Here is a 144,179-nt window from a genome sequence, read left to right on the forward strand (position 1 = left end):
AAATGTACTTTCAGTCTACAACTGACAAGGCTATGCAGTGTGCAAAGGAAGAAGGCAGCATAAACCATTCACCCGTAATATTCAAGGCTAAGTCAAACCATTATTGGTAAACATTGCCTTCTTGATGTTTTTTCATATCTACTGTTTGTTTGCTGTAAGGAGATTTTAGGAAGGTTTACAAGCTGGGTGCACTGACAACTTCCCAAGATGAAGGGTGTTAATATAGGGTTGCAGTTTGATAGAGAATATCAAATCATCTGCTGGTGAGCTTCATCCCCCTCTGAAACAGAATGAAGTCTGGTCCTGAGCCAACATCAAACAGCTTTGCTGTAGGCTGTAAGCAACCTTGGGATAAAAAACTGACAGTATCTCCTCAGGTAGAAGCGAACAAAGAGGGTTGGAGTTCCTGTTTGATGATGAGAAGGACCTGCCTTACGCAACAAATCCAAATTTAAAAGAAAAACATACTCAGTGGCAGGTCAAACTGTTTTGTTTTAGATGCAGAGCAGCTCAAGATACTGGCTAGTAACTCAGTCTCCCTCACAGACTGCAGATACACAATAAGAGGAAGCTGTTCAGTCACAGGTAGACCTACAGGAAATGAAAGCAACAGCAGCTGCAGTGTAGATAATAGGTTTGACTTCATGTGGTGCTTCGCAGCGCTGACTTAATGGGATGAATCCTGGACTTAACATAAGGCATGATGGTTAGAAATTTTGTCCGACTTTTGCCGGCACAGCAAAACGTCACCGTGTCACATGACATTAAAACCTCGCGGGTGTCCAAAGACTGCAGTTGCTTTTCTCCATCTGCACCAAGTTGGAACCACCTTTTGTCTTATCTTGCAGCATTTGCAAAGGCAGTTGTTCTAAGCTCACAGTAAGCTCACTCACTCTACGGGAAGCAGAATGTGACCGAATTGACAGCAGTATTTTTATACGCCACCCCTGCAGTCAGTGAAAGTCAGCTGCAGTCATCTCGAACACACCTGGTGTGACGGCACAGCCCACAGGCATGGAAAGTTATAGCTGCTGCAATTTTAACTCTAATGCCCCCTGCAGGCAATGAGCTTTACATCTCTGTAATTGAGGTTTGCTTTTAGGAACATCAATGACAATGATGCAAAAGCTGTCCCTGATTCATCCGAAACACACTAAATTCTTCTATGCGTGGACTCAACAAGATGTTAGAAGCTTTCAAAGGAATGTCGGCCTTTGATGACTGAATAACATCTAGTGATTTCTGAAGTACCTTCAGTAAAACATTCATGCAGCTAACGTTTCCTCCAGCTCATCTCAAAGATGCTTTGCTGGTTTGTGATCGTTTTGAGACTGATAGGTAGTAGTTAGTCTCTTTGCAGCAGAAAACACAACAAATTTTGGATTTGGGTGGGGGACATACAATGTGGGTGAAACTCACTTCAAATCAGCACCCTTTAACGAATCTGCTTATTTTGGTGACAGTTGAGCAAAACTGAAAATGAGTGTTATATGTCATGAAGGCTGTTGTTCCTGGAACTATCTTGGGACAGACAGCATCTACTTTGTGCTTTTGTTGTAGTGTAATGCCTTACACTACAATCTTTTTACTTAAACAAAATTTGTTTACTTAAAATTATCCCCATTCCTCCATCACACTTTATCACTATAGCTTAAGCTGTTTTTTGGCAATGTAAAAGTTCAATGAGCTGTGTATTAATGAAATGCCCTTTGCACATTACTATTATACTGTTATATTTTGTGACTTGACTTGTCTGTCAGCTTGAATGAGTCTTATCATTCCCTGACACCTCTTATAAGCATCGTGTTTTTGCCCTCAGTATTACAGCTGATTGCATGTGTTTCTTGGTAAGGTCTCAGATGCTGGCACAAACCATGGTTCATTTTTCAAAGTAAACAACATGTAATTATTGCATCATGTGCATTCTAACATGCAGCTTAATAGTGCGGGTAAGCTTTACAATATGTGGAGGCTTCATTTACATGTGACTCGCTCTCTAGAGGAGTGAGTGATTTACATAAATGAAGAGGTGTACCTAATAGAGTGGCCACTGAGTGCACAACGCAGTGTTTAACAGCAGAAACACAGTACCTTCTTGACAAACACTACTCCACATAAAATGTTCAAGAGTGTTATTTTATGTACACTGGAGAAAATTGCCTTTCATCCAATTCTATATTTATATTCATGAAAAGCCTCTATTCAAGTCATTATCAGGGTCAAAGAACAGAACAGAAAGAGCAAGTCGCTAAGGCATTTCATGGGCAAGGTCTCTATCAGGCTATTTCACCTAAAGCCAAATGGATAATTCATTATGATGGTGTAAAGGTACAGCTATGATACTGGTTTGATTTGCAATAAAAGAGATGGGGGCTGGAATAAACAATAGTTTTCTCTCATTTCGACATTCTGCCATATGGTGTCTCCCTGTTCAAATACGATACATGTAATGCCAAGCTCATTAAGGATGGTAGAATATGCATGAGTATTCCCACTGTGGTACTACTTCATTAGAGCATTATGGTGTGCTGTAATTACACACTCATTAATTGTTCATTATTTTGAATGTTATTGGGATGGACAGTGCTATCGACCTTCTATTAGTCTTGTAATCCAGCTTTGGCACACTGCCCACATGTCAACACAACCTTGACTTCACTTGTATCAGTTAAACACGTGTGAATAAGACTCAGGTTTCCCTGATTTTCCCTCAGGTTTTTTTTATTTGCCTGTGGGCTAAGTTAGAATTTTGATTCTATCCTGGCATGTGAATGACACAAAATGTTTATTCTTCCATGATTGAAAACTGTAAAAGAAACTTGCTGAGGAGTTGGAGGTGTGCAGCTTGTCACCAACAACTCTTCATCTAACTTCTCACTGTGGCCCCTTTTTGTCCCATTACTTCCTTGCAAAAATTTAAAATGATCTGCTGATGAAACAAGCAGAAAATGAAAATAATCTGAATGTAATGCAGGAATGTTGGACTGTGCCACTAAGAATGAACGATAGTATACAAAGAAGTAATTACAAAATGCAGATACATTAAATGGCTATTGATGAAAAATGCCGACCAAGCGTAGTATCAATAAACAGGGTATGATTTCACGAAAATCATAACTTTAACGTTAACTTTCGATGCCCTGGTTTGTAATACCCTCTGTTATTTTCTTTGAAGGTGATATCTACCTTCATTCCTCCAGAATAATTTTCGTTCAGCTGCATCTTTTACAGCTACATATCCTGTGCTTCCTGAAGGGAATTCAGTTTTTTGGGATAATGACATTGCCTATAATAAGGTTCAACGCACACTGATCCCTCCTATCAAGCCAATCCTCTGGTGCAGCTTCAGCTAAGATGGGTCTCTCACCCAGCGGGTCCACAGAGATGGGCATGGCATGGTTCGGGCATTTATTCACCCCCAAATGGGTCGATGATGCACAGCCAACAGCACATCGCCCTGTAGTGTCAAGCAGAACATCACCCACTGACGGCCCTGTCAAGGTCATCAAAAAGAACACTGGTCTGGACATGTGCCATCAGAGTGAGAAAACCGCCACGAGCGTGCATGAGCAACAGACCGAGGCAGTCTCCATAATGGCAAAGACGCTGTAGGTCAGCTTTAGGTTGTACTTTCTCCATGCAGCACTGTGAGAATAAATCTGAGGACATGAGATTGAGGACTGTAAAGATACTGCAAAGTCCTAATGTCATTCATCGCCTCTGATAGTCACAACATGAGGAACACTATGTTAAACCACTCCAGATAAATAGTTTATGGTTCTACATTAGACTGCATCCCATTAACATTAAATCAAACATAGACTTTCCATCATAAAAAAAGAAAACATTTTCTTAAAAGCCACTCTAACATAATTGAGCACCACCACATACAACTGCCATCTTTGAATGGAATAAATTATTTCATTACAATTCATTTAGTAACTGTGTAGTTTATTTTCAAAAAAGGCAAATTTCTTCAAATAGTCTATATTTGCTCATCTATTTCCAGAGATTGTTATCTGCATTATTGCACCACCAGTCCAACGTGGAGTTTTCAAGCTGAACAAATAGTCGATCTTTAAAAGTAGCTCATATCGTTGTATCAGTCTTCCAAGTTTTATGTTCCCTGAGTTTCCCATAGACGTCTTAGGTTCTCCTTATGTACTGTTCAGTCATTTTTCCTCCCTTAAAAATTCTGTCTCTTCTAATTCCTGCATTGGCTTCTCTCACTCATGTCATATTACCAACTATACCCTTTTCTTCACTTTGTTATTAACCCGTTGTGCTTTTTCCTTCACTCTTTGTGTCGCTCTCAAATCTTTGTCGGTATTATCTTCAAATCAGTCAACTCATTCTGCTTGGCTTTTTCCATCTTTTTTCATTTCGCCCCACTGCTCCTGCCTCTTCCACCTCTCATGTCCTTTCACATCTTTTCCTCTTCGTCTGGCAGGCTCCCATCCTCCCTCTGTCCTCTTCTCTCTCTTTTACATACTCCTGATGCGCTCCTGCTGGCCCCGGTCTGTCCGAAGGGATTAATTGATAGTGAGAGATAATAAATCTTCCCATTAGGCGCAAGGCCCCTGCCCATCGCTCATTATGCGCCTGCTGCTCCTCAACGCCGTGGCCTGGGGTTTCCCCATCTTTTTTAACATGTCTGCCATCCCAACGTCAGCAAGGTCAATCTCTGCCTATGACAGTCGAATGGCTACCTCACGTCACGACACATTCATTCATGCATGGACACCATTTGAAGCACAGCTGTTTATTCCTGTCTCCCGCTATAGTTTTGCAATACTCTGTTTCACATGAAAGTCCTGAGCAGCCTTACCATGCAGCAGCTGTTACATACAAGCTTAACTAATACTGTTTTGAATTTGTGGCCTCCAAAAAAAGACCAACAAAAAAATCTTGGCTTAACAAAATGTACTTTTGCTTTTTTCTTGTCTAGAATGAATAGTGGGGTGGCGTGGTGCAGTGGTTAAGACACATGCCTTTGGTATGAGAGATTGGGGTTCAAATCCACTGTGAGACACCAATGTGTCCCTAAGCAAGACACTTAACCCCTCGTTGCTCCAGAGGCGTGCGACCTCTGACATATATAGCAATTGTAAGTCGCTTTGGATAAAAGCGTCAGCTAAATGTATAAAATAATATTTAATATGTCTTTTTTTGGCACACAGACATGCCACATTAGGGATTGACCGATATGTGTTTTTCCGGGCTGATCCCGATACCTATTATTAGTAACCAATTAGACCAATGACAGATATGTGGAGCTGACTAAAATTTTAATCTTGGTGTCAAAATTTTGAATAAATAACAAATAAATTGTTAGGATTTTATTGATACATTTATTGATACTATTTTTTGGTTCTGTTCTTTAACTATACTCTTTTGGTTTTTCCATTACTAAATAATTGCCTTTTAAAAATATAAAAATTATTTAAAAAATAATAAATTCAGAACACAAATCAAATTGAATATATTATTATAGCTAACTTTTTTCAGAGCAGCAAAGTAACAATATAAAATCAGTCTCACTGGAAACAAATGGAACATGTTAAAAAAAACTATATTCCTGACATCAAAATACTGAGTAAGGGCTAGGGCTGTCGCGATAACAGCAAAATTAAAATACCACGCTATTGGTCGAGCCCACCGCGGAGGATGGTAAGCACCGCAACAACCGAAATGTTCATACTGTACACTTCGGGGCGTGTTAAAATTAATAAATGAGTGCCATAACCTTAACAAGCTCTGTAACGATTCAAGGATGGATCGCCATGGGCTGTACGTGACACGACTTCACAGTCTGAAGCTGTAAGTGTTGCCGTGTTTTGTGTCGTTTTACTGTTTATTATATAAGGTTAGCTAACTTGGCGTTAGCATATTGCGCGGCTAATGGGGCTAGCACGCTCGCCGATGTTTGACTAACATTGGGATCCTGAGGGACAGTCCAGAGAAACTGTGGACAATAATCCTCATTTGAATCTCACTAACTAAGGAGCGTAGTGTGTTGGAAGCCTGCAGCTGTTTTTCATGTTGCTTTCTGTGGAAATTTAGTTATAACGTTACTACAGCACATTGGTTAGTTGTGGACAGCCATTCTGCGGTAATGATATAGCTATGTCTGAAAAAGACACAGTCAAACTACAAAAAGGAGTTTTCTTGGCAATGTTGTTGACTAGCATGCAGCAGCTAGCTTGCTCAGACCATAAAGCTGCTGTTAGCGGCTCGCTGTGCAGTGAGGTGACAGATACAGACACTCTTACTCTGCTATATGGCACCAAATTACTTCATTGATGAAAAATGCGATAATATTGCTCCAACATATTGCTGCGGTGGAAATTACTTCACCGTGACAGCCCTAGTAAGGGCCAGTGTCCACCAAAGCGTCTTTACCAGCTGAAAACCTGCTCTTCTGAAAATGCCTAGCTGGGAGGGCTATGGTGCTTTGGTTGCTATGATATATAATATAAGTGGAGGTGATGTGCTGCAAGTACTTAATTTTACTAAATGTAAAAATGTCACCACAAAGTAGGGTACGCCTACTTGCTCTGGCCTTTGCTTTGCATGAAGAGAAGGCTGAAACATTTAGAGCGAGGGGACGGACTTGCTGTTTGTGGGTTCATGAGATTTTGCGGTTCAAGAGCTGAGATGGCTCGGTCTGGTGTTTGTTGCTGAGTTTGCAAGGAGTTGCATCTCAGCTAAACAGGCTACAACCAGAGAGATTTAGCTTGTTTATAACAAACTAGCTATTAGCCTAGCTAGCACATGTGCTTGTGTAACACAGCTGCGGTGCGACAGAGCAGTTTAAAATATCGCTTGGTGCACGTTCCTGCTTGTTGTAATGATGTAGTATCAGCATTTTACTAGTAATGCTGTTTTGGCTACACTTACTTACAGTACCGGGTGTAGTTATGGTCCACTTGTGTCATCTACAGTGATCACTTTGCTCAGAGTGTGTGTGTATTTGCGAAGCTCTGAGACAGGAGGCGAGGGGCTGCAGCGTGGTGGCTTCCTTGTTCTATTGGCTACTTCGACACAATAGTCAGTGTTGAAACTGTGGGCAGGACATTGCTCTAGCACACAGAGTGTTGAGAACAGACTGAGAGAGGCGGCTGCATCAGAGCCAAAGGAGCGCATTTTGTAATTAATTGATTATATCGGCTATCTGTTTTTGAAATGACCGATGCAAATTATTGGAAATATGAATATCGGCCTGGCCGATAATCCAATTATTGGTCGACCCCTATGCCACATGCATTAGCCAGTTACAGCTGTGTTCTCGTATCTTCTCATATCCAATCTGTCTCATTGTGAGCACTATAAGATTATCTGTTTTGGTGTGTTTGACCTGAATAATAAACTGTGGCAAAATACACTGTGGATATTAATTTTGCTTATTATAAAAGCAATTTGGTTAAGACCATTGCTTTATGCTATGTTATTATGTTTATGTGTCCCTTTAGTATAACTTTCAGCCATAATGCTACCTAGAAGTACCTAATACCTTGAATGGTGGACAATCGATACTTGAATTAGCAGGTTATTTGGCCTAGAATGATCTGTTTGCTAAACTTCAGCAAAATTCAGTAATATTGTAAGATTTCTCAAAAGACAGGTGAAATCTCCCTGCAACCTTTTTTGAGGGAAATAATAATACCAGGTCTCAATTAAAAAAAAAAGTTCCTCCATACCATAAAGTCTTACACCGACCCTGTTTAGTTCAGTTGAACTGAACCCAGGAGTGTTTACCCCGTGCGGTTCATTTGGTTTGGTGTGAACACCTTACTCGGACTATGGTGCGGACCGAAGAGGTCAAGTGAACACTAGAGTGGTTCGTTTCTGGCGATTCGGGTACATTTACACATCAGGGTACATTTGCGATTGGCGGCCAAATGTTGGAAGGCCACATTGGCGGGTAAACTATTCGGTACGATATCGCCATATAATAGCTTTTTGACGGTACTTAACAGCGTTGTTTTTTGTCGTGTGTCGCACTTAAATTTGTCCCCACTGTACCAAGGGATCTAAAGTCGTGTAACACACGGATTAGGGGTGTTCATTGGTTGTTGTTTATGTTCATTTCAGGTTACTTGTGTCTGATTGGCGTTAGGGGATTGAAGTCGGGGTCGGGAGCCGTCAAGTCGTGCTTGGAGTACCTGGAGTGTTTTTAGCATTTAGGTAGCTAGTTACCACTATAATGTGCATACCTGTCAACCCTTCAGTTTCCCCCGGGCTTCTCCCATATTTGACCGTTCTCTCCCAGTTTCCCCCCATTAAAATATAAATAAATCTCCTGTTTATTTATACCAGCTGTTTACTACGTTCCCCTCCGTTAAAGCCAGTGGCAGCATGTAGAACAGCTCACAGCACCTGGAAATAAAACAAGAAGAAGAAGAAAAGCAGCGCAACGGGTTCAGGACGGATGATGTGTTGCTAAACAGAGTATTTCACTTTGCCTGTAAAAGAGATACGTGCGAACCAGAAAAATGATTTACCAGGTGCGAGTAAAAACTACAACCTACATTAATTTTTGTGAATGAATGGTTGTGATGTTTTTGTTATTACTTAGCATTAATAAATTACAGACCAACATATACTGTTTTCCTTGCACAAAGATTTAATAAATAAAAAAACCCTACAATTAATATTAGGCCTATAGTAGCGATAAACTCTATATGAAAGTTTAATGAATATAGTGGGGGGGAATGAGGCTGAAGCAGAGCATAAAATAAATTAATGAGGAGGTTTAAGTTGAATGATAAAGCATGATTAAGAGTGAGCAGTGATGAGATTTAAGTTGAATGATTAATAAGTATCTTGTAAGTTTATAAAACAATTTACTGTTATGTCTTAAGTACATTTTATAGCAATAAACGAATTTTGCTTCAAATTTCAATCTGGTGTCGTCTTTAAGTTTGTATTCGACAGAATACCTTATTATCTCCGTTAAAAGTACTGAAACAAATGTTTACGTGGCATAAAAAGGCAAGTTATTATTGGCCGGTAAAAAATATGTTTGGGTGATGGATTTTTTCATCTACCAGTCCCATTGGCAGGTGAGCTAAAAAGTTAATTTCCACCCCTGGCTGTACGATTCAATGTATTACTGTTGTTATTTATAATATTTCATATTTATCAGAATATGTTTTATTACCAAGATGGTTTTCACTAATTGCCAGTTTACCGTGATGTTTTGGTACATACAGTAAACATCCCATTCGGCAGAAGGGCAGAAGCTTGCTTGATTATGTCAATAATAAAAATTATTATTATTATTATATGCAGTATTTATTGTTGATGAAAGTTGGCACCTTATTAAACCTTTTAATGTATGTAGCATGTAGGGATGTACTGCAATAATTCATTAATTTAAGACCATGCATACGGATTCTGAAAACATAAGGTGCTGTTTTTTTGCATGTCTGCAATAACTTGAATTGTCCACTTTGCATGTCAAACGCAAGCAAGTCGTGGTATGATTAGCGATAAGACCATCTGATGCTGATTCTTAGAAATGCCTGCTTTATTAAATTTTTACTGCTACTAGACCCTCTAAAGTCTTTTGATATGCACCGCTGACCAACTCCAACATGAACCTGGTGGTGCTCCATGAGGATATCTATAATTTAGAGGTTTTTTTGCCTTTTTCCAGGCTGATTGTATGACCAATAATCACAGCCATTTCCATCACATGGCTTTTGTTTATACTTCCTGAGCCGTTTGAGTTTTGGCCTTTGTGAAAGCAACAATGTATGATTCTGGCGCTGGTTTGATTCTGGTGTGAACCTGTGACAGATTCGGAGGATCAGATACTCTTGGGAAGAAAACAAAGAATCCCGCCATTACTTGTACTTACTTTACAAAAAAAGTGGGTGGGGGTTGGGCTGAATGATTAATTGCATTTGCGATATTATCACAATGTGATCAAATGAGATTTTCTAATCGCAAAGGATGCGATTACACTCTGGTCACATGACACCCAAGTGTAAAGCAGTCTCCAGACGAAACATCAACTTCGCACCTTACGCTGTACCTTGACTTGTTGTTGTACAACGGCCTTAAACTTGACAGAAGCTGACACTACATAAACTTCAGTGTCACACAGGGAATGAAAGTAGCACCCGCCACCCGTGGGTAACTTGGTGGTGGTGGGTGAAATCTTTGGGCCATCCGCCGCTTTGACGGACAAGAAAAATGCAAAACAGAAAGACATGTGTAGTAAGGTAAGCGTATTGTGGCGATCTGCGCCTGCATCACACACACAGCCACCAGTCAGCTCAGGAAATATCTGTGAAACGGCATTCAAACCAAACTCACAAGTCCAAAAGATGCCCAGTCTGTCCCGAGTGCGCTGCTTACCAGCATCGAAGGCTGCGGTGTTGTCGGAGAATTATTAAGATTGTCTTTTAAACACAAGAGGCGACACTTCTGAATTGAACCTCAAACTGAGTAATTTTTGTTTGCTTACTGGGATACAGAAAGATGAACTCCTAGGAGATTTGAACTGAGATAAGGACTCATTAATTGGTGGTTGAACTGTGGGTTTTGTATTGAGCGCTTACTGTATAATAACAACAGCACTGTGGTGAACTTAGTATTTCTTGTGTTCTATTTGTAGACCGACCTGATGATATTATAAAGTGAGTACAAGTGATACCCACTGTCTGGAATTTTTAGTTTTATTCCCAGTTAATAATAATTTGAAAATGGTTAATGCAGATGAATTCATTTAATTATGTGATATAAACATATTTGCATGCATGTAAACATCTGTATAAAGCATTAGTTCTCCCATTTGACATCTGGTAAAATAGCCATGAAGTACACTTGGGAAATCGGTTATTGATTATGGTCTATCCTTATTATTTATTAGTTTAAATTATTTTTCAAAACATTTGCCTGCATTGATGTTTGTTTGTCAATTTGTCATCTTACATAATGCTGGGATCCCCCACTGGGGTCATTAAAAATGTAATTTGATCTAATGCAATCTAATAAATCTAATCTAAAATAATCTAATCTAATCATGTTGCTGGTAATTTGGAAAAATCTGCATAAAGTAATACTTGGTTTTAAAACCCAGTAAAACCCAGTATATTTAAAACTTAGTGTAAACTTTCTAAATGGTAATACTAAACTTCAACTTACTATTACAAGCAGCATCATCAATCAGTAGTTCAATAGGAGATATAGTTTGTATTTTTTATTTAAAATTTCATATAACCCATACAGCAAACTGTACAATTGAATTATTCACAATGTGATAAAAAGAAAATAATTCATTAGCTTTTCTATAATATTTTGTTGAATTTCCCCATGTTTTACTCGATGTCGGTTATTTAATGTTCTCTTAACACATACAGTTACTAGGAAAACAAAATCTTTTTATCTCCTTTTTTTTTTACAAAACCATACAAAAACTATCTTCATAGAAATTCTGCATGTCCACAAAGAAAACCCTGGTTGGCACCAACATATTTTCCGTGTTGTTTGAGAGGTTTTCTGCCAGATGATAGAAGCTGTGCAACTCAAAAGAAAGGTATACATAAAAAGGCATACCGTTGTGACTGCTGGAAAATCAAAACTCATATCACACACTGCTAATGGAACACCGGTTATGTAGCTTACATTTTGCATTACTTTTCTCTCACATTTCACACAATTTTGTGTAAAATGACAATATTATTCACATTAATTCATAGAAACGATGTATATATTCAGTAACCAAAGTGACTGAATCAGCCAAATCAGAACCTCTGTTGATGAAATGTTCAATTATTTTCACATATTACAGAGGTGAAATACAAGCAAACTTGAGTCTTTGAATCACCTGCATGGAAAGCTACAGTACACATAAGGGTAACAGTAATATAGTATAACCATGTGTCAGCCGGGGCCATACTTTAGACCAGGTCCTAATTGGGATTTCAAGATTAGTAAAGGTCCAGTTACATAAGATAAACCCTACTTTCCCTACTCTAAGGGAGTGTCCCCTTAATTCTTGGGGAAGCTCAACATTTTTATTTCATGTTCACCTTGTAGAAATATATTAACCATCATAAAAGAAGATTTACATACATTTTCCCATCTGGATGATAGTAATCCAATATACCATAATATAATGCATATCCATTAAATAAATAAACAAGGTTTTAGGGGCTGTGGAACTGGGATAAAGTGAGGAAGTAGGTTAAAGTGACCTCTCTAATGAAATAAATACCATCTCTAACATATTTGACTGTGAACAGAATTCATTTATAATAGTATAAATTTAGCAAAATACATTTTCTCCTGCTGATCTTATCTACATACTCTACTTTGCAGAAGGGAATCGATAAACAATTATACAGTGAATCTCTAACCAAACCAATGCTAAGTTTTACAGATTGGAGTTTCTTTGAATCATAGATAGTTACAATTTTTTTTTTGTCTCGACGTTGCAACAACATAAACCTCACAGAGGTTTGCTGTTAGTTCAGCTCCCAGGTGAGCTGACAGCAGCTCACAGACTCCTTGAATCTTCCTACGGCATGTACATTTTCAATAGGTATTAAAGTCAACATGAACACACAAAATCATCATCATCATCTGTCTTCTGTCTATTCACCACATGGTAATGGATTTACTCTCTCCACATTAGGTAATTAAACAAAAGCTTGTGACTTTCAAGTCTGAGATAACCTTCAAGATGTTTTCATATTTAAACCAAACCCTTGTCCATTAAATGCTCAAGATGCAAAACAATCAACTTCCTGACAAAAAGCCTTGAGATCACGCATGAAAAATGAATCAAAAATGTGTACTTCGGACATTCAGTGGTCCTGTAGCCACATATGGACAAAGTCAAGTATTTAGTTGGAAATGTCACAATTAAATGCACTCAAAAACGCATTTTAGTTTTAAGGTCACAGTCTCTTACCTTTTGACTTACATTTTTTTAGTAAACTAAGATTAACACAGAAGTACCTGATCCAATGCCTTCTAACTCAGTCTATAAATGTGTGTTTTTAAAGAGTACACACATGCTGCCATTTCATCAAAGGTGAGCACAAACTTTTGAAATTGGTTCAAATAATTTCTCAGTATTTCCATGATTATCCTTTTGGTATTTACACAGGACCAAGGTTTTGTTTCAATAAAAACATTTTATCAGGAAATTGATCTTTTTTTCCCCATATGATTGTTTTACATTACAGTGTACAATATTTGAGGTGAGGTGGTTCGCAAAACCAGCAAATACAATGCCATGACTGCCAAATACAATTAACTTTGGATACATATTACCCTGCATGGTTGGAAAAACTGATCTCTTAATAGTCCTGTTTAAACCACTCCAATTTACTTTGCACTGAACACAAAGTAAGTGCTCCCTAAAAAGCTTAGTGAGGAGAAACTGCCCATATTGTCCTATAAATAGTTCTGTTGAATGGTCAGATCTTTGGCAATTTAACTGATTCAAATTCAATAATGTACAAAATGATTTTGACATAAAATGTACTTCTGGTCCATACTGGAATCTTTTAACAAAGACATCTCCCTATTCCAGCTTTGCTTTGCGTGAATGATTAATTGCTTCTATGTAAGAATATTGTTAATTTCACATGACAACTTCAACAAACATATATTTGCTGTTGAACGGTCATATCTCGATGTGGGTTTCCATCAGTAACAATTCTGCAGATACTGAATTAGTATTCTTACAGGTTATCATGTGTGTCCCTGACAACCATGCTTTCAAAAGATCATGATTCAGAGATAACCATTCAAGCAAGGACAACATGTTTGAGGTAACATTATTTTCCGCAGTCAAAGGCCATTCAGGAGCAAATCAACAGGACAAAGGTATGTACTTGATAATTTTAATGTGTTGCAAAACTGATCTCCAAAACTGATCTCATCCTTGGCCTCCATGTATATTTGCCATTTATTGCCATTCTTAACAAAGCCTTTATTCTTTCTTCAGTCCATGTTTTCTAAAAAAAAAAAAACCTCTTTTCACTGATTGAGGATTCCTCGATTGACGTGTATTTTGTGTTTTTGTGTTGCGCACGTAAACATCAGACTTGAAACGGATTATGTGGGTATACTGTTTTCCCAGAACCTCCCGTAACAATTTCTTTTACCTCTTGTGGTTTGGAATACAGTGGTTAATGTTGTCATACCTGTGTGGCTGATGCTGCCATTTTGAGTTGCCCATGTTTTGTTAGTGTCCCCATGTCACTGTGGTTAACGGTGAATCTGGTGATCCCGTCAATGCCATTGTCTCTAGTCTCTGGCACGACCCCTGACACGTTGCTCAGGAGGTTTTTGGCCTGGGGGGAACACATTGTCACGGGAACACGGGAGTCATCCCAGTGCTGCAGCTCATGTTGTCCTTTCCTGGGAGTCGTCGGTCGTTGTAAGCGTGCATGTTGATCACTGCATCTGTCTTCACCATGACTGGAGGCTGAGGCTTGTGTTTCACCCGCCTCTCGCAGGTGAACGACAGTCTGATCTCGTCCACCATGGCACTGCACAAAGACCTCTGGGCAAAAATGGGGATACGGGGAGGGGAGCAAGAAGGAGAAGAGGGGAAAGGGACGGGGGGTAAATGCCTTAGCTTTAAATTTTTCTGACAGCAGAGAGTGTCTACAGTCTACAGAGCACATAACGCATTAGAACATAACATTCATGCTGTGTTGCTGCTGGTGTGTGTATGTGTGCATAAGCGTCCATGGCTGTCAGCAATGTCAACCTGCACCACCACATGTAGACTGTGCACAGTTCATTATTCCTGCAGTGTCAGAAAGAGGGAACAAGTATGGCGCATGAGCATGCAATACACTTACTCCTCACTTAGCATGACTCAAATTAGTGATTTACAACATTCATGCTATTCTGACGTCTCCAATGACTAATAATGGATTAATTCTCTATGCTCCAATTTGCAGTTATGCCCGTTAAAATAAGTAAATGTTGGGGTGTTATGGCCAAGTACTCCTAGGGATTAGCCGAAGGCATGCAAATCCTTTTATAACATGTTTGAACTAAAAGCCATGAATAGAGCACTGCTTTGAGGCTATGTGGAATAAGCATCATAACAAAATGGGCATGGTTAGCAACTTCTTTTAAATTCGGAAGGAAATAAACTGAAATCCTAGTTAAGTGTAATTAAATTAGTGTTAGATTAATTTTCCATCCATCTAAACCACAGAATAAAAATCTAATTAGGAAAATGTGATTTATGGGGACATATACCTGCTCACGTTCTGCAGTCTTCCTCAGCTTGTAGATGAATTCAGCAATTGCCACAAAAACAGACAGCACTAGGCCAGATGCCAGCACAATGAATATACCACCCAGGTTCTGGATACCCATGGGGCCTGTCTCGCGACGTTCTTCATCCAAACAGCTGCTCCCACTCCACCACTTCTCCTTCAGCATGTGTAGGCGCCCATCCTCCAAGATGCTTAGGATTGCTATGGTGATTTTGTCCCTGTATGGGGAGCCTGGAAGCAACATAAGGCCTGTTTTACTTTGGAAGACACGCCAGCTGGATTCTGTGATAATAAGGTTCATAAACACGTTGTGGCATACTGTTTGACTGGTAGCTAAAAAGAAATACACATCTAAAAGCAATCCTTCACCCCCATCCTTCAAAAGGCAAACTTATAAAAAGGGCTTGTTTATTTCTTGGCAGCCTCAGATGTATTCTCTGGCCATTCGTAGGTCTTACCGAGGGGAGTGCCAATGCCATAGCCTTTGCTGTCGATGATCCCTCCCACCTGCGTCAGGTTACAGTTGCTCCTAGTGATGTAATCGATAGTTGTGGACTCCATAATGAGGGCATAGTCAGACTTCAGCACCCTCTGAATCCCATCCTCAATAGACTTCACCAGTGATGTGCTTGGCTTACTGCTCATAAAGGCCCACATCTTCTCAAAAGTAGAAACCTTAGATTTCTGTACAGGATGGAAAGAGCCAGTTAAAAAATATATGCCTTTGAACCTCATTTGAACAGTCTTCTTGGCAGCAGGCAAGGAAAAAGTGGTTGAAAAATATACAATACTTCTAACTCTAAAAGGTTGAGCTTGCACAAAATGACTTTCAAACATTATAGCCCAAGGTGTTGAAGCTAAATTTACTGCTAACCATGAAATCTTGCTAGTCCCTCTTTAGCTCTGATGAATGGCAAAATAACTTTACACCTATGGGGATTTTCTTTTAAGCTAGAATAGAAAATGTCAAAGATGACACATATAGTATTTGTTCATTAAAAGCATGCAAGAATACAGATTCTTTAGCCAGTGTCCAGGTAGATTTAAATGATTACCCCTACAGATCTCTATTGTCACAGGATTAAAGGACAGTAAATTGAAGCTTTGCGCACATCTATTCTCATAAGTACTACTGATGCAGCAATAATAGAATGCCTCTCCATTAGTCTTGCATCAGGCTATGTGGTATTTCATGCAATTTTATATGAGGTCACATTTATGCCATGTCTAATCAGAGATAATTACTGTCTAAAGACTATAAGCCATTTCCAATTGTGAAAGATGCTATTATAAGAAGCCCTCCATTATGTGAAACTACAGTAAAAGCAAGTTCATTGTTGCTTAAAACTGAGATATGATAGTCTGATATTAAAACTTAAAAGTACCAATTAGGATGTATAGCAAGTGTTGCCAAGTTGGCTTCTTTGTCAGTAGATTTAGAGATTTTTTATTTTTTTTTACCTCCCAGGTGATTTCAGAAAGAAAATGGACCATATGGCAACTACGTACAGCTGATGGTGGTTTGCATTACAACAGTGTTTTTGCATGTGATGTATTTCAAAAAGGTCTCATGATAAAGAATGCTTCCCTATTGATTTCTTGTCTCTGCTAAAAGTGCAAAATGGCATACAACTGCATCCAGTAATTTCCTTCCACCTTTTAACAGTAGATGAATGCTACTTTCCTTGCAAGCAGTTGACTTGCTTATGTGTGCCCTTCAATGCTCTCAATACAATGTGCAATTAAACAAAACAACAGCTCTTCATAAGAGGGCTTTCAAGTGACGTGACAACCTTTTCACAAACAGTGGATACAAACCTCTGATTATGTTTCTAATGCAATGTGTTTTTTTCAGCAGTATAGGAATGGCATTGCAGTGTTTCCCACAGGATTTTAAGAGACAATGGTGGGTGGGCCTCAGACCCTCTCATCGGAAGAAGATTTTGTACATTTTAAAGTTAAATGCATTAATGTGGTGCAAAATTAAGAGGCTATCTATGAAGAACTTTGTATGCTTGTAATGATGTTGTGCTCTAATAAACTATTTGATCATAAACCCATTGTATAGCTGTAAATGGTGATGATGAAACAGCAACACAAGTCAACAAAGTTTTTCCAGAAACCCTAAATCAAAGAATAGAAAATAGAATAAGTTTTATTGTCTGTGAAGATTCTCAGTCATCCAGGTCACAGTTAAAGTCCAGGTTTTATTGTTTTTTTAAACTTTCTTAAACTTACACATGTAATATATTTTATACATTCTGTGAATCTAATCCAATTAATCTTATTTCCATACTTTATAGACACCTTATTATGAAAACCGCGCGTTGTCACATGTGTATCCCCGCGCTAAATTCGTTAAGTCCGACACAATTAGATAAATAATGTTGTATGTGGTTCTTGTATCACGCAACATGAAGACTTCACAGCCTCTCTTCAGGTAGGACTCTCATACTGCAACACTTGTCTTTGTAAAGAAAGAAAATGACAGGATAAAGTTGCTAACCTGCCTGTCAGCTCGCACTGGGCTGTTACAGTGGATTTACCATAAAGGCTCGAATACGTGTGCACTCCAAATTTAGGCGCGGCTAGCTTAATTGCCGTCTCACAAACAGACTGTTAACGTTACCGTAGTTACCTCAAAAGAATAGTGGTTGTCTCGAGTCGGATGCCAAAGTGTGTGAGCTTACAGCAGCGCCCACAAAACACAACTTTAGAGGTCTGAAATGTTATGAGATGTGTAAAAATATTTTCGGTTCTTCTGAAACTATGGCGGAGCAAATTAGACTATGGCGGGGTCACCATGGTCTCGTTAATTAATGGGAAACACTGCATCATCAATTGGAACAGTATTTAGCAAAGTCTTCTTATCAGAGTACCTGGTCATTAAAACTTAAATTTGCTTGCTGTTGAATTAATTCATGTATTTAGATGAAGTATTTTGAGTTCAGGATGCATATTTAGAGGTGTACAGTATATCTGAGGTGTATGAGGGGGGACAACTACAGTATAGTGGGTTTTGAAATGTGAGAAGTGACAAACCAAGGAGAAATGTCTACACCAATCAAATATCTCATGAAGGTGAAGGAAACAGTGAATCAGATCAGAAATCACAAAGAAATTGGAATAAAAAGCATACAAGCAAAGATGTGTCACTAGTGAATTTTGCCACAATCCACAGCCACAATACTAAGACTCTGGGCATGTATTCTTGTTTCACTGTCACAGAACCACACCTGGCTCATAACTATCCATCTGCTATCTGGTGGCTAGTTATTTGAGTGAACTCTTTTAGCTTTTAGCGTGTAACCGTAACATTTAGTGAAAACCAGCCAGTTCCAAACATTTGCAAAGCCCTTTAACTACTCCCGGTCTCCTCAATATTTATCATGCTTCCTTGCCTCATTGAGTCGATATCATTAGGCACGTCTGTAAGAGCAAGAGGCACCTGAACCATGCAACTCTGATGAGGTAATTAAACACTTGTGTCTCCTAGTTATAAAGCTATAATCACAACTACGATCAAAGTACACGGCATGATCTAAAATAACTTTCTTTTACATAGCTGTTTAGCTAATTTCTTTTCAAATGTCAACGAGTTGAGTTGGATCCAGGTGCAGTAATTATGATTACAGGACATTTCACATTCATGGGATGCAATGCAAAAAGTAAGCAATTTTGTGATTAGTAACTAAATACTTTCTGTTTTAAGAAACACAATTAAACGTACACAATATCAGCAGAAACTCTGAACCTAACTGAATAATCAAAGCTGGGGGATTCAATATACACACTGGTTGGCAGACAATATTTTTTCAGCTAAACTACAAATTTTGAGGGGCATAAAAACTGGGGTAGACAAATGCCCTGGAAGGATCCGTATTTTGCTTTCTTGCTATTGAAAGTCATAAACTTATGGACTGTCTTCAATAGAAATGTGCAGTGTTTTCATTTTCTTACTCTGAGAAACTGTAACTCTGTTACATGTGTTATTCAGCACTGCAGCAGCAGCAGCAGCATCTAAAGCGAAGCTCAAAATAATAAAATAAAGTCAAAGACCCCGCAGGCAAACACTGAAACTTTGGAATAAAAAAATCGTTATGGAGGAACACTTCAAACACTGTAGAGAAGTGAAGAAGCTTGAGTATTTGCCTTTGCTGTGGGAATTAAGATCTAAAAAAAGGGAGAAAAATATATACTATATATATACTGTATTAAAAAAAACTCGATTCAACATCTTGCCTCATTTCTTTATTCATTATTATTACTGTACATGTTTGTACTCAACATGCTTCAGCTACACTATGACTGTGTTCACATTTCATTTCACGATGAAATAAATTTCAGTGACTATACCTTCAGAATTTGATCTAACTTGTATTTTTAAAATATGACACTTAATAAAAATTAGCTTGACCCAATCATAACTAGTCTTTATTGTGTATACAATACCTTGAAGAAAGACATGGTTGCGCCATCTTTGACCACACCATACTCAATCTTGGTCTGCTTAGCGATGTCATCGGCTGAGTCCACAGGCGAGTCCATTCTCTCCACAGTGAGAAAAGCTGCTAAATTAGCTGTATAGGATGATATAATGATCAGTGTGAAGAACCACCAGATCCCACCGATGATCCTGGTTGACAGGGCTTTGGGCATCAGTTCTGAGCCTGTATGCAACACAAAGTGAGAGAGTATTAAGCAATTAACTAGATAAAGTTGTACCTGCCAACACTAACTGAATTAAATAAATGCAGAAACATGATCACTTCCGTTTTTGTTAATTAGCCTGCAAATGTTTTTGGCAGTGCCACTGGTGTTGATCAAGGTACTGTCAGTGAGGAAACAGAAAATGAAGCCAGTTTGGCAGTTTAGCCACTCTCTAAGCTAAGAATTCAGATTAGGCAGATCAAACCAGGTATAAAAGCCTTTTTCAGTTCATGTAAGCGTTTACAGTTGACAGCAATAACTTTTACTATACTCCAAACACTACAAACTCCACACGGTTGTTGCCGATGACTACCATTTTTGGTTTGAGATCTAACTTACATCAATAACAACAACAACAACAACAACAACAACATGTGTTTAAATTGAAACTTTAATATATAGCTTCTGATGGGGGGATATAAAAACTATCCCCCACATGTAATTGTATTATTTCTAGAATGGCGTTGTTTGTATCCTGTATTTGTTGTCATTACCACTATAACATTTTGTACAATTCAAACAAGAGCCAGATTCATACACTGCAATTAGGCAACTGTAATCACACTTAACAGCTTTCTACTGCTAAAGCACTGCCGGCATGAAGTCACCAATTTAGATTTATCAATTCATTACACTACAGTGTCTGTTAATCAAGTAGTACAAAGGTATTTTTTTGACATATCACATGCAGTTCACACAACTATAATTCCAACTATGTTCCTATTATGTAATTTCATAGCTCATTAGGATTACTGGATGTACACACTGATGTATTTTGCGAACAAATGATCACTGTTGGTATAAAAAATAGAAAAAGAGAAATCAAGTTATAATACCTAGCCAGACTAACGTAAACCTCTGCATCAACCTTGACTTTGAGTGGTCCTCGGCTGAATAATACTATGTTTACAATGGCTCACTGACTGGTGTTAAAGTTACTTTATATCTCATCTCTGACAACCTTTAAAATACCCTTGTGCTTTGAGCACTCTGTTACTTTACTGTGAAGATTTATGAGGGCAATTCTAAAGAGTAACAAGCCCACAGAAGGGGGGCAGAGTGGTCAGCTCTTTAACCTCTTCCACCAAATTTGATTGGATTTGTCCTTTGTGGTTTGACAAAGACTCTACATGGTTACAAACAAGGGAAGACAGTAGCATCCTTCAATTTACTATGACTTCACAGACGGGAGATCCAGATGCATTCTCTGGTTGCACTAAAAATGAAGTGAAGCAACGGGTAACTCAATTGAATCCCACACTATAAAGTGCTGTTGTCAGCAGGGAACAGTATATGGCGCTGCATCAGAACACTCTAATAAATACAAAAAGCAGATCAGTCATACGGTGCCAGGGAAATAAAATGGTGTCAATATGCCATACATTTCCTTGAGGAAGGACTCATGTCTTGTAATCCAAGGAAATATAATTGTTTGTACAGGGGAGATTATAGGCTTACTGATACTAGTTCAGTAACCAAAACACAATGAATGCTGTAAATAGCTGTTTAAGACTATACATATTACTAGAAAACACTAAAGTGCAAATATCACTATGGGATTCGTGTTGTGACAAAATAGACATGTTTAATTGTGTGACCAGGTTCAAGAATTTGCTTGTAATCCAAAACAAATAAAGCCTTAAGTCATATTATTTATGTGCTTTGCAAAGTCAATGAACAAGATAAAAGAAAAAGTACAAGTACAAAAACTGTTAAATGAACAAAATACCTGCTAAAAGAGCTTTAAATGACTCAGTAGCAGAACTATCTTATATAGAACAAGGGTAACTTTGTCCCACTGCCTTCAGTCTTTATGCTAGGCTAATTCCTGGATCCAGCTCCATGCGTAGCATTAACTGAGAGATATGAGTGTTTGATCTTCTCATCGAACTCTCTGAAAGAAGATGAATAAGCCCATTTCCAGAGCTATTTTGTCTTACAACATTATATTTGTTGGAAAACAAGCAATGAAGTAGTTATTGTTGGCTACATACCATTAAGCTAATGCAGCCTAGCAAACATTAGCTCATCACAACTCTCAATCGCCAACATTTTATAAACATCTAGCAGTAACAAACAACTATTTGCCATGTCTTATTGTCTATTTATCAGTTTACGCAGGAGCAAAAATGCAAATGTAATTTTGAATATGAGGTACTTTAGCTTTTACTTGTAGCTGAGGTCGTGGAAAACCTCACTCGGGTCTGTTTGTACACTTTTATAATGTTGCAAAGATACTGCTAAATTGTTTTTTTAAAATTTACATATGGCACACTTGAATGTAAATAAGCTACGATCAATATTGGTGATGTTCATTTATAAAAGGGTAATTTCTCAGGAGATGATTATTTGTTAATAATATTAACAAATAGCCTTGATTTTTTTTTTAATGTCTCTTTTAGTTGGGTTCTGCAAAAAACTGTGCTGTTGCATTTTTAACTCTGTTTAGATTTGTTTTATCATCTACTCTCATGATTTATATATCAAGGTGAACATGGAGATTTGGGACTTTCTGTGTCTATTCTATGTTTCAAAGTTCCTCTGTAATGCATAAATATTCTTAGTTAACCACCACTCAGGCAAACTGTCAATGGTTTTAGACTTAATGTTGGCTGAGGATGTGACAATTCAAGTCACTTATTTCTTGTGTGTGAGCGCCTTCTCTCAACATCTAAATCTGCATACAAAAAGGGAGTTAGTGTATATCTAGATATATATAGAATAGATGCACTATGTCTATAGCCACTACTAACACTACAGCGAACATTCCTTAAGAGGAGATCATGAAGAAGTCACCCTGACACTGCTATTCTCCTTTGAATAAATTAATTTGGATCTAATCATGCTTTTTGAAATGTCAGTCTGGGGGGAAAAGCTGATCTCTGTGGATTCATAGTGCATTGTACTACACATGATGCTCCAATTTTCTGGAGGTTTTGTTCCCACTGGCAGCGCCTCACCTTAACATGAGAGAACTAGGCTTTCCCATGAGAATGATTATGTGCACTTAATATTCTCTCTGTGGAGTCATCGCCCAAAAACTCCCTTTCAGAGCTTGAAGCTTTTACTAGTCATTAATTGCTTTTAAAAAATGACACTTGTTTATTCCATGGCAAGTAAAACTTGATCTGAATCTCAAGAAGGGGCAAAGTCACAACTCCAGTCTCTTAACCACCAACAAAATGCCACCACAGATTAGTTCCACTTGCATTAAGAACCAAACAATGAAAACAATTTTTTAGGCTTTAAACCATGCATCTTAGTAATATTTAGAGTAGAAATATATTTTACAAAATAAAGAAATGATGTCAGTGAGAATGAGAGAATTGGGAATAAGTCAACTCATAAATCAAACATACTTTCAAAAAATATTTTATATGCGGAAACCAATTTACGGGAATGATCAGACATATGTTTGTTGTGAGCAAAAGCCTACTGAGACCCCCAGGAACGCATATGAAGTACACAAAGTGTTTGCTTTTGCACCTCCTCGTATTTTGTGTTCTTTGTGTTGTCTATGACACCTCCCTCCCACAGACAGGCTGGTAGATTTTTTTATTTTTTTTTGGATCTCCTCAAACACGTCCATTTGCATTTTAAACATGTCAAGGAAATGGCTTCCGTCTCAGCTGTCACTGTGTTTGCCAGACAAGCAGGGGATGTCTGTTTATGTGACACAGACAAAATACACCTCGCTGCTGCAGATACCACCATGCAGCATGTGTTACAAGGTACTGTAGCACAAATGAGTGTCAAGGAAAGCCAGAATTGGACTGTCAATTTTAAACTCAGACAAATGTTGTTTAAGATCATTGTCAAGATGTTTTTGAACACACTCCTTTTAAAAATCTTCAATCTTGTAGAAATATTATTATTACTATTATTATTATCATTATTAGCAACACAGAAAAATTATGCATGGTATCATTGCTTTATTGATCCTTGCTTGTTGCTAAAATGTAAGTTGCTTTGGATAAAAGCCAAATATGCAAATGTTCATATTCATAATACAGATATACCTGCTAGAGAACACTCGTAAACTTCATGTTAACTTTGATATCCAAAAAATTCCATTCAGGGAACTGTAAATAAAAATGAATTTTAACAGCAGCAGCTTCAGTTAACTATTGTAAATATGAGACACACTAGAGCTCGGGCATTGACAGACACACTGTGAGCCATGATATGAATTATAATGGGGAATACTTCCCTGTTTAGTTTAATAATATGTGCTACTAACTAGCTCATTTTGTTTTGATTCTCTCTCTCCTCTCCTTCCTGGTACGCTGGAGCTACACCCGTAGACTGCATCGGTAAATTGGCAGAGCTGCTATGCAGTCTAACAAGAGTGCTGCCGAGCTTCTGTGCTTAATGAATTGCTGAATGTGTTTGCCGTCCTTACGGGCAAAGATCCACTGCCGAGTCTCACGAAGCCTCCTTGATTTGTCTCGTTACATTGAGGTTAAACATTTTATTACTTGGGTCTTTTTCCTCCACAGTTGACTTCATTATGCTATTTCTGGGCCTTCATTTGCTTACCTATCCCTTTAAGGGACACCTAGCAAGTGAAAACCTATTTGTATCCCTTTGATTTTTCATTCAAAAGGTAGAATAAAATCTGCAGTGGGAGGTTTAGTAATACATGTTAGGTTCATGTGCTGGAAGAAGAAAGAGGTTATTTTATTCTGAGTGGGTTAAAAATTATACATTACCATTAAACAAGACTGCAGTGACATTTAATTAATAGGCTACTTGTTGGACAGTTACACGTGAGACATATGTATTCTCCACAGCAGGTCGTTCTCAGTGCAAGTTGTACAGCGCTGAATACATCACACTAGCTAGCCCTAGCATGGCTGACAGCTGGCATTTGTCAGACATGTTCCTGAACTTACCCTTTTCGCACCAACACTCTGAAAGCTCCTCAGCAGGGCCAACGAGTATGTTATGGGGAAATAAATGCAGCAATGTTTTCCATCCTTAGCTGACAATCTCTGACAAGTGTTTGGCACGTCCTCTTCCCTTTTTAAACAGCAGGTAGGTGACAACAGCTTTCCTTTGTCATGTTAGACTGAGCTCTGAGGTTGTTCTTGACAGGTAAATGTCTTATGAAACAGTCACGAAATGGAAATCATGGAGCTTGTCAGTTAAAGAGGCAGAAAGTGGGAGCTAGCAGTGCACAGGAAAAGGGGGGTGGTTTGATAGTATTGTTTTTGACAGGGAAGAGGATATGTGCGCCACCATACCTTGTTGCATTAAGGAACCGACTCCAAACCAGAAGCTGTTGAGGAGAGTGAAGTTGTTTTCCACCACATCTGATCCAGGGTTACAAGGATGGGCGTCATACCATTCATATGGGCTGAACCTGGAAAAGAGGCACGAAGTTGGAAAGCTGTTTTCAGAACTTTTATGAGTTATGAGATCTGAGAAAATGCAAGGGTGGTATCACATCACCTTTATCCTTCTTGAACAGCATTCCCTCCTCAAAAACTGAATCATATTAGCATGCAAGCTATTTTGAGAGTTTCAGCTATTTTCGAGTTCCGCCTTTGGTTTGGAGTAACAAAACTATTAATGACTGCGCTAGCGCAGCAGCTCTACAAAGCACTACAGATTTTTTGGCCACTTGGCAGCAGCAGAGCAATCTGTAAATGCAACCTTGGCAAGCCTTATAAAGTTGTTGTGGCAAATATGTTAGCTAACAGTTGCCTTTTTACAGATCCAGCAAATGCAGAGCAACACTCACTAAAATCGAGTCGTGTTTCTGGCCGACTGATAAGTCAAATATTCACTCTCCTTTCAGCTCTGTTTTGGTCTCCACCTACTCCTAAGAAAAATCTCTTCAGCGGCAACATGCTCTTTTATGTTCACCCATTAGTTTCTAACTAGGGCTGAACGATTTGGGGAAAAGATTTTTCTGCCAGATATTGCAATAACGATTTGTGTTGTTTTTCTAAAGTTTAGCTTAAGTTCAATATTCACTGTCAGTCTATTTTTGACAGAAGGCGCATTGAGCAGCACAGAGCGGATGAACCTGGTAGGAAGTCAGACACAGAACGGCATAGAGAATATGGTTGATTTTCAAAATAAAATGCCCTGTGCAGACTCCCGATCGTGTATCAACAATTAACACAGTTAAAACAGACATAAAAATAAACAATTTAACTACGTAGCCTACTTAACTATGGTAGAAGAGCAAAAATCAAGGACAGCTGAACAAATGAACAAAATCTAAACAAGTCAGCAAAATCAGGCAGGCAAAACGCTCTTATTCTGAAATGCTCCATATGGGAAATGTAACCTGTGGAGAACAAGGAAAAACTGGAAACAGAGAGCTGTTATCCATAGTTGAAGGACAACAAAGGACAAATTACCAACATGCCAACATTGTAGGGCAGGCTAAACGCTCCGCTACTGAAACACTTAACTGTGAGTTGACACCGCTGCCTGTATCTGTTCGCCATTATCCGACGTTTTCCTCTAGTTACGTTTGTTGTTATAAAATGTACACACCCTGTGCTCTGATTGGTGAGTGGGACCGTAACAGGAAGCAAGGTTGATGGGAGCTGTAACAAAAGGGACCCAAAACCTTAAAGTGAACAATGTGGCTACCCACACATACATTTTAAGTTATTTATATGCAGCAGTTTCACTGGTTTTATCGTTATCTATTATTAAATGTCACATGGAAACATTTAAAAATAAAGTAGTCCTGGTTTAGCTGTACCTTTAGAAATTTCCTCAACAATTTCTTATATGCTTTGTGCTTAAAGTGACCAATGAGGCTCAAAAATATAATTTTTTAGAGGGTATAATGTCATGTTTGAGAATGTGAGGTATAAAGACGCCTCGTAAAGTCCCATAAAACCACAAAGCATACATCTTTCCATATCTCTGCCATTTAGTGTGGCACCTGCTGAAAATGCTGCACACCTTTATTGCACAAGTAATTCTTAGAGGCAGATGCTGAGATAAAACATGCTAAATGTCACTACTTTAACCTTTTAAAACATATTTATATAATGTGAAAAAATATTTTTCTGTCTCTTTATTCTGGGTGTTCTGCTAAGTAGCATTGGATACCTTATACTCTAGATAGTATCTCCTCAAAATGTGGCATATCTGTTACTTTGATGACATATAAAAGAAAATGCTAATGACCAGAAACCACATAAGTAACTAAAATGGTCCACAACACTGGAACTCACAATGGTGAGTCCTCAAGTGCATTTTCTTAGTTCTGACTGACATTAGTGAGAATACTCTAGAATGATTTGAGTGAAATGTATATTGTTCAAAATATAGATACACTTCAATCTAATTACATGCAAGACATATTTTTTAATGTCAGCAGTCTATTTTAATCAGACACTGAACACGACTGGTGGTCAATCGTGAAAGAGTCTTTTCCAGCCGTCATTCAAGTATTTCTCATCATGTTTAGGCAGCCAGACATCTGAACTGAAAATGACTTGTCAAATATACTCACTAGTGTTTTATCTCAAAAGTGCTTCTCTTAACATTCACAACTCATGTGCCCTTCATAACATTTTGCAGACATCAGAGAGGCCTTGTCCAGCTCTTGTATAAATGTGGTGCTCTCTACCATTCTAATAAATTCAGGCTCATTTTGTTTACTGTAATGTTAAAGGGAAAGACACGGTCACATAATATGTGATAGTGGAGATGCGTGGGAAATAGGAGAGGCACATACGAACTACACATGAACTAGACTTAAACAGGCCACAAATCAAAGCAAAAGAAATGTCTTCTTTACACTATTTGGGTGCAATTTCCACACAGACATTGTGACAGTGCTGATTCAATTCCCCTGGTTCTCTGCAAATTTCTAAAAAGGTTGTGCTGACAAGCAGAGCCATAAGCTTGCTTAAAGCTGTTTCCTGAACAACCCAATACAAAACTGCCTGCTAAACAACACTATTAGCTAAAGGCCAAGAGTATAGCCTACACACAGGAGGTGGTCTGGAAACAGCTTGACATCCACACAAACGCAAACTATTAATAAAGCAAAATATTAGATTGAATTTGCAACTACTTTAGACCAATGATGCAACAGGTACGGTCATCTAATGTTTAACTACTTAATATTCAAATATTCTGCATTATTTGGTGTATGTTAAGTGGTAAGATTTAAATACCACTAAAAAGAGAAGTTTACCCCTTCGTCTACAAGTAAATGTAATCAAAAATTAATTATAGAAACACAAAGTGTTACTATTTAAGTTATTTATAATGTATTACAAAGGTTTTTAGTTAGGCATATTAGCAATCTTTTTGGTTGCCCAAACTGATTTAATGTGTTGGAGTTAGGCCTATTTGAAGAGCAACACGTTTAACCTACATTTGCCTTTTGGCTTTAACCTACCTTCTAAGCCTGCAGAACTGATTGTCTGTTGTGTTTGTGTTTACAGCTGTTCGAAGTGAGGCAGAGTCTACTAGCAGCAGAGGAAGTGGCGTTGTAGATATGCGTCACAATGGATCTGATGTCGTATGAGGAAGATAGCAGCTTTGAGGGAGTGTCACGATGGATAGTGTGACCCCCAAGCCAGGAGCTCACCGACCTGTTGCATGCTGCAGACAAGGCTGCAAGCTAATCCAAAGTACAAAGCATCACAGGCGTCTGTAGAATGGATGATGTTCTGACAGCCACCACCAGATGAGTCAGAGGTGGACAGACATTTTGTCCCGCAGTGCAGCATTTGATATGTTTTGTGAATGGTTTATAAACCATAAACTTTTTATCAACATGTGCCTCGTTAATGAATTCCTCATGTTCCTCCTAAATTCATGTCCTTGATTAGTGTAGGCCAATAGCATGAATACGACATGTAACATATCACATGAATATAATCTTCAGTAAGTGCAGTATTTATTTAATACAGGGTTATTAATTATACATCATTATTATTATTATTAGGGAGGGGTTTACCCAAGCCTGTATTAAGGCCCAGGGTGACCAATAGCGACAGATCTATCAACCAATCACATGTGATTGATGATTGGTGATGTCATTTGTTTCATCCAATGAATGAGAAGTCAGGTTAGTGTGCTGCTGCTGCTGCTGCTGCTGCTTTTCATATAAGTAGAGCCTCTCATTACATCCTTTAAAATCCTTGGTTTAAGGTATAGGCAGTTTTTTCACAGGCACATATACATTACAGTATATTTACATGTAATCTATCTCTGGACTAAAATGTCTCTTTGGACAAATAAATATAAGGTACCTTGCAACATAACCTGATTATTATGGTGCAGCAGAGCTTTTGAAAGTGTTTTCTGCTTTAAATTGTTGGTAATGCCTTGACACCTTTGTCCAGCATTTAAAATTGCCTACTTAAGTAGCCCTCTTATTGTTTACCGCTGTCTGTTTTATGCTAAGATGATGCACTTTTAGGAATGCAGCTTTTCAACTATCTAGGCCGGCCTCCAAAAAACTGATGCAACAATTTAAGATGATTTTGTACTTATGTGAAGCCACTCCAGAATCTGTTTGGTCTCACAACAACGAATGAGGAGTGCAGCTGTTTGCTCTCAAGCCCAAGAACTCCTTTCAGTGCCCGCTTTTCTAAAACTTCCTCAAGCACCACTTTGCATGAGAAGCAGCAGGAAGTACTGACAATGATACTAACAGGATATTCATCATATTCATGACCAAAAAATAATTGTAAACAAGTGAGATACTTTTCAGCCAATCAAACAGATAATCTCCATCCATAATAATTTTATGACTTATTACTGCCAGGAATTTCATTTTTCTATGTAAATGCTGATGATCAACTATAAATAGCCTCCTCAGATGAAATGCCACATCAGGTGTGTAAATTTTTTTCTTTGTACTGAAAATATGATAATTAGAGAAGTTATAATTTTTTCCTTCAGCAAGTATTTCATCTTTTTAAACGATCATTTTAAGGTGCACCGTTTAAAACAGCATTGCCAATTCCAAAGACATTGCACAGGAAACAAGAAATTGCACACAGAATGTGACTTTGCAACTCAACTAAAGGTTTTTTCTATTCCTCCGCCCACTGCTGAGCTGTAGAGAGCCCATGTAGACATAACTGCCTTGATCACTACCCAGCAGCTAACACAGTATGAGAAATGGGCTGGTATATTCTAATCGCAGCCTGCAATGATAACCAAGTAAATTACTATTGAAAGACCTCATGGAAAATGTATGAAGTACTGATGGGACAAATTGTATGAAACATACCTGGCAATGACAAACAGGACACAGCTAACACCCAGGTAGGCCAAGAGGATGTAGACCCAGATGTCAGGAGTCATGGGGTTCAAGAAGGAGAAGAAGCCGTTATTGGTGGTATTGGGTTTCCGATAGAGGATGCTGATACCCATACTCATGAAGGGCTTGGAGAAGTCGATGACCTTTTCACGCATGTAGGTGATGGTGAGAGGAGCAACTGCCAAGTCTGCTCTCTGTAGTGGAAAAACAAAATACATAAATGGACAATTTTTCTGATTCCTATTTTCATATTGACAGTGTTTTGTTTTTTTTAACTAGCAAGCTAGCGTGGCTTTAGAGGTGGCAGTATACAATCATGGTACACAGAGGATGGATCCAAATGTTGAGTCTCTCCAGGACCACCAAGGGGTTGACATTTGTGGCTTTTAGTGATATGTCTTGACAGCCATTGGATGAACTACCATGAAGTTTGGTACAGACATTCATGTACCTTTCAGGATGAATTCTGTTTACTGTTGTGGTTCCTAAAATTTTCATAATTCTAATGTATGAGACGCATTTCCATATATCTGTCTCAAGTTATTATCTAGTGTCTAGGGATGAAACGATTTACCATGGTAAAATTTCCGACGGTTATTATTACCGTACACATTTTAAGTACCATGATAACCGAGTACGCTATTATAATCTCACGGCAAACACTGCACAGCGTCTCCCAGAAAAAGGCGCGCATGCGCAGAATGCATCATAGGCTTGTTTGGGTCAATGACAACACGGTGGAAGACAGCGCTGCGGAGATTTTTCAGTCACTCTGAAGTCCAATCGTATTTTAGTTTTTATGAGAGCGCTGAGGGAAACCTGATTGAAGAAAATGACCTTATAGTGAACGTAGGGTGAGTTAACTTTTAGCTTTGGTTTGTCTCTCTGACTTGCTAACAGCTTGTAAACTGAAGCTCTCAGTGTTTGCTGCTCTTGTAAAAACGCTACACGTTGTTCTGCTGCTGTGTGCGTCATGTGTCGGCAGAGTCTATTCGCCCACTGCACGTGATAACACGTTACGCAGTTTAGTCAACCAACCAGCATATCTAGAAACGCTACAGACTCCTCTGTATTTACGTCAGTTTTTGGGCTCATTGCAGTTACTATCACCGTCTTCTAAAGACTTATTTGTTTTCATGTAATTGCCCACGGGGTCATTGTATTACCTATATACTATAAAATATTAAATCTTGATAATGCACATTTAGATGATTTTCATATGTTTACAAAAGGTATTTGCTGTTATTTTATTTTTCATGCAAACAAAATGGCAATTGTATTTGTAGTTTTCAATATAAAACTTGTTGAAATGGTTTCAGTGTGTGTATCAGTACATTTTAATCTTCTTTGGCACATTTTTACAATACCGTGATGATACTGATAACCGTGATAATTTTGGTCACTATAATTGTGATGTGAAATTTTCATACCATTTCATCCCTACGAGTGTCATTAGAATCACATACCACACCATATAGTATTATGCAATGGACATGGCTGGGCATTAGAGAGAAGATGCAGTCACCTATTATGTATTAAATATTTAGAAGGTTACCATTTAAATTGGCGGCCCCCACAACTCCCCTGCACCATGTCTGGACAGGAGGTTAATGAAACCAGCTGCTTGGTTCACGCTAGGATACCTCTTGCCGCCAAGAAACAGCACAACTTTTCTTCCTACATACTGAGCGCTGAGAGAGGAACATTCAACAATTCACAGTACATCATTTTCAGCAGGTAAAATGAGATCTCATGTTTGTGTTGGATCTTTATGCAAAGCCATTAAACCTAACCCTGCTGGAATTAAATCAGCTCATCCCAGAAACACACATAACCTTAATAAGATCAAAAGAAAACGATCTGACTGGTGCAAACATGTCCTTCCCTCTTGTGAACTAGAGTATTGTATGGCATCTTATTGTTTTTTAACATCTTAAAACATTTGTTTTTTTTTACTATAAATCCTCAGTTTCTAGACCATAAGGCTGTTCTTAACATGAATTTAACTTTCCCTATGGCTTCAACAATTCTCCCCACAGATGCATGTGATAACTACCACGTGGCAGTAAACAAAGGTCAGAAAGTTAACATTTCCACTTTGAATGTGGCACTACGGATTACGCACTCCCGTGTTCAGCACCATGGTGGCTAAATACATGGTGGCCTCTGAAGAGATGGAAAGATGGGAAAACCGGTGCATCCTGCAGTGCATCTGCTGTCTCTCTTAAACTATTCAAATTTGTACATCACATACTGCTCCCTCTGTTCTTTGCTGCCAACTGCCGCTTTGAACCAACCTGCCACTCAGCCGGAAGATCAACCAGCATGCGATTCCAGACATCCCTACGGTGGGCTAATATACATGCTGCATGTCCTTGTTCTGCTTACTGCTTAGGCACACAGACTGGGCACAAGCAAGATAACCTGATAGTGCCCTGCTGCGTGCCACATGGCTGAGTGTTATCTGGGTTTGCAGATGGTGGGCTTAGTGGTGTTCTCCCTCTGGACCTCCTCACCTGATGACAGCCTGGAGGATTCATGAAGTTACAGCTAACATTATCCATGCATTTCAAAACTACTGACTGAACTGAACATACTTAGCATTATTAAAGTGAGCTGTTTCTTAATATGTTTTTTTCTGTGAAACGATTAAAGACAGCATATGGCATTAGTGTTTGCTTCAGCGCTAAACATATAGAAATTAGATGCTAGTGCTTACAACCAATGCGTGTTATCCCTCAACGAACATTACTATGCTATACGGTCTTTATTTGCATTTTACAGCTTGTTCTTTTTATGAATATTTAGAGAAAATTCAAGAGCAAATTTTTCTCTGGTGGAATGTGTTGCAATTGCAGAAAACCAATTTGCTGAATTATGCAATGGTTACCGCAGACAACAGACTGCAATTTTTGCTATAGGGATGGTGAGGGAATGTATAAATGTCTGATTGGCCACTTGTATGCTGTACATGCATTTACAAAACCTGTGGTGAGGAATGAATGCACAGCGTGACACACAGTGCACAACAGTATAGATGTGTCTGAACCCTCCTTATATAACATAGTCTCTTATCAAAATATACAAAGGGTTGATGATGAAGCATATGCGATGTAATCAAGAAATTGTTGCTTTGCATAAGAAGCCCTTTCAGAGCATGATGGCCGGGAACTGTGATTTACTCAAGAGTGCTTTGGCAGGGGAGACAGACATGTTTGCTGTTGAGGCAGTTGAACTTTTGCCCTTGCAGCCATAGGTCAACCACTCTCACCACTAGGTCATCTTACTGTCTCAGATAACAATCACAGTTGTCCATCCACTTCCAGTCACATGTCCCGGTTACCAAAAAGTCGCGTGGCTTTTTATTCAGACATAAATCTAATCGACTACAATATTTGTAGACAAAGAGGATGTGGGCTGGCTTACAGCCTTCTGTCGAAGCAAATATTAATTGCCATGACGCAGCAAATGATGTGCTAAGCATGCTATTAACATTTGCATCACACATTAAAGTGATCATCTATTGTGACTAAATCAAGTTTAACAAGGCCTGTTGCATCATTTAGCACCTTCTAAACAATGCCCTTTGGCACTGCAGTGAGCTTTGTGACTACTCAGAGGAAAATAAAGGGCTGTATGTTACACAATGCTCAGTCAATCAGTTACATGGGGAGTAAACCATATAATAGTATCATAATCATCCAATGATATATATAAAGGCAAACACAAACATAAACACAGAGCTTTACTATGTCACATTAGTTTCTTTGTGTGAAAATAACTTCATGACCTACAGAGATGAGTGAAGGCATGCAACTGATAAAAAAAAATAGATTTAAAGTCTTTTTCTCTTAGAAATATGTCAGTCAAATGCTTTTGTGTAATTCTGTAATGCAACTGTGATTTATGAGGGCACCCTTTGTGAGCTGATAGCATTAATGCATGAGCTTTGTGTTTCAGCACCTTTTTATCAGCTAAAACCAAATGTTTTCCCCTGCTTTCTACCACAGACCTTATCTAAGTCTGTGAATTTTTTTTAAGTTAAGGCAGTGGTCCCCAGTAAACTGTTAAACATCTTATCTATCTGTGTTACAAGGAGGGGGCGATGGGTTTTTAAAAGGTTAATAGAAAGTAATTATGAATAAAAATGGGACAGATAAGAACTATGACAGTCGTTTACCTTTCCCTTTTTTATCTCTTTGTACATGGTGTACACAATTAATGCAATTCATACATGCAATCTACAGAAATATATACATAGGAAAATAGCATTTTACAGTACTTGATCCAGTTCTTGTTAGAGCTGGGAAGAAATACAACCCAAACTTATTCCTTCAGTGAGATGTGGTACTTTGAGGTTTACTCTCAAGAAAATCTGTGGCCATTGTGGCCTCATATATATCATTCCAGGGTCATATCTCTAGAGCTTGCCTTAAAGTTGATGTTTCAGGTCTGCTGAATCACAATCAGCTTATCCATACCAACAGGGGTAAGGAAAGCACTAGACCACAAAATAGAAGCAACTAAAAATCCACAAAGAAGATGTCATGCGTCCTTGGTCATGCGATAAGGAGCAATATAAGCAATAACTAGCAGTATAGATTCTAATCTTCACTTCTGCTGCTTTTTACAAAGGCAGTAGACTAAAAACATAGCAATAGATACAATACATTCTTAAACGCCATACTTAAATTCATGCTTTAACTGTATTTATCTGATAATTTATCATTTATCTTCTATACAACAGAAGCAACTGGCGCCACTCATTGGTATGGGTGTGTGTGTGCTCAGCAGCGTACGTTCATATTTACAGTAAGCTCCGTCAAGTGGTCTAAGTCACCAGATGCTACATCTTCACAGAGCACATGTAAACCTTAAGTCACAAACAACAACACCACAATACAAATGTTTCTGTTTGGCTGTAAATTAATGTAAATGGATTTATTTGACAATATTGGGGGAGCCACAAATAAAAAAGGAGTCCAGCCCAGCAATCAATTGAAACAAAATAAATGATTCAGGTCAGCACGATCAGCAAACTCTTGTTTTTTTTTATTCCCCTACATAAATCATGTTCATTCAACATTCCACTGCATATTTTCCCCCTGGTCATCCACACACCCCAGTACAGTGCCTCTATGCACCCCCATGGGGGCCAGCCCCTTATTTTGAGAACCACTGCTTTAAACCAGAGAACAGACTAATACAAAGAGCATATGTGCTGTTTAATAATGGAGTCATGCATCTCCATTTCGTGGCAGCATTCTCTGCCTTTAGTAATCCATTTGTTCCCCTCAAGGTTATTGTTATTAACATGGCTCTAGCAAAAAGCTTGGGCTGAGAAATAAAGTGCTGCAGTGGGAGGCCACCTTTCCCAACCCTTTCAGCACCAAGCCATTGACTCCTGCCATACGATTCCTTGCACTAAATGCCACTTAAGCTATTACAAGTTTTCAGCTGAGTACAGCTCTGACCCGATGGGGCTGAGGACAAAGGGAGAGCAATGACAGGGACACTTATGAAATGCCAGCAGAGAATTGCCACCATCACTCCGATGTGAGGCAGTTTCAAGGCCGCTGAGGCTTTGAGTTTGACACAGACAGCTGCGATTGTCTGCTATGCCTCAGCAAGATGATTGCTGGTGTTTTCTCCAGTATCCTTACAATATATACAGCATCACATGCTCATCCTATGTCTCTGGTTTACCCAGCTGAAGGAAGTGGTTTGTCTCACTTAATGGCATCAACACACTTGTAACTTTTAGGCAAACTTGATATAATTGTGTCATAAATGTAACTGAAAGCTTTGTATTCTCTTGCTGCCTTGTACTCAATCATACCCATATAACTGGCCAAACAGAGGACATAACTTGCAGTTCAGTTCAGTGGCATGCTTTTTTTTAAGTTTGCGTGATGATGTAAAATACTTTTACAGTGGATGGAGCTGCATAATTGTAAAGATGCAGCAGATAGTAAAGAAAAAAAAACTGTATGGCATTTTGGGAAATACGCTCATTCACTTTCTTACTCAGAGTCAGACAAGAAGATTGATACCATTCTCATGCCTGTACAATAAATATTTAGTAGGAGCCAGCAGTTGATAAGTTTAGTTAAGCATAAAGACTGTAAACGGGGGAAACAGCTAGCCTGGCTCTGTCCAAAGGTAACCTACCAGCATCTCTAAAGTTCAGTAATTAACATATGATGCCTCATTTAATCTCTACAAATGTTGCCGTTTTAAGGGTTATAACCCGACTATTTCTTGGCAGAAGCAGTAACTTCTAAGAGTCTCAGCCTGTTGCCTGGCAACTACTAAGCTAAGCTAACAAGCTGCTGGCATCAGCTAGATATTTGCTGTACAGACATGGAAGTAGCATCGATCTTCTCATCTAATTCTTGACAAGAAGGCAAATAGGCGTAAGAATTCCTGAAAAATATGAGGCAGACAATATGAAGTATAACTTACATGTTCTATAAGTTCCCTGATAATGCCGTTCCACTGGCCCTTCTCGTCCTGAGAGCCATATTTCCCATCAGGCACCAGACGGATCTCATACGTGAAGCCCAGGATGTTGGCCAGCTCTTTGAGCAAGTCGATGCAGAATCCTTCGAAGCGGTCGTTTCCAACCAGCGCCTTGTCAGACTTCTTAAGCATGACATATGGCTCCTCCTGCACAGACCCAAAAGATCAAATAAAAAGCAATGGTGAGGTCAGCTTTTTCAATTTGTTTCAACACATTCATCTAATTCAAGCAAAGTGATCTGAGCTGATGAGTCGCTGTTGCATTTAGCAGGCATTGACAGCAGACACAAGTTCAGTGTGCGGATACAGGGAGTGTTAAAATATGAAATACAGCTGATGTTTATCTTACATTGATGTTTTAATGAAAGGAATACTGTAGTGCAAGTAAATGTATTGTAAACTGCAAGACTTCGACTAGTGTTTGGTATAGGGTAATTATAAATAACGGTATTTAATGCACACAGAAGGAATGTTTATACTATCAATGTGCCTGCAATGTTAAGCTAACTAAACCTAATGTCTCCTCCCTCACTGCTGTGCGTTGGCCTATATAGCCAGTGCACAGGTCAGTTCATTTTATGGTCAGGTAGCTGACACTCTTTACTGGCCTGTAATATCCTGCCTGGCTGCTCATAATTTGGGCTGTATAAAAGCTTGATTAGGAACAGAATGCCGCAGTGAAATGGAACATGCCCACGACGTTGCCTTCATCAATTGACACCAACCTCGAAGGGAGAGCAACTGAGCTGATGCCTGCAGTGACAATGACTAACACAGAATCGCTCATAAATGATTTCCTTTATTTACCATTTCCCTGCCACATAGACTTGGATATCCTGCTGTGCATCTCAAAACATGTTGTTCCATTTATGCAAGGGCTGTAATACAATTTATTGCCTCCAATAGCCAGATGTATAATTTACAAACTGAGCTCAGAAGCACAGTAATTGATTCTCTAGTGAAGGTGACCCCTTGCTTTGTGTGTTTGTTTTTTAAAATAACTGTAGCTTGTGTGGCCCTAAGTAAGCAGATACAGTCAAAGAGTAGAAAATAGGCAGTTATGGCACTCTTTATTCCCTCAGGAAATAGTTTTTCATGGAGGAAAGTGGGGGTGGCGACGGTGGAGGGGCATGCTGGTGGCATGTGGACACAGTTTCACTGTTTGCTGAAGTTATTTGCCTATAAAGAATAGTGCAAACCAAATTAATATCAAGCAGGGCATAAAGTATTCCATAAATTCTAACAAAATAAAAATGCCTAGAAATATATAGAATAAATGAAAAAATAAAACTTAAATTGTTTGAAATCAAAATGTGAAGCCACTTGGACATTACAATTAGGAGACCTCTTAAAATAAGATGTTATGAATACTTGATGACAATGCATTTAGAGAGCAAGTGCTTAACCACAAACTTTGCTCAAGTTGTCCAATTAACTTGATCAAAAAGTTTGCATGTTAAGGGAAAAAGTCATTACCATCTGTTTCTAGCCTTCCGATTCTGCTATTCCCTAAGGTTTGGACTCAAATCAAAGTGTTTATACCAGTTCTACCCTCATAGTCGCAGCATGGGCGTGCATAACAGAAAGAGGAGGGAGGTGGGCTTGCGCAGAGACATCACAGGCAATGGAGTGCAAACAATTAATGTAAGTGGGAAAACACATTAAGTGCCTTAATCTCTTCAACAAAGTTATCACTATAAAGCTGTCAGACGTCTTGTTCATGCATCACTGGAATCAGTTTGATGCAATGTCATTACACTAAGAGGGGAGATTCATATTAAAGTTGAAACTCTTCAGCAATTTAAAATAGGCAGTTTTATAATTTCAAAGTAATGATTCCCAACAAAATAGCAAATCAAGTAACACGTCGGAAATATTCAAATGCAGTTCAAGGCAAAAATTATCCCAAAATTTTGAGGGAACTTAAAATGCAACTGAAACTACCTGGTGAGAAACACATCAACATGAACACCACTCTAACCACAACATAAAATCAGCATATTCTGGCACTTCCTAGTCCAGTAGGCTAGTTTAACATTACACCATTTAAATCCTTGTTCAACTCTTTGAGATGGAATTAACATAGATGGCACCTGATAGGCATTAATTATGTCTCGCCTTGACCTCACCTCTCATAATTACAGCCTTGTGGTCCAATATAGGCGTGATGATAGTGTTTATCATTGTAGCTTGTATATATCTGTCCAGAAAAGGTGCTTAGGCAGACATCTGTGTTGGCACTTCCCTGATAGCTCCACAAAGACCCCAACATCCAGTGACAGCGTTAAATACATACAATTGGGGATCTACAAATGAATGTGAACTGGGGAAGGGGTCACCTAGTTCTCTGCACATGTAATTAATGCATTCTCAGGAGTAGTTCATTGTGTCTCACTGTCTCATTTTTTTTGCTCCAGACTTTCTCAATTTAAATGATCATGATATAACTTTAAAATCATTGATAATTGACTGTTTGTTAATCCCCTGTTCCCTTACTGTTTCTAAACCTGTCAAGCTCCCCATTCTTGCACACACATGAAGTTCATGATAATGGAGGCAGACTTAAAATTTAAAATTCTTAGTAATTTTTCTACATATGTCCACTGCAGAGACACTATCTACAACCTGGAGGAGGAACTAGTATATATGAATGTATTAGTATAATATTATAACATTAAATAAAGTGTATACTGTTCAGTTAAAAGTATACTGTTAGTAGCCTATAATAATAATATATTAAGGGTTCAGTGTATAAGATTTTGTGGCATCTAGTGGTGAGGGTTGTGAATTGCAAACATCGGTCTGGTCTACGACTGCCCCCTACCCTTTCAAAGAGCGTAGGACAGCTATGGTGGCTGACACAGCTCAAAAGGTGTAGTAGCCAGTCAAGAAATGAGGTTTCTTCAGGGATATTTATTAAGAAATTATATTTACTTAATTATTCAGTAACATGTAACATTGTCATTGTTTCTGCACCACAGTCCATTATAAACCACATAACAGATAAAGTTTATACAAACATTGACAAGGGAAACTCATTAATTCTCTCTGTGATTATGGACCCTCGCCAAAAATGACTTCTGTCCCACTGCCAGATTATAGTGCTTTGATTTCAGCAAAAAATATAAATAAATAAATAAATACTTTGATAACAATCTCAGTCATGGCAGCAACAGTTACTCACATAATCACTTCCTCTTTAGTGGTTTTGCCTACAAAATAAAAGCACGGGAAGCTTGTTTACTGCAATGCTGTATTTGGAGTTGAACTAAGCTTTTACTTTGACAAATTCTGAACGACATTAAAAGAGTCTGTAGCCTGCTTGACACACCTCTGAAAGAGCTGTCAGAAAACATGATTCCCCTAAATGTCCTCTGCCTGGAGATACTGGTGAATTGAAAAAGCGTCCATAGGATGATGGATGTGGATCAAACACTGAAACACAAACACTGTAGCACATGCCATGATCTGAAAAACATTCGCTTGTTGAAGAGAGAAAAAATTTGTCCCATCCCGAGATGGGATTGAACACTCAACCATTAGTTGTGAGACATGGACCTTACCGACTAAGCTAACCAAACAATATGATACAAGTCAATATCATGTCTTATATTCTCATCCACGGTCTAATGGTTGAAAATATTGCTCCGATGCAAAACTTATTTGCCGACCCCTGCTGTATATTATTACTACTTCTTCTTTGAATGTACGTCTTCAACATAGAGATGAGTGTCTACACTGCCTGAATTCTACCAGAAGTAGAAAAAGAATAACATAGTGACGAATAGTGTAGCATGACGATGCAACATGGCGACGTCCATGTAAGGGGGGACCAGCGGTTATGTAGATATAAATGGCTCATTCTAAGGTAATAAAAACATAATGGTTTTAATTTTACCACTAGTTGAATATTAAATCCATTTACAGCCGTGTTTATTTCTGTGTGTTGTTTTTATTTATTTAATCCTTGTACAAGAAAAATTATGTATAGTGGTCTCAAATTTGTTAATGCTATGTACTAACTCAATAATCATATTGTTCAACATTTGAAAGTTTGCTGTAGCACGTTAGACTTTTTGTGTACGGTAGGTTGTTGTCTTGAAAATCACTGGCACACTGCTGCATGAATAATTTTTCTGATTGCACATAGGCCTATCTGTTTTTAGAGGCACATGCAAGAGTCCCCGAATGTGGGCGTGGATAACAAGCAAACTGCAGCGCATAAAGAGACGATATTGTGATTGCGATTAGATTAATCGTGAAGTCTGTTATTTTTGTGCAATGTTTAAATTGATCAAATATCTTATGCATCAGTATCTGAGAAAAGAAATGTAAAGTGAGGACACTTTCCAAAAGGTTGCAGTACATTTAGAATAAAACCAGGTTGATGCTTTCTAGATTGCAATGAATATTACTGGTGGAAAGAGCAAAATATATAATAAAATGTATAATGTAAAGCTTGAATGTATTATCTGGAAGGAAAACATGCATGAAGGGGTAGGACATCATTTATGTCAGGCTACGCAGGTGACCTACCAGGATGGTACTGATGATGAGGGAGCGGTTAGCCAAGGAATCAGTGATGTTCATCCCTTTTCGCTTCGGCACTTCTGTGATGTTAAGACCTCCCGACGCACTCCACTTCCCAACCTGCGGAAGATGAAAAGCGTGTAGTTAAGTGTTCTGTGTCTGTTGGTGGACTGTGAACCTGGCAGACTCCTTTGCCAACCAGTCTCCCACATTAGTACCAGGTTGAACACATCTCCGGCAGCATTAGATGATCGGCTGAGTCACCTTTATATCAGCAGGCCAGGATGTTTTGGAAAGCAGGGGATAGTTTGGTGTATGTCATGAAATAAATCATGCATGATGGGCAAATCTGAGAAACTGGAATCATTTGATGAAAAAATACAGTAGACTGCAGTTTGATTAGTTTAATACTCTATATATTCAGTGCAACAGCTTCTATTTAACTCTTCAGTTCAAACAAAAAGTAGATGAAATGTGCTCTTTATACATAAGTCAATTTAAGTATACAAATAATGATTCATTATATTATACTGGCATATAGCAATGTTTTGCATTTCTGACATGTGCAAATGTAAAGGAAAAAGAAATATAAGACTAAACAATGGGGCTAAAACAAAATGGACATTATTAAAAATAGAAGAGAAATGTTATAGTTAGTTTGAATGAAGGTACAGCATGGGGTTGGTTGTTGGATAACATAGTGAAAGTAATTTTGTCTCTGTGAGATAAGCCAAGAGATTTGAACAAATAAAAGGAGTTATACATGCGAGAAGGCCTCAGGCAAAAATCTCTGCATATTGTAGAGACACACTCTGGAACATATCATTAGCACAAATAGTCCTGTGGCTGTCGGTAACAATCTCTCTTTGCAAGTCGAGCCTTCCACCAAACCCTCCTCCCATCCCTCCTGCTTTCTCTATTACTACAGAAACAGCTTTTAATATTCACTGGGGTTTGTGCTTGAGGTGGATCCATTTAAAGACATACAGCCCCTCACAAAAAAGCATTACAAACTCTTGGTAATGTCCTCCCTTGCCTAATCCAACGAGAGGCATATGCTCTAATTTGAAAAGCACATTAGTTACAGCTTGTCACACAACCAAAGAGGACTCCAGGAGAGAGATTTAAAAATATCTGTGAATGCTTTCCGCTTAGCAAAATTCTTTCTAATTGTACCCAATTACAATTAGCTCAATTCATTAAACATGATTAGCAAAAGTCTTGTTTCAAAAGTTATTTACTCATGCAACCACACGGAGAGCATTACATTTATTTCACCCTCCTGAGCATACCGGCGTTGAGTGAAAGTGGCACTCAGCATGTTCATAAATCCAGCACGAGCGGAAACCTGGGCTAATATTCAATTACTATGGATTAGCTGAAAAAAGTCCACATCTTAACTGGCTCTAACAGTTAAAGCTGATTCCATGGATATACTGTACGGATCAACGTTAACATGCTTGAGTGTAGGATTTGTCAGAGACACAATGAGAAGATGCTAATATGCTAATATACACTTTAGCAAGATGATTGTATTTCAACTTACATTAATTGACCACACACAGGACAAAATGGCAGTAAAAGGAGAAGAAGAAGAAGAATTTCAAAGCAGCAGTATTACAAGCTCCAATCTTGAACAGAAGGGTTACAAGCTGAAAAGCCCCTGCTATTATATAGTGTTGAGCCTTTAGGGAGTACTTGAGAAAGTCATAATGGGACTTATCCCTATTTGATGTATTCATAATGTATGAAAGCCCTCTAGTAGAGAAAATCTGTTATAGTCCAGAGGGTACTTTGCCTTCCAGTATAATAAAATAAGTTCTACATTACCAACCTTTTAGTTCGCCCCCCCCCCCTTTTTTTTTTTTTTTTTTTTTTTTTGTAAAACATGTTTATACAGCTCATTGCCACCAAAAAGCATTTTGGGCATCACCTCAAATTATCATTAAGAGAGGCTGCAATTAACACCCTAATGTGTACCCTAATCCAATTTGCTTTATGATCCACTAACTTATGCTTATGTTGAAACAGCCAATTTGCTTCCTTGTTAGGAGGTAAATGATACTGTCAAATTTGCATTATCTGTCTAACATCAAGAGGAAAATCTGAAACATATTTCTGAAATCAATAATCCATTCAATTCTTTTTATGTTATAGTCATCACAGAAGTTTGACTTTTTTATGCACTGCTTGTGATGACATGTCACTGTTGTGCTTTTATTCCATCTGAGCAAAAAATGCATTCTAAGAAAAGACCTAATTATTAGAATTATTAGAATTAAGTTAAGTTACCTTTTCAAGTCCGTCCTCCTTTAGACTGATGATGTCCAGGTCGAAGTCTGTACGTAGACCAGTTGTCTTGTTGAATGACAGTCTCCCCGTCAAACCATCCCAGTGGGACTGAAAGATAATATATTTACACCTCTATGCTTGCATTCAAACACACTCACGTTGTAAACCCCTGTACAATATAATGCAATCAGTATTCCTGCAATAAATACTATCTTTTGGGGGACATCCTAAATTTTGCCCTATCAGATTGTATACCCAAGTGTTGAGGTTTTAGTTTACATTGCTTTGCACAATATTATGTAACTAATATTTTGTCACAGCTGTACGTAACTAAATATTTGGTTTACATTACAATAATGAAATTTATGGCTGTTAACAAAACACATACACACCTACCACACACTACAACACCCTCCTATCTTTTACCGGGAGTAAATCCACATACACAGAACAAAAGTACCAACAAAACCGTACAGGGTGCATTTCCTGTTGAAAATTACATGTTACATATCAATGGTCCAGCGCATTTTCCCTCCAGACTAGAGTTAATTAACAACCATCTTGCTTGATTCCCCATGAGAGAGTAAAACACATAACTGCCCCCTATTACGATTTCCTGATACCTACCACCTTCATACACGTGTTGTTAAGCAGACATGTTGTCTCTGCTACATACCTGTTCCTCTCACTCTTATGCTAATGTAGGTAGCTATCGTCCAGCACTCACGACACTAACTCTTCTTACCTGTATCTGATTGTCATTGCCCTTGTCTGTTTTAGTTAGGTCTTGGAATTTGTGCAATTTTGCATGCTCACCCATTGTTTGGGGGGGGGGTCTTTTTCTAAAGTGTCATGCCAAGTTTATTTACTCTTTTGTTTACTGTGATCTTTCTGCCAAAACAGATCTTTAATTGTCTATCGGTGTCACTTATTCACTCACATACTGTGATGCAGGCACTAGATCTTTAATGAGTCTGTACAGTACAGTAATCAATCCTTGTGTGTAAATTTGCAGCAACCTCCTAATATCTAAAATCCTAACTGTGACAACCCTAGAGGCTATAGTTCTCACCTGTCCTCACATGTCTTCCCTGTAGCATGCCAGAACTTTTTGTGAGAAGATCGAAGCTTCAAGGAGAAATGTGTGACACTCTCCTTTTCCAACCCCCCCACCCCACCCCCCCTTTACCTCATTCCATCTGGCCTATTGCCACCGAGGTGGGTGGCATGTTCAAACCGCTCTAATTCAGAGAGTGACATAAATGCCTCAGCCACATCACATCCGAAGGGCCAATTCGACCTTCAGAACATGTCAGACGGCTGTCTTGAAGAGAGTGTAAATCAGGCCTGCTGTTTTTATAAACTTAAAATATTGTATGTTTGTGTAAGGACAATGTAATAATATTTCATTGGCTTTAGTCATGATCACTACAACTCACTCACAAAAATGCCAATTGGTACAGCTTGTTAGGACAGCTAACAAGGCTCACCATTTCAACTGACTATGTACCACACACACACACACACACACACACACACACACACACAAACACACACACACTAGACATTGTTTGTTGCGTGTTGTAATGGTACAGGCCTTTGTGATATAGTGTTTGCACATTTGGCAGAAATTGTTTCTACAACTCGGACACAAACAGTAGTATTCATGAATAGTGTGCCAACATCAGATTTCAGAGCACACTTTACACAGTACATTCTTGATAATGTAGGAATGGTTCAAAACAGTCACATCATGAGTGGAAGGAGACAAACTGCATTTTCTCTCAGCCAAGGTGAAACCTTTTGCCTCCAATGTAGCTCACAATAATGATGCAGTAATTACATTTTCATTGATGATACATCATTACAAATGGATGGTTACACATTATTAGGGCTGCACCTAATCTAATGATTATTTGTTCGATTAGTCAGTTAATCTAATGACTATGGTAAAGTTGATTTTCTTATTAGCCTACTCGATTAATATAAATCGATATTGATAAAATCAATATTAAATATTTTATCCAATCCTCATTCTGAAAAAGACACATAAAGCAAATTAGAATAATGATAATAGTAGCATATTTTAAAATTATAAAACGGCCGAAAACTAGATGATGCATGGTGTAACAATACGTTACCATAACGGCAGCTGTGCAGAAATTATTTTTAACATCGGGGAGATGAAGATGTGAAGTGTTGGTAATCCTAATATATCATGCTTGTGTGGGGACAAAAAGTAAACAGGATCCGCGGTGCTGCCGTCTTGACAAAGTACTCCGGGATCATTTTGCTTCAAGTTTTCGTGGATAGCAGTTGCACTGCTGTGATAAGCCGTTTCCAATTTGCAGAGCTTACAGAGCACCACATACTCTCAAACTTTAGAAGGTCGTAGGCGAGGTTTTTTAGCTGCAGCTTTTTCCAAAGATAGTGAAGACATAACCGGCCCTACTCTGCCTCAGATTGGCTAATACTTGTTGCCTTCGTTGGTTGGGTTGGTTAAGTTTAGGCAAGAGGAGTGAAATTGGTTATTGTAAGAATATCAGAGTAAGCCAATAAGAGGCAGAGTAGGGCCATCCTAGGGAAAAAAACACATCGCCTCCACCGGAATCTGTGCTTAGTTGGATGTAGCACTTCATGGCTTGGTAACTGTACCCCTTTACTGGATGCTGACACAACTCAGCTTGTCTCACTGGAGTGGCTTAGTGAGACTACGTCAGTAGGTTAGAAGACACAAGACACACAACTAAATAAACTGTAGATAGTAGTGGGCAAACTTGCCAGCACCTCACTGGTTTTAGTGCGCTGCACTGTAAACACTAGCACCAGTCTTTAATCCTGGCAGGTTTCTTTTACTACGATGCAGAACCCTCAAGAAAGTCCTGAATGCACACTGATTGTCAACCATGCTCCTAAGCAGAAGGAGGAGAGAAACCAGCAGAGTTTAAGAGAGACTCCTCACCCACTGCAAAGTGCAGGCCAGGCAATGGCACAATATCACAAAGGGATTATGTTTTTTGACATTTGAAGGTGGTCAGCCGCAGCCACAATGGCAGGCTAATCTGACTTTGGACTTTGGGCCTCTGCATTGTAGTGCCTTTAAAATTTTGATTGGAGAAGGGTGCTTTCATGCTGTGGGTGGATGAATAGGGCACGGGAGATCTACAGTCACACTATCCCTCACCCAACACAGTAAAGCTCAAGGGAGATGATCACTGCAAAGTAGGACCACACCTGCCAGAAGTTAAGCTTGAAATTATTTTCAAATGCTGTCAGGACGCTTAGCACTGAGGAGCGTAAAGCAATGGAGACCTAGCCTGTGAAAGTGAAAATCTGTGGACGACATGGGCACTGAACAGAAGTTGTCATCCATTTTGCTAATGAAAAGTGGATGAGGAAAGAGGTTTAGCTCTGCCCTTTTATATGAATAGCCCCCCATAGCCATCATTCTGATTGCTCTGTGGGTATATGCAAATATACTGGGCAGTTACCAAAGATGATGGATCCTAGTTAGAGGGCAAAGCCTGTGTTAAATACAGTGGATCCAGGAGGTTAATGCTTTCATTTTTGCAATAATTGGGGTTATCATAAGAGGAAAAAACAAATGGAATATTTCACATTTTTAAACTACACCCAGGACAAATATAAATACAGATGCTTTTGTTGTTTGAATAAATTGTAGCATCTCTGCACACCCTTAAGCTGCCATTTTCCACAGGCTTGTTTGTGTATACTGAGGCACTGTCTGACTCTCATGTTAGATTAAACAAGAGCCGATTACACTAGTTGTGCTTTCAAAAGGTTACAGTACGTGCTTTCTGGAAAATAGGTTATGAATACTGGGAATTTATAAAGCTGACAACAACACTGCTTTGATGTGTCTATCATGACTTGGTTTGCTTTGTATGTGGATATGATTGATTTGCTGGGTAAATATCTCCTAAATGACTACACGGTCTTCACTCCACTCCCATTGTCATGTTCGCTGCTCAATCAGTATGCTCTTATATCAATAACACTTAAATCAAATAGCAACATGCAAAAGGTGTCCCGTCACCTCTTTGATGAAACTCATGAAGCGTCCTCCAAATCTCCACGGTTTGTGGCGGTGGCACTGCAGCGAGTTTACCGTCATCTGTGGAGCGTGCTGGTATGAGACGGACACAATGTGGACTGCATCATAGGTCAGAGCTGCATCTGTCTGGAATAAGGGGTGAACATTATTTCAGCTGATGCCTGTGCAAAGACATAAATAGTTTAGTCACCACTTATCTAATCTCAAAACTGATATGGAATGATCTAAAGGAATTCTGAAAAAGGCTTTTCTTCTCATATTATCCCTTTGACACTCATAACTTTAGTATTTAATGTGATTTCCTCACATTTTTAACCTTTGAGGTACTTCTAATCAATTATATACTATGTAACCTTACTATGAGCTCCCATTTTAGATAAAATCACATACATAATTGAGGATTTTAAATGATGTATGATATATCCTTTGCTGACATATATCTTCAGCAGCTATAGACATCAGTAATCTGGATTTAGTTGCTGTATACTGTAGACAGTGTAGGTTACAATCCTCTGTGTTTGAACCTTGTGGTCAACCTATACTTTTGTATTTAGATAACAGGCCATTAAAAAGTTTATTGTAAAATAATGAAAACTAATAATGAAACAAAATATTAAAGCACATTTGCTACATTATTTGTTCACATTCGATTGATTTAATATTCAATTTATAAAATCAAAACAATGATAATTCCACATTACTATCCTTCGTACAGACTGCTATGAAGGTGATGGGGAGGACTGGAAAGCTCTCCCTTCAGTCCATCTATGAGCAGTCTGTACTCAGGCAGGCGCGGAGAGTTCTGCTGGATCCGTCCCAAATCCTTCAAACAGAATACGAGCTCTTGCCTGTAGCAGAATTTACAGAATCCCAAAAACCAAATTGAACCATTTTAAATACTCTTTCGTACCCACCTCCATCAAAATTTTAAATCAAAATTTTAATTAGATCTGTACGCTGAGGCCTGGGAAGTGTGTAATAACTTAGTGTTTGGCTTGTTGTTTTTGTATTTTATTTTATTTTATTTTTTGTTTTAATCTTTTATTGGATGTGTCATGAGTGTGTATGTAGCCTACGTGTACGTCTTCAGCTGTTATTTGTATTTTACATGTATTTATTGTCTGTAAGGGCAGGTACTACTATGCATTATGCACTCTTGAGTCCATGACAAATTTCCCCTCGGGGACAATAAAGTATATTCTATTCTATTCTATTATTGGGATTTGCACATTAGTAAACATATGACCAAAGGAATAGATTCAAGTAAATGAGCTCCCTTTAATTTGCTAGGTAAATAATGTCAATACATTAGTCAACAATTAGCTATTCATTTCTGGCAGTATGTCACAAATGGGTCCCATTTTTGGCACAGGTTTATCATTAACACCTGAACTATAATCAGCATTTATACTATTTACTGACAACATTACTATACTTTCAAAATCTGTAACTTTCTGAATTATCCTGCAGAACAGCCTGAACAGCCTGAAGGTGTAGATTCAACAAGGACCGGAATTTTGCTCTATTTTATGCATTGGGCCATTGGAGTCAGCCAAAGTCCCTATCATTTTCCTAGAAACATAATGAGTCAGTGGTGCATTATCCATTAGAAACTATCTATTTGAAAAAGAATGGCTGTAAAGGGATGCACCTGGTCAGAAACAATGTTTAGGGAGACTGGCACGTTCATAGGTTAATTGGTGTGAAATGCCCTAATGAATTTTCTCTCAAGCCTTTTTATTACCTCCATCTGTACTGTTAAAGACACAAACCTTGTGGATTTATATTATTCTTGCTAATATCTGACCCTGCCATCAACATGCCAAAACAAAACCAGGAATCTTTCTGACGAGGTGGCATTTTTCCCCCTCTCCAGCCATTCAGGTTCAGGGATTAGTTCACTACAACTTCAGCTTTTTGCTTGGTTAATGGTACTGAAATCTGTATGCTTTCAATACTAGCCAGGTTGTTCTTTCTGAGAAGCCTACTATATCTAAATGGGTTTTATTTGCATGCTTTCCATACCTATGTGTAACTAATTGACTCATTTTTGTCTGATTTGGTCACAAGAACCATGAGTAAATAGGAGAAACTAAGGTGAACAAAATCACAGGACAAAAATTTTTTAGAAGTAGCTGGAACTACTCAGTATGGCACCCATGATCATACCACTTTTAAAACGACTTAAAATATGCATCTTTCCCATTCAACATTTAGTCGAGCTGTAGCAGAACACTCAAATCTGTTGACATACTTCATACAGTATTTCTGTTGTATTCATACATGAGCCACAGCCTGAAAGAGTCACCTGTACCTATAAAAGTGGTTACTGTATATAGTGATAATTGCTGAGGTAAAAGAGTTTGTTATGGGTTACTGTTTGGGTTAAAACCATTTAAATGGAACAACACAGAAGTAATAAAACATACCGTCATGATGCCCTCCAGCAGGCCTGAATCAGGTTTAGGTGGTATCTGCCTTTCCATTGACCATTTCTCCACAATGGATGCAACCAGGGGATTATCTACGTTGAGGATGCGGAAGCCAGTCATGTTGACACCACAGAAGCGATAGGGCTCCAGGTCAATGGCCATCAGGTCCTTTTGAGAGACAACGGTAATGAAGGATGGATTCTCATTTAGTCTGCCAGCATTGGACATCTTTGTTTTAAGTATTTACCCAGGATGCTTTCTCCTCACATGAAAAGAGAATGGTGCACCAGCTGATTAAGGAGATACTATATTATGTAATCTTTTTTAGGGTGACTCTTACCATCTGTCTAGGGACTGCAGATGAAAAATAGCCTTTAGGCTAATTCTGGCATATTGACAGAAATGTTTATGAATATGCACTGTCCCTGTAATAAATAAATAGAAAATTAAGACGAAATAGAGTGAAAGGATGGTGAAATACAAACATTTTCAATGTCAAATCAGGAGATTTTAGCATAATGTGATTCAGTGTCTGTGTAGTAAATGAAATCTAAAACGTCTGTGGTGGTAGAGTCACATTTCTGCTGAAAATCCTTTTAGAATTGACAAATTGCTTTTGCACCTATTTAATGATTAATTATACTGCACAAACTACAAGCTAGTGATATATTTTGCCTTTCTTAATCATGCTCATGTGAAATAATCTTTATGGGTGCATGCTTTTTATTTGAGAGCATTGTAATTATTGTTTGTGGCTCAGAAAAATTAAAGAACAAGAAAAAAACAAACACCAATTCTGTTGGTTCATATTAATAATTCAACACTTGCATTCCCTTGGCAACTTCTAAGCAAAAAGCAATTCAATTTGAGCCGCTGTAATTTCTGGGGCATCCATTGTAGCTGAAGTGTGAAGTCACATGTTGACGCATGTCGTGTCGGAATTGGCCAGCGGGCTTGGAAAAGACATTTGGATGAACATAGATATTTCATTAGCACCCTGTGGGGTTAGTACTGGATGAACGAGAGCGTGTAAGACACTTACTGAAGAACAGTCCCTGCCAGTCACGGAAATATTTCTCCTCTTTTTTTTTCTCTCTCACTAGAATGCAGTACAGTACTCTCTTTTATGAACAGAGATCAAAGTAAATCACTGTTGTTCTATATGACATTCAAAATTGCAGAGAAAAGTAGATCAGGTTACAAGTTTATTAGCTTTGAAGCTAAGAATACAAACTAACTGGGACAGAATTGTTTGTAAAAATATAATTCATCTTTTGTGACATTCTCATTTCTATTGGGGGCATTTTGGGATGTCGGCAACTTGTTCCAATCATAAGTTCACTTTTTGCAGTGCTGCCTTGATTTTGTAACACAAAATCAACATAATCCTACAACAGCACTCAAATCGTTACCCGGAGAACACGCTGCATGTGTCTGAGTGCATACACAAGTGTTGTGGACGTGGCAAACATAATAAAGTTCTCAGCTTTAGGTTCTTAGAGATAGCTATGGCAAGGCGGGAGCTATGACAGACTCATTTCAAAGGACAAGGAAGTTATTACTCCATACCACTCTGCTGTTGCCGTTTCACGCTCTAATAAGTCGGCATTTCCCTCACCTCAGAAGATAAAACACAGATATCAGTGGATTCCATCGAGAGGAAATTGTATTGCTATGTATACCATGCAAGTATTCATCATTACTGATCAAATCAAGCCGCTAGGTATAATCTTCTTAATGGTGTGTCTATCAATATGACAGCACATTGCAGCTTTGGATAGATACCACACTCTGATTCTATAAAGATAGCTAGCCGTCATGTGAAAAATATTGTTGTTGCAGAAAATCAAGTCAAATAAAAGTATTGAAATTAATTTCCTAGTGAATATTTTTTCCATCTGCTAAACGTAAACACACTAGTACACTGGCAATAAAAAGGAGACTGGAGAAAAAAAAGAGTTTTGATTTCCTTATTAAACCAATAGACATGCTACACAAACATGACGCCTGGCAGAACAATGTCATTGCCACGCTGTCAAGTGTGAAAGATGACACACATCATGCCTGGACCTCTGTGTCATATATTATCACAACAGACTGGCCGAGTCCGCGGAGACGGGGAGTGTGTGTGCTCGAGAGAGAGAGGCAAAAACAGAGACAATAACAGAGAGTGAAAGGAAAAGCCCAGATCATGCTGGTATTCATTCCCATTCAATGTGTTTGTAGCCAGCGTCTCAGTGAAGAGCAGCAACGGCTCCCTGCTGTGTCTGCTTCTATTAGTCAGACAGGATCATTTCATCAGAGTGGGAACTTAAAATGCTCAAGATGAGAATGAAACAGTAGCACACCCCGGTTACATTAAACCTATGTAATACTGGACAAAATCCTAAGTCATTTTTAATTTTAAAAGATTTTTTGTTATGATCAACAAATCTCATGAAAAGAGCTAAACCAACAACATGTTAGACTCTAATGCTTCCAGATTGTGGTGCTGTTGAATTGCATTGCATTATACGGAGAGGTGTTTCTGTTATTTAGCCTGCTCTCATTGACATAAATTGGTTGGACAACATAATAGAAAGACCTGTCAGTATAACACAATACAGTGCAACAGGACCACAAACTGCAGCCTCCAAAAAATGCAAGTCATTTCCTTAAAAAAGCTGGGCACTGTAGCTCATAATGTTAAACAGGATTTGTTGGGGACTATTTTCAGCTGCTGATTTGGTGCACGGGCGAGTACAGCATCAGGACAGTGTATCTGCAATCAACTCAAGATAAATAATACAGCGCCTGTGTTCATCGTAATGAAAGGACATGTCACCCAGTGAATAGTTTTCACTTGTTTTTGGACAATGGAAGGCTATTGGCTACACAGAAAATACTTGTTACTGGGATCAATTCATTGCTTTTCATTGGATTTGCTGACTAGAGAACAATATTGAATATCAACGCACTTGAAATGGTGAAAATGGTCCCAATAATGATCTACAACCACATAAATTACAGGCATACATTATATACATAGTCACATGATATTGACTTCAGAGATGATTAGTCTTTTTTTTTGTTTGTTTTTACACTTCATTATTGAAATCATTATTGAAAATACACGCCTATATCACTCATGTTTTTATTGACGTAATCAAACCTTTAGTAGAGTCGGAAATCAATAACTTAGATTTATCTGTTGATCTAGTCTTTTTATTAAAAGCCTTGTAAATGAATTTAGGAGTTATATTGGGTGCAATGAATGTGTTTTAATTTAGTTTGCTGGTGGAGTTTTTTTTACATTTTGATAATTTTCATTTTAAAAATGTATGGCATTAAATTGAATTATATATAATGGAAGAGCTCAAAAAACATTTTAGTCATTTTCAAACTCAAAGTCACATTTCATTTTTAAAAAGGCAAGTCATTCAGTTTTGAATCTCAAGCTGTTGTTTTTTAAGCTGCCAACTCAAAGACTTGTGTTGACTTTACTATAAAGTAGAGTGTTTACTACGGCACACTGAAGACTCCATTATGCCTCCAGCTTGTCAAACAAAATTGATATTATGGACTGGATCCAAGCCCCATTGGCAATTAGCCACTATTCATCAAAAGCTCAAGCAGTGGGGAGATGAGAACAAACGAGACTCTATTTGCATTAACAAGCGTGGTACATTACCAGAGTGGTGAAGATATAGTGGTAATACTCAGTCATCATCCCCATGGTCTGGGCCTGGAAGGATACCGAGACGGAGGATGGGAAAGCAAGGTGTGGATGAATAGAGACAGCATAGAGAAATTGGTCACTTAGTCATGTCAGAGCATTGTAGAATCAACAGCACAGTCAGAACAACTAATGCTAAAGAGATGCACAAAAATACTTTAATCAATAAAGGGAAAAAATAGCCAGGTTTTCATGAGCATATTGACTAACACATTGTTCATTTTGTGGGCAAGTTTTCTGGTATCGTATCGCTGGGAAAAGAGCCTTCAATCAAAAGAGCTCGGTAATCTTTGCCTCATATCCGAACACTCCATCACCACCCCTTGTTTCACTCAATCTACAATGAAAGGCACCATATTCCCATGGCGACTGTGCTTCCCATTTAATTGTACCATCTGTTGTGAAAAAAAGCCAAGGTTATGTAAATAAGATGCTGTGCTTATGTGGAAGCAAATTCACTTCTCCATTTACAGACAATAAGCCAAATACATGACATTGAAAGTTTTTGTCATGTTTTGTATTGTGAGCATGAGTTGTCATTAATTAAAGTAATGTTTCCACTGCTGCAGGATGAATTGTCAGTATGATATGACAACATAATCTGCATTTTTATTCCTCATCAACCTCTTATTTTAGTACACCTCCACGAGCCCCCTGACCCCATCAATCCAGTAGCACAATCACAGCACAAAATAAAAAATAAAAAGGACAACAGAAAGCACAGAGTTATTTTAAAAGACACCAGGGACATGCTTCCCATTTTCTCCTGTCCAGTCTGTGAGGGAATATAACCTGACAGAGGCATGTTAAATGCAGGTGAATGTATTGTTGACAATCATGGCATGATAAATTAAACATTCCAAGGGCATAATGCAGTACTTCAGACATAATATTTAAACCCCGTTGAAAATAGCCACCTCAGATACTCCTTTATACACATGCACCCGCAATTCCCTGCTTCTGATTTCTACTTATTGTCTTGAATAGGACATTTTGTCACTGCTGCCTGCAAATCAAAACATAGCTGACATTCATTACAGTTTTGCCTTTAGTAAGACATTAGTCATTTTAGATTACCATCACACATAATTTTATTGAAAGATCATACTTTGTGTGCTGCACACAACCATTTTATTTTTTATCTATATTATATTTTATTATTTAAGCAAAAACACCTATAGTTCTGTTTCCAGCCTCTCAAATATCAATATTTGCTGTGTTTTATGTCATGTAAACTAAATATTTTGAGGTTTTAGAAGACAAGCAATTTGAATATGTCAACTGTGACATTTGGAACTTGCGATGGGGGTTTTTCACTATTTTCTGACATTTTAAAGAACAAACTATTAATGGATTTATTGAGACAATAATTATCAGATTTACCAGTAATGAAAATATAACTTAGTTGCAGTATATTGAATGACATTGATAGACATTTTTACAAATTAACTCAGCACAAAGCTTTTCTGGAAGACAGCAAAGCACAATGTGTGTCCCAAAAAATAACCAATAATCAATAAAAAGCTTATTATACAGTACTGAGCAACATCAGCTTTCATAGATGTACATTTGGGCTCTATTGTAACTAATCAATGATGCACAAAAGGCAGTCAAACTAGCACGATGCTGGTGCACGATTGTTGGTAATTTTGTAACCACATACAGTGGGTGTGGTATTCTTGGCATCACTCATAGCCAATCTCCTGCTTTCCCTTACTTCAAAAGCTGTGGTGTTTGGTCATGTTAAGGGAACTGATGGGTCTGATGCATTTTTACCTCAAAATCTTCTTTCATGTATTCTCTAAAGAGAACAGTGATTCCTTGGTGCGAGAATTGCAGACTGGCCACGAGCGGATATATGTCACTTTAGATGACTAGATAACTTGGGAGGTCTGAGTTATTTAAATGACTTAGGAGGAGATGATGCATTTGGTAAACACGTTAACAGAAGCTGACAGCAAGCTGAATGGAGGGGGGGGATCCACCAGCCTGTTCTTGACATGTACAGAGCATTAGACCACCTACACAATCTCTACTCTGTGCATCATACTGTTCTTTGTTGACTGACATTCACTTATATATTATAAAACACATGCATGTACAGTTTTGCTAATGAGACATTTTGGACCGTACTGTTTGTGAGATGTATCTTAATGTCAAACTAGCCAACATTTCATCTTTGAAAAATGTTCTAAATCTTTTGAGCAAGTACTTAACAGACAGACCCCAGATACAACAGAATCACAGTCTACAATACAAAGCTAGTCGCAACAGGTGCAAAAATGAAAAACTGTGAATCACAGCTCGACATCCAACTATGGCACGTTTCTCTGCTTGAGTTCATAAGAAGAAGTAAAGTGGAGAAGAAGTTCTCCACAAGTTCACAAATATCTATTGGTCAATTTAAGTTTTCATATCTACTGTTGGACACTAGTTGTCTCACTATCTTAAGGTGTTTTGAGTGGACAGGTGGCACAAATGGAAATCCCATAGAGGAATCAGCTTTTGCCAGTTAAGGCTGGGCAATAAAACAATAATGATAACAAATGATCAATATATAGTCAACAAATGTTTGATTTAATTCATTTGAATCACTAACAGAGTTGCACTTAATTTTTCTACTTAAATATTTATTTTGGTTGAGGAAATGGAACTGAAAAAAGATTTACTAATCATATTTGTTAAAAAATAAAGTTTATCAGAATCATTTTGAATGTTCCACCTGAGATTTGAGAAGTTTGGCAACAAGTGTTGTCACGTCTTGACCATAAAGACAAGTTTAACCACACAATTAACCATCTGATTCCTTCAACTTTTCACCTAGAAGCAAAAATCAGCCTTTAAACTTAAAAGAAATAATGATTTGACATTTATCGTGATAATTGTCGATATCGAAATGAATTAAATGTTTTTATCGTGATAACATTTTTGGCGATATCGCCCAGCGCTGTTGCCAGTGACAGCTGTGTGGAAGATGGCCACATGCTTACATTCGTCCGGCCATGCTAACATCTGACATTAGGAGAGTCTATGCCACACTCTGAAGAACTCTCACGAACCTGTTTGAGAATCTGTGCAGCCATTTGGTGACTGCAGTCAAATATGATGCGGAACTCCCGGCTTCTCTTCATTTCTTTGAGAAGGGGTCTCGTGTCCTGCGTGTCAAGAGGAAGTTGCCGGATCTTTAGCCTGATGTTGTACCTAGACGGGGCCATTATAAGCTCCTGTAGTCTTATAAGACCTTAAGAAAAGAAACAGCCCAGTTGAAGTCCAACAGAATCACACAGATAATGCAGTCACAATGAGGAAGATAGTTATTATATATATTAATTGTTTTTAGGGGAACAATGTACTTGGCATGTGCACTGTGTTTGTGAGAATATAATAACATTATATAGTAGTATAAAATTCTGTTCACCTGTGCTGTCATCATAAACGACAGTGGCTGTTTTCCATTTGAGAAACTGCACCAGGTCCAGGATAGCGTAGCTTAGTGAAGAATAATCAGGGTATAGATTGGCATAAAAGCTGTCCCTGTTGTCCATGGGGTGATGTTTCCACCGAACCTGGATGTGTGGCACTTCCAGTGCATTGCAGATGGACTGCACAGCATTTGACGATGAACTATGCGAGGGCCCAAATATTGCAACCACACCTAAAGACAGCTGGTCACAAGCTAGAGAAGAGCAAGAAAAGAAATCTTAAGAATAGAAACTGTGTAGCCTCTTTAGTCACAGTTCATTTAGTAGGGATTCCCAAATACCCACGGTAACATTATTATTGTCAAACTAATAGATGCTGTTTGTTGACTGACCAGATTCTTGTCTTCACTGTAATCACAATCCTTCTCTAAACACAGAACAAGTCACTCACCTTTTCTTGATGCCTCAAAACTGTCGTAGATATTAATCCTCTGTATGTCATATGTTAATGTTGTGTTTGGCAACAAAGTCCTGTTTCTGTTAATGTTATTGACAGCAAATTTAAAGGCAAGCTCCTCTGCGCTAACAAGTGAAACAGGTCCATCTGTTTGTTCGAAAATCCCACCTGAAAAACAAAAGAGAAAGAGACATAAGGCCCATGGCAGTTGGTCTCAAACATTATCACAAGCAAAAGGAGAAAGATAGGTATTCCAGGCAGGGCTAAATGGAGAAAGAATATTGAGCAGTGAGGAGAGCAGTGTACATTACACAAGGTATTACATTTGCTCAGCAAACACAGAGCAACCCTCTCCCTTTTCAGGGAATGCTGAAAAAAACAAAATCATCTTTGAAGTCTAAAGCCATAATGGATTTAAGGAATGTGTGTGTCTGTCCGTTCCATCAGCAGCAGAATATCTCAAGCTCTTGTGTCTCCATTAAGATGTCCTTTTTATTTCACCAGAATACCACATTGGTGGAGCAGATAACTGGACTTGGGCACTCTTCAAATCTCATAAAGCACTCACAAAATTCAAAGGAAAGTATTTTTCTATTTTTTAGATAGGCTGGACTACTGCTCAAAACTTACAAAACATGTCTATATGCTACATCAAAGTAGAATATTGCTTCAGATGTTGGTGTGTATCAGGCCAGTAGTGGTGCACTACATCATGCGGTGTAGAGAAAATCTTTAATAGTTTGCCAGATAAATGGGGTTTTCCATGATATATTGGGCCTTCAGGACAAACAATACATGTTAAACAACAAAAATACTACATTTGAAGTTTAACGTATGTCACTTAAAAGGGAACTCCACAGGTTTTTATAAGGATATGTTTACTTGTCATTGAGACCATTATGCAACCTGTGAAAACAACTGTATGATGTATTCCGTAGCTCTAAAGGGAGCTTTAAATAACCCTGATGATGTTGCGATGATGGCCTGAAATTTGCAACAGTATAACATAAAGCCTGAGTTAAAAACTGGGGGCATAAAGCTTGAAAGATATGGACATTAAACCGGCAGAGGGATTAACAAAATGATGCTATTACTATGCTATACTATGGACTAAAAGTCAGTATATCTTCTGGCCTCTGTTGCTTCAATTTTGACTTTTTTTTATCTATCTCTTGCGATGTCTCTTGTCATAGAAGTGTGATGCTACTTCACTGTAGTATCCCTTTAAATGTGATGAATGTATATTGAGTCGGACACCCAGCCAAAAAAGTTGCATGGTGTGAGTAAGTGCGTCTGAGGCACTAACCCATGTGTGCAGGTTTATAAATCCAATTCACCACCCTGCCAAGCCAGTGCCTATCCCTGTACATGTGTGCATGTGCATCCATATCTTCATTGCCTTTATTTAAAATGAGATTACACTTAATTATGTTGCATTGCAACAGTGTGTGTAGTTTTAGCAATATAACGTTAAGTACAAAAATCCAGGTATTTTTTTTGTTTCCTTTTAACGCAGAAAGTCAGAGTATTTTCTTTGGCAATATTTCACTGTCATGTTCTCGGTATTTAACATTAAAATAGTCTAAGTTCCACAATTTGTGTGTAATTGGTAAAGCAACAAACATAGCATGTACTGTCAAATGTAAGACAACAAAGTCTCTCTGTGGCTCAGCTGCAGAAGACAGTTTAGACAGCTTCTTTAAAGATGCCTTTAGGAACATCAGCTTATGGAGAGACTGACTCCTCCACCTCCACTCTCATCATATTATCCATTTCAATAACAAAGCAATATGTCTCAGCCATCTTCCGTCAATTCAAAGATGAAAACCTCACTGTCATCAAAAGTTACAAATGTCTTTACTTAGGCTGAACTTTTATGGCCCTTTAAACCTCCTCTTTCTGCATTGAGATCGGAACATTTGTAAATGCTAAATCACTGTAGTAGATATCTTTAAAGTCATTTATGCTGCCTGTTAATGCATGGTAAAGCTGATTTTCGGTCAGATCTCTCTCTTTCCAATCTCTATGTAGCCTCCAATTCTATCAGGGAAACTAAAATAATTTTAATAATTTTTGGTTGGATTTGCTGTGTTTCAGAGCATTTGAAAGCGACTAATTATTTTATTCCCTATGCTACCATTACACTTGAGTATGTTTTCAAATATATCTGTATTCAAACAATGCACCTTGTTGGTGCAATTGCATACATTTGTTGGTCTAATTCCAGGCATTCTTGTCTTGACACTAAACAATCCTTTATAAATCACCTGCTTTTCAGGTTTATTGTCTTATTTTGGTGATTATTTTCATGATCTATTCATTTTATTTGCATTTTCCAAGATGACATCTTCAAACTGCTTGTTTTGTCCTCCTAACTCTCTAAAACCCAAAGATATCCAACTTACAGTGACATACAAAAGCAGCAGATTTTCATATTTAGTGTAGTTTGCCATTTCCACTTGATAGTTAACATAAATCATTGAAATACTTAAATAATCTTTAAAACATTTTGAATTAGGTGCACTTTACCACCCAGGGTATTATCCAAATGGCTACTGGATTTGTATGCTAACTATTTGCTTATTATATAATAAAAGGCACAGAAAATCAATCAAATATGGTTTAATTTAATTTTACCCAACTGGATTTAAAGAGCACCAAGTCATTTATTTTGTTTTAGTGTTTTTGGTGTTATTTGTGTTTTGGATGTTGCACTCCCATATCCTAGCACACAAATACTGCCTGCCAGCCCGGTTCTGTTTCACTAATCCTAGAGAAAACCCAGTTGCAAAGAGCTGAGCTTCGAAATAGCACCTGTGACCTGCTGATGCCCCTGAACAGACCCCCAGTGCCTGGATCACAGAATCATATATCTGTGTTGCTGTGGGTAGAGTGGCAATTCTGGAAGCCAAGCTCATCTCACTATTTATGACTCAAAGCCTCCCTGGATTGTGAGGGGATGTGAGGCATAAACCGCTCGGTGGAATGCGTCACATAAAATAAATGAATCCTTCCATTTCATGGGGAAATCTCATTAGAGTACATTAAGTAATTGCTGGAGTATATAGTAATTTGACTGTTAAGAGGATAAAATGTGCATTTCTCAGAAGCACTTTAACAAATTTAATAAACAGGGGGAAACCTGCTCCTTGGGAGGAAAATCCTGCAGCTAATTTGCTTTGTCGTTTTCAGAATTCCACCATGAACACACTAGCAAGGCTTAATGTACGAGCTCCCGCAACTCCATCACATAAGGAATAGGTAGGTCTTTTTAGCATCACACAAAATTTACTCTAATGATGTCTAGATTGGAAAATTATGGAACATGTTCACAAAGTTCCCATTTAAACAACTACCCTGAATGTGCGTTATTGCAGTGGGAGCGTGTAAATTGAGATGCATGAATTTCAGACTTGTTCTTGTGAATATCAGTCAAAAGGCTTTAAATTAGCATGAATCCAACAGACAAGAACACAAAGGCCTTTAATTAGTCTCTAAGGTCCTACCACAATATATAAATCAGCCACTAATTGCAGCTGTTTCCATAATTTGTCCTTTGAGGACTTTGTGGATCAGCTGCATTCCAAAGCCACAGACCGATGGATGTGACGAGAGAACGATTCAGATTCTACTCCATCCCAACTTAACATAAATATTAACAGAGACAGTAGGGATAACTAGTAATGGTATAGGGTAAAATATAATGAAATGTAAATTATTATGCTACAACAGTGATTCTGTGTGGTCGCGAGAATGCTGCTCAGAATCAGGCCCCGATCAGCCAGAAAGCGCTTTGCAGGTTTGAAAAGGTGAACACAGCAATGCCTTTTTGGTTTGAATTTAGAGAAGAGCAAAATGCTGCGCTTTTTTAATTTTGCTAGGCAACCACCGAATCAGCTGTCCTGTCAGTCTAATCAAAGATTATAACGCCAGCGATCTGTAATCTTTGGTTTGCTAAGTAATAACGGTCATATTAGCAGAAACTTGATCACAACTCACAGGTCTGTATCTTTTGTTGCTAAAAATATCTGTTTTAAAAGAATGGACAAACGTAGGGCACCTGCTCTGGCACTGTCTGAGTGTGTGAGGTGTACAAACACGCAGGAGACAGGGAAACTGAGGTCCATGTGGGCACATGAGACCCTCAGAAAGGGGAGACACCACTGGTAGTAGCCTACCAGCTGGTCCAGGAGCTTCGTCTTAAGGATGGTCCGTTTAAGGCTTATTTTAGGATGAGTCGGGGATAGACTGTTGCAGTCTTCTGTAGCTGATAAACTTTATTCCAGTGGTGTTACAATGGTGCCAATATGTTCTGCAACATATGTTAAGCTTCCTAGCTTTGCAGATCTATTTCAACAAAGAAAAAGTACAAAGCCAGGGTAGTTAACCTGGCAACTACAATGTAATAGCTTATCGAGTACTATGTACAGTATACAATATTATAATATTAGAAATTGATATTGGAACAAAAAAACAGTTCACCTAACAAATGTGACCAAAGTGCTGATTACAAGTGCAAAAGTTGGATTATTTAAGATGACAAATTATACATTAATATGCATGTAAATGAAAGCCTTTGGTTATCTGTGGCGTGAATGAAAATCAAGCCAATTTTTTTTTTCTTAAACAGAAGCTGTGAGTGCAGAAGGGTCTGCAAGGCCTAAAGGAATGGACATGCTGTGCCGAGTCAAAATCAGAGGTTTCACGTTTCAGCCGTACATGCCCTTGCAAAAATCTATGTTGTAGCATGAAAGTTTGTTGTACATGTTATGTACCCGCAAACAACGTGGGCAAGTGCACAAGCATAAACCCACCCACTGCTGTTATGTAGTGGCAGACTGCCTGCGAGCCAGCTTAGTTGGTTAGGTTGGAATCATCTGGGTACCACTCAAAATACTTATTTTTAACATCTACTGCATTTTCAGACTTCAGACTTCAAAGAGTGCGATCTGAGTGACAGAATGACAGTCTGCCAAAACAAAGCAACATTAAAATAGAATGATGCAGGGGTTGGTTTTTGCTATTTTTGTGTTTTGGTTTGAGGACTTTTACAACACTATGTTAAAGTTATACATTGTCCAGTTTGGAAGTAACATTGTTTATCTAAATTTAAGTGCCGTGTTCTGCTTTACCACCCACATACTGATTTTCTGATTTCTGATGAAATAAGACTTCCTACTGGCTGAGTTGTATGGACACAATTCACTTGCTGGAGAAACACAAACACATTTTTCATTCATTATGTGAATTAATGCAAACTGAGTGTCGGCAGTGTTTAATTTAACTTGGTCTCAAAGTGGCTGTAAGATCTGGTAGGCTGCTTTTTCAACTACGACTGTCATTCAATTGTTTGGGCTTGCATCCAAGATTGAAGAAATCATATATGTTTTTAATATAATGTAAACATAGGCGTTTATGGGAGCACATTTGTTCCTGTCCTTAAAATATTCACACAACAGCACAAGACAAAGATTATCAGATAAGCATTCATTGTCTCAAGGAGTTAGAACATTTTGTGTGTAAATGTGTGAACATGTGTAAATAAATAAATGCAGTACCCACAATTTAAAAGCAAGGCACGGTCATTTTTGGTGTCTGCTGACTTTACTACTGAGGTAAAAACTGTGATACTGTTGCCCTTGTGGAACATGAAATTTGTGCAGAAGAGAGGCAAGATCAATGACCTGTCTGTTATTTTCTGCCAAGCAAGAATCTGACCTTACATGCAGTTTCAACCAGCTTCACAACATCATTGAATCTACTTTCATTTCCTCACTTGTCCTTCTAAACCTGGGTAACCCCATATTTTGGGGGGTTCTAAACCAGATTGATTTAATTGGGCCTTGTTGAGGTAAATTTGCAACAAATGGTACATACTGTATACTAGGTTAAATTATACTTTACATATTATATTTAAATAAATACTTTAATAATAATGGCTGTATATAATACAATAAAGATCTGTAATCCTCTATAGATAGAAAGATAATGTATACATATTTTTATTTGTATTGCCCTCCAATATATCATACATTGCGCTTGTTAAAACAAACACCTTGCTGCCAGACAAACCATTGCAGAAGCCCAAACAATGAAACCAGCTCATTATGCTCTTGGATATATGTGTGCTCGCCCACTGCATTTCTGAGTGTTGCTCTTTTGTACTTTCTTTTCACTGGTGGGATTCCCAATCTCCCTGTGAATAGCTTCCTGTCTCCTTGAATGTGCAACAGCACTCAGTTTCACAATGATGGCAGCAAACAATGACCAGCACAAAGCACACACACAAACCGCCATAAACATTCGGAAATGCAGCCAATTTCGGGAAGAATATGTTCCTCCATAATTATGGGTAACTACACAACACATGGGACTAACAGTTATACAATACCAACACCAGCGGTTGAGTTAGCCAATACTGCATTTTGTACCGCACATGGCAAAAAAACACAAGCCAGGAATGTGTTACATTTAATCAATGATAAGGATCATGAGCGGAAATTAATGGTGCTGGTTAATTAATGATGTCTGGCAGCATGTTGGCTCATTAGTTAGTAAAGTCACCTCACAGCAAGAAGGTTCTGAGTTTGATCTTAGCTGTGGTTCTTCTCCCCATGTGCACTTGGGTTCCCCCCTCACTGCTCGTTTCCTCTGTTCAAACACATGCATGTCAGGTAAATCTAAGACTCTGAAATTGCCTGTACGTGTAGTGTGAATGTGTTTGTCAATGTGTTAGCCCTGCAGGGGATCCGTGACCTCAGGTTGTTTTCATGTCTTCCTCCTAATGCCCCAGTCACCCCGTAACCCTAATCGGGAATAAGGGAGCATAAGCGGTGGATTCATTACTCTAGTGAATAGTCTGCTAACTAATGATTTAAAATATCAACAAATTCATGTTTAAATCTTATCATTAGAGGAACATATGTATAGTATAGGCAACAAAAATTAAGCATGCATGTAGAAATAAAACATCTATAGAGATGTTTTTTTCTGTCATTCTGTATTCCCATTAATTTTTTTCTTTTAACAATGTCTTCAATATTACGTATAATAGAAACACAGGACTCTCTTGGAGAATGTAACAATCATGTAGGTTTATGTTATGGACACAGTTTTAATTATTCCATTGTCGTTTCTAAAAAAAAAATAAAGATTTATACATCATTTTGGCGTGGTGGACAGCTCAAATAACTATGGTACTCATGAGACTTGGCCTCCATTGCCATTGAAAAGAAGCCAGTCAGAGGTGCGAATCAGAGCAGTAGCGACTTCAAAAGGCTTTGTCACTGCAGTTGATAACAGTGTCATGAATTCATCCAAAATTGACCCAAACTGCAGATTTGTAGAATCAGTTTACTCATACATGATAATATATTTATATTATTGCAAAATGTTAGCTATTAACAGAACAAAGGACTTATGAGTCGGATGAATGGACTTTAATTATGTTAAGTGTTATTTTAAACATTTGTTTGTGTGTGGGCTCATCTTGCTTTGCAGCCATATACAAGTCAGATTGTGACAGCACCACGGAGGCTTATTGCAAGTATACAATATTGGACTTACTTAAAGCAAAAGGGAAATTAACATAAATAAAATAATAAAGCCTGCACTTAAGTTTAATGGCATCTAATGTGGGATCCTTCATTGTAGCCACAACAACTGTAGTCAGTGTTGACCTTATACTAAACTCTTATTAATGTATGTTTAATCCCTTTAAAAATAATTTCAATCTCTAAACATAGTAAGACAACACTTATCATAGGAATGTATATATATTTATAGTAATTATGCTTTAATGGTGGCTGCTAGATTCTGCCTACAATATTAAATATTAATAATAGCACGCATAGTCATATAATTATTAGTCTTTTCTAATAATATAATGTTAATTGTCTATCATATTATCTGAAAAGTAATATGAGTTTCATTTTCATTAACTTGGTAACTATTGTCAGTTTACTTCAGTATATTTGAATTTAATAAATGTGTAACTATTTCCTGAAACCTGGTAGATACAGTTGATAAAATGTAGTGACGGATTATTTAAAGAGATACCAGTAGTCTCATTTAATTCAACTAAGCTCCTGTTCTACTGGGCCAATGGTCAAATCGGCCAGTCAGACCAGAAGAGGAATATTAACCCTGACAAATGACCCTCCATATTAGCAACCTGAGCCAGTAAGGAAATGGGTTATGGGTTACTTTGCTTATTCGTAACCTTGACATTGAATTGATCACTGAGGAATTCTGCATCAGAATTCTGGCAAGAAAAAAATGGTTTATTAGCATTAGTTTCTTTTAAAGGTCTTCAACAATAGTTTGGGTATTTGAACTATAAAAAATTAACAATTTGACTATTAACAGTATTTCTGTTCCCTTGAAGTATACACATTAAACAGTTGTCCAAACCTAATCTTTGATAGATAGCTTGATAAACATAAACAAACATAAAATGAATGCCACCACTTCACACTTGAATGCATGCGCGTGCTTTAAAGGGCATACCTTTTAATTTTTGGTACTTGGGTTTTTACAATATTCTTTGTACTGTGTGCTTTATTCGTGTACTGCTACTGTGACATGTGATCTCACAACCTCAGATTATAATGAAATAAACATTCAGTTTACCTTTTAATGCTGGTTGACGAGTAAGCCAAATACATGCAAATCTACCAACAGTCTCATCCCAGTGTGAAAAAGTGGCATCTGAATTTAAGAAAGTTGAACTGACTGATTGTGTTCTCAAAAGTGAAAAACTTACTTCCAAATGCAATATTCAACACTTGAAAAAACATGAAACCAACTGTTACAAAATTGCAGATATAAAAGTGCCTTTCAACAGATTGTTATTGACGTTACTAGTGTGAAGACCATTGCGCTGTAACAGATATAACCATTGTTATCTATTTGAAATCTCAAGCAATAAACTTCAGGCAAAATATTTCCCCATAGATTTAGCACCTTGGGGAATAAACCCTCTGTATATGTATTCATAGTGCAACACATTTGCAGTGGATTCACACACACACACACACACACACACACACACACACACACACGCACTGTTTCTTCTTGAAGCATACAGTAGATAAAGCTTGCCTCAGTGACTTGTCCCTTACACACACGCTGTCTCTCTGCTTGAATTAGAGCTTCCATTTGTCATTCATACTGATTTATTCAGTCTTCATTGTTGTCGTGATGATGTATTTAACTTACTATTTGTAACCACCAATAACATAGGAAGTAATTGTTTCCTCAAATACGCTGCCTCGTAGCAATCCATTATGTAGAATGACACTTTATAGATCTTACTTTGACAGGCTGTGCATATAGTAAATGTTTTGTCACATTTTACATATGACTTATTTCTTCTTACCACTGAAGGCATTAGTGTATCCTCAACTCATTTCACTATATAATAGGATCCAAAGCTAAAAGATTCTTACTATTTAATAATCACATATTGGGCATTTATAGCAGCAGGAACCTCTAGGAGAGGAAGGGACACATGATGCAGGTTCAAGCCTATTTATGTAATAATATAAGCACACAATAAGTATTTCTCCTGCAAAAGTGTTCTTGAGTCAAACTGACTGTTCTTATGCTTTACTATGTTAGACACATTGTAAAACAAAACACATCAAGGAGAGAAATATCACCAACATTAAAAAGAAAGGTCATTCTTGAATTCCAAAAGCTTAATTTCTTCAAAATGTGACATCAACAGTCAGTGACAATGTTTTAAGTGTCACAGCATTTAGACAAATGTGTCGTAATGTGTACAGCTTTCAAAGAGCATAATATATTATCATATAAATTGAATTTGGGCTTCTAATGTTTGAGTTCCTAATGAGAAAGCCTGTTTTAATTATGTTATTTCTCCCACTAACTCACTGTCCATGTTGAATCCCCTTCCAGCTCAATCACAGCTGACAGGCATCCTTATTTATTTGATACGATTAGTAGTACTCATGCAGCCCTATAATGTTGTGATATCTCCTCTGTCAGAGGACTGTCAGGTAACAACACATTTGTAAAATCTAATTTTATGCTCAAGTGGTTCTGCTTCTGCAATTTATCGTAGCTATCGCTCACCCTCTCCCCTGCTCGCTTTTTCCTTACTCCCTCTCCAGTCTCCACCCTCTCTTCCCAGCTTAGTGAGGTGTTTTGATCTCATTATCATTCCCAAACATTCACACCGGATAATCTGTCAGGGCGGGAGTCTGTGCTCTGCACCGTACAGGGCACCCCGGTCATGATTAGGGATGTTGGGGCGTGCTTGCAATGAAAATACCATTTTTTTCTCCTTTAAACCAAACTAGAAGTAATGGGTATATCTTTCTCCCTGCATGCTATAAACTTGGCTGTGTCAATTAGATCCTTTAGTAAAGAAAAACTGCCTCATACTGTATGAGGACAATTGTGGGACAGCCCAGCGAGGACACAGAATTGATTAGCCAAACTGAGCAGCGGGACTCAGATGCCCTTTTACAAACCACAAATCCCTTTCCAGAAACGTCACACAATGCACAGTGAACCTCCATTAGACAATCCAGTTCCACAATGCACAATTCAAACAGCCACCTCCCCCGTCTGTGGCCTATTGTTATCATGGAGGTAAAACCCCTCCCTAAGCGAAATCCTAACCTCACCGCCAGTTCAATCAAAGACTGCGCCAGGAAAACGGGAAGCGAGACAATGGTAACTAATGCCAGGTGGAAGGGGGCTTGAGCTGTGCCAAGCTACCTGTGTCCATCACCATCCCTACCCCATCTATCTCCTCACCCGCTGCCGCCTTTCTTTGTCCACATATGGTGGCAGAAAATATGCAGACCTGCAGCTTTGGCACTTTGTCATAGCGGGACACAAAGGTTGCCAACAGCAGGAAAAAGCTCCACACTGTGCATAAACAACAGCTTTGGAAGGTGCACCTGCAATAATGCGTGTGTGTTTAGGAAGTGGACTTACATAAAGATTAACACAGAATACAGTTTAATATTCTATCCTTGGCAACATTTATCAATAAGCAATTTGATCGTGACCCCAAACAAGCTTACTCACTAGCTACGCTGTGGCTGCCTCCTTTTTCTCTGGTTTAGAAATACAGATACTCTGTTGTGTACATTTTGTCTTGTCACAGAGAAATAAATGGCTCTAAACCTAGGTAATACAAAACAAAATATAAATGTTGTGATTATATATCTTCTACAGCTTAGATATATACTATGTCTTATCTGGCTTTTTAATGTAAAATAATCTCTTTAACCTCACTGCAACATGCTATTGTGCCTAGAAGATACACCAGCTGTGAAGCCTCATACGTATTCTGCCGTTGGCCAGGCATACTCTCTCTCGCTATCTCAACACACCTGAATTGGGCCAGTAGCATTCATGTATGTGTGAAAATTGCAAAATTTATCAAACATTTCTGTAAAAAATTATGGACTTGACCTTGTAACTGTTCACTATTAAATGGTAGTTCAACACTAAATTACGTTGTGCAGAAACCTGCTGTGTCTTTATTGCACGTGCTAAAACTTTCAAATGCTCTGCTCTTCTGGACACAATAGAAGCGATGTCACATCTGGTGTTTTTCATCAGCTATGAAAGGAAAAGCGGCAGTCAAATAAATCTTTTATGCATGATATAACATTATTTATGTAAAACCATTGACAAAACATTATAACAACATGAAATAAAAGTGACAGACCATGATTATATTTGATAAAGCTAATTACAGTATGTTGTCAGAGTCCTACGTAAGAGAACTATTTCACAAGTTACTCGATTCAAACAAATGACTGAGGGCTTCACATATAGTCTTGAAAAGAAAACACAATATGGAGCTTGAGATGTTTTAAATACTTAAAATTTTAAGTTTTACTTAGTTTTTATTGGCGCCTGGTAGTAATGCATCACTACCAGCGTGTGTGTGATAAGTTTAGTTCAACTACAGCAATGTGAGATGGGCTAGATGCTCAGGCGGCAACCTAATAGTGTTAAGGTCATGTATTGTGTTTGCTGCTGCAGAGGAAATAAAGTTCCTGTTCACAGTATGAACGCCACCATAAAGCCCGTCCCTAGTGCAAACCACAAAGTAACAAAACCATCAAGTAGACACTAAACAAACAACAGTCTTTGCAGGACAGCTGAGATTGGTGTGAAAATATACATTGTCACCTATGAACATATGGCTATGTTCCTATTTCAAGCCAGACCCCCAAGTGGGTTCTATCTGTCAGACAACTAAAACAGGGTGATTTATCTGAGCATTAAGCCTTCATATCAGCAACAGCACTGTGTGAAAAAACAGCAGGGGTGCCATCGCAGAGTGCTTCGGCAAAAAAAAAAGAAAAAAAATGAAAGGAGGCTTGTTGGGCAAAAATGTAAAAAAGAACCTGGCTCCATTTTTTCCACAGCGTAATGTGACAATATATGGCAAAGAGCTGCGCTGTCCAATCAGATACATGCAACCGCATATTCCAGATGACTTTGTTACGTAAATGGCATTTCTACTAGTTACCTACCGATCCTAGAGACAGAAGATAAAATGATTGTGGCTGTGATAACTCCCAGTTTTAACATCTTTGCTCACAGCATTACAGTATATGTGCAGTGTTTTGGCATCTGACCAGCCTTCAACGTCTCACCAGTACTTGCAATAACACGCCCCCACTAACAGACCTTTGTGTTTGTTAATGCAGGGCTGCTGGTAACTTGTCACACTCTGTTCCATACAAAACACAACCAGACATTACTTTGTATTCTCACAATACTCATACTGCCTTCAGAAGGCCGTTCCGATCAGTTGATCCAAGATACTGAGGTCACTAAAAACATTTTTATGTGAAGAACACTTTGATGAACTACATTAAGTCTCTCATGACTGTCTGTTTGATTTTATGGTACAATCAATATATTGTGACAAGTGCCAGTGAAGCTGCAGCACTGAAGGCTGCATGTAATAGTCTTCTACCACAAGGTTTTACCGTTGAGTTTTATGTCTTTTGTGACGGGTCACTTTGAGGCTCCAGGGGCTTCATTTTCATTAGTAGCTCTTTTGAAAGACCTTTTAATTTTATTGTCACAAAGCTGTTGCAGACCAATTGACTCATCCTGAGGGTTAAACCACCACAGTTGGATAGGCTCTACAGTGGAAGGTTAGATAACTTCTCTGGGTCACAAAAAATCGTCCAGTGTAATTGACATTGATTTTACAACTGAAGGTGCAATTAATATCAAGGCTTGTGTTTATCCCTGCAAGCTGCTTCAAAGTCCATACTAAAATGGAAAGGCATTGTTTAATTTAGGCCACCTTATTACCGTGCAGTTTTGACAACCACTTAGTTGCTTTAATGCTTAACATAATTAGAACAAGAGTTTGAGTTCAACTACGTATAAAACTCTTTGACAGTGCTATTATCGTCCCCCACCCACAGAAATTACTTTTAGTCTTTTGCCAGAGGCCTAATGAAAACAGGATGTAAGTATCTTTTTATGATCTCTTGTCTTACTTTTGTAAAAGGCAGTAAACATCTCAGACAGACTTTTATTGCATTTTCAACTGCTAGAGCTTGATTGTAACCCAAAAAAATTACCAAGTGGCAAACATTTTAGTATTGATAAACTTAATTCATATCAAAAAAAATAAATACAGCTCAAATATACATTAGAGATAGTATAATAAGGGCTTTGAGCTTAGAGGTAGACAAGGGTCTGAAGACAAGAGTCACCCTGAAAGTCATTGCAGGCGTGGCTAAATATAAATCTGCCCCACTTATTACTGGACGGACCACACATGCAAAGTTAATGTAGACAAATGAGGGGGAGGTGCAGGTCAGATCATTTGGGAAATCTCTGGCTAGTTTCTGGGACAGGAGGCACTCACATGGAAATTCAGTGTGTCTGCGAGACCGTTCACATCCTCTGGAACAAGAGCAATCTGAACACATCTGAATTGAAGCCCTGGGCGCTCATTTTTATCCAGGTTCTCCAAATTTTCTGGGTGTGTGAGGAGGGAGATTACTCCCCTCGGGGCACGCAGAAGGGCCATGTACTCATGGGGATTAGCAGAGAGCGCGTAGCAATGAATGTGAGGGACCAGTCAGCCGAGGGACATTAACTGATACCTTCTGAACGAAATTCGACAGTCATAGAATCTAAATGTAAGCTACTACGGGTAGGCTTTTTCTTTTTAACACACTGCTGTAAAATCTGTCAAGCCCAATATTGTACAAAAAAAAAAAGCCTTAATGATCAGCTTCAAAGTACATTCCCTAAAGACTGTATGTAAATCAACATGTTTGACTGCACTGATGTGATTGACAGCCCACATGAAGGCTCTCTTGTAAACACACTATCCATGGCCAGTCATGTAGTTTTATGAAACAGGGTAAGATAGGTCTGTATTTGAACCACACAGACATTGAAGGGATATACTTTTGCTTTTATGATCCCTTTTTCAAAACGTACTTGTTAAATAAACATATCAATCCACAGCTACCAGACACATCAGAGTTGTCCTGGGGATGATGAGACAAAACAAAACGATAAGAGAGACAATGTGTGAGGAAACTGTGTACACAACATCATGTCCTGAATGAGAGCCATTTATTCTCAGTGTGGAGAACAAAATACGCAGAGCTTATATTTGAGTTCTTTTTCAAACATGACTTGACTATTGTAGGTTTATAATAAAAGCTGCCTGTTTTATCACAGAGCACAAGCATTATTCCTAAGCACTTTGCACCGTCTTTTCAAAGCCGATTAGAGCACGGAGAAGGAGGCCAGCTCTTCCTTGCAAAGGCAGGATATTTACATTTCAGTGCCATGTGCAGTGAATTTTAATTTGGCTCCTGCAATTTAACACGCGTCTTCCCAGCAGTTTTACACATGAGTGCTTAATGGCTTCGTTAACATCCTGAGGGACTTTCCTCATTACCTGATCTGGTCAACTCTTGACAGGTGCAACGGGTCTCATCACTGATCTTTGTTCGTAGTGCCAAGCTCCCTCGCACCATCGATCGCGGTGAAATCGAAATCAAAGAAACACATGTGAGTCAAAAAGCCAAAGCACAAAAAGAAACGTTAGTGAGTGGCATAAGGGAATAATTCTAATGAGATCAGTGCCCTTGACAAAAATATACGGCCCAAAGTTAAATGTCTAAATTATTCCTGTATTGCCTTTCAGAGTATCTTTGGACAAAGACCAAGAACACCATTAGGGCATTTTAAACAAACCCATTAAATATGTGTTTCATTACACAGGCACTGATAAAGTCCTGTGGTAATGCTGTGGAAAATGTCTAAGATTTTTTATTTGTTTTCCTCTATTAAATACACCAAAAATATCAGATTATCAGCGTGTGTCCTTGAAACAGAGATGCTGTACTATAATGTGTATAGTATTCCAGCATGCCATGTATTTATCTCTACTTCGTATACATGAAAACCCCTAACAAATCACAATTCAAAATATCACACATCGGGTTCTAGCCTGAAGGTCACTGAAGTTCTTTGGAATTGAAGACAGTTCATCCTCCCACAGCAATAATTCAAAAGCCTTGTTCCAAAGAATGTCATGTTTCAAAACAACTTTGTATGACATATTTTAAGGACGTCAAAATGACTTGAAACTTTGTGTTTTCATCTGTGTACATAAAGTGTACCCCTGTTGTTCTATTGATGTCCATCCTTATAAAAACGAAACCACAAATTACACAGATGAAAGGCATCCCAACAAACAGCACTGTCTTCTTGCCAACATCTTCTGACCGCCGCAACAGCTTGTTTTCTCACATCACTTCCTCCACCCTAGCCCTCTGCGTGATGGTCACACACGCTGCACAGCATAAATTGTCTTTCCTGTTCGCTTTGATCCCTGACATGGATGGACATGGCATCCGGCTAAAGCAGCTCCGTGTGCAGTACTGACAATCAGCCGACACTTTGTTGTTGAAAGAACCCATAACATATGTGCACCTTGTGAATCGCCTCCCAGGCTGTCAAAAACACAGTGGAATAATGATTTACAGTCATACTTTAGACAACTGTGAGAACAGAAACTGTAAGACAGATTGTATGTGGAATATATTTACTGAGATGTAAATGGAGAATGTTACTGTTTATATGGCATTCAGATGTTTGTCAAATCAGTTAAATTAATCTCACTTCAATTGAGCAAGGTCAAGCAAAGCAGTCACTCAAGCAACTGCCAGGGGCTGTAAATATTCTCTCATCCTTTTTGGAGCATGAGTACGATAACTTTTAATAAACCTGGCTTCATACTATGATTTTCATTTTACAATGAATCCTGCCATTATTACATTCTTGACCTTGTTTAAGTGCTCACTCGAGGCTTTCTATCAGTTCTGATAATGATGTTGCTTCTGCTATTCATGTGAGCCAAAACAAAAAAATATGGTTGCAGATGATAATTATTTAAACTTTTTAATATCTGCTGATGATTTCTGATTTCTAGAGCCCCAGGTGACATCAAAAATTATCTTGCTATGTCCAACAAACAGCCTAAAACCCAGACATATTCAGTTTACAATGAGAACAACAGTAAATCCTCACACTGGAGAAACTGGGACTAGGGAATGTTTGGCAATTAAATGAACTAACAATTCTCAAAATAGTTGCTAATGAATTAATCGACTAATTGCACTTCTAGATGTTAGTGTGAATAATTGTCAAAGTTGCTTGAAATATAATTATACACATATACCCATTGAGAATCATGTACATGCAGGCTCATAACATCTTAATTACCCCTTTTGTCAATATTATTGACAATAAAGTTTAATAAATTAAAGTAAAAATAAATTTCTAATGTGATGGTTTTGTGTAGATTTTATTGAATTTTCAACCCACTTAGAATAAAATTTTAGTACATTGTGCTGTTACAGTGCAATGTTACGTCATGATGAGGCAGTCGGCAAATCACGTAATAAGTAGCTCTAACCCCTTTTTATCCAGAATTTGCTGAAGTATTGCAAAGCATTACAAGGTATCATAAAAACTTCATCCCACCCACTGCAGACCAAAGTATGCTACCTGAGCCGATGGCATTTTCCTCTGCCAAATGAAAAAGGCAAGAAATCTCAAATGAAGTGAAAAAGGACTGAGGCAAATCCATACCTCATACCAACCTCACCTTCTTGTGCAGTGAAGTCTCAGTGCTTTTATCTGCCAGACCGAATACTATTGATGGGCTGTTGAAAAAGAATAGAAAATCCCCATGCTACAACAGCATTTTGGCTGCTTAGCATTTGTGGGAATACACAATAGTAGCATTATGGGAGCAGATTATTTATTTTGAATGAGAGGCAATTCGATACCTTGGGTCCAATGGGAGAAGCTAAAATGTGTTCCTGGTGCAAAACAAGCAGCTGAGCGGAGACTTGAGAAATCAGTCGGGGGAGAAGAGCGACCAAGGTGCTGAATTGAATAATAACAAAAAACAACAAAGGCAACAAACTCTAAAACCTCAGAGCTGACAAGTTCATTACCGCTGAAACCACCTGGCTAGCAGCTTTTCTTATGAGGCCTAATAAAAGGTTTCAGCAAGTTACTGCACACGCTGCAATTTCTGTCTGGCCACCACAATGCTTGTGGCTTGATGTCAAATCGAGGTCATGTTTTTAATCCCATACTTCCGCTTCTCAGTTCTCACAATCAAGCTGTTCTATAGCTGCTGTTAGCTACTTATGAAAAAAGTATGTTTTTGTTCCATTATTTAACTGCAGAGACTGCAGCTCGTCCAGTTCATACAAAATGCATTTTGATGAATAGGAATGAGAGCTAAATCGAGATATTTTTAATGGTTAGACAGATTAGATAGAATAAGAAATATCAATGCTCCTAAGTGGCAGGGTGCGGTTACAGACACACATTATGCAAATGTATGAGACTATGTATGTGCATGCAAACTGGAAAACACACACAGAGCAGATGCCATAGGAAACTCCGTAGCAGCCCCCTTGCGCGAAACATACTGTTCAACGTCAATGTTTTCAAAAATTATATTTATATACACTACTATGCAACAGCAAATATGTTTTGAAAGAAACTTAATGCAGCCTGCATTATGATTTTTATGAACATAATGAGGAACTGCAATTACTTCAAGTATCTGTCAAGTCACAAAATGTTAATACTGAGGTCCTACACTGTAGGAGGTTGGTGAATGCTGTTGGGATGTTGGCATATTTATTGCGGAAACTCATGAAACTTGATGGGACCCTGCCGTATAGCCTGCAACACACACACAGAAAAGTGCAATTGTTTCCTACTGCCAATCTACACAGTATAATAAAGGCCATATGCCACGAGGCAGCTACTAAATCCACCTGACCAATCTCAAGGGTGCTTGTGGGATCAAGAGACAAAAGTAAGCATAACGCCTGGCCTACAGAGCCAACAGTGTGACGAGGAGAGAGACTAGCACACGGAGAAACAACCGTGATACATTTGCTTTCTTAAGGACTTTCACACAGCACTAGTTTAATAACAGTGATTCCAACGGCAGAACTTGAAACGTGAAAGAAGACACACTGCAAAGCCAGTGAGTGGATGGAGTCGAGGACTTACTTTGCCATTCAAAGCAGAGACAGCCTGAAGCACTAAGATATTTGAAGAAACTTAAATATGAACTGCTTTACCTTGTCCATAATATCCAGTTACAGTTTCCTGGGGGGGCATGGCAGACTGCAGAAAATCAAGTTGTACAGCTGCATTACTGTTGTGCATCACCAAGTCCTGATCCCAAACATCAAGGGAGCCTCTCTGTCAACTCTTAAAGGATACTGCACTAAATTATTTTGGGTGTCTGAAGGAATCAGGAGGGAATGGTTCATGACTCATTACATGTGATGCGTAATGTTTGAGGCACTGTCATAATCCGTTAACAGACTTAATTAAAAAGCTGAGTGACTATGCAATCATAATTCGGTCTACTCCCAAACTGACGTCTACTGTTTGTTTATATAACCTGGATTCAAATGGGGACAGTCAGTCGAAATCAAGTCATCACTCGGTAATGCCCTTGTGAATGCGTAGCGGGCCACCGATGACTCATGAAATATGTTGCTCCGATCACAGGTTACATCCACACCATCAATCCTCAAGATTAATTTGGCTTGGGAGATGAGTTATTCAATAATTCACTCTGTAATATTTGCCTGCAAATTAATCCTCATTCAATATGACAAGGAGAATTAAATGATTGCTTACCAGGTAATTTGGACATAATTATTCTTCTTTCAAGCTATGGTCTACTGTGCAAAATGTACAGGGTTTATCTTGTTTCTGCCAGGTGTTGTTGCTAAGACAAAGAACCAGTCTGTATGCATTTCCCAAAAGATGAAAAAAGCTAAGTTTAGACTGGAGCATAAGAAAATGATACATGTGCTCTAGATGTTGCTCATCTCCCTGGAAGAGATTTATGATTGGTATGTTACACAGGATTTTAAATGATCGTGTTTTGCCATATGTCCTAATAAAATCTAGAGTTGCCACGTTTTCCTGTAGGTTTTTCTGACTTAAATGTAGTGTGCACAGGGAGGATACATTTACCTTCTTCCCGTTCAAACTTTAGGAGATACAAAGCAATTAAGCTTGCTCAGCACCCACCTCTCTCTCCTTCTGGTGACCCACATTTAGCCTTAATATCTGTTGTGAACTTAGTGTATGAAATGTGGCACCTACAGCAGATTTTATTTGCCTTTGAGAGCATTCATGCAAAACAAAATTAAGACGGTAAAATGCTCAGGTCAGCATTTACTTCGCACTTAAAGAGAGAGGGTATTAATTACATGTTAAGCATTGTTGTACAAATCAAAGAACAATGTATTTATGAGACATAACCTTACGGGAAATGAGTCAACACCCAGTAATCCTTGCAGCCACGTCTTTCAAAATAAACATTGCGTCCATAAGACTGACAATAAAGTGCTATTTTACACTGAAGCAGCTGCCATACTTGTGAATTAAATTCAAACTGAAGGTCAACTTGATTAAGAGTAAAGTTGGACAGGAATTAATTTATGTGAAACCGTTAACTCCAGAGTGAACACTAATTATTACTCAGAGAGTCTACCGAATGGCAACAGTAGCACTTAAATGAAGTGACCTCAAAGGCAGTTTTTCCATTCACTGCTTTTTCCAATACAGTCGAAAGATGAGAGAGCTATTGCGCCAGGTTGCTACAATTACTGTTGAACAACAAACCCGTACTTTCACATTTAAAAGTGCAACTTGAAATCTACAAAGCACACCACTGGAACAGGAAGAATAGATGGATTTATTAGCTTCAATGAAACGAAGTAGAGAGAAGACTAACCACAGTCCACACATCTCAAGGCTACAGTTTTACAAACAGCAGCCAGATTAAAAAATATTATATCAGAAACACTTAGAGTGATACAGCCCCACTCTGCAAAATGAACAAGTATATCCTTTTTTACTCACACCTGCTGTCTACCTGTCAAAAGCCTTCACTGTACTGCTGGCTCCCCTCCTTTACTGCCAGCCCCCCTCAGTAGTCGAGCCTATTCACAATTGCTGGCCCCCTATTGTGGTCTGTCAGATGCCAGCCTCAGACATAGTGCACCACTGCGCTGGAGTCTCCGGAGCTAACTGTCACTTATTTTTCCCTGTGCTTCTCATGAGGAGAGGGAGCAAAAAAGCACCAAAACACACTTGGGGAGGAAAGATTTGGCTGAAGCTGTCAGCCAGAGCTAGACATCATTAAGGCATACACATGTTGGGAGGCATGTAACATTAGTTTTGACAGTGATACTGCAACAGTATGCTGAAGGAGAATTTAAAGGCTAAGGCAAGGATAGAGTGTGTGTATGTGTATTTATTATTCCTTATATCTAAAAAATCATTTATATAGAAGGGCTCCTGGCTTCTGTGCTTGGCAATTGCACCGCACCGGAGAAGAGACTGAAGAGGGGCGTCTCTGGGAAATCAGTTTTTGACTGCCTGCATGCAGTGTTATGAAAACATTGATTCACTATTTGAGCCATCACTATTTGGATGTAACGTTAGGTGGTAACATTCCACTTATATTACTGAGATTGGGGCTGATGATAACAACATAAATTGAGCACCGCAGCCAAAGTGCCAACTTAATGTTAGCCCCTAATGATTCCGTTTTCTTTATGCTAAGATAATATTAGCAAGGCTAATACTGTCCTAACCAAGACTTAATTACTTGTTACAGTAGCCAGATTATGTCGCTTGACAATGGGGGCAAATGTCAAGATCACTGAAAAGGACATAAGCTTAATTGAAATACCTTGTAACAGTTTTTCTTTTAGTTGTAGTAGATGTCAAATCTATTGATAAATGTCTTATTTATGCCCTATCTTTTAATTGACCAAACTGTAGTTGGAATAGCTATAGGAGCAAAACCCATATTACACTTTACTAACTAGCAAATGTTGTGTTTACAGCTTTTATATCTTATATATATATATCTTCTGTTGATTGAATGCATTGCGTAATCGTTTTACGATGTGCTTGTTATGGAAATAATCCGTACTCAGCTTTTATTGTGCGTTTATGTCATTTATTATAATGATATGAACATATTTCACTCAATTGTGTTGTCTAAATGAATGATGAAATTATTACTTGGGAAAATGTGAGTTAAGTTTGTGTTTTACATATGTGAAGAGGTTGTTCTAATGTATTGTGTAAGAGTGGAGCAATTTCATGTGATATACACTGTATCAAGCAATCCCAGTATACAGTAGTACATTCTGCAATAGATTCCTAGCATCATCTTCCCTCCCCATCCTTCATCCCTCTTGTGCTTTCTCCCCTCATGCCCACCACTTGAGGTGATGCTTTTGTTGTACATGATATTGGGCAAGTACAGCTCAGCTGAGTTAATCTGTTTTCTGCATCAGTGACTTGCAACAAGTCCACTCTCTTTTTCATTAAGTGACTGAGAGATCCTGGAGGCAGAGCAGATCACGGAGCAGAGCTGCTGTCAAAACACCCCTGCCCAACCATCACACACATTAGCAGGCACCCATTTTGAGAAATAACAGGGTTTGCTTACATTTGAGCCTGTAAACTGTCACAAAAACATATCACATGCTCACATTCTCCCTTGTATGTTTGCAACAAGTTAGCAAGTTTTCCATGGCAGAGGAATCCAGTTTGAAATGTTTCCAAAACTATGTGCTGTATGAAAAAAAAGACATGTCAGATGGATTATCCTGAGGCAAAAGTATTCGGCAATCTGTTTGTGTTTAGATATTTTTTTTATTTTTTTTCGTTTCTTTTTTTACTCTTTCTCGGTTAGAAAACTATTGTTTACAGCTTCTTTGCTTCCATAAGCTAGAGGAAAGGATAGAACAGGAGGGATCAGCCTCCCCAGCCACGAGGTGCCACCATCTCCTCTCTCCATCTGTCTGCCCACTCTTCCGGGGGCTAATTATCCTAATCCCTTGAATCCTGAATGTAGGCTGGTGGCACGCGCCTCAGTCCCAGGACGCTAGCGTTTTGCCTCCCAGTTAAAATGTGGAAATTAATTACCGCCTGCCCTGCTGCCAGTGGGAGGAGAAAGAGGAGAGTCAACAGGAAGGCCTGTCTCTGGCAGGTGTGGGAGGGTGCTAGTGACTTCTGTTGAGCGCCTGATGTAGGGGCCATGGCTGTAGTTCGGTTTGTTGTATAGTACCACAGGAGTCCTGTATTTAAAGTCTCTGCAGGCCACTATTCTGTTGACTCCATATAGAAAATGTTTAAGTCCATGTTTACTTTACTTAAAAAATACAGCAACAAAAAACAGAATAATATACGTATTTGTGTTTGGTAAATTGTAGTTATCAAAAAAATGATGGTTAAGTTTTATTTATTTTTCTGCAATGACAGCACTCTCTACATTAGTTCTCCAATAAAGGTTCCAACTGACAATGTTGGGACAATGTTGAAATAACATTAATGAAAAGTATGTTTTTTTCTGCTAGTCTAATATTTGCTGCAACATTAGTCAGAGTATGGAAAACCTTAAGCAGTTTAATTGGGTGTGACTGTTGTGAAGCTTGGAATAGTATGATATCCAGAATGGCTTAATCTTTTGTTTGAAGAATGATGAATGGGGAACTAACACAGATGCAAAACAAACAAACTGAGCTGAACAGAAAGGTCTTCTTTACCATTAAGATGATAAGCAGACGAGAATTACTTCATTTTACAGTTCAGGAGAATCGTCATCCATTGTAAACCGTGGAGGGCCATTTTCAATAGTTTTTTTTTTATTATTATTATGAGTGAAACATAACTGATGTATGGCATGTGTTTTCACCATTTCCTTAACACAGTTGAGTGAATGAAAAAATAACCTGCAAGATATGTGAAGGCTTGCACTCTATTCCAAAACACCCACATGGCCAAATGACACAGACATACTCAATCACACTTCTACTTTGCCAAGGGAAACGGGGTGAAAAATACCACTATTAAAATTATATTCATAGTTGAGAAATTACAGTTTTTGACATCCACAAAATCACACTTTCTATTTTTCTCAGGTGGGCTTGCTATCATTAACACAAGTACTGGTCTTGAAAATGCTGCCTGAAATGATGCCAATATCTAGACATGGTTTCTTATAGATTTAAATGTACACCTCTAGGGCCAACAGAGGGAGACACATAGAGTTGTTGGCATTTGATGAACTATTGCACCCTAGTTCTATTGCACATGGCAAAGCCTCACACCTGTGGACATGTCAGATAAAAAGGTAATGGAGGACAGCATTTTCTCACATGGACACAGGACACTATCAGCTCTTGATTACAGAAACCACCCTCACAGGTCTAGCCAAATACAAGCCAGCATGTTGTTGTTCCAGATCCCTAAGTATCAAGCATGCCCCAAATTTCACAAATGGGCGACACTGCAGGTGTAAAGAATTCAACCTGACCAGTCATGTGGGAATCTAAGGGATCTAAGTGAAGTTGTCACTGTATGTAGTTAGAGTGGTAATACTGGAGGTTTCTGATCTGGTCGATCTGGCCAATCTCTGTAGTAGTTGTTGGTAACTCCACTGGAAACAAAGCATGAAATATCAACCTTGAGATGACAGATACAATGTCTTGCAGTGTGTAGTCTGCTTGAAATTCCTTTGAAGAAGAGACATTTGTCTGTACTAAAACCAAACCACTAACACAGTCGGGCTGATATATCTGCCAATATTTGCTATTTAGAGACATATCGTATCAGCAAATGCTATGTCAGCCAATAAGAAACAAAAACTTGCTGTTCATAAATGCCAAAGATATGTTTGAGGTAACTGAAATGTAAAATGTCCTGCTTAGTACACATCTTGGTCTTGTTATTAAATTAGTTTATCAGATGCTTATGTTAAAATATCATCTTATAAAGCCTTATTGGATAATATCACTATTAACTCCAATGGTATGTACACCTTAAACATGTATTGTAAAATGTATACAAATTAGCCATCAGGTCCTCAGAGGAACACGCCATTGCATCTATAAATTATGTCAAAAATCATGTAGCAATAACCAATTGATTAACAGTCAAAATAAACATGTGTATCATTAGAAATCCATATATGATGCAAATAAATATTTCAGAAATATTTATCTCCATACAGACTGTGGGGGATAATACAGTATGTAGCAGTGAAGCTCTTCTTTGAACCAATAGATGCACAGATGGTCCATTGTAATCAAGGACCCTCTTCCTGCCTCTCCACATTCTGTGGCCTTGTGTGTGAGATCGTCAGGAAGTACATTTTATTTGACGAAATATGTGCCTGACCTGTGTGCCAGTTAGGTAATGGGGGTCATCACTGTGCAGGTTGCTACAGAGATAATCAAATACCCGGAGGTGCTGAGAGAGTGAGCAGTGTCAGTGGTATCATGCTCTTTCCTGCCCAGACAATGTTCTCTTTCTAAAGCCAAAACAGAGCGGGTCTCAATCCACACTGTGCCTACACTGCAACTGATGTCCTTCAGACCTGACCATTTCAGCAAAAGCAAGTGTCTTACTAAAATTAATGTATTTATATATGTCCCAATTATTGTCCGGAAAAGGAAAAGGCAGTTCAAACCACAAACTGAAATGCAACAACAAGCAGGTAATTTTGAGGGGTAACCCAAACACAATTAACCCTTTTATGTGTCCACTTTCACTAAATAGGTAGGTAGCTAGTGGTATACATTTGTCATTCTGTCATCCATAGTCTCTTTTTGACACTACTACTAGAAGTTCCCAATGTCAGACATTTCATAATGAGACTTTATAACAAATGTTTTAAAAAATAATTGCCTTTCATATCCAGCAAATACAGAGCAAAGCCTTCATAGTCATCTTTCTGGCCAAGTCCAGTATTTAGTGTCATTAGTCAATAACAGCTTCTTTGGTCTCCACCATAGACTGTATAAAAGAAGTGGACGTAGCCGTAGTGACGTCACCCATTGGTTTGTGGACTACCGTTTTAAAGCTTAAAATCTGGCATTTTGGCCTTTTGGGACCAGAAGTGACAGAAGAGGTTGAAGCTAGCTAGCTTGGTTAGTAAGGTGCATCTGTATTTCACGTTAACTGTGACATTAAAGGGAACCTATTGTGCTTTTTTTTATACTTTCTGGCATATCCCCCTGTTCGGTGGTAGACAGGAGTATCTACAGCTTATTCCAGACAGATGCTGAAATGAGGGCCTGCATGAAGTGCCAGTATGCGATAGAAAATTCTTTTTTTGAACTTTGAATCATGCAAAGCTACCATAGAGCAGTCACAGAACTACAATATAGGACTGGAAATGCAGTACAATAGGTCTCCTTCAAAGGAAATCCTTGGGACTAATTTTGGCTAGCGAATAACTTAAATTTTAAATAATTAAAATAAAATGTACTTATCTGAAGTTTTTTTACAATTGACTCTTTAGAGTGTCTTTTGTATGGCGTTGTTTTTAAAGTCTTTTTTGATGCATGAAACATATGGTGCACAGCAGAAATCTACATCCTATATGGAAAAATATCTAGAAGAATCTTGAAGTCTTGCTTAAATAGTGCATATGAACAGTGCTTTTTTTGGTCTTACACGATGTGTTGTCTTACTTTTAATACAGATTTGATATGAGAATATACTTATGTTTCCTTGTATGGTAGTATTGCATATATTATTTAAATAACCATAAAGGTAAATAACTGATTATTTGAACCTAATCATTATATACTGAAACAGCCAAAAGAGAACAGACTGAGATTAGCTCATTGTTTCCAATTCCCCTATTATAAGGCAGGGATAAGCAACCGTGTGACAGGGAATGGCCGAGTGTGTGCAGGTTTTATTTCCAACCAAACACTACACAGGGTGATTTCACTGATTAGCATGCCTTCTAGCTGACAGAAGGAACTAATTAGTGTAATCACCTGCTGTACCACGGCACATGGTTTCCCATTGCTGCTTTAAAGTAAAGCAACTTTGTTTCTCCCTGAAATAGTGCTAGCTAAGTTGATTACAGCATCTAATGACCTTGATAGTGTGATGAGTGGGCCTGTGTGCATTTGTGGCTTTTAGCATACCGCTGGAATCTTAACACTGCACTTGACTTCCAGAAATGAGATCCCACCTTCACATATCCTCATTAGGAACCCTTTGCTGATCATTAGAGCCTTAAGTGCCTTTAATTGATAGTCATCTCTCACAGATGACTTTCCCATTATTTGCTGACTAGCCCCTGCACTTGTTAGCCTTACAATTCCCCACTCACCCACCTTTCACCCCTGACTAGATTGCACAGTGATGCATTGAAACGCTGCTTATCGTTCCTTGGAAATCAAAGTGCCTCCTGCTCTATACTGCATGATAGGGCTGCAGGACCAAGCAGGTCATTTGTTTTACTATTCAGAAATCATTTTCCCATAATGCAGCATATGATGCTTCTGATAGTGCCTATCATTTTGAAGGTGAGTCAAATTATATTTTGTGTTTCGGTCAGAGCGTCGTAGCGTGAGTGACAGATGACACTAGGTGACTGCTACAGTCACAGCCCTCATTACTTTTTTCTCTCTTTCTCCTTATTAACCTCTCCCTGACCACAACCATCTATCTGTCTCTTTCTCCATCGTCATTTACATCATCTGTTGCTGTGGTTTCCATCCATCTTCCTAGTGACGTAAGCCCTTTTTGCTCCTTCACAAATTACTGACATTCTTACAAAGCCAAGTCCCACACTTCACTCTTATATATTACAGTATGATGATATACAGTATATCTTACAGGAGGCAAACCACATGAAGGTACATTCCTTCACGATGTTTACTGAACTCTCCATTAGCAAGTCTCACTATAAATTATTTGCTTTGATTGATGCCCTTGGCATCTTCAACTACCTCCTATGTTCTATAATAGACTCACATTTGCTGAGCTCTAACCTGTGACATTTTAAACAAAGCGTACCTTTGGTATGCCCCCTCTGGAGAGTCCAAGAATAGTTGCAGCTAAAAAATATTCCCTTTCAATACAGAAAATACGCTCCCATTACCTTTTTCATTAAGTATAGGACTAGCACTGATTATCTTAATATTGAATACCTGAATACAGGATTATATATTTTAAGCGAGCGATACATTTGCTCCTAATACATACAGAAGACTGTATTAACATTTGTTGTTGCCTACTTTTAAGCATGAGGAACTAAGCTACTACTCTGAGTAATCAGCCATTAATTTGAGGGACATTTCTGAATATCTTTGTTTGCTGAGTTGGAGGATTGTCTGTTCTTGACATAATAAATTTGATTGTATTTATTAATCAAGAAATATGCAAAATCTTGAGACTTGTCTGCGCTAGTGTTTTATCTGTTCACAAATGAATGAACAGACATCTAGAGCTGGCTTTCTTTTTCCACAGCAGCAGGAATTTGGCAGCCAGTGTCTGACCTCCAGGCACGCTAACAGGCTAACGATACGCTAATGTCTCCCATTACGCCCGATTTGCCAGGAGGGGATTCTTTTTGTTGAGCATCATGCTGCTGGTGGATTTCAGATGGGCACTGTATAATGATGCGCGCCTTTCTTCCTGGCTCATAAAAGATACAAGGAGTAGTCCTGCTGAGAGTCATTAGGAGGGCCATTTACACTGTGCTTTTCTTATTCACACACTTTTTTGTGGTCTTTGAAGAGAGCCACAAGGCTACGTAGACATCATGAAAATGAAACGTGCGCTGCCACTCGGGCTGAAAATACTTCTTGTAAAAAACTACTAGCTAAACAGCTGTTTGAGGTTTATACTTTCAAAGTAACCAAACAAATACATTTATTATAAAGTATAAATTATATAATAATTAAAGTAAAAAAATTAAATTCTGTGTCAGGGTTGAGGGGGAGAAAAATGGTAGCTTGCATTTGCAGAGCATGAAACACAAATTAGCATGGTGTGATGCAAGCGAGTGGGGGAAATCACATACCATTTTCTGCCTCCTCTCTATGGCTTTACTATTACCATTCTATCAACAAATTGAATCCAAGGCTAATTCGAATTGCACCACTGTATAACCTGTTATTTATTCATTGCTTTCCTCTCCCCTACATGCTATTAAATCTAATAATTCTTTTTTCAGTACAGATGTGGCCTCAAACTGAACACCAGAGTGAGTGCTTCCCAATGGAAAGAAAAAGTGAAATGAAAATCTGCCACATGGTTATTAACTCCTTTGTTTTCATCTTGGATCCTATTTTGCAATAATTTTCCATCATACTGATCGGTTTTTACTAAAATCCCTGACAAATACTTTATTATAGAGGTAGCTGCTTATTGGCCTGCGTGTGGCTGTGGCTCTGAAATATGTACAATATAGTGAAAAACACATTTTCTTGATAATTAATTGAGAAATTATAGATAGATAATAACCAGACAGGAATGTTTGTCACTATCTGATCCAACAAATTAAAGACCACAAATCAAAGTACTTAATTTTATTAATGTAAAAAACATACAGAGAGCCAATATTGTCATAAAGCAGTCCTACTCATTCATTTGCACAAAAATATATTAAGGTGATAGCCACCACGGTAAAAACAATATGGCAAAATATCAGATGGTAGACAAATTTATATCATCACAAGGTATTTATCGTTACATCACCCACCCCTGTAATCAGCATTTGTAAAATCTTTCCCAAAAGTTATAGCATGTTTTGCACATTACACATCAACTGAAGTAGAGATAGTGTACACAAATATAATATAAAGAAGCTATAAAATAGTTTGGGTGCATTTTTTGCATGCATTTTTGTATCTTTGTATTGTCGGCTGATGCAATTGAAAAAAAGTATATACTATTAATCTGTGCGTTCAAAGCGCTATGTCATAGATGCTTTGGAGGTAGATAGCATCAAGGTTAAAAAATGGATTGACTTGGGGTTTAATAAACTAAGCTGCCAAGGGATGGTGGTAATTAAAATTTAATACCTTATTTGAAGATTCCTTTTGATTCTGTTGGACCCGAGTGTTGGTAAGCAGCCCTGTGCAGTCCCCAACTGACGGGTAATTACTCCATTACAGTGGTACATCTAAAATCTGTCCACTGTTTACTCTGTGCTTGCCCTCTCACATTAGTCTGCTATGCTTGACAAGAAAATTATGAAAGAGGCTGGGCTGGGCAGGACTGAGGTGTGTGTGTGTGTGTGTGTTTGTTTGTGTGAGTGTGTGTGTGTGAACGCGTGAGAGAGTATGTGTGGTGAATGATATTAAATGTGCTGTGCTATTTGCCACTACAGAACCAATCAAGTTCTTATAATGGATGACTTGTCTCATATTCATCCTTGCCTGATGTGAGAATATAGCCTGGAATACATGTCTTATCTGAGTATGTGTGTGTGTGAAAAAGAAACAGAGTGAGAAAGCTGAATGGAGCAGAGAGACAGAGACAGAGAGTGATGGGTAATGGTCATGGTGATACTGTGTGTAAAGTGTGTAATTTTTGGACAAGTTTCACTTCACATCAACACACTCTATGATCAATGGTGATCATGAACTTGGTAAGAAATTTACAGACACCCTTTTTCAATTAAACACTGTCAAACAGCATGACAACCATGCTGTGATATGAGAAGGAATGTAATGCACACTGCTTTGTTAATTAAGGAGAAACTAGAGTGAGGAGCAGTATCACTTTCCTCTTATATTTGAACAAACTTCGCACTGATTACATTTGGAGATACATTGACATCCTGGCAGAAATTTAATTGAAGGTCATAATTCAAAATTGTGTTTTAGGTGGAGGCTTGCAGGCTGAAACAGTGAGTGTAATTACACTTTAATAATAAATATGATCAAGTGATACTGTTTATACTCAGCTGGATATGTGAGACAGTACCAGGAGGGTTTAAACTGAAAGAGCCTGCAAAGGGCGGAAAGCAGGACTCGGCTTTAAGAAGATCGGAGCAAGTTAATAACCAGTAGACACTGACTTCCCACTTCTGAAATCGGGCTGTGAACAAATGGCTTCCATATTATTCTGACCTGAAGTGAGCACACATATTCAGTGTGTGGTATCTCAAGCCCCTTGACAACTTAATCACGGTGCCTACATGCCAGCAGCAAACCATATTGATTCAAACACTCACTGTAGCTCCAGGGAGTTTATGAAATTAAAATTTTGTCTAGGAAACACTAGGTATGGAAATAGTGTATGTGCATCAACATTAACCTTTTGCATTGGAGAGAGCAAGGCCATAATCCACACAATCACCACTGGGTACAGCTTTTCAGTTCAACATTCATGTGGTTTAACACCTGGAGATGAGGTCAGCCCAGTGGGTTTGCATCCAGGAGGTCACATAGGTAGCCTAAAGGAGTTATAATATCATGCAAAAACCACAACAAAAGTGTGCTTGAGCAAGGCAGTTAATTCTGACGAGAGCTACTGTGTGATTAAAAATAAAGTGTTTTGTTTTGTTTTAATAGCATATATTGCATTTAATAGGAAGGATTGTTTGAAAATGCAAATGTGCTCAGAAACTACAAGTACAGTCTTTGGTTTAGTTCTCCAGTTAGATGTGGCCTGTGGAGTTTTTGAGCACTAGTGTTACTGTGGAGTAATTTATTTTAATTTATGTCCCATTCTACTACTACTACTATCAGTAGGGTAGTAGCACACATTCTTGCTGACTTGAGGGTGAATTAAATCAAATGTTAAGTGCATTTTATCCATAAAATATGACATTTTAGCAATCTTTAACGTTTATATTTCCAAGTTCGCCAATTCTTTTAGAAAATATTACCCCAGCTGGAAAGGTACCATCCGTTGCTAGCCAGGCCTGCATGTCAATACCCTCAGTGTGATGAAACGTGAAATTAACGCGGGGTTGCCAAATGTCTCTTGGTTTTGGCGCTACTTCAGTGATCAACAGTAATATACCAATGCAAAACGTGTGTTAGCAAAAGGAAGGGAAGAAGAACAAGACCGCTAGCCATTGTGAACACAGATGTGCCTAATGCCGGTTCCAAAATGCTCCAAAAAATAAAAATGAGCTAAGTTGGACTGCAGTATAGGCTATCTCTTGGAGACTAAGCTTTTAATGACATTAAGCATCTATGACTTCTTTGCAACTCCCCTTACACTGCTTCTTACCTTCTTCTGTAATATCAATGTGCATAAGCAAATGCCTCTTTTTTAAATATTACATCAGCTCGATCTTTTTTTGGCATTTGATTTTCAGCCCCATCTAGATGTAAAGTGATCTGAGCACACAGCTGTCTTCCCAGGCACAAGCATGCTCACTGGCACCCAGCTACAGCTTGTCAACAAAATGACATGCCTTACTTTGAACTGAGGTGACTGTATCTGTCTCTAGGAGTGACATGTTACCTGGAAGGTGTGGAGCTTGCAAGGTATTACATATTATTCAGCCCCTAAACGAGGAATACACTGAGGGTGGACATTTTTCATTCTCTTCCATCAGTAGTTAAAAAACCTACCATTATTGTTTGCCTCACTGAAAATACTGTGTATATGAATGAAGGTGCAGTAACGTTTCAAGAATCAGGACTGGTTTACATTTATATTTTCGCAAGAGTCAGTTCGGGCAAAAATGTCAAACATCCAACATGTTACCAAGCCAAGCGACTCCTCTTACCGTGCTTATAACTTCCAGTTTGTATTGATTCCTGGTTCTTCTGGAATTGTATTTCTGATATTGTAAAGAAACCAAATTTATTCTGATACATGGTACAAGGTAGATTTATGTATAATTTTACAACACAGGGTTGTATAAGGAGATGAGAGTTGTAGTTCCCTTTATGCTACTCTCGGAGAGCAAACTTTATATACCAAAAATATAAAATTATAGACAGAAAGAAAACTATTTTACTTGGTGGAGTGCTGAGGTCTGCTTTGAGCAGGCTATTTGACATACATAAGGCTATAAAGATATTTTGTTATTCCCCAATCATATCTTGACCAAATGCCTACTAATACCATCAACAACAGGCAACATTTCTGCAGGAAGCAGACTTAATGTTTTAGCATTTGCTCTGCTCAGAACTATAATGAGGTCTGATGCAGCTGAGCCTGTGTTAATGCAAACACAATACTCCTTGTCAAAGCTTTTGTAGCCTTAGTCATCAATGTTAGTAAGTATTTACAACATCGTCATCCTGTGGATGACCTTTATAAGGAGGAATGACGTAACAGCAACACCCACAATGATATATATGTCTGTGTGTGTGTTAACCTGCTCTGCCAAATGTAAGCAACACCAATATATATATATATATATATATATCCAATATATCCATTTTGCCACGTATGACCCTAACCACAACCAACAGTAGCTACTACATTACCTGTAATTAGTCCCCAAGCTTCCAGCACCACCTACTTCAAAATGATGAACCGCCATACTGTAAAAGGAATTAAAATCTTTTGTTAATTAAGCTACAGTTTGCAGTGCCCAATCTTATTTAGTATTGGTCACCAACGCAGACAAAAGAGATGCTGACCTTGTTGATGTGATAAGGCTCTGTGAACACTGCTCTTCTGTCCTGGTACGTGAAAAAGAACAAAAGGCTGCGCTAGTCTTATTTGTATTTGCAGGAAGTTTCCCATGTGTGTCCCTCATTCCCTTTGGTCAACAATTCACAATGTGGGACACTTACGTTAAAAGTTTACCCTCAATTTGCTTTACTGTTCAAACAGAATGTGGGGAGGCTTAGATTTATCAGCAGTTGTAAATACGCTCAAGCTCAACTTTCACCTATTAACCCACTGTGCTCAAAACACCTTGACATGCGTAATTCTGACAGCGCCCTGAGAATAACTGAGGCCGTAGTAGTGACACTGAGTTTGAGCGGCAAGAGTAAAAATGTTTCAGTTGTCAAAAGATTTTCATCAGAATCATCAGGAGCTCTGATATCACAAAGGTATGCTCTGATGCTTCCCCTGCCAATTAAACAGCACACACAGTGTTCAGATGTGTCACACAAAGAAGGAGGTATGAAAAGGGCAACAAAATGAAACAAAAAGCTGTTAAATTGATCCCCATGCATCTGTGGCCTGACCTAGAACATTTGCCTAATACAAGGAAAATATTCACATTCCACAGCCAGCAAATACGCAATGCTATCACTTATTGTGTCTTCATTCTCTTTCTGTTGCACACTAAGACAGATACAAACACAGACACAGATACCCGAAGAGAACTGGTATAAACCAACATGTCATTTGTACCCTGGTTAAATCACTCTTCAGGGACCCTTCACAAAGCAAATACAGTATTTTCTCTGAGACTTCCCTATTGATGCACCATGAACACCTTGACCCATTTCTTGACTGAACAAATGTGTAATGGTATGACAAGCCACTCATCTGCTCCAGCCCTCTACTTTTTATGTAAATGCTCGTACTGAATAGGATGGTGGATTTACTTTTCAATACAAGTCTCCTCCAGCACTGTAAAGTCTATCAGCCAGTACAAGGCTGACACTGAGTCCTATTTCATTTGAGAGCTGTGACACTATAATCTCTATCACAGAAACACAACGGAAGGAAGTCATGTTTTATGCTCAAAGTCTAGTAAACATGTAGCAGGTGAAATCACTGAAACTGTAATGGGTGAATAAAGCAAATGTGCCAATGCAGATAGAAGATTACACAAAGCAAGGAGTAAGAAAAAGCCAGTGCAAAAGTGACCCATTGAATTCCATGCTTTTACTTCTGAAAATGCAGCAACAAAAACTAGTTAGTGATTTTTTCCAAAGCTTGACAACAGGAAAAAGCCTATTTGGTGAGTAAAAACTCTGGACATGGATATGCCTGTGGCTGCAGTCACCCCTTTTTCGTAGAAAATAATAAAAACTGGCATGCAGTTAAATGCAATTGCACACATCACAAACGGCGGGGCAAGTTATTCTAAAAAACACGGAGCTCTTCTTTTACATGTTAGGTTTTACTCCGTAGGTGCTGGTTGTGCCTTGGACATGGGGCATGGCTTCAAGGAGCCAAAACAGCAGAGAAATGTCATTTCATGTGTCTTGCTTGAGTAAAAAGCAGCTGCTGAGCTGAGTGACTGGAGGGTATCTCAACTGTCTGGTGAGTGGAAAAGCCTTACAGGTATGTGTGGACATGGCAAACCTGCTGGGCCTTTCACCAGGGGCAAAAAGAAGGATAAATTGAAAGCATAAGCAGAGTACCTAAGACAGGGGTTCTGTCTAATGCACATGACTTGCTCCGTTATGCTGAGCCAGGACACAGGTGTCTTTCTTTTCCAGCCTTTTGCACCAGAAGACACCTCCCTGTGTACCTGGACTTCCTGAATGCCAGAACTCTTGTGGTCAGAGTCACTCTCACACTTCTGTACTGACACATATTGATTTTTTGATATATACACAATATTTTAAATGGTTTTATTACTCATTTTCCACAGTACCGATACTGAAAATGCGCTTCTCTTGTCTTTTCCCCACCAGCTAGTTGACAGACACAAACACACACACCCTGCTGCAGTGCCCACATAGCCCTCCCAATCACAGTGCCGTCTTCTCGTCTCCTTTGCTCCTGCTGAGATCACATTTTTTCGACGCATATTGCTTTTTTCCTGCCAGAGTTTAGACAATTAACATCCTACTGTGCTCTGACTGGCTTATACTCGTCACTCGCATGCGTCCTTGTGATTGGATGCTAGCTGTGAGTGCGGCAAGTCCTGCCTTACTGTGCTGTGATTGGCTAGTAGCCTACTCATTAACACTCCTGTTATTGAAGATCATGTACAATATATAATACGAATATAAATGTTTTAAATCTTTATATCTACAGAGGAAGTGCAACTCAATGTAACCTTTGTAAATATACATTTACTTCTGAGCAAATCGTGTATTTATAACCATAACTTTTTTTCAATGAACATTACCCTCAATCTTGTGTCAAATAATGAATTAGGCAAGATGATTTAAATGCAAAAAAAAAGATACTGTACAATGTAAATTTTGAGCATTTAATACTTGATTTCAGGCATTCTAGAGAAATTTTATGCACCAATTTATGGTGGAAATGTTTTTATTTACATAAAGGGAAAAATTCAGTTGGGAGGTGACAATTCAGAATATAAAGGATTAAAATGCAGTAATAAGCAGGTACTGTTTTTGGACCATGCACCATTTGTTTTTCTATACTTACAGTGCATTGCATGTTTTTGCAAATAAACCTAACATTTCATGTAAGGTATGTTTTTAGAATTTTAACAAGTGCTTTTAAAAAGTGATCCAGACAAATCAGCCATTTCAAAAGTGGTGGGGACATTTCCCCAGCGTGTCCAGTGCAAATGATACTATAATTTTGGGTTGCTGCGACACACGCTGGTCCAAAACTTTACTCCTTTTGAATAGCTGTAGTGATGCATTTCTTTTCAACCAAGGTCAATAAATTAAATGATGCTGTTCTGCTTGACACACATACTATTAACTTCACTTAATTTCTATGGTTAGTTGATTAGATAATTTAGTAAATAAATTCAGTCATTTAATCAAGGTTGTGTCAATTTTCACCCATGGCATCGAAAATGGTATCCAATATCGATATTTGTCAAGGTATTGTATCGAAGTTAGAATTCCAGTATTGTGACAAAACTAACTGACATTGTGCTGTTTACATGGTATTGCATTAACGCCCCCCCACCCCCACCACACACACACACACACACACACACACACACACACACACACACACACGTAGGCCCTTGTTGTACACCCTGTAAACAGCTCAAACTCTATGACACAGCAGTGATAGGCTGGATCACCAACAATGATGAGAAGGTCTACCTGGAAGAGGCAGTAAACCTGTCTCTGTGGTGGAAGGCCAACAGCCTCTTACTGAAGGTCAGCAAAATCAAGGAGCAGAAAGTGGATTGTCGGAGGCAAACACCTCTCCAAGGACTTGCTTCGATCTAATGTCAGCACGTCTCAACTTTAAGAAATTCCCCAGAGGCTGGTGTCAGGACATAAAAATAATTAATACAGTTTATGATTTGATGAGTTCCACACCTTGGGCAGTTCACCCACATAGGTTATATGAATGAACAACCTGGGCCAGAGCCCTCAGACTTCTCTGACAGCTTTAACTTTCAATCATGCCTACCAACTCAAAGATTATAAACGCCACGATGGCAATTCTTTTCCAATTGCCTTACTAAAAACTACATTACACTGGGCCCATTTGCAGCTGCTCGTACTGGCAGACAGAGAGAGGGAGAACAAAGTAGTACTCCTGACACAAATGTTGTCCCACATATATGCAGCCGCCAAATCACTTCAAACATGCATCTACACAATTCAATATTATTATAATACGACATTCCTTTGACCAGCATCTATAATGGGCCTTTTCATTTTCTATTCATTTCACATTGTGTCTGAGAGATAGTTTTTAGACCTCAGAGAGATGGCACATTTTAAGAATAGTTCAGCTGTATGATGAATACTATGCATTGAATGTCTTGCAGAGCAGCCGTGTTATTGCCTGTTAGTAATTTGAATCTCCCAGATGGATGAAATTTCTATGACACATCCCTTTCATGTGGAAACATTTCAAGTGTGTACATTTGGAATGACAACAGGAAAAGTTAAGCATTGCGTGGCGCATTTTCTGACACGAAGATGAGATGGCAGCACATCGGACACTAAAGCAGAATGGGGGACAATTATGAAGCACTGTGCAATCAAGGGGGTCCCTGACAGGCTGAGCTAGGTCTGATGAGCTGATGTGTCACTCCGGAGCTCCAGGGCTCCACAGCTAATCAACCACCAAGGAGGGGCTTGAGGGCGCGATCACTCGAGCCCTCCATCACCACGCTGGGAGGAAGGCAATCACTAGCCCATTTCCATGTGCTGTTATTTCCACTCCCACCCCCACCTTCGACTCTCGAATCAAGGTGCACAAATGGCCAGGGAAGCACTGGATGGAGGCAAAGATGGCTGGTGGCTGCAATCAAATGAAGTGTGACAAAAGACACAAAAGACAAGAAAAAGAAAGAAAAAACTTTTGGTTCGGCGGGCAGTTTATTCAAGCCATTTCATATCTTTAACTAATCATACATGGATTGGAAACATGAGGGGGGCAGATTGAATGAGGCTCAATTGCTTTCCAACCAGCAGCTCATAAGATCCCTGTGATTGGGCTTGCAAATTGAAATGTAAGTCTTGCAATGCAGTGCGTTGAGGAGACAGAAGGGGTACGGGTCAAGAAAGGTGACTAAAGGGAGTTCTCATTTTACCCTGGCAAGGAATTAACACAATGAGCATATGTTAGCACAGTCACATCTTCTGTCTGGTAAGAAAAGAGAAGGAGCAAGTGAGTGAAACCCAAACAAAAGCTTATCTTTTTCCCTCTTAAAAGAACATGACTTCAAATAAATGGTTATTTCCTTTTTCAAGGATAGGAAGATGAGTTATAAAAGAAGGAGACAAGAAACAGGGAAGAGGGGGATCCTTTTCTATCACCATGATACGTATAATGTGAAACAAAAATTAATTACTAAACAGACAAAAGTTTGACAGCCCGGCAGCTTGATAGTTCTTAGACTTCACAGATGCGCAACAGCACATAATTGGAGGTAGTACCTCCTCTTGTCCTCTGTTTTATGTGTTACAGTGGCTGAAGAGGCTCCCTACACTAATAGGCCCCACTCATAAGAGCACATGCGCACACACCAGGCTCATCCTGTCATCTCGTACTGTCCTCCAAAGCTTAGGCGATATATTGACAAAGACTGTGAGTTCTCTGATCTGTCCTGGCTCGAGCCAGCCAACATTACAGACTGGATATACAGCTCGTAACCCTGCCAGTTGTCCATTGGTCTCCTAAAGGCCATGATAGAGGAAAAAAAGATAATATTCCTCCCCTTTTAAAGTCTCCCTCCCTTCTTGCGTAGTATATATCTCAGATTTTCCACCATGCTGAGTATAAGGGACATATGCACATCTAACAGCGGAATGTTGAAGACTTCCAATATAATGCTCTCTATTGAGAAATTCCCAATTCTTTGTGTTGGATTCTGTATCAAACTGCCTCTTTACTTTAATTTTAAATCAGGACTGAAAGTAAACAATTAGCTTTATCATTGATTACCTTGTTGATTTCTTTTGGGCTGGAAATGTGGCAGTTATTTTCTCAATCGTTAGGTCTATAAGAAAAGTGTAAAAAATAAAATAAAATAAATAAAAAAAGCCCAAGCTGATATTTTCAAATAACTTGTTTTGCCTGATCAACAGTCCAAAACACATACAAAGAAAAACGTAGCTTTAATCTAGCTGTTGCTTAAAAAATTATACAAAAGATGAAACCATTATAATTGCTGTCAACCATTTTTATGTCATTTTTCATGAATAAAATACTACAATAAATGTCAAGTGCCACTTGTAAGATATATAGTGACTAAATATTCAATTTATGATAATGATATGAGCTTTTTGTTATTTTTACTGAATTAATGTCTAAAATCAAAAACATCGTTTGATTAATTGACTAATCATTTCAGCCCTATTCTAAATTGCTTCACTAAGAGATTGCTCTTTTTTATTCTGTGTATTGTAGCCTGTACAGTAGGAATTGTCCTAACCACATTTGAAGTAATTACCCCTCTTGCAGGCAGGCGATCCATATGTGAACAGTGCAGAGGGAGGCTGAGCAGGACATTAACTGAGCATTAATTCTGTGATGCCAGCATGATGCCAATTATTTTAAATGTGGTCAGTGTTCTGATGGTTTTAAATTTCTCCAATTACCAATCAAGCTAACAAAAGCTCCTTGGTGTAAATGAAAAATATGCTTAAAAAGGCTAGTCTAGAGCAAATGCAATTTGGTTGTTTAAATGTTGTTGTAGATTGCATAGGAATTAAAATTTGCATCATGATTGTAAACCTTGCTCCCACTTACCTACAATATTATAATAATAATTCTAATTCTAACTGACCTTTCAAGACATTTAGAATATTGCCATTTCTAAACTGTGTTGCACTCAAAATGTGGCTAATCGATTTGTCTAGACAAGTAATTGCATGTCTATACTTTTTCCCTTGTTTTGACTCACAGAAGACTTTGTTTTCAATTTTTGTTTGACCTAAAAAAAATGAATTACTGATACAGGCGTTAAATATTCTGCATTTTGAAAATACGTAAGATAGATAATATAAATGTGTTTTTAAAGACCCTTGATATCTAATGTTAATGTTTAATGGGATTTCCAATTAAATGGCAGGCAAGAATGACATGCATTGTTTGCTTTACCAATGCAAATAATCAGCCTAATACACTGCAGATGTCTCATTATATTTGCATATGATTATTGCAGCATTACTTCAATTGATCCTTTTCATGAAATCAGATAATACTTGCTGATTGCAGATTATTTTGGCGCAGGCAAATTTCATGGCATGATTTTCACTCTTGGTGAAAAGCAATTAGGAGCATAGCATGTAGTTTGCCAAGTTTTATTCAGAAATTAGCCAGCTTTCATGGAATTAAATGTCCTCTATTTCTCTGTACGAGTAAAAATACAACTGGATTAAAAAAAGGGGATTACATGAAGTTGCATTTTCTTTTTCTCTCTGGATTTGTTGCATCTGAAGTTTTGGCCTGGGAAATAAGAAAAAGGGGACGGTGGCAGATTTTTTCATGTCTGGAAAACATAGGTACAGAAAAAAAACTTTCTATGTGGCCACATAAATCCCCAAACAGTCAGGTGTATAAACTAATTGTATAAATAACAAAGATATACTCATTCATAGTTAAAGACATTACAATGATGACTTGTGAGCTATTATAAATTGCAAAATTATGATAAAATAATGAACTTAAGGTGGGTGTGGTGATAATATAAAAAATAACAGCAACACAAAAGACTGATCACTGAAAGAAAGAAAATACACTTAAGGCTGGAAGTGAAGAAACAGAAGCACTTGAGTCTGGAAAACACGATTTAGGAACAGAACAATCAGAAGCCCATTTTTTCATTAACTCTCCGTGATAGAGAATTGACTTAACAAAAAAAAACAAAAAAAACCCTGCTGCTTGGATGGTAGACTAATCACATACTTACAATCTCCACCACTCACATTCTAGTTTACCAACTACGTGAGCTTTGGTTACTATGACAGCCATCTTTAATTCTCATACCTCGTCTGAAAGGGTGAAAACCCGGGACAGTTAGTTACTACCTTTTCTGGCTTTACATTAAAGGCCCTAATTCATACAAGCATCACTAATAGCTTTACTAAAATGTACTGCCAGCCTCAAACCGCCCACAATCTCCCCTCCTTGTCCCTTCCCTGTCAGTAATAATCTCTGTCTTGTGCCATATATCTGAAATTGGTAACATGCAGACAAGCTGTCCTCAGATGAGTCACGGGAGAACACTTTGCGGTTAACCACAATGCTCTCCGGGGGGCAACCTGGACAGTATATCGGCAGCCGGTAAAACATTCGCTAAGACTGGAGGGACCATGGCAGATTGTCTTGCCTGCACACAGCACAAGTGCTGAGTGGAATCTTCTGGATATTGGCTGTGTTAACTAAATTGACATTGGCTTTCAACCTCCTGGCTATCCATCAGTGGAGGGATGAGCACAGGGGCTAGAGTGGTAACCCCAGAGTCCCTTTTGCTTCCTGCGGTCGTCCTTGTATTCGCGAGGGATGAAAAGGGAAGGGAAAAACAAAAAGATGTGCGAGGCACAATGTGGAGCAAAGGATCTCTGTTCTCCCCCTGATATTTTTGGTGATAGCCATTCATTTGTAGTGGTTTTGGCCTGAAGTGGTTTGTCTTATCTGTTCCTTCTCTTTCTCTCTGGAGGAAAAATAAAGTGTGAGTCTTCTCAAGCCTACTCTCTCACAGTTGATTAGTAACTCCTGCTCTACCCCTACGCTCCAGGGATTCTATGCCAGCTCCCCTTATACATCCCCTTGTCATGCACATACTCACACTTCCTCTCTTTCTCTTACTCTCTCCCTCTCTTAAACACACACTTATCTCCCTACAGTCATGGAACAGCAATTTGTGGGAATCACACAACCAAGACCTGACATTTATAACAATGAGAGCTTGATTAAAAGGGCACAATGAAACGGTGTCACCCTCCATTCATTGTCCTTAGCCCAAGTTAAATAGGATTTAAACCTGTGCATTGCGGCTGATACCTCCACTGTCAATTTCTGATGGCTCTAAGGCAGTGAGAATAAAAGGTCTTGTTATTGTAATAGATGTGCGTAACAATATGTAACTGACGTGTCAGAGGTGACCAAGTTTACACAGAGCGTCTGGGAATAGATAAGGACGTCGCTAACGCAGGGAGGGGAAGCAAAGCTAATACTGCTCCGGTGAATGCCATGGTGTTTGAAAGGCACAGGAATAAAGCTTAGTTTTATCTGGCTTGGGGCAACACACAAAAGAAACCAGCATTGCAACGTGGCGGGTTTTAAAATTGGGATCAAAAGGTTCAAGCTAATTAACAAGCTAAATAAGAGTCCCCTAGCTTCATCTACGTAACCACCCTTGCTCCTTCTCCCTCCCTCTGCCTTTTTTGCTGCAGCAGTTTTGTGCGCCAATGGTGTGTGTGTGCGGTTTGCCAACGTATACAGTACCGTGTGTCTGGAAAAGTGAAGACAAATTGCTCCCTGTGCTGAAATGTAATAAATAATCACCAAATTACCTCAACAAGATCATTCTAATTAACAATGTTATATTGCTAGCAGGACCCTGAAAGCGAAATGCCTTGTGATCAAGCTTTGTTCTCAAACTGTTGTGATGTTATTCGACTTTTCCAGCAGAGCCTCGAGGATGGCTGAGATGGGAGAGTCAAATGGAAAGGACAAGGGCACATAATAAAGACAAATGGCTCGAGCATGAAATTTGATTCATTGCCTTGGTACAGAAACTTTCACAGGGAAATAGCCAACATTGACATGCCATGAATTTAAAAACACTGTCAAATCCAAAAAAGCACACATCCTGCTATAATGATATTTGAGTCCCTGAGGGACCTGCTGGGAATCTGTGTGGACCAAATCAATCAGGCTGTTTGGTACTTGGCTTTGAAGGACATTGCTATGTTGAGTTTTGTGAAGATGTTAAAAAGGTTGCTTCACCTTAATTAAAAAACAAAACAAAAATTACCAAATGGTATTTTTTCTCAGGGTTTGAGATATACTCTGACTTTTCGGAAGACATGTTCCAACCAGCTTACCTACTAACAAGCCATCCCTACAATTCTGGGAGTCCGCTTTCAGATTCAACGGTGAAATTCCCTCATAAACAAGCTTAAGGTGTTTGATATACTTCTTGAATCTTACTTGTTGTTGTTTACTTCTTGGTTCTTTATTAAGTTCTGTTTTGTGTATTTTATTTTAGTTTGCATCCTTCCCTTCACTTTGGTAATTTAATCATATTTTTTCTGTTTATGTCATTATTATGTATATTATAATTTTATTATTGTTTTGGTCTCACTGCATTTACTTAAGACCGTGAAGTAATTTGTTGAATACATGTTTTTAAAAATTGCTATATAAATAAAGATTTAGTATCATTCTGTGTGATTTCTGCTGTCATACCCCAATACAAAGGAGGCAAAAGCAATGTTGTCCTGGTGCTGCATACAATGGCATTTTGGCTTTCCAGGGTCAACATCCACGTTCCCATCACCCACTAGTGTCCAATGCATTCCCAACATTCACAGTCCAGGTTACTCTGGGTAATCTCTATAAATATCTTTCACTGGACTGTCTATCTACATAAATTTGGCCGTAGGAAAACTGTTTAGTGTGTTATGTGGATTGTATAGAGTAAAATTGAAATTGTTTAAATGCATTTTATTTAATGCTGTGTGCCTCACAAACAAAATTCCATTCACCTTCATTGTAATGTGGTGGAAGTAGAAATCTCAGAGGAGATATCTCAAAAGCAAAGCATGTGAAACCAAAACTATCTGCATGGCTTTATAGCTTTATGGGTAAAGAAGAAAGTATGTTTTTTTGTAATTGTTAAATCTCTTTTTTTTCTAAATCTGCATAACAATAGGCTATCTATTGTATGTACATGCATGCAAGTGATTTCCTAATTTTTTTGAATGAAAAAACGGCATGTATAGCCATAAGGAACTCTGCATCTTATTTATTTCAAAAGGCATCAGAAGCATATGCTTGCAGCAGACCTTTCACTGCAGAGCACCCACTTTGTAGTACGATATGAAAACACCATCTGGTGTGTTAGCAGCGGCTAGGCTAAGCTAGCTAGGGCTACATAGGGCCCTGCTGTGTCACAGGATTATCTTACTGGTTGGTAGATCCGCTCTATTAGCCCCTAGTGGCTTGGATTATTGGATAATCATTATTATGTGTGACTGAACAAGGAGCTAAGTATCTGCACTTCCTTGACGCAGTTAAGTCTTGTTAGTGTTAGTGATCAGACACATTATGAGTACATTTCAGAGCGTTACGCATTTATTACACCTTGTCTGAGACATAAACACTGTTTATTTAATACACTTTTTCTGGGACTCACACAGTGCGTTTGATACATGTTGACTGGCATTTTCTGACTTAACTTAAAAACAGGCACTGTGTTTCAGAAAAGACAGACTATGGCACGCCTGCAGCACATATTTGTTTGTGGAAGTGGATTGTTCCTTTCTAATGCATCTAAACAGGATCACAGGCAAGTACAGAAGACAGCACGTTCAGAGACGGGCCCTCTGCTCAACAAAACGAACATCTGCCGTTTCTCATCAGCAAGATTGAAGCTAATGATGAGCCACGAGTGTGCTGACAGAGAGAATGGAATTGGATTGTGTACAAGAGGCCCAGTGAGACCAGGCATATGTTTTGGAAAATGTTGTGGATGGAGTATGGCTTTATGTGTGTCCGTGTGTGTGTGTGTGTGTGTGTGTGTGTGTGGAAGCTAAGATATAGCTGCCGGAGAGTGTGAGAGGCAGAAAATAGGCCTCTGCTATTTCTTTTGCAGTTCACTTATCCGTCCATGTTTATACAAGTGGATGAAGGGGAGTGTGTTAGCGCAGGTAAAACAACCGTTGTACTCCTCTCCGTTCAATCTCTGCTTTCGCTAACAGATAATGGAATTACACATCAAAGAATCTTTCCCCTGTATCCAATTCTTTTGTGACCTCTATCAGCCTTTGTTCATATTCACCACGACAACTCCCCAGCCCCAAGCCTCCACCAGCAGCTTCTCCCTGCTTCCTCCCTCTGTCTAGGGAGAGATTAAATTTAGATGAAAATGAAATATTCATTTCCACTCAGCGACTGATGGCCATCTTAATTTGATACAACTTTTGATGCAACATCTCCTCATTGTTCTTTTTCATCACCAAACACTTTAATGTCCTCCTGTTCCCTCTCTTTGCCAACCCATACCGTCCTCCTGTGGGTAATTCTCTATACAAGCAGCCCTTTGGGTTTGATTTTGTTAAAAGTAGAATTGCAAAGTACCATAGCAGCTTTTTGCGGTCTCTGGAAATAAGTCTGAGTCATTTCAGATGAGGCATTTGCACAAACCCCCGGCGAGGAGGATCTCGGGGAGCATGCAAGTGGAGAGTGCACTCTCTATACCTCGCTGTAAGAGTTAATCACATGAAAACTTCTCAGTCTCTCCCTCTGCTGCTGGTGTGGGGATAAAGACAAGCCTCTGAAGTGGCTCTGTGTTTGCAGACCAAAGTGGTGACCACAAACCTCGATTTATCCCACTGAAGCTTATGAGTGGTCACACTGCATACAGCTTCAAGTACTGCACATTTGTCAGCTTATATTTAAATGTTCAGGCTGTTTCACACACAATAATTAAGTCTGCATGCGTCAAGGCTGCCCAGAGGATTTTAGGGAAGCTAAATGAAAAACGCATGTGACCAGGTGTTGTAGGGGTAGAGCGAGGAGTTAAGGAAATGAAATCAACATGAAATCAAGAGGGAGATTGATTAACTGGCACTGATTAAGTGCTTTAAGTATTAGGTAGATAAAGTAATTGATTATTCAATAAATCCCTGTCAGGCAATGAATAACCTCACTAAAAGAGAAAAAAAGCCATCAAATGATGAATTAGTTTCATCAATCCACAGATGAAAGAGACAATGTATAATAATGTGTGATTACTGTATGCTGTAACAATAAATATATTATGTGTACTGTACACTGTGCAGATCTTTTCATCTGGTCGAATTTTCAAATTGGGCAACCCATAACTGATGGAAGACAAAGCTTTGTATGTAGGGATACTAACGAATTGTGCATATAGAATACTGCTCACTGAGGTTATAGAACAAAGCATAAAAAGCAACTACCACGTGTATACTGCTTATACTGCACTGCTTTAATTTATGTCTTATTTCCATGTTGGCAAACATAAAAATTATCTACAAACACACTGTCTTTTGAGAGAAAATTCACATCCTCTTCCTCCAGCATTTTCGTCTTTATTTACTCTATTATAACAGCGTTGCATTATCAACTGAAATGGTTCCTAGATGAGATGAGAGGTTGCAAAACATGTCAGGAAAAAATATAAATTACAAAAGGCAGCCAGAGGGAGACTAAATAGAAGCACAGTGTGTAAGAGGACAAATACAGGAGGAGTAGTCTTTTATTCTCTCCAAAAAATACAAGCTTCAGAATGAGACAGCGCAACCATCTGGCCTCAACTTAGAGCAATGCACTGTAAAAGCACTAAAATCAATGGCAACAACTCTACCTTGGATGCCCACCATTACCCAGATGGTGTACTTGGAGAACTACACAGGCCACCTAACCAAGAGTAGACACAGCACAGACAGAGAGCGCCGTGCTCAAATACCACCGCCCACCTCGTTGATTTTCACTGGTTGGTTTGCATTGGTAACCAGTGTTGAGGAGCGACTTTGGCCGCCGTGCACTGACTATAAGAGAGCCCTCTGTTGGTTTTAGCAGGGTGGCTGTGACACACACAGCACACACAGTTGCACACCAAGTACCAAATTCCCCCCCCAAAACAAGGACAACAACGGTCCACTACACGCCCAATCACAAAAGCGCTCGTCCCTCAACGAATCAACAGAATGTGATTACCAACGTCCTATCACAGAGAATACTACAGTATGTTTGCAATAATACACACATGCATTGCATATTTTACGCACTCCCTCAAGCTGATTCACCATTAAATCCGATATAATGACATTTATGTACAAAAGTGCAATTATGTAGAATATCACTTCATCTTCCTTTGTTATTTTCACATAGGCCTATTTATCAAGTGGCCAAAATAAAATGGATACAGCGCCGTTGTACATAAACACTCAGCTTCAGAAGATCATATGAAGACGTACGCCTTTTGGATATTTTTTTTTCTTTTGGCATTGAGGCAAATCTTCTCTTGCATGTCCCTTTCCTCAGCTTGTCAAAACACAATCTCAGGAACACACACACACAAAAAAAAAACTGATCCCGCACCGCAAGCAATGATGGATTCTATAAAAAGCAATAGTGCAACTGTAGCACATTTCAAGGTAAATTTGTCTCAACACTTTGACATTTTAAAAAAAAACAAAGCATGTCAAGTCTATTTCAGGTCTTCATTTGAGCTGCTGTCTCAGTTTAAAAAAAATCGGGGGGGAAGTGTCGCTTTGACCATACGATTTCAGATCAGGGAGCTTTAAGGACTTATGCAGTTTCTGAGACCTCACCAAAGTCCATACACAGCAATGTTAGAGAAGTCATGGCTCTTCAGAGCGCATCAGTCAATCACAGGGACACCCTGCCCTGACAGCTGCATATGATGCTCAGCGCTTAACATTGTTCTAGGCCACAGTCTTAAACTTTATTTTGTGTTTCTATGGTATCTTTCTTTTAGAATTTGCATTAAATATACAGAGGCTTGAAAGTATTCACTTCAGGTTGTAGAGCTACGAAATGTAGCTGTACTTCATCCTGATAAAGTCTAATAACTTTCATTTGTATTAATGCTTTTTAATGACCACCCACTGAGCTTGACAGGAGTTGTGTTACAGTAGGATGTTGTTGATATGTAGATATGTAATACATGAGACAACTGGTTTGGAAAGGCCATTTACCTCTGTTATAGTACTGGAATATAGAATATGCAATTTTGTAACCCGCATCCCCTTTCACCAATCATTTATACCTCCAAGACAAAAGGCTCTATGCCAGTAAGATGCACTCACTCCCTGCCTGTGCTCCGGCTGTTGTAGTGGTATGTTAATGTGGGCCAATGCCATTTTGAGTAATAGTCCTGCATGGCACTCTGCCAAATGTCAAAAACGATTTGCCTTGTGACAAAAACTGTATTGATCTTCATTCTGTTCCTGTCTCTTAGTGGCGCAAAATGTTTCATCGCATCTCTTGCCTCCGAATGACAATTCTCACATTGTTCCTCAGTGAGTGAGTGATTGGAAGAAAGACAATGCCAGCACAAAATCTGCTTCTTCTTTTTGTGTCTCACACATGGAGGAAGGCAACTTTGAACAGAATAAGACTGTTTTTGTATATTGTGTGTGTTTTGTTTGTAGTGATAAGGTAAAAGATAAGATCAGATAAAACTTTACTTACCTCCCCTGAATACATTGTAACATTGCTTCAAAGTTCCTGATAGTGTATTACTTTATATGATGCTTTAGCTTTTTATTTAACAGACTGCCCTTAAAAGCTAAAACTTACTTCCAGAAGGCATGGCAATAAGCCTGAATTTAGCTGGTGACTCAACATGCTGGCTGCAGAAAATGGAACAGACAAAGCAGAGTGCATAGAGGTCACAGTAACCCACAATATTTCATTGGTCTCTGGGTGGAGAAGGCATCCCCAATTTTATAGATGCAATAATGCAATGCAATAATGCATTGCTGTCTTGTTGTTACTGGTTGCTTCTCGTTTTAGTAAAATGAAAATTCTCGTGAGGCGACCGGTAAATGAAATGGACTGCTCATTTATTCCAAAAACTAACCGGTGCCGCTGTGTCAATGTGAGGACCCGCGCTGAAATGAGTGGAGAAAGAGGCAACTTCCAAGGTTATGCTGAAATACAAACGTGTGTGTGTGTAAATGTAAATGTGGACAACTTACCTATTCGAATAACATGAGGCATCCCGTAAGAGTACTGAATCCAAAAGAGACATGCAATCAGCGATGTCCAGTATTCCCAAATCGCACTCCGGGGAGACAGCCAAGTATTTCGCATGGTTGTAAAGTCGCGGGATCCACTTTTTAAAATTCCAAAGACGACTCAGAATTGCTCATCAAAACTGAATTCGACGGAGCATATATGGATTTTGGTGTCTGCGACAAAGCTGCGCTCATTGTACTTGGTGCAACATTCTCTCAGGTTTTTTTTTTTCTGTTACTCACAAGTCTGAGCGCGGCTCGATCAGGTTGAAGCCCCCGAGTCCTCACAGGCGGATCAGTGATACACCTGCGATCGCAGGCTGCTACAATTAGCCTGCAGGAGTCTCTATATCCCCTCCTACCGCCGATGCTATCTGTCTACTGGCAAGTACCACGGCAACAGCCGAGTCGGACTCCCGCACCGCCGAGGAGGAGGAGAACTGCGCCTGCGGAACTTTGGGTTGCCTCGATTCTGTCGCCCAAGACAAATAAAGAAAAGCGTTACACGAGGAATGCTGAGGGATCTGAACGCACTTTAAACATTCAGAAAATGCTTATTGCAGTTTAATGACTCCAGCAGTTCCAGTCATGAAACCTGTTCATATAACACAGAGATACTTTGTGGAGGTAGAAAAGCCGCTCCGCGACGCTCCTCTCCAGTTACGCACGGTGATTAGCCTACACGAGGCTGGTTATTGAAGAACGCCCAAAAAGGATCTTTGTTACACAGTGTTCAAATTAAAAAAAATCATCTAGTTTGTGCTGGATGGAAGGTGGTGCAGAAAGCCGGGCATTTGTGTGCGTCTGACGACCCTCCTTCCACGGTGCCACTAGAGGCACGCGTCGTTACGCATACTTGTCAACTATGTCCAAGAAGTATTTTATGGAGGTGAGAGGGATCCGACTAATGCCCCGGTACTTTTCCAGGTGTTGTATACACGTGCAATATGTTATTCATTAATTTCTTCACATTTGAAATAATGCGATTCAAGATTTTGTTCTTGTGTACTGAATGTTACTGATGAATATTTCTTTTCTTATTTAGCTATGCACTGAGATGGAGATTTTTTTTTTTTTCTTTGCCTCAAGCAAAGAAGATGGAAACTCCCTGGCTGCCTGCATTATTGTGAACGGGATGAATTATTTGCATGAGGGAAATAAGTGTCAGCTGAGGGTTGGGCCATTGACAAAGCAGACTTCTTATCGCTGTTCTCTGAGACGTTCTGTCTGTGTCAATGAGTACATTAAACCCCCATAACTGCCCTGTGCCTATCTGGCTGTTCATTTTTCATGCCTTATGAAGAGCCATCATATACAAGCTACAGGCTGTGCTTCTCGTGTCTCTCTCACCACTGCAGTGGAGGTGGCAAAGCACAGCTGAAAATATTGAATTACCTGTTTATGGCACAGATTTCAGCAAGGAGGCTATATTATGCATTTTGCCTAAAACAGATATCTGAAACTTCTAGCATCATCAAAAGGCTAAAAATAAAAACTTTGGAAGGATGAAAGCTGCAGCCCCTGGGATTCATTTTTAACTTAAAAAAACTTTCTGGGTTGCTTAATCATGTTTTACATCTAGAAACATGTTTAATATGCTGATAGATAGATAGATAGATAGATAGATATTTCCTGGAAAAATATAAACCAATTCTAATTTCTAATAAGCCAACACCACAAATTGCAATTTGTTACATTAATGATTTGGCATTTTTAAGGATATTCTGAAAAATGCACTGCTACATTTATTTGTGCTTAATAGAACACTGTTGATGAGATAGTGCTGTGGCTCATTGGTTTTATTTTTCTGTTTGGAATGGGGGAGAGGAATAAACTGTGCATCGGGGGCATGCAAGCAAGAGCAAGTCAGACTGACTGCCACTGCATATTCATGTCTCCCAGAGCAGATTTATTGCCTCTTGGCACAATGTAAGGACTATCAACGTGAGTTATGTGGCCCGGCTCTCGCATTATCGAGATTCATTGACTTGCTGCTCTTTCAAATACAAAATGTACACAGCACTAGCAAACAAGACATTCTGGGTCTGTGGGTGCCCTCTATAGAGAGATGGCGGTCTGTGCTCTCAATCACCTGGGCTGATAACTGGTGGGAGCCTGGCCCTAGAGCAGGAGAGCTCCCTACTGTGACACAAAGAGAAGAAATGTGGAGATGCAGTACTGCAGTTAAAATTCTACATTTTTAGTAGCTGTTGAAGCAAACTGGATTTTAATTGTTTGTGTTTCTTACAGCAGTTGACATTAAATCTTAATGTAGCCATCAGTTTAGTCTCCTGTTCACTCCTTGTCATTGTAGGAAGTGCCAGATGCTACAGTGTCTCCTGCCTTTACAAGAAATAGTATAATGCACTTAGACAGTAGAAGTAAGTGGAGCCAGGAGGGTTATTAGAAGAGACCAGAAAACTTCTTCTTGATATTAATGTTGCTGTGCAAGGCAATGTTGAAACAAAAAGAAACACAGAAGTGTAAAAGTGACTCTGAAGGACACTGAGGACTATTATAACAACAATGAAATAAATCAAACCAGTTTCTACTTTGAGTAAGTTAAAAAGTCATTTAAGTCGACACTTTTTAAGCAGGTCACACATCCATATACAACTACACAGTCTCTCTCTCACTCTATTCTTTTCCCTGTGAAATGATTGTTGTTGCATTTACCACCGGCCAGCGATCAATTCCTCGTCTGGCAAGTTGGTCATAACTAATGGCTCCAGAAACATCAAGTCTCCATTGTGAAGCTGGAGACATTGACAAGAGGTGTACTTAGTTGACTGGATTGATCAGCACATTTTGTTTATTTTGAAGATTGTGAGAGAGGAGAAAGAGGACAATCAATTTCCACACAGTGCCTTTCACTGCTTGCTTATATACCTATGATTGGGTGGTGAAGATGTGAAATGCAAGATGTGAGATTGTTCATAATTATTTGGAAAAATTGCTGCACTTCGATTGAGCTTAAAAATGAATCATGTGAAACATTTTCACCATTGATTTTGCTTTTCTCCTCAAGAGAAACATAAAGACCTCTGCCACCAGACTGAACATAATGCAGAAGATCGAACATCTTCCCTCAACAATGGGTCAATAGGAACTCATCTCTAAGTCTAAGTTTGTGGTTATAAATTTGATGCCTTTTTTTCCGAGTGTTTTTGATGGGAGTCACTTTTTATTAATGGCAAAGCTTTAGCTTTGTTAAAAGAAAAGATGATTGTTTCATCAAGAAGCCACAGAGTCAACTTTTCAAACTACGATGGGGTTGTATTGATGTCTCGGAAGAAAAGAGAGTGACAAATCAAAAATAGGTTTGAAGGCATAGAAGCTTGATCTTTGGGAATAAATATTCAACATTTGGGTTTTCATTACACCTGAGATGTTTACTTAATATTTCTTTCTTTTGTAAAGGCCACGTGTCTTCATAGAAGTAAAACAATTCAAAAAGCTTTGTTCAAAAAATGTGTCTGCTGTCAGGAACATAATAGCATATACCTTATGAAATGAGCTGCAATGTCACGTAACTGCTGTTTATACATATTGCTGCCATAACAGGGTTTGTGGCAACTACTTCTGTGGTCTCTCCATCAGGTCTACAATGCCCATGCCGCTTTTGTGGGTAGACACAGATAATTAAATGTCGATTTACCCTCTTCAACTGTACTAGTGCAATATAGCTGCTTTGCTGACAGATTGAACACTCGCTACAGCCTCACGCTCTTATGATTCAAGGCAAGGTGCCACGTGCAGACAAGGTTATGAGGAATTGGCCCAATTCTGGCGCTGATTGCAACGTTTACTAGGGCTCTATACTGCTCTGGCTTGGAGTTAGAGACTGCTCAAGATGTATGTGCTGCTGCTGACGTATGTGGCAGTGGTGTGTTGGGGAGAGGGGAAACAATCACAACCCTGATCAGTCATCCAGACAGTCTGTGAGATGGGAAATGACTGCTAGCGGGTTATAGATGAGAAAGGCGCGGAGTAATAATAGATTCCTAACCTACCTGATTTATCAATTGAATTATTAGCGTTATCGTCCTTATCATCCCTATCATCTATCTTAAATAACTGCTCAATGCAAGCTTAAAATTGTGACGCAGTTTGCACGCATGTATAAAGAAAATAAAATCCCAGCCACAGTTTCACGACCTTTAAATCAACACTAGTCTAGTTTAAGTGAATGGATGCGTCTATAAAAAAAACATGATGAATGTCATTGTTACAAAGATGCTTATATGAGCCTGTCAAAGAATAATTCCCCTACTACAACCTGATCCAAAGTCGTTCAGCTCTGAAGTGAATGCTCCTTGATGTTCAAGCAGACCTTTAAGGTCACGGATGCCAACTGGGGAATTAAAATCACACTTGAACAATTCTGTTGGAGAAACTATAGAGTGCAATCAAGGGTAATTAATTATTGCGCAAAAGATCTCTGTGATTGTACCTGACCCTGCGTGCACAATGCATCAGTGGTCCTGACCTACACTCAGACTGTCATCAGAATGTAGTCACGTACAGGATGTTGTTTTTTTTGTCCTATGTGGAATCATATCATTTGAGTAGTTACTGTCATGCTTGAATGCGTTGGTTTTTAAGATTGGTTTCATAGATTGGTTGATTTAGTCTGAGCTCTCATTGTTTCACCCAACAGTATGTGGCGTAAGTTAACCATGATATCAGCATGTTTTCAGAAGCTATACACATTTACACTTGGAACAAAATACTACAACATTGATTTATGATTAGTTCCGAAACGTTAGTAAAGCAAGGAGTCCCTGTTGCCTATCCAAGGTGCATATGTAATCCCAGGTTTGATTCCCTTTTTTGCACGTCATCCCTGTCATTTCCTGTCAAACAAGGCCAAAATAAAAACATTATTAAATTTTATATTCACCACATTATATCACCACAAAATATGCTCTTTTACTTCAGCTTTTCTTCTTGTTACAATATATTTATAATATATATTACATATAATATAACATGCAACAATTTAGCTGTACCTAGCTTTCATTCATTTAGCAAATGCAAAGTACCAAAGATAAGAGAAGCTGAAACCTCAATTGAGTTTAGTTAATTACAACATCCACAATAACAACAACCCTACCACAAATCCACGCTCTCAGAAACAACCATCCATCCATCGTCAACCGCTTATCCTGCGTACAGGGTTGCGGGGGGCTCGAGCCAATTCCAGCTTACACTGGGCAAAAGGCGGGGTACACCCTGGACAGGTCGCTAGTCCACACACAGATATTTAAGGACAATTTCAGAGACACCAATTAACCTAGCCTGCATGTCTTTGGATGGTGGGAGGAAGTCGGAGCACCCGGGGAGAACATGCAAACTCCACTGCACCACCCCCGCCCCTCAGAAACACCCTATAGATAATAATAATAATAATAATAATAAAAATTTTAAAAAGGTGAATGAGTGTAAAAGGGAAACACATTAATCTTTCTTGATACACTGTAGGTACGTATCTTGCCAACAAAATAAGCATGGTCATTCTGTATCTAGGCCGCAACCAACAATTATTTTCATTATCGAGAAATCTGCTGATTATTTTCTCGATTAATCAGTTAATCTGATGTCACAAGGGACTGGTATGTTTCTTTGTTATATTGAACAAAGCTGTGTACAGTGATACTGATTTTCTTCCTATGAAGTCTGCCTTTTCATGAAGACTCATGACTCTGCTGAGCTTAATTTAAAGTATCAGGTTTGAAGATTGCACAGTGTGAATCTATGTAAAAACACAATTATACCTTTTTTTTTTACTTTAGAACTGAGGGAAGGCAATCAGCGAAGCATCCCTAAAAGTGTGTTTACCATCTCCAGAGAGTTCGTTCGGTGCTTCAAAGTGAAGCCGGTATCATGACATGCTTTGCAAATACTCCAGCAGCCAATACCCGCAAGGCTTTATTTCGGAGGTTATCTTCACTCTCCACTTAGTTCACTCGAGTAGCCTATCTATCAGTGACGGAAAGCGAGTAGTGGTGACAACCACAGTGCGATTAGAAGCTATGTCAGCTAAAATTGCGCAGGCAGTTGAACAGGGCCAGCCTTTGTTGTTGTTTACACAGCGTTTGCCCATCATTAGGCTTGGCAAGGCTGGCTGCCTACTCCTTTTATATTAATTAAAATGAATATACAGTAAAGACTGCACGTGTGGCTTCCAGCCAGAATTTTGAAGTAAGACTCAATTAACCTCAATGACCCTGTCTAACACAAACAATGAGAAATTAATTATATGCAGCATCCAACCCAGACAAGCTTAGTGGCTTCAAAACTGCATTATAAATGATTTAGAATGTATTTCCACCTTGTTTTCGTTTGCGTCTGCCAAATCAATGGCCCATTAAAAAATCTGCAGCAACATAAAATGAATATCATGAAAGCACAGGTGTTTGCAGAGCATGCAAGCTTTGAGAATCAACATTTTTATTTATTTTTGTCCTTTATTCCCTCCATGTTTATCCTCTCATGGGCCCGTCACTGATTTAACTTTAAAGTTAGACAGACATAAGCTTGTCAGATATTTTGAAACAAGTGAACACAAGACCTTTCCATGCTGTGTCTAGTTGTGTGGCGACAGAGACCTTGAGGTTTGCCACATTTAATGTCAACTTCTTATTCTTGTTTGACATAATGGTACACAAGTTGTTTACATTGGCAAAGAGAACACACTCAGACAGGTGACATAGGCATGCAGCTTGAAGACCTGTCTTAATGTGTGTGTGTGGGGGGGGGGGGGGGGGGGGGGGGGGGGGGGGGGGGGGGGGGGGAGTGGGGGGGTTGAAATTGTCTCGCTAATTTGAAACGTGTTTGCATTTGTGCACAATACAGTGATCTGCAGACTTTCATGTTATCACATTGGCAGTTATGAGTAATTGCACCCTGCAGCAGTCCCTAGCCCTGGACAACTTTTAATTATGTTACAAAGTGCACATGCTCTCCTGCATTAACGTCTCCGCTGGAGTCTTGAACGATTACATTTACGCTGGTGCCGTACAAGGACTAGCTTCCCTAAATCATGAAAACATGTTTATTAATCCTACGAGATAAACTCACACTATGGTATTTGTTGATGTGAGTTATCCTTTGTGTTTTGTATGATAAGGGATTTAAAAATAAAGTGTAGCAAAGTCGTGGAATGCTTACAGAAGCTGAAAGGCAGCAGGGGAGCTCAAGTCTTTTTCTTTTCTTTTTTTTTTTTAGAAAGAGAATAGCAGCGATAGAGTGCTGACAACATGAATGAGTGAACCCACTGTAACACATTCCTCGGGCACCGTGGATCATTTATGTCTTGTATGGCCTATGCCTGGCACATCGCTCTCCATGTGGAGATGAATGTGTGTGTGCTGTCCATCATCATAGGAGCAGATGAATGTGAAGTGAAGCACATACCAACCAGCAACATGTCACTCACAGTTTCATTTTGGGCAAGTCCCTCTTGTCACGCTTGAGTCAAGGAAGGCGTCAAGGCGTGATTGCTTCACAACCTGTTCACAGCACGTCTAAATCTAAAACATAAACCTAAATCTTTTTTTCTTTAACAGTGCACATGAGCAAGCAGAAAGCCATATGTTAGAAATATTCTTATTTTTCTGTTTTAAAAAACAAAAGATTGCATTTAACCTCATTTGAATCAGTTTTATTATGTGGCTCAAGTCGGGAAACATGTAGACACCAGATTCTGTTCAATTAAAAATGTTGCAAGAAGAGCTCAATTATTTCCTCAGTTTATCAGATAACTACTTGGGTGGATAATGTAAAGAACTAGCTCAAAAATGTGCAGTATTATACCAGAAAGTCTCTTATTCGTATACTTTCTAGCCTCCAGAATCTGTTAATATCCTATGTGATATGACACCAATTTTACAGAGAAGATTAAAGAGACCTTTGGGATAGGTCTGTTGAGATAACATGTTGATGACACCATGAAGGTGACGTGAGTTTGAGGTTTTGATAATAAGTTTATAAATATTGCATTTTTTGTTTTACATTTACCATCAATATATCATTCACAGCAGATTTATTAGATTTTTAAATGTTGATTACAGGGCATGCACTGGTTTAGGTATAAAACACCTATCTAATGCTTGACTGATTATAACTGCGCACATTAAGCACACAGGAAAAATGACTAGCACACTTACTGAAGTAATCACTGACTGGGTGAAAAAAAAAACTGGGGTCGTTTGGAAACGTGCTCTTACAATCAATGTACACTACACAGTGCTGGCTTAATCAAAGATCTTGTACATGGATAATCGCTACAAGTGAACCTTGCCTGGCTGACATTTGCATATATTGAGTTACAGGAGTCAGTCTCACTCAAACTTCACCGCATGTGATGTTATCTGTGTGGTGTGGAAAACATCAAAAGCGCTTACTTCAAATCATTTTTCACACATCAGTGTGGTTTTAGTTTGACTTTGATTATGGTTAATGGAGGGCTGAAATGCAATTCTAAATCGATTATAGAGTTGTGACACATTAGCTTAAAAGTGAACTCATACGTACCGATATGATAATGTGCAAAGATGTGACTAATCCTACATCAATGAGCCCTTGTATATCCAGTAATGTTTTATGTCCTGACCTGTTTGCCTCTAATGGAGTTACATTATAGCTATAGTCCAAGCCAGTTTTTCCCAACCAGGGGTTTGGGACCTCTAAAGAGAGAAAAGCAGAAAAAAACCCTTGGATTCCTTGGATAACTGACCTGGATGACTACGAACCTTCACAGACAGAATAAAAACATATTTCTGCCACACAGTCAGACCAAGAATACAACACTGATGGTGACACTTATGAGCCAGTTTGTTGTTTTCCAACCACAATTAAGCTATGTTGAAGATGAAAAGATTCGCGCAGGTTTCTGGATGACTAAAATGGATGTTTACTCATCTGATCAGAGGGTTAGGGTTACTGTAAGCAGCTCCATCAGTTCCAATGGAGGTTCTGACTATGAACAGAAAAAAAATACTCATGAGAGTTAAAATACAGTATAGTTCATACTTGGATCTTTTGACAAAATCAGCTCTGTATTGAAGAAAAGCTGGAGTGGAAAGCAAATAAACTATTTAAGCTACAGAATCACTAAAAAGCTAAGCAAAAGGGCTGATAGCAGTGCAGTCCTGCAGCCAGAGGAAACTTCGGATTTCTTCAATTGGAAGTTAATTTAATTTTGTAAGGCAGTTGCATCAGGATCCTTATGCAAGATTCACAATATTTTTTAATTAATAATACTGATATTAACTGAACTTCTGCTGAATAAGATGAGCCTGTATGGCATTAGAGAATATTTTTGTTCCATCTAGAAAGAACATGTTGCTTCCACTGATGCTCATGTTGCTGGAGAACTGATCCTCATCTTAGTCTTTTTTTCATTTTTCTTTGTCTTTTGCTTTGTTGTTACATAAATCTCTCTGAGCATAGTCATCATAGACCAGTACTAATACCAGTAAGTCTCATAAGAATTAATTAGACTTGAAAGCCCTGTGGGAAATACAGTGCAACAGTCAATAAGAGGGCATGACCTGACAAGAATGTACATTTTATTTAAGTTGTTGCACGCACGCATGTCTAATGAAGCACAATCTTGCTCATTTCTATCCATTGAAGAAATATCCTTTGAAATGACATCGTAACGTGTGTATTAAAGCAAGGAGACTATATACCAGATATTTATTGATCTGCTTCTGATCACATTTTCACTCTTTCAAACATGTATTTTACAGTCCATTCATTTTTAATTCATATTTTATTTGTACATCCTTCTCTAGTGCTTCAAGTAAGCATCCTCCATTTTGTGAAATAAACCACAGATAACCAAGCTCTGGCTCCACCAGGGAGCAGCCTTAAAGACTGGAGCTTCAACTCAAAGACCAAACATTTAAGTGTTTCACCGCTGGGAGGTTACAAAGGTCTAATTAGCCACTGTGTCTGCTCTGTCAGCGATGGCAGACCTGTACAAGGCCCTTCCTTCCGCTGCCAAGTGAGCTCCAGTATACTGTAGCTCCATATTACGGTGTCAAGCTCAACTACGCCTGTTTCCTGTGTGCTGCTTGGTTCTCCCCATGGGAACACTTCTGAGGAGAGGATACAGCAATTATCCATGGACTGCAAAGTGAAAGGTGAAAGGATTTGTATTTACTAGCCAGTGAGTGGTTAATGACAATACAATATGCTGGAATTATAGGGATTAGAGGCCAGGGATTTGTGTACTGTACAGTCAATGGAGTTTCAATCAACACCTTAGTGCTACCTCAGTAAATTGAAAGACTTAGGGTGAGGGAAGGAGGGTGGACGATATTCTCTTGGAAAAGACAAATTAGTTGGCTATGAGTTTTTTTTTAGTTTTTGTGTCTGTGTACTATAACTAGGTAAAGAAACAGGAAAAACAGAGAGACATCATAGTAGGACTGGACGATTTCACCTAAAATCAAAATCAAGATTAATTGAACATTTTATCTTGATTACGATTATTGAATGATTATTTTGTTTTTGAATGTTGTTTTTTTGCCCTCCTAGTTCACTGACAAGGTTTGTGTTGTAAAAATGCTCAATTATTGAAGCTGGGCTTAGTTAATTTTTTGATTCACAGAATTTAAAAATTGATTATCTAAATGTTAATTGATAATGTAATCTTATAGAGACTATCCCTTATATTTGGCGCATCACCGCTGCTGAATTATGAGTGCAGCCACTAAAATTTCACTCAATTATTAATGTCAGTGCGGAACTACTGATTTTCACACGTACACTGTGCGAGCACGGAAACACTCGCTTTTCTAGCTTCCTCTCCTCATTCATCAAAGGTCATCTAAGTTACATAACAGCTGTCAAGTGAGCTCCAGTATACTGGATGCTGCTTTCCAAGCAACTCGAAATTTCCGACCTCCATCTAGAAAAACGATCCTGGAACGCCACTTGAAGTTGGATTTCCTACTTGTGAATTTGGAGAAAAAATATCTACACCGTTTTCACGAGTAGCAGCTGAATGACGTGACACAACAATGGCAGCTCCCCTGGAAGCACACATACAAGATAAACTAAAAGGCAACAAAGTATATTTCCATGTATTTAAATTAAAACTATTAATGCTATCTTATAGTAAAACCTGTTCTGCATGTAAATTGATGTAGAAATGTTTTGCCAATGTTAGTAAGTAGCTAGGAAAGTAGAAAAGTCTTTTCTACCCAAAAGTTGTTCAGAAAAATGTTTAAAAATTTCCAGAAATGTGAAAACATTTGGAAATGTAGCCTACAACTTTTGCTTTTTAGCTAGAAGGATACACAGTCAACGAGTAAGGTATATTTATCGCTTGTTTTTAATAAAATGGCCGTCCTTTTAAATAACACGAAGTGCACTGCTGAGGGTTTAACTGTGCATAAACTTGTCACGGTCAGCCATGTTTATTGTTTATATTTGGCGTCATGCACCACCATGCAACTGAAACACTAGTCGGATATTTCAACTTGGAAATTTCCCAGTTCCAACCACTCTGGAACGCAGCATAAGAGCAGCAGGGCAGTGTGTGTTAGTGTGTTAGAGTGTGTGGTGGAGTGAATGAGAGAGAGAGCGGCAGAAAGTGACAGAAAACGCGCAAGTTTGTTGTCAGTCTGGCAGTAAATGTACAGTGTAGGTCACAGCGTGTCGGTTAAAGAGGTGGTATTATGGTTTTAGGCTTTTTCCCTCTCCTTTATTGAGATATATACCTTTTTTGTGCATGTAATAGGTAAGCCAAAAGTCCACCCCAAAGGGAGTTCCCATCTCAACACTGCTCTGAACTGCCTGAAAACAGCTCATTTGTAGTCCAGCCTTTACTTCCCTTTCTTGTGACGTCACAATGAAACTACGTGTGATAATGCTGGCTGAGCAACTAGTCTGACACGCCCTCAAAAACAACGGTGGAAAAACACTGAGCTGCAGCACACCTCTCCTCTCCCTTCCAAACACTAGCTACCCTCCAGGCAGTCAATGGACATAAAGTTGTTACTGTGATGTAGAGACAGAGCTCAGTTAAAACTTTATGGATGAAAGATACTTTTGTTACAGATTAATAACTCACCACTCTGAAACTCTTGCTCCAGTCCAAATTACCAAGCTGGTCGGCAACATGTAGCCTACAGCTGAATCTAAGCTGTTTACAGTCTTTTTGCTGACTCGCCTTTCTCTGCTTCTGATTGGCTATTACCGGCCTTTCACTGACCTGCCCTTCTCTGCTTCTGATTGGCTAGTAGTCCTTAACTAGGAACTGCGCATGTGCAACTCCCAATAAAGATCATTTAGAGACAAGATGCATCACTCCAGAGCTAAAATGAAGCCTTCAACACAGGTGTTGTATGGTGTTTTTTTGAAAATTAAACCATGTAAATCTGTTGAACCTGAAAATGAGCATAATACTACCTCTTTAATAAAATGGATGTCAGTTGTTTCGCCAACTGCTGGAGAGTGAAGCCGGTTAGTGCCAGCTAATCTCTGCCTGACTTCGGTCTGGAAGCTCAGTAGGACTGGACGAATAACCGACATGGTAAAATTACGTCGGTTAGAGGCTCTGAATTTCGGTTTCAGTTTCTTTTCAATTAATTGTCCAGACCTACATAATAGTATGCTGAACATTAAGATGGCCCGGGAGGGCTTTCTAATCGAGTTGAATTTAATTTATTGCCCTTAATTACAGGTACAGTCTCCAAGGTCTCTGCATCTCCTAAATAATAAAACAGCAAGTCCCACTAATAAACTGTTTAGACTTTATTGTATTTTGTTCGTTTGAAACAACAGGATCATACAGAAAACATAAACAAAGAAAATAAGAAAAATGCATAATGAATGTCAGCCATTCTTTGTTGCAGTCATCATTTTCATAATACATAGTTAAAGCTGAAAGGAAGGATTTGAAGCATTGTATTTGCAACCCATCTGTAATTTATCCCTGCCTCCCTGTCATTGGTAATGTATGAAGTTGTGTGACCATTTTGCAGGGTGCAATGATTACATTTAAGAGTGCAATCACACAAAAAGCAGCAGCACTTAGTTTAGCACTATGGGGAGAGACAACATTAAGCATTTGTCTCTTCAAACCTAATTTCAGGGGGGATGGCACTGCTTCACCCAAACGGCATCAACCTCTGGAGAGCAATAAAATGGCAACGACACTATTTGGGTAGTGACTTGTCAAGGGGACTTTAAACTGATAAGGCATATTACACTCGATCTAAATCATCCAAAGCTGAAAAAAACCATCCATCTATTTTCGGTGTGTATCCCAGGCTTTCCTCCAGTAACTCTGAATAACTCTCACCCCTTTTTTTCAAGGGGTGAGGGTTTCAAGTAGAGGAAAAAGAACGTAATTGCAGGTTTGTTATAGGATGCAAACTTTTGTCTCTTGTGTTACATATCAACCACACTAACCTCCACACCCATAGTTTCTACTTTGCTACATTGATAAACAAACACCTTCCTGCAGTGAACATAAGCTGTACATTGCAGATTCGTCCAATTTGACCATACATCTTTGAAAAACTGAGGTATTTCAAACCCATATCAGTAAGCCATTCATTACGCTGTGGTTTTAAGACACAATTTTGGTCGGTCTTCACTTCAGTTTCTCATTTTACTGTAAGTTCAGTCTGTTGCTGTTTTGACAACATCCTGCTATCCGCAACAAAATCTTTAAAACCAAATCCTCAAGCTAAACTTAGTGAATCACTAGTGCCACTGGCAGAATTAATAGCTCCCTTTACTGGGGATTAAAAACGGCATTGTTATCTCAGCTTTGACATACAGTATGTTCCTTCCTGGTTAAAAGCTAATTGAAAGATTATGAAAGCCACACTGAATACCGTTGGAGCCAAGGTGCCCCAGCTACATTAGGTGGCTTGTTTCAATGTGGAGAAATAGTGATTTAACTCCAAGGTGATTTCAGATCACTGAACTCCTTTCTCTGTCATGGCGAGAGAGCCAGGCCACCTTACAGAGAAACTAATGTCAGCTTCTTCTACCCATGATCTTTTTCTTATGGTCACTACCCAAAGCCTGTGTCCATAGATGAGAGCCAGTACAGACACTGTTGTTTTTGTTGTCTGGTTCAGTGGCTGTATTACTATAGTGTTTCAGATAGTGGGGTAAAAAACTGTCTAAGAATAAGTTTTTTTTGCACCACTTACACTTGAATGATTTTTTACAAAGTTTGACTCAGACATTTGACCAGAATTGTGACACACCATGGTATCATCGCCTATGTAATTGAAACAATCGATTACAATTTCATACACACAAATGTGCATAAAGCACAGAACCAGTAAAGTGAGCTTCTGCTGGTTGAGTGATCAGAACTGCACGCCTATCAATCTCTTCACCCCCCGCCCTGCCTGTTTATTGTTTTCTTGTTGAATGCTGGATAGGGAGACATTGCGCAGGTCTTCTATCATCTCGAAGAGAGGCAGTTTCTGGGCCCTCCCTAAGGATCAGTTATCTCACTTCAACAGAACAAAAGGTCTTGTATTACAGGCTCAAAATATGTCCTCAATCACTAAGTTGAAGCCTTCATGGATCAAAAATGGTGTGCTCTGTAAGTGTTTGAAATTTCTCTTAGTGGTGTGATGTTGAGAATCTCAGTGATCTAAGCAACAAGTCTGTGAAAAGAATGTAAGGAAGATTACCTGATTACCAGTTTCACATGTTTTACAAACATCATAATAGACAAATGTAGCTCAGGTCCTGTCTTCAGTAGCAACAAAGTGCCCAGGTTGTGTTAATCAACATTTCATTAACCCCCCCCAGCAGAAATTTCCCATTCATAGCTTTGTAACCATAACTAGGAACGGCAGGTCTGTGAAGCTTTTGATTTCTCCACATGCCTACTCCAAAGTTGTAGAAGATTCTGCAAAAGTAGTAAGTAGCCTAGTACTATAGCCGAATGAAGCATAGCAATGGTGAGTAACCACACCAGAGATTTTTTTTGCATGGAGCAACAACATGGTGGAACTATTACTGAAAGTAACACGAGAGTACAAAGCGGAGAGTCGTCATTAAGCCAATATGGCGACATGCACTGTACAAGTGTATTATTTGCACAGTACAAAATATTTGAATAAAAACGCCAACACAAAAACATTAGCATTGTGTTTTTGCTTTGCATGACTTATAAGACCCAATCAGGAAGCCAAATGTGAGTGTCTGCAGTCCTCCGTTTTAGTCTGTCTATACTAATTCACTACCCTAGAGTTTTAAAACAAAAACAGGGTCAGCAGCATTTTCAAACTTCTGTTTTAGGTGTTTAGATTCGCTGTTAGTCTGGACAGCAGGTGTAAATGTAGCAAAAGGTCTGTCCAAAGAGCTTGAATCTTTTGTTTCACCTTTCAAAACCCCAAATATAAACTAGTATGCTAAAAGTGTATGAAATGGATTAAAGTGTCTGCTTGGGCCTAAGTCATTAATAGCATAATACCACAGTAACCCAGTGTAGCTAAGAGTTAGAATATTGCTATAACTACCTACATTATTACCACATTGTCTTATTGAACTCTGTATTATGAAAGCGGTGATTGTCCCCCAGTCTGTTTCCGCAGTAAAAATGTTGAAGGACGCAAAAACACTTTACACAAGCCCTAAGAAACTTCTGTAGGTTAAACTGGTCTAACGAAACACGATGATTAACTAAAGCTGCTTTCATACGGAGATCCCACAATAAACATGGAGAGAATATCCATCAGTATGCCGCATTCGCTCATTCATACTAAATGACATTTGCTTAACTACTATCTATGTTTTCACATAGCATTTTGGCTTTTCGGAAGCACTGGCGTAGGAAAAAATTATCTGTAATACAACACTGGCATGCCAGCTGTGGCTTTCCACACAGACTTTGTTCTGACTGTATCACTACCAACATTCCCGGCTCAGAGATGGATCAAATCAGACCCTCCTTTCCAGCCTCGTACCTTTCACACAGCGCAGCAAGTCGGCATAGTGGCACAGCATTCCCAGAAAATAAGGCAGTGTGCGCCTTAAAGACATACTAAACAGAGTAGGTGTCACGGTTTGGTCAATGCAAAGCAGGAGAGAGCCCAAAGCACGACACTGGAGAGCGGACATGCAGTTCAGGGGATTTTAATCCCACAGACCAAGCATGAACAAAACTCACAGGTAGTGGAAACAGGCAAAATCCGAAGTACAGAACTGGTAGCACAGAAACAGGCAGAACTCTCATCAAACGACACAACAGAGCGTACACGCACTACAAGGACCGGACAGGGACTGAACAGAAACACCAAACATTTATACACCAGGGACTAACGAGCAGGCGGGAGCAACACAGGTGACAGGGATCAGGAGTAACGAGACAGGCAGGCAGAGAGATAGCATGGGAAAACAGAGAGACAGGCAGGCAGAGGGCTTCTGGAGTAACAGACAGGATACAGGTTACTGAAGACAAAACACAGACATTATCAAAATAAGACGTAACAGACCAGAATAATATAAATAACTAACTAATCCAGACACAAGCAGACAGATCATAAATAAACTACAATCAACAGGGAACACAGACTGAAGCTAGGATTAAACAGAACCAAGAGCAGACAAAACCAAAATAATACAAACACAGAACTAAGAGTAAGTACAAAGACAATAACTAAGGCTCAGAACTAAAATGCAGGGCTAAACCTAAGATACAAGACAGACAGGTACAAATGAGCAAAACTGAACATGCAAATGAACAATGGAATAAACAAGGGTCAACAGAGAACACAAGACCAGGAGTAAAACCCCAAAACAGAAAACATGGACCAACTGTTACACAGAACAGGGTAGGGAACAGAGAAACCAGGAAACAGGACAACAGACATGACTGAAACCCAAAACACAACAGAAAACATAACAGATACTGAGAGCTAAACTAAGCAAAGCCGACAGACAGAATGTGACACTAGGAGACACTTAGTGTCTTAGTGACACAACCCATAATGCAACACCCTCTGTAGGACAGGTGTTACACCAGTACTTTAACCATTCAAAAACAATATCTGATCTTATGAACATGTAATTGTCTACTTCTTGAATAAAAGATGACCTCAATTTTTTTTTTAAATGTAATTTCTAGAAAAAATGTCACCTTCTATTTGGGTCAATGGCCTACGGTATGTGTGGTTACAAGTGACGCTAAAAAATCCCCACTCAGGACAGACACCATTCCCAGATGCCACTATGAGTTTAGGGCAACATTAGTGGCTCTGTCATGCTCTATATTGGATTTTGGGAAGTTTACCTGAAATTACTTTGCTAAACACATCCTCAAGGGCTTTTCTTGTGAAAATGTCTGTCTGTCTGTCTGTCTGATATTTCTCATTGTATTTTTCTTGCTCCCTATATCTGTCTTCCACTCCTTTCTGTCTCTCTTTCTTCCTCTGCCTTTCCTGGTGTTAAATTAGATGGGAATAGGTAATGAGAACATCTCATGCCAGAAGCATTAGTAACGATGATAATTAATGTCCATTGTCTTTTGGATCAGCTAAATATTAGGCATCAGGCAGAATTATCTCCCTGTATCAAATCACATTAATCAACATTTGGGGCCACCTGCTAATCAGGCTAATGTGCTCCCCATCCTGAAAATTGGAAAAAAGGGCTGCATGAATGCACAAGAAACTCCTGAAACCAAATGTAGTGGTGAGCATTCAGATAAGCTGATTTCTGAGAGGATTTATCAAACAAACAGGGAATATTTCTGCAACAAAGAGAGCAGTATCAAATGAATTAATCAAGTCTGCGTTTTACTTGCTATATTTGATCTGTTTTATAGGAAAATCCATTTGAAATCCATTTACATTTACATTTAATGTTCCTTGTGTTACAGGGCCAATTTTCTTGTCCGTTTGTGGGTAACTGGTCAACTTTGGACCATGCCATGTTACATTGAGATATTTTCAGAGCAGCTACATTGGAGTTGGATGAGGGGGAAATATGGTAAACACCAAGTTTTGTAGAGCAAGGGTCTTCTTCTAGACGTACCCTGTTGCCTCCATGTTCAGCAGTCATTCAGGAAGAAAATCCATTACAGACGAAGGTCAGACTTTTTTGAGTAATGGGGGCAACTCACCTTTTTGTGAACTGAAATTTCCCACTTTATTACTTTTACTATTTTGCTATCACTCTTTTCAGATTTAACAAAAGTTCAGGTGTCTTCCCTGGGTTATAAACTTAGAAAACACAACGCAGAAGGCAAGTTGGGAGAAAGCTGCACAATGTGATGTGACTGGGGCCCCCATCCACAGTACTATGTTTTCGTTTTAAAACGGAGACCTGCATTTCCACCTCCTGTCCAGACTAAAACAGCGAAAACAAAGAACTAAAATGGAGAAGTTTCAAAACACTGCACACCCCATTTTCCATTTTAAAACTTCGGAGAGCGTTTTAGTGGGGACGGGTAAAAAGGGAGGACTTTCAGAAATGATGACGCAGACGCTCACGTTTGGCTCTCAGATTGGGTCTTATAAGTCATGCAAAGCTGAAACACTGCCACTGACAGAATTTATTATTTAGTATTTTTATTAAAATATCTTGTACCGTGCAAATAACCCTTAGCCTATAGACTACACTTGTAAGTTACCGTGCATGTCGCCGTATTTAGGCTACTTTGCGACGACTCCCAGTCTGTTTTCCACCGCCACAGCCGCTTTTAACTTCCATGTTACATTCAGTAACAGTCAGTAACAGTAAAATTTGGTGTGATTCTTCGTCTGTATTACTTTATTCTTTTGCCAAATCTTTTGTAACTACGGAATAGACCATCTGCTTCATGTTTACATTGGCACACGCCCAATTTACGTGAAAGGCCACAAGATGTGTGTTTTCAGTCATTTTAATGTAGATGGAGATCAGCTCTGATACGCAGCTAAAATGCTGGTGTAGACGGAGATCATATTTGAGTAGTGTGGATGGGGTCTGGGTCGGGCCCAGCAGTTGTTCTGCTCCAGGACCATGATAAAAGAAGACAAATGTCAGCCAGAGAACACTCTACAGCAATCAGTGGCTAGATTTACTGTACTTTTGTTCTATTTGTCTTTCAGCATGTACAGTTGTGGGTTGTTTTGGACTGTATTTCAGATTATCTGAGACAGAGTGGCTAAGGACAGTGTTTGCAGTAGTTATTGGTGGTGTGGGAGTATTGATTTTTCAACTGTTCAACAATTGAGGCAGGAATTTCAACCCTCCAACTGTTTTTTGTAGAGAGTGCCACAATGGCACACTTCAAAATCTATTCCCTGGTAATACTTTAGTAATGCTGATATTTTAGGGTAACTTCAGACCTCAGTTGGCTCCATTGCCCACTGGCTGTGTTTTGTTGCCAGTTTAATTTACATGTCATGCATCTGGTACACATTCTGACAAGTATAAAAATTGCATGGCGCTGTCAAACCTGAGGCTTCCAGTGGAAAGCCACACAAGGAGCTTTTCTAATTTCTCTTCCTGATCCGATCCCTCCCGGTTTTGGATCACTACATACAGTGGTGCATTACAACCAGTGCCCACACACAAGCCCCTGCTGCCTTTCTTTCCTCTGTTTCTGCATCTCATTTCTGGAATAATCCAAGCCAATGCACCTCTAGGATTCTGCCATTTCATAATCATCATCACATGATTCACCCCTTTACCTCCAAAACAGTGGAAAATGCCAATCCAAGGACTTCAAATTGCAGATCATAAGGATTTGACCTTTTCTACAGTACAAGTAGTAAGGCGATTTGCATATTGTAAGGCTGCCCCCCTAATAGTCTAATAAAGTGTTAATTGATGATAGGACGGAACTAACAATTCATTTCATTATCGATTAATCTGTTGATCATTTTTATTATTAATGACGTCACTTAAATGTCTTGTTTTGTCCACAACCCAAATATATTCAGTGTACTGTCATAGAGGAGTAAAGAAACCAGAAAATCTGAGAATTTAAACATATATTCTTAAAGTTGGCAATTAATTTAATAGTTGACAACTAATCAATTAATCGACTAATCATTGCAGCTCTCATTGATTGACCTACTTTCGTTAGTTGGTTAGGCACAGAAACTACCTCAAAACCTCAAACTCCATTCCGGAGCGACGTTTGTCACCAGGACGAAAGTCATCAAGGGATGCGGCAATATGGACCTTTTGTCTTGTAATATGGAAGTAACTGAGATGTATTTTGGTGAAAAACTAATGACATTCAGCCTCAGCTGTACTTTGTTTATTGCTAATTAGCCAATGTTATAATGCTAACATGCTAAACTAAGATGGTGAATATGGTCATGACCATATCTGCATATTAGCATGTTGACAATAGCATTTAGCTCAGAGCACTGCTGTGAATCCTCACAGAGCCGCTAGCATGACTGTAGACTTGTCTTGTTTAGGTATTATTAGTCAGTCCTGGATTCCTGTTTGCACAGGTAAAATTCTTAGGTACTTATAAGATCTGATCCCTGCTCATAAAGATAGCAACAGTAAATTAGCCCGGATAAGTAATTCATTAGGCTCTAATGTCATACTGAGGGACAGGCTGCAAAATACATTTTGACAGTGCTTCGATGTAAGTTGAATTCATCATGTTCCATCATGCACTGAACACGGTCAGAGGCTTTCTCATTTGCCCAGCCTCATCTCACTCACTGGCCAGGAATAAGGCTTTTGCGGAGGTCATGAACTGTGGAGCAACAATCACTTCTATATCAGTTATCATCTTGCGATTACTATAATGCTAATCAGCCAGTAATCAACTTAAGAGCCTGTCAAGCCCTTGACTGAGCGTTGTGGGAGCCACCATTCTCATCAGTGTGACCACACAGCTGACAGAAGTCTCATCCTATTACAGGGCCTCATTTGAACTCCCTCCGGCAGGAATATGCTGACTGAGATATCCATCCTCCAGCTATTGTTCCTCTTCTAATCTCCTCACACAGAACATTTTCAATTGAACTTTTCACAGCTGTGAGGACCTCCACGTCTGGTCTCAATTTTTTCAAAGAAAAGGCAGTTTTAGATATATGTAGATGAGAGCTGCAACAAAAAGGAAAGATTATTAGATGGATTAATTTTTTGACTATTGAACCAGAGCCCACTTATTAATGATATAAAACAGAGAAAAGCAGCAAATCCTCACACGCAATGTTTAGCATTTTTGCTTGTTGAATTATTTTATTACTACATTGTTGTTTTTTCTGTTGTTTGCATTAATGAATATGCTGCTACAATTCCTGCAACTTCTGCTCAATCCTAACCAATAGGGAGAGCTCTCAAAATCACTGCTTAGAAATGTCCAACTTTTCAAAATAAAAGTATTTTTTTAGTGTTGCACTTGCCAAATGGACTGGTAACATGAGGTAGTTTGATAAACAGACTGATAAGTCGAGCATGAGTGACTCATTTATCCCAGAAGACTATACAACATTATGGTAGCTGCTCATTTGGTTGTGTCAGCTTAGTTGTACTGCTATGCATTCTGTTGTTATTTGTTGCAAACATGTTATCTCTTTATTCCAGCTGCTACTATTTCGTGGAAGTAAACAGTCCTACAGCTTTTTAAAACAATCATAAGCAAAACACACTGGGAGTCATTGTCAAAGTGTTTTTACTCAATATTTTACGCGATATTAAGCTAAATTTTAAGATCTAAATTTTTAAATAATTTTATTCAGACAATGCAGGTTCCCTGAATATTACACTTGGTAATGAGAAAAAAATCATGACTGTTTCATTTCAGTTACAATATCTTGTGTGAGTGATTGGTGAGTGTGCACTGCCCCACTACGCTATATTCAGCTGTGTCATTGTTCGTTAAATTCCCCTGAGAAACGTACATTTTGGATACTGGAGAATGATTTGAGCTTTCTTTCCCTCTCATAATAACAAATATTTTGTGACCGCAAAGATGCATTCAGTGGACCCTGCAAGCTCTACTTAATTAGGGGTTTATATACTGTATTTTTCATGACTGCTCAGGGGCAGAATTACAAAAGCAGTCAGAAGTCAAACAGGCAATATGGCACATAGAGCAAGGGTTTATTTTGTGTCAACTGCAGCCTGTGGTGCTGCCTGTTCCCGAGCTCTTTTTAAGATTACTCCTCCTTACCTCCTTCTAAGGCCAATTTTTCCACCATTAAGCTGACAGATTTACCCTTGTGATTTAATTCAATCAATTGCAAGAGGCAGTGAGATATATTCCAGCCATGGGACAAAGGTCTGCATCATTCGTCTGCACTCAATCCAACCAAAACAATTATACAAATGACCTTTGAACACATTATCTTATTTACTTCATTAGGTTAAGTGGTTCCTTTGAGCTACACGGCCAGATAACCTCCACTTACCTCTGACTTGGCTGCTTTTACAATGAGCAGTATTTGAAGGAAATGCAGAGAATAAAAAGGTCAAAAGTCATCTGGCAGCATATATCAGCCAGTCTACATCCTCCCCAAATTACGTTCATATATTCTCATTGAAATTGTACCTCGATGTCAGCAAGAGCTTTTAGTCACCTTTTTATTGTGAAGCTCTACAGATGGAAGACGGGAGTGCAGCATTTTGGGGGAAAGTGGTTAGTAGTGAATATAGACTGTCACTGCTGGGAGAGCAAGAGGGAACGAAATGAGAGAAAACAGGTACATCTCCCCCAGGTCTATAATCCTGAGATTACTGTTTGCTCTGGGGCCTGTCTGACTGCACTCCGGGTCGCCTGTGCTTCACTTCTAATCTCCTCGGCCCCAGCTGTCCAAGAATTGATTTGAAGATTCTCTGAATCAATTACTCTCCTGTCCAAGGTCTCATTGCCTGAGAGATATACTCACACATGGCACACGTACACATGCACACATGAAAAACAAATGCAGAGAAAAATGCGCACGCGCACACAACCCATTCATCCCTCTGGAGTAAACATTCATTCATAGACTAATTGCACAACCTCTGACACAGAAGTCTCGAACCAGACCTTATACCTGTTTGTGGTGCATTATACAGCTGGGTAGGTGTCCATTAACTTGCCACAAATGAGTGTTTTGATTTTTTAGTTAGTCCACCTTCTCCACTAATGTGATCATCTCATTTCATCTTCATTTTACTTTGAGAGAATATTCTAAATTCTGATTTTCTGTTTGTAGAGTGCCACTTCATTGTGCAGTTATTTAAAATCTGTGAATGTATATCTTGTAGACAGGCACTGCTTCTGAACTAGACGCAATCATGCACCATATGTCTAAAACAAAACAAAATTATATTTTTTCAGAATACCTATTGTAATTTACATTCATTACATATATTCATTTAGCTGACGCTTTTACCCAAAGCGACTTAAAATTGCTATACACATCAGAGGTCGCACGCCTCTGGAGCAACTAGGGGTTAAGTGTCCCATTGGGACACAATGGTGGATGTCTCACAGTGGGAATCAAACCAAGGTCTCCCCCACCAAAGGCAAGCATCTTATCTATGCACCATCTCCACCCCAAATAATTTGTTTGTGCGTACAATTCCCTCTCATCAGTCAGGTCACTCTTACATTCCTAAACTTATGTATAATACATGTGAGAAGGGAATAGGTAGGTTTCTGTGTAAGGGAGAAGAAGCTGGAGCATGAATGTTTACCAAATGCCTTCAATTGAGCTTATTATTTATTCATCTATTCTTTATTGAGTCATGGAAAGCCACAGACAAGCCCACAAATGTATTATTATTAAAGCAGGGGAGAAGAAATTGGCTCTTTTGGTGTGGGGGGAACTTTTAAGGTGATCTTGCCTATCCCCCCAGCAGTAATTATTATCTCTCCATACAGCCATGCAGGACAGAGAGGGAGAAATTCAGGGAAGCTGGTGCTGGCATTCCTTTCATTTGCGAGTCTCACATTCTTTTCAAATCACTAGTGTTTGTAGTAGCATAGAAATGCAGTTTGCAGCTGCAAAAATAATTGCAGTTTATTGCCAATTAAACTAATGAGTTCTAAAATAGCCTCAAGTGTGATGTCTGACAAAGTTGTATAAAACCTCACTGTGAGAAAGAATAGTAGTGTAAGAAAATTTGCAGGAAGAATAGGTGATGAATGAAGGTTAGGGGAAGGTCAACTTAGAAGAATCACCCCCCCCCCCCTACACACACACACACACACACACACTTTTTATCCCCTCAAGCAAGTGTGGACTGAAGTACACAAGTCTAGAAAGAAATGTGCTACTCTTTGACAGATGTCATCCTTAGGCTTGGCCTCTAGCTTCTCCCTAAGAGGCGCGTCATTAATAATGCAGCATGCTTTTGCTCAAACCTTCCTGACAGATGTGCATAGATTGAGCCTGAGGTTCCCCGCTGCTTGTCAACAGTTTGCTGTTATTTTTAGGGGTAGGTTGTACTACAGTTGTACACTATGTTTTTAGATAGAGGTGACTCAGTCAAAACAATAGAGCTAACACATTTGTCACTTCCCCACTGTGCTGGGGTCAGACAGCAGTGGGCAAGCAGAACCCTGTGTAACAGAAATACTAGATGAAGCAGTGAAGAAAATATTCATTCATCAGTTAAGATTTCTCTGAATGTCACTCCTACACGTATTTCTAGTCATGCAAGCAGTAGGTCTACAGTGAGTTGGTCCACCACTTTGGTCCAGACTAAAATATGGCAACAATTAGTCAATGGATTTCCAAATAACTTCCATATAACTACATATTTATGGTCACCAGAGGATGAATTAAAATAACTCTGGTGATCCCCTGACTTTATGTTCCTCTGCTGCCACCATGAGGTTGATGTTTGTGGTTTTAAGCCATAACAACTATTGGGTGGACTGCCATGAAATTAGTTACAGGCATTCATGGATGGATTGTAATGGCTTTAGGATGACCTGTAACTTGTAAAGTCCACTGAGTCTGGCTGTATTACTGCTGCGCCACAGCTGCTGGAGCTGCCGGAGCTGATTGCGGCCATTCTAGTCAATGGTTGGGAGTCTACCAGACGCAGATGCAGCATGTCCCAGAAGTCTCCCAGAAGCAGCTCTCCACAAGGGGTCGTTTTGACGAAAGCCTCCTCAAGCTACACAGAGCAGATGGAACCGGGGAGGAAGTCAGACACAGAATGGCAATTTACAGAATCCAGTACATTTTCAAAATAAAAACACCCTGTGCAGATCGTAAATCAACAATGAGCACAATTAAAACAGACAAAAAGAAACCATGTAACTACGCAGTCTACTTAGTAGAACCACAAAAAGCAAGCACTAATTACCAAATCAGCAAAATCAAGCAGGCAAAACGTTCTCATTCCAAAATAATCCCTGCAGCCGTGCAGACAACGAAACAAAACCGGGTCGCAGGGAGTCATTGCCTGAAGGCCTAGTAGAAGCACAAAAAGGACAAATTAACAACAAACCAAAAATATGCTCCGCTCCTGAAACGTGTCTGAGACGCTTCCAGTTGAAGTTGACACCCGGCAGAGGATGGAACAAAACTTTTCATCGAGACATATATTACATATTTTGCATACTCCAAGCTTTGATTGTGTGAAATCTGTGAAATTCTGCACTGAAGTACAACTGTATTAATGCTGCTGTATTTCCTTTTGAATCAGAACAGAGACCTGGTAGTACACAAATAGCAATTTTGTAAAGGCCTTGTGTTATATGCTTTCACCAGGTCTCTTTATCTGCTTAAAATGCAGAGTTCTGTGGCCAATGACTAAAATAATTACCAAACCCTTTGTGTAGTTGTACAACACTTCTAAACAGCATTCCTATTAAACATTGAGAACCCTAAAGCAGCCATTCTGCAATTCACATCAAATTGCGCCGCAGAGTTGTACATTATTTATCAATGTCCAGTCAATAGTCAGTTCTTTTCTCTACATGGCTCTCCATCTCTCCCTCCTCCCTCACTCCTTAAATAAACATGATGTGTGATGAAACACAAGTGTCTCAGTGTGTGTGATTCAATATTTATATATTAAATATTATCTCTATTGATTTTAAATCCATTTTTTGCTGGACTTTTGAAATCCAGATAATTAAAGCACAGCACTAGAAGCTTCCAGGTTGTGTTGAGGGAATGCTACGGCTTACCAACACAGCATTGTCATTAGAGCAACAGTATGATGAGTTGAGGCAGTGATTCATAATGCTAAGGGCAACGAGCATAACTGTTGACGTTAGAATTCAGTGCGCTGCTCAGAGACGAGATCAGTTTGCATTAACGTTATGCGGTCAGTTGTGGCCCTTACTGTAACTGTCACACAGACAGTTAAAGCAGCTTTGCAGAAGCTTGTGAGACCCAGCGTCCAGCTATGGGGACGTCACATGAATTGAGCGTTGCTGCTTAAGATAAATGGCTTTGACCTGACACTTGCTGTGTTTACTTGTAGGCTGCAGCATGCGAGTAAATGATAAACAAACAAACAAAAAATCCTGCCATACTACATGAACTTCAACTCATAGCCCGCAGGAATGGTGTACTTAACTCTGTTCAAATTAAGAAACCTCAAAAGAATGGAAACTTGTGATCTGATATCAGGCTGTTACATTTAAATCTGACTACATGTAAAGGGGACATTAACATTTCAAAGAAATAAAAAGAGCAAATTCCACAACAGAAGTGCCCCTCCTACCATATTGCCATTTTTGCTAGAAAAGATGTTATCACTTTTGCCACCTTACAGATGTGAGAGCCAAAAACAGTGTGGTGTCCCTCGCTGGCACCCTTGTGTCTAGCATCATTGCTGGGCTACGGTGGCACAGAGGTTATTAAAAACACATCCTCTCCATCTGTCTGAGCACGGTGTGTTTCTGGCCTTTTGTCGCTTTGAAGATGCGTGCTGTCAGGTCAGGCTTTACCACCCTATAAAGTGATTGGAGATAAAACCAAAATCCGCTATCAGCATGTCTGTCAACTATCGACAATCCCATCTGTCTTCCCTGATAAGACTCATCTCGCATCATGGCTTCAGAATTTTCTCAAGGCGTGAACGATTCTGACTGATGCCTTGAAAAAGGGAAATGTGATAAAATTTGAACCAGTCTCATTAAAGATTAAATGTGGTAAATGTTGAACCTAATAGAATTGCTACTCACATAGCATTTTGAGGGCGCCTTAGATGTGTTTTTTTTTGTTTTTGTACAAAACTGCTGCTGCCTCAGACGTTATGAACTGTAGATGCTGAAAAACTGTCTGGTGCAGAAAAACAAGACAACGGTTTCTGTAAAGCAAAATAACTTGGATTAATGCATCGCTGTTTGTGTTCAGACCATTGCCTCGTGCTCATAATGGTTTAATATTTGTTTCTGTCATGAATACGTCACTTCTAACATAATGCACTCCTTTTTTTTTTACTGCCTGATAACAACACACATGCATTTAGAGAGCAAATACGTGTGTGGACTGAATGCACCAAAGAAACAAACTATTGCTGTTACAGAGCACTGCAAGTGTGAAAGTATCTATGTCTGAACACCAGTATAAATTCTGAATTATTAATATCTGAAGGCAAATGAGCGCTGCCATTTTAGAAAGCAGATAATCAAATGAGAAAGTGTGGAAATAAAAGCCGGATTAATAATGAATGAATTTGTCCCAGATTTTTCTGCTTGCCATCCCCTCCGCAGCCAAAATTAAATATCTTGCGTCGGAAAAAGTTTTAATTTCATCATCATGTATGTTGTTGTTACAAGTAGTTTAGAATTCTTATTGTGTTCATTCTCATGTTGACACCAGTAATGAAATAAATTCAATTCCACAGCCTTAAATGCATTTTAAAGTGCAATAAGTTAGAAGTTGTCTCTTATAGTGTTATTACTGAGTTATTTATAAATTCTTTAGGGATTTTTTAAGGGATTACAAATGTTGGTAGAGTCGGCAAGTGGAATGTCTGTGAAATATTATACATATGCATTTTACTTGAATTGCAGGAAATAATAAAAAAAATAATATTTTAAACTCAGCAACATCTTTGGTTAAGAGTACAGAGAATGTTACAGAGATTACTGTCATGCTGAAACTCTTCACTGAGTCCCTGGGGGATGAATAGTCTGTAAATATGGTATCATCTAAGATTCACAGTGACGCAGTTTCTTTTCAGTGTCACCTTCATGCAAGCAAGGCCCAAGTTTTCAATTGAAAATAAAATAAAATTGTTGTTGTTAGTGCATGTTCCAGTTGTGCTCATTGCGATTATATATACACTCCATACAGTTTTCAGCATTGAAATAATCTACACTGTTACCCACAGTACCCTAAAGGAATCCAGAGAGCGTGGAGTTTTTGCCTTGCGTTATTTATATGAATTTGACAGTAATATATATATTTGTGTGTGTGTCAACTCTTGACCTCAGAACTTGAGTGCATTCTGTTATTTCTCTCCAGTCTCTCATTTTCTCCTTGTCTTTGTATGTTTAAGGAGTGGTTTCAGGAAAGGTGTGGAAATGTTCAAGATGAACAAGCTGTTAGGCAGGTTACTTGAAAAATTAAACTCATTACATGTTATTAATTTATGAAAGTAATTATTGTCTCTCTGTTCCTATTTTGCTCGGTTCTCAGATGACTCCAATGCGCAGGTATGAGGCTTGAAAATGAGTACAAAATGTATAACTGTGATAAATGTGAAACAGAAAAAGAAAAAGAAATTAAAGTAATTACATTAGTTTACCACATACTCAGAAAAACAGAGAAAGTAATTAGTTCCATTTTGTTCCATTAAATTAATTTTATTACACAGCCCACGTCCATCAAAAAGATGCTTTTAAACAACTCCAAAGCCTCCGTACCCATACGTAACGTTTTCTGTATACATTAGATATTACGGTTTTAATGGCAGCCATTTTGGAGGTGTTTGCAGACCCTAAACAGCATGGTGGAGGCCACCCTCCTCCCCACACCTCCAGTCCTTGCACAGAACAGATTCCAACTCCCAGTGCAATAGTGAACAAGCCAACCCCTAAAATGTCAAAGTAATGAAGCATTACTAGTAATTGTATTAATTGTATTTAATTGATTATAGTTTTGGCTCTTTAATTATATCCAATTATTCACACCATGTCAGACATAGACATTTTCTCCAGCTGAGATCCGAAGTTTTGTGGTATTGTACAAAAATTCACCTATGCTACAGTTCTTAAAAGTATTTCTGTAAAAGTAATAATGGCCCATTATTTCGATTCACACCAACCATACCATTTACAACAGGCTGCTAAGGCACAGGAGCAGAGGTGGAAACAATGGTAGAGAGAACGGCTCACGCTTATTGCAAGGGATCCACAGTAAAAACCTACATTTCTGCTGCTTCAGCTGAACAAACTGTTGTTGACTTAAATGAGAATCTACTTTCAGTGTTTTTCACTGTCTTTGATGGCTAGCTGTAAACCACAAGGGCCCTCAAATAAATGCATCTAATTGCCAGAATAACGATTCCAACAACTGGTCAAATTAGCCATTTAATGTGAGCCTTAGATATTATGCAAAAGCAACCTCAGATTCATAAGAGGGAGAATAACCATGCAACGAAGGGAAAGCCATAGTAAACTCAGAATGAGAGGAAGGATGGGATGAGGGGTGGAGAGACGGGGGGGAGCTCAGTAAATGAAAAGGGAGAGAGGACAGTCACCAACTGACTAAAAAGTGCGCTTTTATCATTTATTCATTTGAAATGCAAAAGCAGGGAGGCAGATACTGAACATAACCAACTAAGCCCTCCTCTCTTTTCCGCTCTCATTTGCATTGAAAGGACTGCAGGGTTCGTGTGAAGGCTGAGGCTTATGAGCTTCATGGCACTGTGTGGGCCCCCTTGAGCCAGTTCATACTCCCACATGTTGGTGAACATGTAAGAGCTCTGAGCAAAGGCAAGGCAAACAGCACTTACTTCCCCCACTCACATTTGTGGCAGCTATGCACAAATATGTATGCGTAAATACCCATGTATAGTTTATGTTAATGTGTTAACATGTTTAAGTGTTTCACTGCCTGGGTAGACTTAGTAAGTGAGTTTACGCAGTAATATTTCTAAATAAATGAAGGTCAGGTTCAAATCATAGGATAACGTAACGTAAGAGTTAAGGTACTTGTTGCTGTAAGTATTTATTTGTTTGTTTTTTTGTTGTTTTTTTACATTTACGTCTCCACAACTGGACCCATGAAAGAGACACAGCTACTGCTAGCTAGATCCACCCTTTATTGCATAACGTGTAACAAACATAGCACTGAGTATACAGTAGCTGCCTCAGATGACTTAGCAGGTGTTGAAATAGTGACAAGTTACAAGTAAAGACAAATAATGCAGAGTGGCAATCTGTGCTATTGTTAGCAAGCAAGGCTAACTAGCTTCCTCTTTCTGAATCAAAGGTAATTACCCTTACTTGCTAGCTTTCACATTTTCAGTTTTCTGGATAGGACAGACTCTCATATCACTCATCTGCTGCAGTGGGTATCGTCGACCAAGGCTCTTGAAGTGCACATGCTTTTTCCACATATGTCCAAAATCAGCTTTCTCTTCTTTTAAAAAATGGGAACATATGCACAATAACTGATATCATAGGGCTCGAGCTTGAAACATGCAAGGACCCTATTGAAACTGACAGATTTCTTTCTTTCTGACAATAAAGGACATTTTTGGCGGCCTAAACATTCTCAAAAACTCACAAAACTTTGCACAAAATTCAAGTCCTGCAAAAATGTACATGTCCTATGTTTTTGTGCATGGGAGTGGAAAAATAGCTTGCTAGCGGCCCCTACAGAGCAGCCCCTTGGCCGTGTTTCTCTGAAATGTACAAAATTTTCATACCATGTCCAGACCTACAAATAGCCTCTTGGAACAATGCCCTAAACCCAACTGAAAGTTGGCCATTTTGGATTTAATGATAATTTTTTGCCATTTACAGCTTCCGTACTTTAACAAATTCCTCCAAGAGAATTATGCTAATCGACTTCAGAATTTCGCTGTGCAATCTAAAGGCATTGTCAATGAAATTTTTTTCTAAGGGGGTATCTGTGGCGTGGCGTCAAAAATTGACAATTAACCATGAAACAGGAAATTGTTATAACCTCAATGTACATGCTCAAATCTGCACCACAATTTACAGGTTTGATGAAAGTCCACCACAAAGACATATGCCAATAATCAGTCAAAGTCATAGTACCCCCTACCGGTAACAAGAAGTGACCCTTTAACGAGGAAGTGATGTGTAAGTCCTTCGTGACCAGTCTAAAATGTCTGATAATTCAGAGCCATGTCTCCTGACCTCCGGCCAACACTGCTTGCAGCTTTAAGTACAGTTTATATTTCCTTGTGCAGAAGTTGATGACAATTTACATTCCTTCCATATGACATGAAATAGAAAGCATGGCATTACCTCACAAACATGGAAATATTATTACAATAGTAAGTCAATGTAAATATTATAACTCTTGCCAAACCCCTTACTAGAATGTCATATCATTTCTCTGTGTTCTTCTAACTATGAAATATGATGAAACTAAGGAGCCCATTAAGCCTATCTTACTAATACAATAAAAAATCCTATTCACTTTCAGCATGAAATTCATCAGAAAATAAATTAGAGTTCTTCAATACTGATAGATAACTGCTCTCAAGAGCATTATTGTAATGTAATATGTAAACAGAATGGTTATAAAACATGTAGGAACCCAAAAACTATTTTACAGTGTTATGTTTATTTATTTTAAAACTAGTTTAACGTAATTTAAATCAGTCTTGCACTATACACAAATCCAGTTAAATTGGACACAAATAGATTACTTCAAATAGTAATGTGAATAGTGAAAAGTGAATGGAACTGATTTGGCTATAACCCTGCATGTACAAATGCAACTGAGCATAATTGCAGCCATTGTGCTGTGATCACCTGTCCCCAACTCCAGCCAGACTTTTGTTTGGCTCCAGAAGCTCCCACTAACTACAAAGAACTTTGTATCCCACAGTGAGAAGTGTGGGTGTGTGTGCAAGTGCATGCAGTAAAGGCTGTACTGGAGGGAGGGGGCAACATGCTGACCGTCACTTTCCGATGCTGTCAGGACCAATCAGTGTCTGGCAAGTTAATGGAGAACACAAAACCTATTTAAAAGCTACATTTACCACTTGGCTGATTCCATTACATTGTGTAATTTCCAGGTGTCACATTTCCCCTCCACACGTCTGTCTTAATGCTCTCCCAAGCACCCTCTGATTAGTCAGCCTCGGCTGGCTCCCCCAAATCCACTCTAGCAGAGCACCCCATCCGTTTACATCCTCCTTGAAGGAAAAAAACTCCTTACTGCACATTTTATTTAGGTGTTCAGCAAGATACCAAGTAATACTGCACATTGGCCTGGCTGTAAAATGCTGAATGTTGCAAGCCTCTTCTGATCTTGGTAGGTTTGATCCATATGTGTTTCATCCTCATTCCAAAAGCATTAGATATGAAAATGGCATCATATTAATTGGTACAATTTGTGCCTCAACCTCAATCCTTGTTGCGTTAAACACCTAGATTTGGAATCAAATTCTGGGATCAGAAGCTCCTGTCATACCCGGCAATTGATGGTGATTGGAATAAAACACCTTACTGAAGCTGTTCTCAAATATTTCGAGATCATTTTAATTAGGGTTTAATTTGACTTCAAAGGAGATTTATTTAGGACAAAATGGAACAAAAGCGCGAGTGACCTGCTGTTTTGGCCTCACCTATGAATGTTTCAAAGCCATGGACAGTAACCAGGTTTTACAAAAACCATTTGAGCTGGTAAGAAATCACTGAGAGCCCATCATAGTAAACAGGCCCACAGGCTTTTTATGATTTGGTATTATGTGGAGATGCATAGAATGGATAACAAAGTCCTTTTTTTTTTTTTTTTTTTTACATCTTATTTGACCATAAAAGGTTTCTTCCTTAAACGCTGTCTTGATTCCTGATCCATTGTGCTCAAGGGGTCTGGGAGTACTTTCTTGATCAGGGGGCAAGGGTTTCTGGATTCACCACTATCTGTAGTGAGTAGTTTCAACTTCATTATTCTTGAAGAATAAATTTGTACTCTTTAGGGATTCAGGTCATTTTATTCTGACTATAAATGAATCAAGATCAGTAGAAGTCCTCCTCTACTGTATGTCAAAGCAGGGTTGTTCCGATTGGAGATTGGATCGCCTATTGACGAGTGAAGGGATGATCAGCGATTGGTTTTTCATGCGCCAATATTAAGACAATTTTAACTAACTCACTATCAGAACTAAGATGACATAAAAACAGTCTCTATCTGCGCCACACTCCAGTGTTTCCCATTCACTGATTTATTTGTGGCGACATGACACGCCGCAATATCAAAGCTGACACATACTATAATATACTATTTAATATGAGTAAAATCTTAATTCACTGTTGAGCTGCACGCAGTGCATAGATTCACTCAACTCCTCCTCTTGCTTGCTCGCTCCATCTCTCTCTCTCACAAACACATTGAAATGGAGCTGTGTGTTTATAGAAAAACTAATGCATTGAAGTTAACTCTGAGAAGTTAGTCTATCTATTTTCTTAACACAACGCTGTCGATGTTGGACATTAGAATACAGCTGGGTTGTCAAGGTTGACACGCTGTACATAGCTGCTATCGATTGCATCCTCCTTCTCCCCGCCGCACGTGCATGGCGCCACAGTTAAACGGTAATTCTGTGGGAAACACTGTACTGTGCATTTACAGGTGTTTCTGGTGGTTTCTCTTAAAGCTAATAAGCCTGTTTCTTCCAAGCTGGGATTTCACTGACTTGCTGCAATGTAACACCGCCCCCTACCAATCTGTTCACCAATCGCTGATGTCAAGGAGCCATGATCAGACGATATGAAAATAGAGACATTCACCCAACCCTATGTCAGAGGTTTGTTGGTTAATAAGAAGCCACTCAGTGAACTAACGACTTGAAAATCAGTATTGGATTCCCAGTGATACTGATGGCGGTCAGGACATAACCCCCACTACTTTGTCAAACATGGCGCTGATTTTAATCAGGGACCAGTCATTGAATTGCGGTCATCCACAGACCCAGGAAATCAATCTTGGTGGAAGATGCAATCGGAGTTTCAGCTGATTTGTGACCCGGAGTCTGGCTGTTCTTTGCGTTCGGGGGCCACAAGGGAGCTGCCACCACCAAATGTTTGCCCCATAGAGACATCCCTTTAAGAATTAGCAACCAATTGATTCATCGCTTCTTTTACATTTTCATTTTTTTTTGGGAAGATAGTACTCTTGGAAAGCATGTCATTTTATCCATCAGTCTTGAGTTCATAGTCAATGGAGTGTGAGCACGTCCTTCTCATAAAGGTCACTAGCCTTTTGCTGTGTGTTATGTGTGGGGATGCTCTTTTTAATGTGACATCTTACTAGCCTGTCATTTTATGTGCTCAAGGTGAGTTCGATGCTGCCGCACACATTTTTCTTTCTCTGTTTGAGCTCTGAAAAGGAGGTCATTTGAAATGCAAAGCCTTGCCAACGTAAGGTTCTCTTACACTCCTTTTAATTACTTGCAATACCCTGAAGTTTTGAGATCTATCAAACTGCCAATACTACAAGTGGGGAAATAATGACACAATTGATTTCAGGATTGGTGATCATTGCTATTGAACTAACATGCCCTCAGTGTGACTCACCACTCATAACAGATCAACACAAATTACGCAGGCAGATAATGAGATATAGAGAGAAGAAAACAGATTGCAATACAGATATTTCAATTGCATCAAGATTATATTGTTTTTGTTAGTGTGTAGTTCATTCTACTAGTTTAAGTTAAAGAAAAACAGAAATATACCAAAGCATCAATCAACATTATTAGTTACATGTTGATTCCTCCAGATTTTAATAGTATTCATAAATGTGCATTGTAATTTTTCTACACATATAAAGGCTAATACTTCTCTTCCAGCAATTCCACAACAAATCCAACCAGCTAATATAAAAGTAATAGTTGGGAAACACCAGGGGGTGCCTCCTTATTTTCACTGCCGCTGATATCCAGCCCAAAGCAAATTACAGGTCAACAAGGTTGATTTGCGGGTTGGGTCCTCCTACTCAAGTCACTGCTGAATTGCCCACTGTCAGAGGAGTATATTAAAAGGACCCAAAGGGCCACTAATGATCTGCTCTCCATCAATGTGCAGCTTGCCAGGAAATGTCCTGTGCTTTAATTAATGATTCTGAAGCTAACAATCAATTCACGCGTATGTTAAAGGAATTAAATCTGTCCCCTGAAAATGTACCCATTTGTTGGGTGGACGTGGTAATTGTTAGCATTACTGACAGTTGAGTGTGTTGTTTAAAAAAGATAGAGGAAAAATAACAGCAAGGCAGGCTGTCCATCTTTCCTAGGGTCAAATGAAGTGTGTGGGTAGGGCAACATTCGTCATGTGAGCTGTGAGCTATTTTCTGTCTGCTGACTGTCTGCAGGCGATCCTTCAGGAATTTATCATTTATCAAACCGCGTGATATCCCCTCCAGATGGACGGGAGCGGATGAAGTCTGACACCTCCAGGTTAGCCTGGAGAAAAGAAGGCCAATCGGGATGCATTAACTCCTAGCATAACTACAGGATGACTACCACTTTCATTAAACTGGACTTACAGATGATAGCAAATGAATAGTCAGGACATCTACTCTCACATGCAGAGGCAGCTTTTTTTCTCCCTTTCTCCTATTTCTTTTTCCTCTTTCTTCTGACACAGGGCAGGTATGCAGATATAGATATAGTTAGTTTGAGAACCACTCAAATGCAAATTCCAAAGATATGCATTCATTTCAAAACATATTCTACATTTTTAAATGCAGAAAATATATCCTAGAACTGTCATGGTACAGTATGGCCTTACCTATCAAAAAGGAAAACTGTCTAGTGTTTCACTGTGAAAATAGCATGGCTTACTTTGGTTTCTTACTACTTGAATAGTTAGATATTCCATGCTCAGAATGACACAAATGTTAAGTGCATGTCTAATTGCTCTCAAAGAAGACTTTGCCGCCTCATGATATGTCTAATAAAATAACTAAATCATTACATATCACTCTATCAGTAAAGGTTTTTCCAATTAACAAGCCTGTTAGTAGAAATAAATAGACAATTGGATTAAAGAGTGAATGAGTGATTGAATAAATGAAGACAATATCTGGGGCAGGACATTGCAATTAAATAAGCCATAGAACAAATGTTGCACATTGTTATCGTAGTTCTATGAGCATGGTACTGTTTCCTTGACAGGCTCTACAGGCTTGGCCATTTTCCGCTGTATAACAGTGAAGTTTACATGGACTTCATCAACCAATCGACATGATGCCTACCCTTTGTACCAGCTGTATACATCCCCAATAGTATCCACTAAGTAAAACGGTAAATGGACTGTATTTATATAGCACCTTACTAGTCCTCCGACCACTCAAAGCACTCACTCACTAATTCAGCACTAATTCATACACTGATGGCAGTGGCTAACATGTAAGGTGCCAGCTGCTCAACAGAGACAGAAAATAATGCATTCACACTGACAATACAGCCATCGGTTGTAATTTGGGGTGCCAGGGATCTAACTGCCAGCCTTCTGATTAGTGGATCACCCGCTATAACCCCTCCGCCACATCAACAGTCAATTCTGTAAGAAGAAACAGGTTGAGATTGTTGCTCATAGATCTACAATTACAATGTCATTGCTTTGGATTCAGCAAGTGGAGTAAAGTCATCCATCGCATCTCTGTTGGTCCTAGGCCCACACACAAGGATGAAGGCACAAAGTAATTCAGGATGAAAACATTGGGTGAGTGTGACACGGTAACCCTTGAACATTCAGGAGAGACTCTCACCTAAAATTGTTTGCAGGTGTCACATAATCATGCTGAAAAACAAGTAGGTGGCTGGATGCTACCCTGCTGTTCTCACAGCACAGCCTTGTGTGTGTCCAACAATCTCTCTCAACTAACAAAGGCCTCTTCAGTGTAAAACACATGCCCACAGAGAAGCAAAAAAAAAATAAAAAATACACTGTACAATGACACAGCCTTCCATCTCACCAAAAGACAGCACACAGCTTAATTCTGTCCTGTGGACTATAAATGCAACACATCTCCAGGCACTAAATGCTTTAAAACTGCACCAACACCCCCCAAAGTGGAAGAAATTGTCATGCCATGGCCAAGTACAGAGTCAGGCCCCTACCATCCAACAGCTAATGTAAAAGTAAATTAATTGGCAAGGAACAAATGTGTCTAAAACCGTTCAACAAAACAAGTGTCAACGAACGTTGACTGCAGATGCCTATGCTGAAAATGTCCAGTTAGATTCATCTGCTGACATCAGCACCATGGATTGTTGCTGAAATGCATTCTGATGCTACCAAAAACTATTGTTTACCAGTATTGTTCTTTGTTGACCGTTGTGCATAGGGTGATGTGAGGAATGAGTCATATTCCTTGACTAAAACAAGGGATCGTTGAATGTTGGGTGGGCTGGAATGAAGAAAGTGAAGGAAAGTGAGCTGCAGAAGAAGAAGTACATGGAGATATCTGGATGCTTTTTTTTATTTCCACAATTTTAAACTCAGACATTACTTGGGATCTCATCTTTTGTACTTCATGCGCACAAAAACACACACTCACACGTGTAAACACACATCTCCAGCGTATAAACACATAGCACATTCTAGTAGGACTAGTAATGAATGGCCAGCGGGATGACATGAATATGCATGACCACTTCTGGATGTGTATTTATCATTGTGTGTACTTGGCATGTACTCGGTGGTGCTTAAAGTAGAAACTGTGATATTAATATTTGTATTACTTAAATGATCTGCAACTCTTCAGCGGTGATATATT

At 38.9% G+C, this 144,179-nt stretch overlaps 1 protein-coding gene and 2 long non-coding RNA genes across 4 annotated transcripts; 2 read left to right on the plus strand and 1 right to left on the minus strand.

The window, feature by feature from the left end:
* Window positions 1-11,197: 11,197 nt before the first annotated feature.
* Window positions 11,198-107,077, minus strand: grik3 (glutamate ionotropic receptor kainate type subunit 3). 2 transcript variants are annotated; one of them, XM_046044260.1, is made up of 16 exons: window positions 106,285-107,077; window positions 57,680-57,853; window positions 57,225-57,482; window positions 56,866-57,047; window positions 53,762-53,815; window positions 50,089-50,259; window positions 47,642-47,785; window positions 43,585-43,692; window positions 41,299-41,412; window positions 36,706-36,909; window positions 30,211-30,434; window positions 25,223-25,341; window positions 19,719-19,936; window positions 15,725-15,950; window positions 15,247-15,497; window positions 11,198-14,531 (listed from the first exon to the last, which is right to left on the minus strand). In XM_046044260.1, the coding sequence occupies exons 1-16, from the start codon at window positions 106,397-106,399 to the stop codon at window positions 14,166-14,168; spliced, it is 2,928 nt and encodes a 975-aa protein (XP_045900216.1). In that variant the 5' UTR covers window positions 106,400-107,077; the 3' UTR covers window positions 11,198-14,165. The 2 variants fall into 2 exon arrangements, with proteins under 2 accessions (XP_045900216.1, XP_045900217.1); XM_046044261.1 differs by lacking the exon at window positions 53,762-53,815.
* Window positions 26,291-28,742, plus strand: LOC123967913. Its single transcript, XR_006824373.1, has 2 exons — window positions 26,291-26,405; window positions 28,409-28,742. It is a non-coding gene; the product is annotated as an uncharacterized LOC123967913 (long non-coding RNA).
* On the plus strand, window positions 106,322-107,834 carry LOC123967912. The gene is made up of 2 exons (XR_006824372.1): window positions 106,322-107,250; window positions 107,369-107,834. It is a non-coding gene; the product is annotated as an uncharacterized LOC123967912 (long non-coding RNA).
* The last annotated feature ends 36,345 nt before the right edge of the window (window positions 107,835-144,179 follow it).

Source organism: Micropterus dolomieu, linkage group LG03 (genome assembly GCF_021292245.1).
Source record: "Micropterus dolomieu isolate WLL.071019.BEF.003 ecotype Adirondacks linkage group LG03, ASM2129224v1, whole genome shotgun sequence".
In the NCBI taxonomy this organism is placed as follows: Eukaryota; Metazoa; Chordata; class Actinopteri; order Centrarchiformes; family Centrarchidae; genus Micropterus; species Micropterus dolomieu.

Excerpts from the sequence above, each read along its gene's own strand:
- grik3 (XM_046044260.1), bottom strand. The coding sequence starts at position 106,399 with ATGCGAAATACTTGGCTGTCTCCCCGGAGTGCGATTTGGGAATACTGG. Across the intron at positions 25,342-30,210 it reads GTCCTGTTTGTCATTGCCAG|GTTCAGCCCATATGAATGGT; the intron begins GTATGTTTCATA and ends CCTCTTTTCCAG. Across the intron at positions 15,498-15,724 it reads TGGCATTGGCACTCCCCTCG|GCTCCCCATACAGGGACAAA; the intron begins GTAAGACCTACG and ends TGTTGCTTCCAG.